At 48.8% G+C, this 138,372-nt stretch overlaps 8 protein-coding genes across 25 annotated transcripts; 6 read left to right on the top strand and 2 right to left on the bottom strand.

The window, feature by feature from the left end:
* Positions 1-4,482: 4,482 nt before the first annotated feature.
* On the top strand, positions 4,483-46,534 carry SLF2 (SMC5/6 complex localization factor 2). Of its 3 annotated transcripts, none has more exons than XM_022569034.2 (20): positions 4,483-4,793; positions 7,422-7,465; positions 7,970-8,691; positions 10,036-10,093; positions 14,295-15,283; positions 16,269-16,339; positions 19,256-19,378; positions 20,342-20,509; positions 21,633-21,735; positions 25,415-25,490; positions 26,292-26,433; positions 30,441-30,543; positions 31,459-31,635; positions 33,009-33,106; positions 33,850-33,937; positions 36,186-36,317; positions 36,732-36,809; positions 38,480-38,566; positions 40,721-40,789; positions 43,208-46,534. In XM_022569034.2, the coding sequence occupies exons 1-20, from the start codon at positions 4,654-4,656 to the stop codon at positions 43,241-43,243; spliced, it is 3,504 nt and encodes a 1,167-aa protein (XP_022424742.1). In that variant the 5' UTR covers positions 4,483-4,653; the 3' UTR covers positions 43,244-46,534. The 3 variants fall into 3 exon arrangements, with proteins under 3 accessions (XP_022424742.1, XP_022424743.1, XP_022424747.2); XM_022569035.3 differs by having other exon boundaries at positions 14,298-15,283; XM_022569039.3 differs by lacking the exons at positions 36,186-36,317; positions 36,732-36,809; positions 38,480-38,566; positions 40,721-40,789; positions 43,208-46,534 and having other exon boundaries at positions 33,009-33,116; positions 33,850-33,940.
* Positions 46,535-48,488: 1,954 nt separating this feature from the next.
* On the top strand, positions 48,489-68,223 carry SEMA4G (semaphorin 4G). 8 transcript variants are annotated; one of them, XM_089898059.1, is made up of 17 exons: positions 48,490-51,383; positions 54,379-54,857; positions 54,952-55,100; positions 55,367-55,429; positions 58,138-58,236; positions 58,358-58,451; positions 58,600-58,713; positions 58,903-59,072; positions 59,156-59,325; positions 59,591-59,735; positions 59,864-60,086; positions 60,493-60,608; positions 60,749-60,924; positions 61,109-61,170; positions 62,556-63,609; positions 63,735-64,066; positions 68,150-68,223. In XM_089898059.1, exons 2-15 carry the CDS (start codon positions 54,734-54,736, stop codon positions 63,380-63,382), a joined length of 2,532 nt encoding a protein of 843 aa, XP_089754185.1. In that variant the 5' UTR covers positions 48,490-51,383; positions 54,379-54,733; the 3' UTR covers positions 63,383-63,609; positions 63,735-64,066; positions 68,150-68,223. The 8 variants fall into 8 exon arrangements, with proteins under 8 accessions (XP_089754186.1, XP_089754185.1, XP_022424732.1 ...); XM_089898060.1 differs by lacking the exon at positions 68,150-68,223 and having other exon boundaries at positions 48,489-51,383; positions 58,171-58,236; positions 63,735-64,851; XM_022569024.3 differs by lacking the exon at positions 68,150-68,223 and having other exon boundaries at positions 63,735-64,851.
* On the bottom strand, positions 65,369-66,576 carry MRPL43 (mitochondrial ribosomal protein L43). Its single transcript, XM_022569033.3, has 3 exons — positions 66,398-66,576; positions 66,201-66,307; positions 65,369-66,087 (listed from the first exon to the last, which is right to left on the bottom strand). Exons 1-3 carry the CDS (start codon positions 66,526-66,528, stop codon positions 65,852-65,854), a joined length of 474 nt encoding a protein of 157 aa, XP_022424741.1. The 5' UTR covers positions 66,529-66,576; the 3' UTR covers positions 65,369-65,851.
* Positions 65,920-71,865, top strand: TWNK (twinkle mtDNA helicase). Of its 2 annotated transcripts, XM_022569031.3 has the most exons (5): positions 66,668-68,492; positions 68,685-68,925; positions 69,061-69,168; positions 69,477-69,618; positions 70,699-71,865. In XM_022569031.3, the coding sequence occupies exons 1-5, from the start codon at positions 67,250-67,252 to the stop codon at positions 71,017-71,019; spliced, it is 2,055 nt and encodes a 684-aa protein (XP_022424739.1). In that variant the 5' UTR covers positions 66,668-67,249; the 3' UTR covers positions 71,020-71,865. The 2 variants fall into 2 exon arrangements, with proteins under 2 accessions (XP_022424740.1, XP_022424739.1); XM_022569032.3 differs by lacking the exon at positions 69,061-69,168 and having other exon boundaries at positions 65,920-68,492.
* Positions 71,866-74,924: 3,059 nt separating this feature from the next.
* On the top strand, positions 74,925-85,044 carry LZTS2 (leucine zipper tumor suppressor 2). Of its 3 annotated transcripts, none has more exons than XM_022569021.3 (5): positions 74,925-75,050; positions 80,337-80,786; positions 81,420-82,067; positions 82,617-82,868; positions 83,691-85,044. In XM_022569021.3, exons 2-5 carry the CDS (start codon positions 80,379-80,381, stop codon positions 84,372-84,374), a joined length of 1,992 nt encoding a protein of 663 aa, XP_022424729.1. In that variant the 5' UTR covers positions 74,925-75,050; positions 80,337-80,378; the 3' UTR covers positions 84,375-85,044. The 3 variants fall into 3 exon arrangements, with proteins under 3 accessions (XP_022424729.1, XP_022424730.1, XP_022424727.1); XM_022569022.3 differs by having other exon boundaries at positions 74,952-75,054; XM_022569019.3 differs by lacking the exon at positions 74,925-75,050 and adding an exon at positions 77,382-77,838.
* Positions 84,233-103,969, bottom strand: PDZD7 (PDZ domain containing 7). Its single transcript, XM_089898070.1, is given in 19 exon segments — positions 84,233-85,410; positions 85,413-85,497; positions 85,499-85,594; positions 85,596-86,030; positions 86,452-86,552; positions 86,868-87,455; positions 88,286-88,357; positions 88,509-88,600; positions 88,726-88,817; positions 91,874-92,049; positions 92,642-92,692; positions 94,270-94,467; positions 94,919-95,326; positions 95,718-95,778; positions 96,988-97,135; positions 97,356-97,532; positions 98,051-98,225; positions 98,530-98,670; positions 102,779-103,969. Coding segments are annotated over 19 exon segments (3,516 nt in total). The 5' UTR covers positions 103,002-103,969; the 3' UTR covers positions 84,233-85,213.
* A 63-nt stretch (positions 103,970-104,032) lies between these two features.
* On the top strand, positions 104,033-112,902 carry SFXN3 (sideroflexin 3). 6 transcript variants are annotated; one of them, XM_089898065.1, is made up of 13 exons: positions 104,033-104,350; positions 104,428-104,540; positions 105,138-105,312; positions 106,467-106,630; positions 107,251-107,425; positions 107,770-107,864; positions 108,201-108,276; positions 108,662-108,747; positions 108,969-109,096; positions 109,276-109,325; positions 110,188-110,237; positions 110,728-110,775; positions 111,048-112,417. In XM_089898065.1, exons 4-13 carry the CDS (start codon positions 106,470-106,472, stop codon positions 111,142-111,144), a joined length of 966 nt encoding a protein of 321 aa, XP_089754191.1. In that variant the 5' UTR covers positions 104,033-104,350; positions 104,428-104,540; positions 105,138-105,312; positions 106,467-106,469; the 3' UTR covers positions 111,145-112,417. The 6 variants fall into 6 exon arrangements, with proteins under 6 accessions (XP_089754191.1, XP_089754192.1, XP_089754193.1 ...); XM_089898066.1 differs by having other exon boundaries at positions 104,451-104,540; XM_089898067.1 differs by lacking the exon at positions 104,428-104,540.
* A 9,739-nt stretch (positions 112,903-122,641) lies between these two features.
* Positions 122,642-135,954, top strand: KAZALD1 (Kazal type serine peptidase inhibitor domain 1). The gene is made up of 5 exons (XM_022568999.2): positions 122,642-131,469; positions 131,877-132,442; positions 133,585-133,745; positions 133,826-133,973; positions 134,158-135,954. Exons 2-5 carry the CDS (start codon positions 131,929-131,931, stop codon positions 134,250-134,252), a joined length of 918 nt encoding a protein of 305 aa, XP_022424707.1. The 5' UTR covers positions 122,642-131,469; positions 131,877-131,928; the 3' UTR covers positions 134,253-135,954.
* Positions 135,955-138,372: the final 2,418 nt, after the last annotated feature.

A 138,372-nucleotide genomic window follows, 5' to 3' on the forward strand; every position in this document is an offset into this window, starting at 1 on the left:
CCATCTTGAAGCTATTACAGCCCGGGAGGGGTAAAGGAAAGCTTCTTTGGAGAGACAGTCTGCCTCTCTCTACAATCCTCCCCCACTCCTGGAGGGTATGGCCTTAAAAGGGCATAAGGAGGGCTTCCCTGGTGGCACAGTGGTTGAGAGTCCGCCTGCCGATGCGGGGGACACGGGCCGGGAAGATCCCACATGCCATGGAGCGGCTGGGCCCGTGAGCCATGGCCGCTGAGCGTCCGGAGCCTGTGCTCCACAACAGGAGAGGCCACAACAGTGAGAGGCCCGCAAACCACAAAAAAAAAAAAAAAAAAAAAGGGCATAAGGAGAGCCGGAGTTATGTCTCCCCACCAGCAGGAGTGACCAAAGAAAGCCCATCTTTTGCCCCCCAAGCAGCTTCTGCTGTTCATTGCCACCAATACACAGAAGTGTGAAATATGAATACAGATTACAGCAACAACTTTCAAAAGTTTACGCCACCACCTACAGTAGGGCCACGGGAATACCTTTTACATCACTGCCATATAAAATATATATGTACAACTGAATAAGTAAAAGTCTTGCAAAACACATACTCATACACTGTATGCAGTGCATCAATACTCTCTATTCCATTCTCTCTCTTTCTTTTTTCTTTTAATGTGGTCTGTGACCCATTACACCAATTTCAAAACCTAATGAGTTGTTAACCCAGAGTGAAAAACACCTGATTCCAGGCTGGATTTCCCAAAACCAATATTTCCCAAAGAGTCTTTTATATTTCAGATGTATGGGTAATATCTGTACCTACCACCAATAGAAAACAAGATGTCTCTAGAAGAAACATGGAGACTTTTTTCTAGTTATTATTCAGTGATTTGTTAGTTTTCAGAGTTAGCTTCCATTTGAAAAGATATCCCTTTCCAAGTGATACTGATTTACCACTTGTGGAAATGATTTTAAGTTTTCTTCTAAAATAAATGTATTTAAGTTTAAAAAGTGACTTACAAAAAAATATTAATTAACTATTAATATATGAAACATTCAGGTATGTCAAAATTTACAAATATGTTACTCGTGTTCTAAAGTGTGGGAAACTCTATCTTGCACCATTCCATAATGAAATAACAAGAAACTTACTTTCCTTAACATTAGATCTGCTTCTGCACAGTTTTACTAATTACTCCCAGGAAGTTTAGGTTTCATGACATGACATTATGTTATATTACATTTGGCTTTTCCCCAGCAGCCCCTAAGACCCAAGCTAGTGCTTTTTCCAAGCACTTGTTAGGCAGTTTTGAGTTCAGCATCCATTCGCAAAGTGATTTTTGCAGATCTTGAGACGCTGGAGCTCGCCTTCCCTCCTTCAGATCATCACGTGGTCTTTCTCTGTCAGGCTTTCAAGTTAATTATTTCCTGTTTTTCTGAGTCTGTTCCTTATCCCCTTTCCCAGGTCACCCTCTACCCTCCCCTCCACACACACATTCTTGGCCACCATCAAGGCAGCTCTGCAGCAAACCCATCATTGTCTCTCGCCTGCCGTGGAGCACCCTCCAACAAGAGGCTTGGGGTTTATTCCAGAGTGCAGCAATCTCAGAGCAAAAGTATGTCATTACTGTTGAATCAAAAGGTAGAGTTCCCTGCTTATTAGTAACATTCTGCGCAATTTACTGACCTTTTGTTCTCTTAGCCCCTGCCTGCTAAGGTACAGCGTGAGCCAATCTCCCTAAATAGTTTTCTCTCTGTGACTGCTGGGATCTCTGGCATCAGCTATACTGTCACTCCTCTCAGGACTCCCACGTTGGGCTTGAGGCTCCCAGCAGATTTGATCTGTCGTGCAAGTAACATTGTTTCTGCGGCTGCCCCATCCCTTCCCATCAAGGCCAGAGTCTGTGCTCCTCCTATTGTCTTTAACAGCTCAGGGTGCTAAACTGAGCTGAGGGGTACCCCATAGAAGCCTCAGGCCTAGAAGCCACTCCATTCCTGTGATCTTTGCTTCCTCATCCCCATGCCCAGAAATCTTCTCCAACTAGCCTTTTATGGTCATCCGGGCTTCATTTCTCTAAATTACTTTTCCAATCCTGGCTGATGTTTTGTCTTAAGTCTCTAATTCAGTCTTGTCTACTTTATTGATCATTTTCTTCCCCCAGCCCCACCCCAGTTTTTCTCTCCCCTGGTCTCCTCACGTGCAAATACCTGGCTCTTTCACATCTTTCACCTAGTGTACAGCTTCCAGGCCATCTATTTCCAGCCCACTACAAAGTAATGTGTAAAAATCCCTTACATTAACCATGTGTGTGCACACAGTGTATGTATGTGTGTGTGTATACACATACACAAACACACACACACACAAATTCAAAGTGAGAGAAGGGATATAAACACATAATAGACTGACCAGCACTATTTGGGGGGGCGGGGCGGGAAGAGCCTTAGAGGCTCCCGGCAGTTCTGGTTGGTATGTTGAGTATATTTCACCCTGCAACCCAAATCTGTATCATTCTCAAACACAGTTTAAACAAAGAAGAGCCTTGATGCTTATTGAGGACTTGGATAACTACTTCACTGTTAAGAAGAGATTTTTTAAATTGTGTTTTCATTATGACTCCATCTCCATTTATTGATCTAGGGATTTCTTGCCTCACTTAACTCCATAATCTGTTGCTCAGATTAAGAAAATCCAAAAACTATTGTTTGGTATCATGAGTATAGACTTTAAAGCGACACCTTGGAAGCTGGATGATTCAAATACTATAATCCAAGAAAAGCAACTAATTGATTATGCAGAACGTGTTTTTATGAATTACTCTTTTTTATGATCCAAGCATGCAATGAAATGAATCAGATTAAATGTTTTGTAGATGTGCTGTTATAGAAACAGGAGCTTGCTAGTGTAGTAACATCCAACAGAACACAATAAGAGAAGATGGGAAATAATATGTGTGAAAAGCCCTTAATAAACAAACATATAAGGCACTATTCATTCAACACATTTTGAGCATTTATTATATTCTTTTTTTATCTAAGAGACAATGCTAGGTACAGTAACTTCTCAAGTATTAGGAGGAGAAAAATGCCTCTTATTTCAGTATTTCCTTTCTTGCATCCCTGCTACCTAGTATATACCTATGGATATATACTTTGGGGATGAATGAGAGACCTGTACATTCAGTTTACCTTCTATCCTCCACTTTGCCACCCTGTTAGCCACTTTGTTCCTCATTAATTCTTCCTCCTGAAGGCTAACGGGGAAGGGAAGGAGGTGAACTTGAGGCCAGTCAGGCATGCTTAGCTCACAAAGCAGTTAAATCTGAGTACAATAAACTTTAAAGGCCGTCTAAATCCTGTGTCACTTAAGATTTTGTTCCCTCCAACTGATTGAACAGGTCTGACAGTTAAGGCTTGAACAAACTTGAGATTGATATTTTGGTTAATAGTTATTATAATATCTGACCTGTCTCTGGAAGATTTTGTAGTAAGTTAAAGTGTTAAGAGTCTGTCTAAAGAACAAGGGAAGGGAACACTAATTTGCCCAGTACTTATTACATGAGAGACTCTGAGCTGTGCACTTTGCATTGCTTACCGTTTTTATGGTTAACAATTGCCCAGAAAAGTAGAATGCCCATTTTATAGATGCGGAAACAAGCTCAGAGATACTCTGACCAGGCTCTCTGTAGGGAAAACGCTAACAGCCTCCAAAGCACAAGCCCTTTGCAAAGGAGGATTGGAGGCTGCTGGCAGTTTTCACTAACCTATGCTCTCCACACTTAACATAGGTAATTGAAAGCTGAGCCTATGTTCCTTTCAGAAATCTCCCAGGAATCTGGCTGCAGAGGTTTTATGGATAACTCATTTCAGCAACTGAGAAACAAAATGCGTTTGTGGAATAAAAAGTCTTTATTTCAATGAGGTTTTTTTTCTTCTTTAAAAGAGAAAAAGAAGCCACCCCCAGCACTTAGCAAGAACCCTCACAGAATGAACAAGTCTTCAGATTGGGCTGTGCAGACTCCCGAGGAAATGGTGACAGCATCAGGGCACTTTGGCCTACGATGTTAAAGAGACGATGTAATGAACAGCTGGGGATTTCTGAGGCACAACTGTGTGACACTGGAAGCCCAACTGTTGGCCATCTTCATTGAGGTCAGCTACCAAGCTCGGGGTTTGACTCGCCCTTCGCCCTTCGCCCTCTTCAAGATGGGTGTCGCCAGCTGCCGCAGCTCGCTGTGCTGCCCGCGGCTGCCCGCCCGCCCGCCCGCCCCCACGCGCCCGCCGAAGCCGAAGCGACCCGGAGGCTGCGGCGCCCCCACCCCACCCCACCCCCCGCGCCCCTGTCCCTGTGCACGTGACGGGGGCCAGTTTTCCTTCTCTCCTCCCCCTCACCGAAACCCCGCCTTCTCCTGAGAGGCTGCGGCTTTCTATTGCGCTACAACAGGAATGACCGCCGTGCAAGCCAATCAGAACGCGACGCTTCAAGTAAGACCCGCCCCCCTGTTGGTCCTCAGGTTCCTTCCCGCTCACACCGGAGTCACTTCCGAAGAGAGAGAACCGCCATGAAGAGAGAAGGGGGTGCCGCCCACCTCTGCTCCGACAGCCTCCCCGAGTCCCAGCAGCAAGACGGCAACCACGCACCCAACTTCTCCAGCCACAGCACATGCCGCCGTCGCCAGCGGCGCCGACATGACAAGGCGCTGCATGCCCGCTAGGCCAGGTTTCCCCTCATCCCCAGCCCCGGGGTCGTCGCCCCCGCGCTGCCATCTGAGACCCGGTAGTACCGCCCCTGCTGCAGCGGGAAAGAGAACAGAGAGTCCCGGGGACAGGTACCGTGCAGAGGGCTTGAGAAGGGGCCGGGTCGCGGGGGCAAGGGTATATGAGGGAGGACTGCGGACGGCCGCTCTTCCAGTTCCCGCCATCCTCCGCGAGCTCAGGCCTCCGCGTCCGGGGCCTGGCAAACCACCGCCCCGCCTCCGCGCGGGGGCTGCTGGGAGCTGGAGTCTCCTTTTCTGTAGTTGGGATGCTGTTCTTGGTCTAGTGACCACAGCCTGGATGGCTACGGACCACCCGCCTTAGGTAGAACGTGGTTTTTGTCCTTTAGTTTAGCTGGACCCGGGGCCCTGACTGCTAAGTGCATATTTAAGTGGTTTTCTGTACGCTGTCAGTTTTACTGATCCTAGTGGTTGAATAGTATAAGCCTTTTCTGTATTGTGGGTGATATTATGTAAGATGTGATGAGGAAAATCCTTCCACGAATTGCTTTAAAGTCCACTACGCACGATAAGTCTTAATTTAAAAAACATGCAGATTTGGAATGTGATATGTTTTCTCCTTCAGTAACTTTACGCCTCTCCAAGAGGCCAGATTTTTTGTAAAGATTTTGTGGGAGCTATGTAATGAGATGGGGAGTTTAATCAAATGACATCCTCTGACAATAAAACATGTTTAAATTCTCTACGCACTTGGTACTGTCTTTTTTATTTTAAGTTTGAAAGCTTGTAACGTAAGTTTAACAGTAAATTTATCTTCAGTTATTGTTGTACAGGTCCACAACCCCTTATCTTAATTCAGAAAGCTATGAAAATCCAAAGTTTTCAATAAGTTTGGCACCACATCTAACTTGGCAGCCAAACCTGACCAGAACTAATGGAAGGCTATAGATGGTCTTTATCTCATTAGGTGTGAATGTTTGTAAGTTTTTTGTTTTTTTGTGTTTTTTTTTTTCGTAAGTTTTGCTGGAGAAATATTAATGTGTTTGCTTATAGGGTGCAGTCTCAGACCCCACTGGGGGCTTTACATAATGCATCCAAAAAAAAAAAATTTAGAATTCTAAAGCACATTTGGCCCCAAAAGTTTCAGATAAGGGTTTGTGTGCTGTTACAAATAATTTTTTAATTAGTTATAATTAGTTTAGTTATAAATAAGTAATGGACCTTTCTGTGCATATGAACTTAGGGGACTGTTCTTTCTTGAAAGTCACATTCCTGGTTATTTTACAGGTTTCTTGTATGTTTTACCCAAAGCCATTTTTCTCTCAGGTGTATTAACCAAAAAGATGTAATACTTTAGGGAAGAGATACAGTGTTACTTTTAGTAATTAACATAAAAACATTCAGTATTGTTTTGAGTTAATTAGCTGCTTTTTAGTCCTTTCTCATCTCTCTTTATTCAACCAGTAACTGAAGGCATCATCCTTCTCCCCTTTGCAGACCTCTAGTATTTCTTCTTTTACCCTCTGATATAATTTATTTTATGAAAAAAATGTGTAGATTCCCACTCATTCATTTCATAGCTGCTTAGCTTTTCTACCAGCATCTCAAACAGACATTGTGGACTCTCAGTAAACCATTAAGAATGGGCATTGCTAGTCTAATGTGGCAAGTAAAGAGTACAAGATGTAGAAGAAGAATAACCTTCAAAGGACTTGGATTGTTCAAGTTTCCTCTGAGCATTCCAAGCTCATAGTGGATAAATATTTCGGGAAATTCATCTACTGCTTATTTTCTTTCAGCTAAAATGAATACATTTTAGCAAAATTTGCCAGAAAGGTGATTTGTTGCTCAACATATAATAACATCCCTCTATACAGTTGACAACTCTAAACACATGAACAAATCAGAATACAAATTATTGTAATATGGTCCTACTTCACTTTGTGTTCATTGTAGGATGCAGAAATCCTTAAAAATTAAAAGTTTGGTTTTTGCTATTCTTGTTAACTTACTCCTTTTTCTCTGTTTTGTGTTTTTCCCAGGCAACGCATTATTTTCGTAAATATCTTAAGAATTCTTAGTAAAAAATTAAGATTTTGAAACACGATTCATTCCAGTTTTTGCTGTTACTTAGATTAACATTAACTGTAGTGTATAAAGAGTATAATATAAGGTTAGAACTTGATCCTTTCTTCCTTTTGCCCAGCACACTCTTCATCTGCCTCTCCAGACCAGCAAAATCACCCATATTTGCCATTCTACCATCTACTCTTGTTATGAGTCTGTTCAGGTTTTACTTAGTTTTTATAATCTCCATCATTCGTTCAGCAAACATCTATTGAGCATTCTTTTGTACCTGGCACTGGAGGTATCAAGGAATAGGATCAGATCCCCTCAAGTTCTTTTCTTCTCCCACATAGCAACAAGCTTTTCAGTCCTAGGAAATACTCTACCAATTCCTTAGATCCACACTCTAGTCTTATCATTTTAGTACTATAGAGTATATAAACCTCAATACTGCTTTTATAAATTTACTCCTACAGGAAGTGCTGAATTTAATTTTTAAAATTTTTTATAATCAGCTTAGCAAAGCATTATTGTCATTGTCAGAACTTGATTAAACCAGATAGTGAAATTCAGCCTATAGTCTATAAATCTACTGATATTCTCCACTTAATCTGAATTATTGAAGTTTTAATATTTGCTAATGTGATCCCATATTAGTTATGCTTTTATTTTCAGGAAGCAGTCAATTATAGATTTCTTCAAACCAGCTTCAAAACAAGGTATGTATACTGTTAATGCATTTTTTGTGGGATCTTTTGGGGAGGAAGATGGAGTCAATTTTTAAATCTACTCTAAACTCTTATTAATTTGATTAAACATGGTGTTCAAAATAGAAAATATAAAGAAGATGCAGTGTTGTTTACAAAGATAAACAAGTTCTAAACATCATGAAGAAACTTTTTGCTGTTACGCTTTCTTAATTGAAAATATTCCAGTTAATGTTCATAATGTATACTATTTCGATTCTGTATTAAAGTAACTTATTTCATAAGTGGAGCTATAGGGAGCTTACATGATGTAACAAAAGGGAGATTTGTGAAAGTAAGGCTATTAAATCATGTCTTAAATTCCCCCCCCATAATATGTGTATCATTTAATTATCAATTTGAAAACTTTTGTGATAGTTTAATATTTTAAGTATAATAATTTATAATATACAAATGTAATAGTTTGTGCTATTTTTAATAACATACAATGTGTATGTGTTTTAATTGGCTATTTAGATAGACATATGTTGGATTCTCCACAAAAATCGAACATCAAATATGGAGAAAGTGGATTGTCCATCAGTGGGACAGAGCAGTTTGAAAGGAAACTATCCTCACCAAAAAGATCTAAACCCAAAAGGGTGCCATCAGAAAAGAGTCCCGTCTTAGAGGCATTCATGAAAGGTGTTAAAGAGCACCATAGAGATGGTGTACATGAGTCACGTCAGCCTTGTGTGTCACTGGCCACCAAATGTCCAAAGGCAGTTACAAAATACGTTCCTCCTTCATATCTCTTGTCAAAAGAGACGAAGAAAAAACATCAGTCTCCAGAGGGAAGGAAGTCACATTTCATTCATGAAAATAGCAGGGAGAAGAATGATGGAGATCGAGGCAAAATCAGTGCAGATTCTAAAAAGCAGGCCGCGGTGACAGAAGCTGACATCTTCAAGAACAGCTCCAGAAGTCTTAGCAGCAGGAGCAGCCTGTCCAGGCACCACCCAGGAGAAAGCCCACTGGGAGCTAAGTTCCAGTTGTCTCTAGCTTCTTACTGCAGAGAAAGAGAACTAAAGAGGTTGAGAAGGGAGCAAATGGAGCAGAGAATCAACTCAGAAAATTCTTTCTCAGCAGCAAGTACTCTTTCCTTAAAATCCTCTAGTATAGGAAGAAGATGCAAACCAAGGCAGGAACAGAGTAAACAGAATGATGTCACAGCTGGAAATAGTAATCTTTCAAACCTGGTATGTGCAATAAATGCTGAATTAGCTTGGCTACTATTTTATCATATTTAGATACTAAATCTAAAGATGTTTGATAATTGTTAAGAAACAATTTGGTACCTTTTGTTAGGGAAATACTGATACACAGTTTGTATAGAAGCTAGTTTCATTAAATTCCCTCCAACTGTCCTTCAAACTTAGTAAAGCATTGTTTTTTGCCCATAATTTTTTTCAGACCAGGAACAAAGATCTTCCTTAATCAGGAAAGTAAGCATTTTTTTTTAGACAAGTGCAGTCATTTTTAAGTTAGGCTACACTGAAGGGAGATTCTTGAGGGAATGGAAAATCTAAAACAACAGGAAATGGTTTAGAACAGAGGTTCTCAGAATGTTCCTTGGACAGCAACATCAGCATCACCTAGGAACTTGTTAGAAATGTAGATTCTCAGGCCTCACTCCAAACCCAATGAACCAGAAACTGAAGTAGAGTCCAGCAATCTGCAATTAACAAGCTTTCCAGATTATTCTGCTGCACTTTAAAGTTTGAAAATCACTAGTTTAGGTTATATGTCTTAAGTAGTTGAGTATGGGTCTTAGAAAACTTAGAATATGATGAAAACTATCCAGATACATCTTAAGCTCATCAAACTTCTGTTCTGAGAATTAGCATAAAAGCTGTTCCTGTCCCCTGGAAAGTCAAGTTGTTAAGTACATCTGTTTCAGAAAGCTTCTCTACATACAGAGCAACTAAAGGAAGATGAGATATCAAGAAAGTGCTATGTTGATAAGATACTATGAGATTTTAAAATCAGATGGACCAAAAATAAACCAAACTATGACATTCTAAGAGTGAATGGAGTTGTATTTTATACTGCTGGAAAATTATATTTGTAAACTCATGGGTTTGTTTGCAAGGAATTTGGTGCCTTTACCAGTGAGATTTGCTAATGATCAATAGAAGTTAGTAACATTTGGTCCATTTTCATAGCATTTCAGTGTTTGGTGGTGTATCAGTACCTAAACAGAAGTGTTGAAGAGTTGTAGCCATTTGATAGGCAAATATTAGGCTATTTCTTTATTAAAATAATAGTACAGTACAGTGCTCTAATATTAATCTTGAGCTATTAATAAAAATTTCTAAATTTACATTATGAAAACTGACATTTTTACATATGATACAAATGTACTTAATTTTTATGAAAAGACTTAGGAATTTAAAATATTTTATTATAGAAGTTTGGGTTTACCTCCAAATTTGGTGCTTGCTTTATTCAGAGTAGAAATCTGTGTTTAAATATTATGAAGAAAAGTTCACATTCTTGACTGCTCCCAACTCCTAATTATTTTTTTCTCATTTTGCTAATAGGAAAATGGACCTCTCTCAAGAAAAAGATCCTCTTCTGATTCATGGGAACCTGCCTCAGGTAGAATCAAAATTAAATTTCAGAATTTTAAATAAATTTGCATCTTAATGGCACTGTTTTTTACTTAAATTTGTTTAAATATGCAGTTTCCTTCCTAGAGGTAAATTCGGTGTCTCAGATTAGTTAAAAGTTTGGTAATGTTATATTCAGAAGGAATAGTTCTTGAATTCAGTATGTGTAAACAGTGCTTTGTCTTGACTCTTCTCTGCCTTCTTCAAGAGTTCCTAACAATGTGCTTTTCATATTGGTACTCAGTGTTCTACTTCTGAATCCTTGGCTACATTAAGAAGCATAATCTTAAATTCTTGGAATTATGGACTGAGGTCTTGATATTATAGATGCTTTGTTTAAGTTTGAAACTGTTATCAAGGTCTAAAACTGTTTCTTAATTTTTCAAATACAAAGGTCCCTTTTTATCAAATTCAAGGACACCTACATGATATTAATTTGTACTTTCAGTAACTGTTGATTGAGAAAATACATAATAACAAACAGCTACTGTTAACTCAGTAATTCTTAAAATATTCTTTTTAACTAGAAGATAGAACAGTGTAAAATTCAAACACCGCAGAAATGTATAACATAGAAAATGAAAGGCCCCCCAGAAATGCCAACTGTTCAGAATAGTCTGGTGTATCAAATTTCTTTTTCTGCTATAACTGCAGACTTTGAAAAATGGGCTTTACAAATTTCCACAATCAGTAAGATACATTGGACATAATGATAATAGCCAACATTTATTGAGCACTTACTGTGCGCCATGCTTTTAATCATTTGATTCACATCCTTATAAGGTGGTTACTTTTAGAGATGAAAAAACAGGTACAGAGAGACAGTTCTGACTCATTCTTCTTCAGGTTTCATGTAAAACTCTGTTTTTTATACATTCTAGAGGTGTACTGCATTTTGACCAAGTGATCTTGAGTCTTAAAATCCATCTGCAGCCAAGGCTGAAATCATATTTTACTATTGTAGAAAGGCCTTCTAGGATAAAAGAATAAATTTGAGGTTTTATGTGTTGTTTTTTAATTTTTAAAAATTTTACAGTATTGTTGGTTTTAGTGATCAAATTTTAGTGGATTTTGACATTATAGTACAAGAACAATAATTTCTCAGCCATGAGCCATGAGATTGCTCCTGTACTGTGTTACATATTTGTAACACTAAATAAATGATCACTTTGCACTGAGGTGAATGGAAAACAAAATCTCTTTAGGCTAGCTCTGCTAGTATAAGGGACCACTGGTGGTGGTGTTGCCACCCAGCTGTTCAGCATTTTTTTCTCTGATAATGACTAAGATAAAAATTCTCTTCAGTTCATGGGTTTGCAGATTTCATCAGTGGTGACTAAAGTAGTTTCCCATATACTGTTTCCCGCATTCTCAAGCACTGCTTGAAAAGGATGCTTTCTACCTATTTTCAGAGGCAGGTTTAAGATAATTGCCTTCACTTGTATTTTTATTTCTAATATGTTTGCATGTTTTCATAATCCTCATTAATAATTATGGTGTTGTAATCTTAGTAAACATACATTTATACTTCAGTTGAATATCAACAGAATATAAAGGGCATAAGGGGATTTTTCACTCTAGATAACATGAAGAATGTTTATCTTTATCTGATAGATAAATAATGAATAGATATTAATAATCCAAATATTATGTTTTATTTATATTACTGCTAATTACACTTAACAGTTGTGGTGATATACATAATCACACATTCATTAATCACACACAAGTTCGGGGATTTCAAAAATGTTGGTAGTGTAGGCATTTAGCTCTTTGGTCTTCCAGAGCCCTGTCCTTCGGCTGAATTCTGAGGACCAACTTAATCCCTCCCTAGTTTATTCCATAATTTATTAATAACCAATCCCCTATTGAGCATGTGGAGTTTTCCTTTTTTTCTTTTTACAAATTCAGTGCCTATCTTATCTGAGTATTTTATATATTAATAGATATTTGAAGTGTTGTAAAACAAACATTAAGCCTACAAGTTGTACAAGAAGTATGAAAAGAATCATGAAACGTTTACAGTTACATTACTGCCCTAGAGAGCTTGCAAAAGGAGACCTGTAGTACCAGTTCACTCTCCTCTTAACACTAGATGTTAAAAGCTCTTAATAAGCTGATTTTTCGGGCTTCCGTGGTGGCGCAGTGGTTAAGAATCCACCTGCCAGTGCAGGGGACACGGGTTCGAGCCCTGATCTGGGAAGACCCCACATGCTGCAGAGCAACTAAGCCTGCGCACCACAACTACTGAGCCTGCGCTCTAGAGCCCGCGAGCCACAACTACTGAGCCCGCGCACCTAGAGGCTGTGCTCTGCAACAAGAGAAGCCTGTGCATGGCAGTGAAGACTAGCCCCTGCTCGCTGCAACTAGAGAAAAGCCCACATGCAGCAACAAAGGCCCAATGCAGCCTAAAATAATTTTTTAAAAAAACACCATCCACTTTAAAAAAATAATAATAAGCTGATTTTTCCTAAACTTTGCCCACAGTTTTTCTTTCCTCCTAGGTAAGTCTTTACTTCTTAAACAAAGCAGGAATTTCTCCTCATTACTAGCTGTGTATAAATTGACTTCTCTAAGGAAATGGAGCAAAACTCAAATTAGCAGCTCTGTAGCTTTTTTGTAACCCCCAAACTTAAGATAATCAGTGTAAGTCTTCTCTTTTTCTTAGTTATCTGATTTCTCATCCTGCCCTATAAGGGACCTCTGTCCTTTTTTATAAGACATTTAACCCCAGAAAACTTAGTGGGCATGGAATGATTTCTCAGGTAATAAAAATATCTGTAGAAGAATGTAGATAGGAGCATTTGTTTATTAATTGATTTTTCATTCTTATAAATTGAGTTTTCCAGAGTATGTATTGATCAGGTTATGCAAATAATTGCTTAACTCTTGAGGTTTTTTTGGTTTTTGTTTTTTAAATCAAGCTGTTAAGAATTTGGGGACACCTGTCCATGTGCAGAAAGAACTTGATTTAGGGAAATTTGATTTTGAGAATACTAGTTATATAAGTAGTGAATTTTTAATGAATAATAAATTTTAAGAGTGAATTAATGAAACATCACATTTTTAAACACAGAAATTTAAAAAAACTGGTTAACTCAAATATATGTGCTTCTGGATGGTATACGTGCTTCTGGATGGAGCTCCTAACACAGAGACAGGTTGTATTAGTTTCCTAGGGCTGCCATAACAAAGTACCTAAACCTGAGTGGCTTAAAACAACAGAAATTTATTGTCTCATGATTCTGGAAGCTAGAATTCCCAAACTAAGGTTATCAGCAGGACCATGCTCTCTCTTTAAAACTATAGGGGAGACTCCTTTTACTTGCCCTTCCAGCTTCCGGTGTTTGTCTACAATCCTTAGCATTCCTTGACTTGTAGGTGCATCACTCCAGTCACATGGCATCTTCTTCCTATGTGTCTTCATATTATCTTCCTCCTGCATGTCTTTCTCCATGTCCAAATTTCCTCTTTCTATAAGGACACCAGTTGTATTGGATTAGGACCCACCCTAATGACCTCATTTTAATTTGATTGCCCCTATAAAGACCCTATTTCTAATTCAGGTCACATTCTGAGGTTCTGGGAGTTAACACTTCAACATATCATTTTGGGAGCTACAGTTCAACCCATAACACAGCTAAAGACTAGAGGGATACATGGGAAAGAATAAAAAATTTAATAGTAGGGAAAAAGACATAGGGGAATTTTTTTAATTGAGAAATTAAAATTTTTCTGCCTTCAACTAGTTATTGTGTATGTGTTTTAAGGTACTATAAATTTAGATGTAAAAGTGTTACATTTCTAGAACCAGGTAGGCTTTAGTCTAAGAAAGAGTATATGCACTTTGAGGAAAAGTGCCTTTAGGATCCTTTCCTTGATACAGATATGCAGTTTTTTAGTGTTTTGGGTTGTAACACCTCTAATTCTATTTAGGTGGTAAACTTTTAATAGCTTTTGAATGAAAATGAGCATTTGTCATTAGCTTTGGACTAAATTTCATGGACACTAGTATTTATCAGTTAATAAATAAAATATTAACTCTTTCCTCATTCCATATGTGGTTAATAATCTCAGCCTAAACTTTTAGAATTTAAACATTTTGTCAGGGTATTCTAGACACTTACTGAATAAACTTAATAAGATAGGAAAGTATACTTTTCACTAATCTGGCAAAAATTAAATTTTAGCAGGCTCTAAGCAGAATAAATTCCCTGACAAAAGAAAAAGGAACTCTGTGGACTCAGATCTGAAAAGCACAAGAGAATCTATAATGCCAAAAGCAAAAGAGTCCTTCCTTGAGAAGCGTCCTGATGGACCACATCAGAGAGAAAAATTTATAAAACATATTGCACTGAAGACACCTGGTGGTGTATTGCGCTTGGAAGATATATCCAAGGAACCAAATGAAGAAGCTGATTGCTCCTCTGCAGGCTTGGCACCTTCAAATACTGGGCACCATTCTTCCAGGAATAGTGACCAAATTCGTGTGGCAAGTACCAAAGAGACTAAGATACAGAAACCCCACTTACCTTTACCTCAGGAAAAGTCTGCAGTTAAAAAAGCTAGCAACCTTCAGAAAAATAAAACTGCTAGCTCTGTGGCATCACAGGAGACAAAACTTCTACCTTTACTTTCCCATGTTCCAAGTGCTGGTTCCTCTCGGGTTCCATTAAATGCTAAAAATTGCACTCTTCCAGTTCCTAAAAAAGATAAAGAGCGTTCCTCATCTAAAGAATGTTCTGGGCATTCTACAGAGTCCTCCAAACACAAGGAACACAAAGCAAAGACTAATAAGGCTGATTCTAACGTATCTACAGGGAAAATTTGTGGGGGATCTTTGCGTTCAGAATATGGCACTCCTACAAAGTCTCCCCCGGCTGCTTTGGAAGTTGTGCCATGTATTCCGAGCCCAACAGCACCTTCAGATAAAGCCCCTTCAGATAAAGAGAGTTCAGGAAATTCCAATGCAGGTAGCAATGCACTGAAAAGAAAACTAAGGGGTGATTTTGATAGTGATGAAGAAAGTTTAGGTTATAACCTAGACAGTGATGAGGAAGAGGAAACATTAAAATCACTGGAAGAAATAATGGCTTTGAACTTCAATCAGACTCCTGCAACTACAGGAAAGCCTCCTGCTCTTTCTAAGGGGCTTAGATCTCAGTCATCAGACTATACAGTAAGTAGTTTTATGACATTTATCTTTACTTGAAGAGAGAAAGATGGATTGACTAGTGAACGAGGGATAGATTGTTAGAACTTACTTTAAAATTCACTGTTTGTTACAATTTATAATTAGACTGAAAGTGGTATAGTTCTTTTTTGGTTAATGGATTTCCCATATCTTCAGCTTTATAACTGTAAATCAGTGGTCTCCAAACTTTTTTTGATCACACACACTTTTATTAGTAAAAAAAATTTTGAGCATGTACCCCAATATATATGTATACCTATAGATTATATACCTGTACTACTATACTACTATGTACTTTCTGAAGCATATGAAGAAAACAGAATTTGAAAGGAAGAAGAAAAAAGTATTTTCCTATATAAGTTATATAGAAGTTACAATAGAGTAAGTTCTACTGGAGTTTATATAGAAGTTCCATATAAATAGAAGTTCTATTATTTTCTTCCTGCACCCCAATGGATCACCTTGCACACCCCCTGCTTTGGAGACCACTGCTGTAAATGAAGGTAGAGTGTAGAAATGTTGTTAATTGTGGTGTGCAATTTTATTTATAAAGTGCTTCATTCTATCTTGGGAATAAGCTGAATTAAATTCTCATGTGTGTAAAATTTGGTGGGGAAGGTGTTAATGTTTCATGGTAACACCTAAAAATTAGTAGTTTAATTCCACTAAAATAGAATTTAAAAATAAAGACAGGGTAGCTATGGAGCCCTTGGGTGTTAACAGTCAGTTCCTAAGGCTAACAGGGTTTTTATAAGTAGTGCCTTTCCTAATAGATGGTAAAATCAAATTGCCTGCAGTACAAAATTCTAGATTTAAAGCATGATGGTGAAAATTATCTTTTTAAGAAAGATATCCTTCTGGCCCAGGTTATTGAAATAGAAAATACTTTTTAGTCTTCTGAATAATTTAAAACATCCCAGTTCTTCTACTAAGATATGTTATAAAGTATTCCCAAATTTTCTTGTTTTAGGAACATGTTCATAGTGGAACTTATACAAATACTTTAGAGCGTCTAGTGAAGGAGATGGAAGACACACAAAGGTAGGTTGGCATCGTGACTGTCTTGCTAAATTTAACATACTGTTTGTTTGTATGGCTGGCTTTTAATTTACCTTAAAAAAGCATGAGAAATTAGCATGTATTTTGTGCTAGTGCTATTATAACAGTTTTGCTGTCAACTATGTTAGAAATAAGGTGTTCTTATTTACAGGCTGAATCAAAAGATCCTGGTTTTTATGGCATACTGCATTAATTAATAGTATGAATTCCTTTCTACTTATCACAGCTGGTATCTGGTAGCTGAAGTTCTTGATCAAAAGCATGGGTAGAATTTTTTTTTGTATTTTTTTTATTGTGACAAAAATATATAACATAAAATTTACCATTTCAATCATTTTTAAATGTATAGTTCACTGGCATTACCATACATTCGCATTGTTGTGCAACCATCATCACCATCCATCTCCAGAACTTTTATTTTCCATCTTCCCTAACTGAAATTTTATACCCGTTAAACAATAACTCCCTATTCTCCCCTTCCCTCTAGCCCCTGGCAACTACCACTCTTTCTGTTACTATGAAATTGACTATTCTAGGTACCTCATATAAATGGGATCATACAGTATTTGTCCTTTTATGACTGGCTTATTTCACTTAGCATAATGTCTTCAAGGTTCATCCATGTTGTAGCATGTGTCAGAATTTCCTCTTTGAATTTTTGAATTTATTTTTTTATACAACAGGTTCTTATGAGTTATCTATTTTATACATATTAGTGTATATATGTCAATCCCAATCTCCCAGTTCATCCCACCACCACCACTCCCCCCGTCATTTTCCCCCCTTGGTGTCCATATGTTTGTTCTCTACATCTGTGTCTCTATTTCTGCTCTGCAAATGGTTCATCTGTACCATTTTTCTAGGTTCCATGTATATGCGTTAATATACAATATTTGTTTTTCTCTTTCTGACTTCACTCTGTATGACAGTCTCTAGATCCATCCACATCTCTACAAATGACCCAATTTCGTTCCTTTTTAAGGCTGAATAATATTCCACTGTATGTATATACCTCATTTTATTTATCCATTTATCTATTGATGGACGCATTTGGGTTGCTTCTGTTTTTTGACTACTGTAAATTTTGCTGCTATGAACACGGGTGTACAAATTATCTCTTCAAGTACCCACTTTAAGTTCTTTTGGGTATATACCCAGAAGTGGAATTGCTGGATCATATGGTAATTCTATACATAATTTTTTGAGGAATTGCTATACTGTTTTCCATAGTGGCTGTACCATTTTATATTCCTACCAGTAGTGCACACGGGTCCAGTTTCTCTACCTCCTCACCAGCACTTGGTTTTTCTGGTTTTTTAATGATAGCCATCCTAACAGGTATGAAGTGGCATCTTCATACTTGTTAAACATTCGTATGCCGTCCTAGTCCAAGTTTTGAAATGAGTATAACCAGAAGTGGTATTTCTACATCAAATTACTCTTTTGAGGAAGAAGTTTAGAATTATTACTGATAACCCCACCCCCCCACACACATACAGAAATCAAAAAGTTTGGGCATTATAATAACACCAATGAAATTTATGTAACTAGTTGCAAACTGCTTTTGCTTATGAAAGGGGAAAAATAATATTCCTTATTAGTTCAAAGACTATCCTTGAAACTAATGCAGAGAAATTCACTGAAAACTCAGTTGGCTTGAAGTTGGTATATATGTGTCTTTAAGTAGCTAAGCATAGGAATTGCAGACAGTAAGTGAGGAGTATTCCCCTTTCTGAATTTAACTGGAGAAATTTGTCTCTACTATAAAATTCTTTTTTTTTTTTTTTTTTTTAGCCGCACTGTGCGGCATGTGGGATCTTAGTTCCCCAACCAGGGATGGAACCCGTGCCCCCTGCAAGGGAAGCATGGATTCCTAACCACTGGACTGCCAGGGAATTCCCGTCAACTGTAAAATTCTTTAAAAGTTTCATGAATTCATGTGATTTGTGATGTCAGATCTGAAGTTGCTTATTTAAAATTGAACATTGCACAGACCAAAGGCAGAGGTTCTAGTTTTTTGTTGTTGTTGTTCTTTTGCGGTACGCGGGCCTCTCACTGCTGTGGCCTCTCCCGTTGCGGAGCACAGGCTCCGGACGCGCAGGCTCAGCAGCCATGGCCCACGGGCCCAGCCGCTCCGCGGCATGTGGCATCCTCCCGGACCGGGGCACGAACCCGTGTCCCCTGCATCGGCAGGCGGACACCCAACCACTGCGCCACCAGGGAAGCCCAGAGGTTCTAGTTTGATCTGATGATTAACTCTTTCCTGTAGTGATAGAGCAGTGCCTTTACTGGTCATTTACTGTTGTATTATACTCATCTACTGTGGGGCTGGAGCTGGGAATAAGGACCTTGGTTAAAGTAACTTAATCTTGGCAAGCAATATAAGCAAGGACTCCAGAGCTAAACTCTCTGGCTTTGAATCCCAGCTCCTTACATTGTGAGCTTGAACAAGTTAGCTTTTCTAATGCCTGTTTCCTCGTGTATGAAATGGGTAATAATCTACCTCATGGAATTGTTGTGAGGGTTAAAAGAGTTAATACATGAAGTCCTTGGTACAGTGTCATAGTAACTGCTTAGTAAGTGTTGGGTGTTGTGATAATCAGTGACAATGGTGATGACTGCTGCTTCTAGAAAGCCTAGTTAACGTTATCAGGTTGTTGGTCTACTGGAAGTCCAATGAGCATTAAAGATTAGAGGGATAATCAAATCAGTGGTGTTTATTCTTTGTGATTTTTCCTCCCCCGATCTCTAAATGATTTGGACATCATTCTTGAAGTCCTAGCCATAAAGAAATATTCAGATCTTTTAATGAGAGTTTTCTTTGGTGCTGCTTTTAGACATACCCTAGAAATTAAAAAATCTTTAAGCCATTTATTATAACATTCTTTCGATTCTCAGGCTAGATGAACTGCAGAAGCAACTACAGGAAGACATAAGGCAGGGCCGAGGCATTAAATCTCCAATCAGAATTGGCGATCAAGACAGTACAGATGATGAAGATGGCCTCTTAGAAGAGCACAGGTATGTGGGGAATATAGTAAATAATTGTATAATATCTTGGTAAACGGTGGTGTATCATAACTAGACTTATCATGATGATCATTTTACAATGTATAGAAGTACAAAATCAATATGATGTTGTGTAATAGGAACTAACAGTGTTGTAGGTCAGTTATACTTCAAAAAACAAACTCAAAGAAAAAGATCAGATTTGTGGTTACCAGAGGCAGAAGGTTTGGGGCAGGGAGGGATTGAATGAAGGTGGTTAAAATGTACAAACTTCCAGTTATAAGATAAATAAGTACTAGGGATGTCATGTACAACATGAGAAATATAATTAACACTGCTTTATGTTGTGTATGAAAGTTGTTGAGAGAGTAAATCCTAAGAGTTCTCCCCACAAGAAAAAGATTTCCTATTTCTTTAATGTTGTATCAATATGAGATGGTGGATGTTCACTAAACTTGTGATAATCATTTCATGATGTATGTAAGTCAAATCCTTATGCTATATATTTTCAACTTCAACAGTTCTGTATGTCAGTTATACCTCAATAAAACTGGATAAGTAAAATAAAATCAGAGGAAAAAAGAGCACAGGAACAGCATTTTTCATGATGTATGCTGTATTAAAAATACATTTTAAAATTTTGTTTTCGTAAAATAAATGAGCCATTGACGGTTATTTACTCTGTGAATAATCTATGATGGGTTTTTAATCCATCTGGGGTGGATTTGAAAGGTAGATTTTAAGGCCAAGTTAGATTTTTTGTCTTTTCTCCTTTTCACACAGACACATTTAGTGGCTTTGGACTATAAATATTCAATACTAGCAAAAAGTGGGAGAGCAGAACATGTGTTCTCATGTTCATCTTCTAATGTGGGATTAATAGTGGTCCTAAGAAAAGGGTTTTTGCACCCAATCTTCAAATACAAAATTATATGCAGTATAACTGTTTAGTATTCAATAACTTCTTTTTTTCAGAGAATTTCTAAAGAAATTTTCAGTTACAATTGATGCTATTCCTGATCATCATCCAGGCGAAGAAATATTTAATTTCCTTAATTCTGGAAAAATTTTCAATCAGTATACCTTGGATTTAAGAGACTCTGGTTTTATCGGACAAAGTGCTGTCGAAAAGCTTATTCTTAAGTAAGTAGGAAAATAGACATTTAACTTTTTCTTGTATAAAAATTGAAAGGTTTCTGACTGATGTAATCTTCTGAAAGGTTAATTTCTATTCTGACCTATCCAGTTTCCTCATCCTCTTACTTATTACTGTTGCTCTTTGTGTTTTATTATTTAGCTATAGGAAGCCGTGTAAGATAGTCGCTTGGCATATTACATGCCTTTATTAGTTAGGGTTAAGATCAGTATCTAGTAACAGGGACTGTCAAAATAACAAGGCTTAGGGAGGCGCAAGAGGGAGGGAATATCAGGATATATGTATACATATAGCTGATTCACTTTGTTATACAGCAGAAACTAACACAACATTGTAAAGTAATTATACTCCAATAAAGATGTTAAAAATAAATAAAATAACAAGGCTTAAACAAGAAGTATATTTCTTTCTGATGTGGAAGAAGTTCAGAGGTAGGAAGTCCAGGGCTGGTGTTTCACCATATAATCTTTCTTCCCCACCATCCTTAGCACCTGGTTGCTTCAGGTGCTACTGGAGCTCCAGCCTTTAAATTCCCAGAAACCCCACACAACATTTCTACTTATGGTTAGTTGGGTAGATCTTAGTCAACATGGCCACACCTAGCCACAAGGAAGGCTGAGAAGTGATTTTCATTTCAGGCAGCCAGTGTGCCCAGCTAAAAACCCCGGGGTTCAGTTACCAAGAGGAAAGACAAGAATAGATGTTGGGATTAACAGTCTCTACCACAGTACCCAAACTGGTCTAATTTCTCTCAGTACATGATAGCTCACATCCAGACAGATCACATTAATTGTGGTGCTAAGTTTTATGGAAGTACAAACCCAGTCTGGCAAAAGCAGATGATGCTCTGAGACTTGATAGGCTCTTCGACACTGCCAGCTACTGTAGATTTGTCCACCAGATAAATCTGGAGCCAAGCCAACAGATTGGTTCAGCTTTGGGCCACTGATTGAATTTCTAATGAGTAACCCATCCACATTGGGGTAGAGTCCACCTCCACGGACTACGATGGTTTGCTTGCTCATTTCCCTGATTATGTCAGATGTGGTGGTGGTAGAAGTTTCTTGCCATGAAGATAACAGTCATATTGATTTCACTGTATTTTTTCAGATCAGGAAAAACAGATCAGATTTTTTTGACAACACAAGGCTTCCTTACCTCTGCTTATCACTATGTCCAGTGTCCTGTACCTGTGTTAAAGTGGCTGTTTCGGGTAAGAGAAATATTTGGGGGGTATAGTTGCCCCTTTCTATATTTCCCAGTCAAAAATAAACTTTTAAAATATAATCTTATTTGCACATTACTAGAGAAAAAATCTAGCATATCAAACCCATGATTTTAGTGGGCTAGAATGAAGCAAAAAGAGTCAGTATAAAGAGATTATAAAAGAAATGCGGGGCTTCCTTGGTGGCTCAGTGGTTGAGAGTCCGCCTGCCAATGCAGGGGACACGGGTTCGTGCCCCGGTCCGGGAAGATCCCACATGCCACGGAGCGGCTGGGCCCGTAAGCCATGGCCGCTGAGCCTGTGTGTCCGGAGCCTGCGCTTCGCAACAGGAGAGGCCACAACAGTGAGAGGCCCGCGTACCGCAAAAAAAAAAAAAAGAAATGCTGGGGGGCTTCCCTGGTGGCGCAGTGGTTGAGAGTCCGCCTGCCGATGCAGGGGACACGGGTTCGTGTCCCGTCCGGGAGGATCCCACATACTGCAGAGCGGTTTGGCCCATGAGCCATGGACACTGAGCCTGCGCGTCTGGAGCCTGTGCTCCGCAACGGGAGAGGCCACAACAGTGAGAGGCCCGCGTACCGTAAAAAAAAAAAAAGAAATGCTAATGCAGATAGTGTGCAGGATAGGCAATAATGCTAGTTGTGCCTAAGTCGTTTCATCACACTGGTAAATCACTGTTGTAGTTTGCTTTAGAAGAAGTCTTCTAATGCTTGTGTACCTGGAGGGATTTTTTTCTACCTTTTCCCCCCTATTTTTGTGGAGGTGCCTACATACATTTTTAGGATTTGACTTGTATACTGATATTTCCCCATTCATAACTGGGTGCGGGGAGTGCAAATCCAATTGAATATTTCTTTTCCGCATTTGTATTTAACTTTTAAATGCACTTAAATAATTTTGTATTATCTACATGGTAACTTTATAAATATCAGTGGTATCAGAGAACTGTAACTACTCTATATATGTGAAGTGAGAAGTGGGAAAAATATATGCAGTTTCTATTCTGGGCTTTAAGGTTACATTTCAGAGAATCTCATATTTGCAAGAGCTATATATTCCAATATAGTTTTTCATTCATTTTTCATATAGCTGCCATGTTTGAGTGCCAACTGTGCCAGGTGCTGGAGAGAACAGCAATTTAAAAAATCAGCGTTTCTGATTTCATGAAACCCACATTCTAGTATAGAGGAGATAGACAATAAACAGGTGTGTGTACGTTTATAGATATGTCAGATGGTAAATGGGAGAAGGGCATTCTAGGCAGAGAGAATAACAGGTGGGACAGACTGTGGGGCAGGAGCATTTGCTTCCAGTTGTTAGGAGCTCACTACTTGGATCCCAGTGATTTTTTTTTTAAACAGTCCTAATTAAATCAAAATTTGCCTCCAAATGGTTTTTTAAGTAGTGGTACTAATTATCTTTTCTATAGCTTCCCACAGTATGCCTCATCTGTCTAACAGTCCTTCAGTTAAACAACTATCATGACCCTCATTACTCCCCACACTAAACTTTCTCAAGTCATTAAATATCCAGTCCCTTTACTGATCACCTTTCTGAATGACCTTTAGCTTGTCAGTTTCCCTCCTAAAGTGTTCCTCCTTCCCCCCAGTAAATGAATATATGCTCCAGATAAGGTCTTTCCTACCAGCAGTTTCCAGCAAGGCTCTTACGCATCTACCCCCGCCCCCACATATTTATGTTTATTGTGATTCAAAACTTCATTTGTTGTCACACCAGGACTTCATTATTCTCTAATTATGTAATATATCTTTTCTTAAACTTACAAGTAGGACTTTGCATTTATCTGTTTTCATCTTGTTGGTGAGGGCCCATCATTATAGCCTTTAAAACCCTAATGATGACATACAAGCATATCTTCATGTAAGCAGCTTTTTATACTCTTTATATTCTTTGAAAAGCAAACTAATAATCATTTGTTAAGTGCTTTTTCTGTGTAAGACACTTTGTCTCGTTTCTCCTTTTCAATTCCAAGTCCATTTTTCATGATGGAGAGGCTTACCAACTTACAAGTTTTTTTTTTTTATAAAATATATTAGAATTCATTTTAATGCTATAGTCCTGATAATTTGAAATTTAATTGTAATGTAATTGAAATGTTTGCATCTTAATGATTTTATCATGTGTCTAAACGTAGTTGACCAGAAAGACAATGTGAACAGAATATGTGCTGTTTTATAACTTTTTTTTTTCAGGTAACAATAAATTAATTGAGTATTTTCATCTCAGTATAGACATGTTATCATTCTTTTTAATGGCTTTATATTGTATACTATATTGTAATAGTAATAGTATTCCTTTGTAGTGCTGTACCATGATTTATTTATTTAACCCAATCTCAATTGACAGACATTAGATTGTTTTATATGTATGTATGTATCTCTTTACATATTTATTTAGCTTCACGTACTGTAATGCCCACCTTAAAATTCATCACCCCCCACAAAAAGATTCTTATGCAGAATTTGTCCTGTGTCCAACATGGCTTTGAATGGTGCTGCCCCTAGTGGCAGAGTGTAATGACTCAAACATCATAGCAAAGACATTTTTTCACATAGGTTGACTTGGAAATGACTCAAGTTATATGCCTGATTGAAACCAGAGTTTGGGCTATTCACCCTTATATTTTAGATTTAAATTTATTATAATCATAATCCATGGTTTCACAACAAAAGAGAAATAGAAATACACCATGTTTTTCTCTATAAAACCACTTTAACTTTCAATATGTTATGATTTTTTAACGTCTTTTAAACTTGAGATTTTGTTCCCAAAAAGTTGTCTTGTAAAATTACATTCATTATATGCTTCTGTATATAAATTCCTGTACGTTAAAAAGGCTGAGTAGGGCTTCCCTGGTGGCACAGTGGTTGAGAGTCTGCCTGCCGATGCAGGGGACACGGGTTCGTGCCCCGGTCTGGGAAGATCCCACATGCCGCGGAGCGGCTGGGCCTGTGAGCCATGGCCACTGAGCCTGCGCGTCTGGAGCCTGTGCTCGGCAACGTGAGAGGCCACAACAGTGAGAGGCCCGCGTACCGCAAAAAAAAAAAAGGCTGAGTAGATCAAAGTATAAGGACAATGATTTTGCATAAATATTACCAAATGACTTTACAGTTTTTACCAAATTACACTCATACTGGACATACTCCCTCTTTCCTAGTACTCTTGTGAACACTGGGTATTATGAAAACTCTTAATCTTTACCAGTCTTGAAGTCAGCTGATGATATCATGTCATTTTTCTTTGCATTTCTTTGATTACTAGTGATACTGAATAGCTCTTAAAAATATACATTGGTCTATTAATTTGTATATTTGTATCTTTTCAAATATTTTTACTAGTTTGTGGTTTGATTTTTGCCTGTGATGTGATCAATGTAGTAGCCTTCTCCTTTATGGTCTTTGGGTTTCATGGCATAATATGAACTAGAAAGGTATTTTTGATAGTTTTTAAAGTTATATTTATCTAATTGTAGATGAAAGTTGTAAAAAAAAAAAATCAGCATGTTAGAATGGAAAGGGCTCTGACTTACAAATCAGACCTGGATTTAAATTCCAACTCATGTATTATGTTGGGTGGAGTATGTTTATCTCTCTGAGCCTCTTTGCTCTTTCTTCTCTCTTAATACTCTATCATTTATCTATTTCGGCAGATGATGTCAGTTCATACAGACTGTATTGTGTCTGTGCAGATTTTAAGTACATTAATGGAAATAACAATAAGAAATGGTGAGTAGATAAATTTATTGAGATTAACAGTGTGAATTATTGGTTGCTTTGTACATGAACTCTTTCGTATTACTAAACAATTAGGATATTTGGACATATAGAATAAAAAATTATTTTTGTAATATAAAGTCTTTAATAATGAAATGAAACTCCAATAAAAAATGAGTGCATTTTTCTAGTTGCATTGAGAAAAAGGGTATAAGATCTTGCAAGTGGCATCCCTTACCTAATTTTTACCAAGACATAGCTTACTGTGCTGGATAAGTGGAAATAGTTGCAAGTTTATTTAGCCAATTAACTTTGATGGCTTTTTGGTGAGCAACAGTATTGTACTGATTATGCACTGAGAAGATTGAAAGTATCCACTGCAAAACTATGACACTTGCATTCTTACCTTTGAGATCCTTTATAATGAAACAAGCATTGTGATTTACCTTTTTCACTTGTTTTAAGGCTTGGGACTATATAGGCACTGAACATGGTAAAATCTTTGTGTTAGCAGTAGTTGGTTTTTTACTGTTGTTATTTTCCAGTCTTCTGAAAATGTTCCTCCTGAGTTACACCCTTTTATCCATCACTTGCAGATATTTTGTTCATAAATGTCATTTCCTTCACATTTATTTGAAAATCTGTAATTCCTATATGATCATTCTAAATAACTATATGGTTAACGTATCATTACCAGCTGCCATTTCTATAAAATCATAGTAATAATCCATGTTTCATGTGCAGACTGTCATCTTGCAAGTATGGGTTTGTGAACCCAGGATTTGGGATAAAATATTTTCTTCTGTTAACTAGATACCTTCAGTGATTCACCAGTTTGGCCTTGGATCCCATCATTGTCTGATATAGCTGCTGTGTTTTTCAATATGGGAATTGATTTTAAATCTTTGTTTCCTCTGGAGAATCTTCAGCCAGACTTTAATGAAGATGATCTAGTGTAAGTGTTCTTTTCATAATTAACTCCAAAAATTGTCTTTTAAACAATTTATATATAAACAGTTAATATTCATTTGATAAATTCAGTATTCATGCTTGATTTTTTTTAAAACTTAAAGTTGAAACGGATCTTGAATTAGATATATTCTTAACATCTAACTTAATCTAAATGCCATCAGCATGTTTAACAGGGAAAAAATGGGGACATTTTTTAAATTAAAAAATAAATTTTTAAATAAGACTGCCTATTGTTATTAACCATTATTTTGGAGCTACTGGCCAAAACAATTAGACAAGAAAAAAAAAAGAGATATAAAGATAGGAAATGAGTTGGTGAAAGATTCATTATTTGCAGAAAAAGTGATTTAATGTATACATAGACGCCTAGGAATCAACTGAAAAGCTATGGCAAACCAGTAAGAGAATTTGGTATGGATGCCAGGGTACAATGTTAATAAAGAGAAGTTAGTAACCTTAAGGTATATGAACTGTAGCTAGTTAAAAGATACACTTCATTTGCAATAGTAAGAAAAATATATTAAATACCTTGGAATAAACTTAAATAGAAGTGTGTGTGTGTGTGTGTGTGTGTGTGTGTGTGTAAACATTACTAAGAGACAAAAAAGACCAGATAGGAAAATTCAGCATCATAAATACATTAGAGCTACCCCTGAGGTAAACTGTGAACTTGATGAGATCCTAATAAGAAATGAAACTAACACAGCATTGTAAATCAACTATACTCCAATAAAATTAAAATAAAATAAAGAAATGCCAGTCAGATTTTTGTGGGGACGAGGGGAGTTGGGACTCTACAAGTGATTCTAAAGCCATATAGAAAAAATACCCAGGAAAGTTTAGAGAAAGAAGAGTTATGAGGTGGGACTGACCTTAGCAGATAATAACATGGGACAAATGCAGGTATTCATAGCTCCATCAGTGGAACAAAATAAGTCCAGGGCCAACTATACTTTATATGAGGATTTTGACTTTGCAGCAAGTGGGTGCCCCGACCCCTGCATTGTTTAAGGGTCAAGTGTAGGGACTTCGCTTGTGGCACAGTGGTTGAGAATCGCCTGCCATTGCAGGGGACACGGGTTCGATCCCTGGTCTGGGCAGATCCCACATGCCACGGAGCAGCCAAGCCCGTGCACCACAACTACTGAGCCTGCACTCCTAGAGCCTGTGAGCCACAACTGCTGAGCCCGCATGTCAAAACTACTGAAGCCCACGCACCTAGAGCCCTTGCTCCGCAACAAAAAGAAGCCACCGCAGTGAGAAGCCCATGCACCGCAATGAGGACCCAACACAGCCAAAAATAAATAAATACATATATACATACATACTAAAAAAAGGGAAAAAAAGGGTCAACTATATAAGAATGGAACTCTGGTCACAGACAAAGGCTTAATTTCAAATTAATAAAAAGATCAATAACCTATTAGAAAAATGGACAAAGGAAATAGGCAGAAAAAGAAAAATTAAAACAGTTCTTAAACTTTATGAGAATATTCTCGTCTTCACTTTTTCAAAAAAAAAAAAAAAAAAAGCAAATTTTTGTTACTTGGTATATCCAGAACCAAACTCTTCATCTCTCTGTTTCTTTCCACCCCATACAGGATCCCTCCTTGTTGCTCAGATGTAACCTGTATCTGAAAATATGTTGGATAGCAAATTTTCACATAAAGACTGTATTCCATCATCCATCCTATTCCATTTAAATAGGAAAAATAATGCTTTCTCAGACCATTCAAAAACCCCAAACATGACCAAAATACTCAAATACCTATATTTAGAAAGTTAAAATACTATTTTATTATTTAACATTTAATGAACTGAATAGTGTGTGGTGAATTTTTATGTTGTATGGAACAGATTTGTTTTCCTTTCTTCACTGTAGTGAACAGGTACTGTAGTGGAAATAGTGAAATAAAGATATATAATTATTTCATTAAGACATAATAAATGCAAATAATATTTAGCAAAATTGTTTTTTTGATTGATTATTTACCAACTGAAGAGTTGCCTCAGTCAGGTTTGGGAGCTGGGATATGGTGGCTATAAGTCACCACCATTGCTGTGTAGTGGTAGGCAAAGATGAACACAGGTAAGCAAGAGTAAGCTGGTGAAGGAATCAGCGAAACATAATCAAATACCTGTTTAAACAACATGAGCACGAGAGTGAATTCTGTTGAGATATCACAACTGACTCTTCTCACTAGGACTCACATGCAGCTTATCCATTTTTGCTGGTATATATGTGCATATTCACAGTAGCAAGTTGCTATCCAAATGGGAGGTTTGGAGTGAAAAATGTTTAAAGGTTGTTAGAGTAAATATTCAGGTGGGGAGAGTAAGATGTTAAAGGATACTAGGACAGTTCTTTTCTTTACCATTATTCTGCAGGAAATACAGACCTAGTCCTAACCTCTTTCTAGTCTGTATTCCATCAATTGTCACATCCCTGTGTTCCTCTTCCTCTACCTATCTCACAACTATTCTTTCCTTTTCGTTCCCGGTGTCAGTCTAACTCAGATCCTCGTTTCATGCCTAGCCTGGCAAAAATCTCCTTTTCCGTGGGGGCTTTCCACCTCCAAGATATTTATTCCTTTCATTGTTAGAGGATTCCTTTTATGAAAGCTTTTTTCTCCACTATTAAACCTTTACACCTGTATTTGAGACTCTACAGTTGACTCTGACCTGTTTTCTGTTTTGTTCACCCTGTTGTTCTAACCAAATTGATTCTGTTGCTGTTCCTCCACATTAGCCATTGCTGCATGGGATCTTCCTCATGCTAGTCCCTCACCTCCATCCTCAGTGTCTGCTCACCAAAATTATCTGTCTCACTTGTTGAAGCACTGTTTATAAGAGTAGAATTACCAACATTACATATTGTTTACTATGTGCCAGACATGGTTCTGGGGGCTTAATATAGAGTACTTCATTTAATAGTCACTACAACTACTAGATAGTTTTTTCATTCCCATTTACAGGTGAGTGAGGCACAGAAAGATTAAGTAACTTGCCTGAGGTTGTATAGCTAGGAATGGACACAGGACTACTGAGCAGATATTTTAAAAAATAAAGTTCTTCCCATGTAATTATAGGAGTATCTCTAAGACATATTAAGTGAAGAAAGAGAGGTGCACAACAGAGTGTATAGTATGCTACCATTTGTATTAAAGCAGTGGGGAGTGTATTCATATTTATTTATATGTATATAAAATGCCTGTGGGAGGAAGGACTAAAACTAGTAGTGATTGTCTGTGAGGAGGGGAAATGAGTGGCTGAAGGCCTAGACTGGGAGGACAATTCTCTTCAGCACACTGTGCCTTAATTTCTTTTAACTTTTTTTTTTTAACCATATGAAAGGGTTATTTATTCAAAAAAAAATAAAACAAAATATTATCTATGTTTTGAAGGCCAAATTCATGTGTCTCCTCTTCCATGAACCTTCACTGATTCCTCAACCAAAATTGGGGTGCTTAGAATTGTTTATATTGCTGTGGAAGTTTTGTTGGGCCACTTATGAGGCCTTTAAATATTATGAGTTCTTTGTAGTCAGAGCCACCTTCTACATAGCTCTCTGACACCAAGAGCAACAGAGAGAACGCCTCATAAAAAGTAGCTGTTTGGCCTTTCTCACCTTCTGAGATGGCCCCCACTCTGTGGAGTGTGTTTCTCTCTAAATAAATCCACTTCTTACCTTAAAAAAAAAAAAAGTAGCTGCTCAAGGGAAAACTAATGCATAGAAATAGAAATCAAATTTACCTGGAGTGGAGATAGCCGATTGACTCGGATCTGACATGAAGGGACTTTTGAGGTATTATAGAAATGTTCTGTTTCTTGATTTGGATGGTGGTTACACTAGTATACATATCATCAAAATTTTAAATGTGTGTATTCCTTTTATTGTATGTAAATTATACCTCAGTAAAACTTTTGTTGTTCAGTGCTTCTCACAGTTTTGTGCATAATTTCACATTGTTTTTATTCACTCTTCCATAGTTCTGAAACACAGATGACACCGGGGGTGAAAGGAAGTGAAGATTCTTCTTGTAAGCCAATATTTTCATCTCTCCCTGAAACCAACATTTTAAATGTGGTCAAGGTAGGAGAAAACTCTTTTTTGTATGTCTTTAGCACAGAGCTGGAACCACTTAGTTTTTTGCTTAATGGTTTTAAAACAAAATCAGGGACTTTCTTGGTGGTCCAGTGGTTAAGACTCCACGCTCCCAATGCAGGGGGCCCAGGTTCGATCTTAGGGAACTGGATCCCCTCAGGACGCATTGAAGATCCCGCACGCAGCAACGAAGATCCCGTGTGCCACAACTAAGACCCAGCACAGCCAAATTAAAAAAAAAAAAAAAAATTCACTAGTGTTTTACCATGGGATTTCTAGTCTCTGAAATTGCTTAGCAATAATCTTCATATTAAAGGTTGTTTTTGCTGTTTTATTTATTTTTTTTTTGTTTTGTTTATTGGCTGCACTGTGCGGCATGTGGGATCTTAGTTCCCTGCGTGGAGCCTTAACCACTGGACCACTAACCCTAACACAAACCAGGGAAGTCCCTTATTTTTGTTTTAATATTAGGAACGAAAGGGAACTTTGAATCAGAGTTATGTGATTAAAATAGTTCTAGGAATACCTTTACCAAGAAGCTTTTTGCTAGTAGTAGTTTTGAAACCAGTAATTTTTTAGAATTAGAATGTATGAAGAAAAAAATTGTAACTTACAGTATAACTTAGTGACCAAGAATTAATAACAGTGTTAAAACATTTTTAGTGGCTGAATCAAATCAGTGATATTGAACTGTTAAGAAAATTTTGAAAATTAAAAATGGGGAAGAAGATACTTATCAAGTCAACTAGTAACATGAGTATTTCTTGCCTTTTTCCTAGACAACTGATGTTTCAATTTCTATATAGTTCTCTTTTGCATTTTTTGTTAAAAAGTTTTTATAATGTAAACTCTTCAAGCAAAATATATCTCCTTAAGTTGTTTTGTCTCTGATATGTATCAAAGTTTCTAGGCTTGTGTACATCTATACATCCGGAAGGTTACCAGGATTGTGAAATAATGTTACTGATTTTAATGCTGTTTAAAATGAGTCTGGAAAAACAACTGAAACAGATTCCTCTAGTAGACTTTCAAAGCCTCCTGATAAACCTGATGAAAAACATCAGAGATTGGAATACAAAGGTAACATTACTTAAAATTTTAATATTGTTTTTTGTATAGCATCACAATTTGACTTTCATAGTGCATGCAGAATTGAAAGTTTGTAACCTCAGTTAAGGTGCTCAGCAGATGAAAAATAAACTGAAGAAACGACTGTCTGTGCTGGCACTGTATTTAAATTCATGAAACTGAATCTTTTCTAAAACTGCAGTTAATTCATTCCACAAAAAATGTGTTATGTTTACTGGGGATTTACTGTGGGCCAAGCATTAATGCAGGTGCTAGAGATAAAGCTGTGAAGAAGATAAAGCCCTTGCTCTCCCAGCACTTCTATTCTAGTCAAAGGGTTAGGTTATAAACAATGTAAATGTAGATTATAATATCATGTTAAGTTGTAATAAGTGCTACAGATTACAATAAAGCAGGACAAGGCAGGGATGCTCTACTATTTCATATGAGGTAGTTAAGGAAGCCCTTTCTGAAGTGACCTTTGAACAGAGACCTAAATGAAATGATAGAGTGAATCATACATAACAGCAAGAAGTTGAGTTGAATTTCTGCAGCCATTGGTGGTAAACATGTATAGTTTTTGTTAGGTTTTTTTAAATTATATTTTTCAGCCTTTTTTGGTGGAAAATGTCAAACATGCAAAAGTAGAGAGAAGAGTTTAATGAACCCCTAAATACTTATCACCCAACTTCAACAAATATCAAGACATAATCAGTCTTATCTCATCTCTTACCCTCATCCCATACTTCCCTTCCCTACTCAGGGATTATTTTGAAGCAGTTCTGTTAGACTTTAAATACTGGAATAGTTGATTCCTAAAATTCAAGAAATCCCAAGTCAGGAACATGTATTATCTTGTGCAACTCTCATTATATACCTTTGGAAACTGGTATGTGTACTTAGATTTATTCTTCGAAGGACTGTTTAAATACAGATAGATATGATGTAGCACAAAACACAAAAGCCAAATGAAATTCTGGTAAATGTATCTATTCAGTCTATTCTAGAGTTTGAGATAAAACTGAATATGTGGGGGCTTCCCTGGTGGCGCAGTGGTTGGGAGTCCGCCTGCCAATGCAGGGGACACGGGTTTGTGCCCCGGTCCGGGAGGATCCCACATGCTGCGGAGCGGCTGGGCCCGTGAGCCATGGCCGCTGGGCCTGCGCGGCCAGAGTCTGTGCTCCGCAACGGGAGAGGCCACAACAGTGAGAGGCCCACGTACCGCAAAAAAAAAAAAAAAACACTGAATATGTGTACTCCATGCTGTTTCTAAAAATGAATGCTCTTTTTATAATAATGCTTCATTAAGAAGGGATGTGGATGATCTGTTAGATATTTGATTCCACTGACCTATTTGAAAAATCTTGCTCACTGTTTGTTTTCAGGTACCTGAACTCTGTCTGGCCATAAATGAACTCTCCAGTCATCCCCACAACCTTCTGTGGTTGGTACAGCTGGTCCCTAACTGGACATCACGTGGAAGGTATTGAAAAGTGAGAATTAAACACTAAGAAAAATGTATGTTTACATTAATGAAATGCTTTTAGGTCCTTTATTTCCTTTAATCATTCCTTGAATGTTAAATCAGAGTCTTTTATTTCATTTCATATTCAGTTGTGGGAAAAGGCATTGACAGCCTGATTCTGAGACTTAGATCAGTTTGTAATATTCTTGATCTTTAATTTTAGCTTATCTGATAACTTAATATAGATGGCATATACCATGAAAATGAATCAGTTTGCTTTTTTTTTTTTTTTGGCTTTAGTAAAAAGAAATCCCAGGGCTTCCCTGGTGGCATAGTGGTTGAGAGTCCGCCTGCTGATGCAGGGACGCAGGTTTGCGCCCCGGTCTGGGAAGATCTCACATGCCGCGGAGCGGCTGGGCCCGTGAGCCATGGCCGCTGAGCCTGCGCGTCGGGAGCCTTCTGTGCTCTGCAAAAAAAAAAAGAAATCCCAGCAGTGAAATAGATTTTCTAACAGTAAATCATCAGGGTCAAAGATAAAGGCTCTTAATGGTTTTCCTGAGCTTCAGGCAACTTTAACTTTGTGTACAAATATTTTACATGAAAATTTTACTGTTCTAGTATAGCTTTTATATTCTTGTATAGCCTTCTTTTGAAACATTAGCTATGTTTCGAATTAGAAGAACTTCTTTTTGCAAACTTCATTTGCTTCTTAAGCAGTATTCATTAAACACATTCTAAATACTTTAAAATTCTAATTCCAGGCAACTGAGACAGTGCCTCAGCCTAGTGATTATTTCAAAGCTTTTGGATGAGAAACATGAAGATATCCCTAATGCGAATAATCTGCAGGTATAAATAACATTTTTGTTTTCTTTTAATAAATGGGAGAGCTAGTGACGTGTAGAGAAAATTGATGGATCCTTCGTCAAAACTACTGAGGTTATGGGCTTCCCTCGTGGCGCAGTGGTTGAGAGTCCACCTGCCGATGCAGGGGATGTGGGTTAGTGCCCCGGTCCGGGTAGATCCCACATGCCGTGGAGCGGCTGGGCCCATGAGCCGTGGCCACTGAGCCTGCGCATCCGGAGCCTGTGCTCCGCAACGGGAGAGGCCACAACAGTGAGAGGCCTGCGTACCGCAAAAAAAAAAAAAAATAGATCCTAACACAGGCATAATACTATTCATGTAATCTTTAGCATGGTACTTAACTAATGAGACCCAGTTTCTTTATGTGTGAAATAGAGACAGTATCACATCCTCTACCACATAGGATGGTTGTGGACAATTAGATGAATTAATGTATAAAAAGTACTGGGAAAGGGCTTCCCTGGTGGCACAGTGGTTAAGAATCTGCCTGCCAATGCAAGGGACACAGGTTTGAGCCCTGGTCCAGGAAGATCCCACATGCCATGGAGCAACTAAGCCTGTGCGCCACGACTACTGAGTCGCAACTACTGAAGCCCACACACCTAGAGCCCATGCTTTGCAACAAGAGAAGCCACTGCAATGAGAAGCCCACGCACTACAACGAAGAGTAGCCCCCGCTTGCCATAATTAGAGAAAACCTACGCGCAGCAACGAAGACCCAATGCAGCCAAAAATAAATTAAAAAAAAAAAAAAGTACTGGGAAAATCGTAATGTGCTATATAAATATGACATTATTTAATTAGTTCACCTTGTCAATGTTAGTAATTTTATCACAAGATTAGAAATTGTAGAACTATTAAACATTAATTTCATCTTGTACCTATTTTAATATTAAAGTCTTTAAATTATAGAGCTTAAATGTGGTTGCCCAGTAGTGAATATATCATGTATGAGTGTGTATATGAGTGTGTATAAACATGTCCTATAGAAACCCCACTCTGAGAAGTCCTGAAGGCTTTTTACAAGCATAATAACACTAATGGGGTTATTCATAGTTGAATCTGAAAACTCAACACAGAACCTGATCTAGATGTGGTGGTCTTGTTTGAACTGCAGTTCAGTACAAGATAATCTGTTAGGTCCTACAGATTAAGAAAAAAAAAAATGAATAAGATAGAGACTCTGACCTTGAAAATATAATGTAGTGGTCGAAACAGAATTAAGCAACCATTGTGGTACAGTGTAGCAAGAACTGATGGAAGTATGCACAAGGTGCTGTGGGACAGAGAGATTGAAAGGACAGCTGGTTTCTACATTAGTAGAGTTGATGTAGATTTCATTCTAGATTTTTGGGGGGACCACACCTGAGCCACGAGGGTAATTAGCAAATAGCTCTCAGTCCTTTCAGTGATATTTACTACCATCAAGAGAGAATTCTTGGACTTCCCTGGTGGCATAGTGGTTAAGAATCCGCCTACCAGTGCAGGGGACACAGGTTCAGGCCCTGGTCCGGGAAGATCCCACATGCCGCGGAGCAGCTAAGCCCGTGCTTCACAACTATTGAAGCCCGCGTGCTTAGAGCCCGTGCTCCGCAACAAGAGAAGCCACCTCAATGAGAAGCCCCACGCACTGCAACGAAGAGTTGCCCCGACTCGCCGCAACTAGAGAAAAGCCCGTGTGCAGCGACAAAGACCCAACGCAGCCATAAATAAATAAATAAATAAATTTATTTTTAAAAAGAATTCTTTTCAGAATTCAATAATGCTACTCACAGGGAGGAGGATTCAACTCTGCTGCCTTTCAAATAATTTCTCAAAGAAAGTTCTCCCTTTGACCTCTATTGTAATGCCATTTGGTCTCCTCAAGTTTTCATCCTCAATTACAAGTACTAAATCTTTAATATCCCTTTTAGGGAATTCCCTGGTGGTCCAGTGGTTAGGACTTAGCACTTTCACTGCTGGGGCCTGGGTTCAATCCCTGAACGAAGAAATAAGATCCTGCAAGCTGCATGGCACAGCCATAAAAATAAAATAAGATCCCTTTAAAGCAATTGGAGACTTTTTTTACTCTCATTTTATTGCAGTGAAGTTTAATAGTACAGAAAAGTCACATGACCTTGGTGGGTCAATTGGGGACTTTTAAGTTAAGTGAATATCACTGGACTATAAGAAGCTAAAGGGGCAAAATTAGAGAAGGCAAAAATTATTCAGTGTCTCCTCTTTCTTTTGATAGATATCAGTCTTGCATCGCTATCTTGTGCAAATGAAGCCTTCAGATTTGTTGAAGAAAATGGTCTTGAAGAAAAGGGCTGAACAACCAAATGGCACTATTGATGATAGTCTTCATTTGGAACTTGAAAAGCAGGTATCCACAGCTAGATCATCTCAAAAGATGATCTTAACCATGGACGTTTCTGGGTTTAGAGACTAGATAACATTCTAGCAAACACAATTATATAGTGAATGATATTTTTGTTTATTGCTGTCATGAAATTCTTCAGTTGACTTGAAGATTGAGGTAAAAGGATGGTTGTTGGTAATTTAATACTGGGAGTATTTTTTGTAGCCCTTTACTAGGGCAGTCGTGAGGTGGTAAAAGGAATGCACTTGAGTTAGAAATCAGAAACCTGGGATAAATGCTTGGCTTTTCCTTACTAACCAGCTCAGTTAACTTGAGCAAATCCTTAATCCTTCCTAGGCAGCTTTCCTAATGTATAAACTGGGATGACATGTATTCTAGCTAATTCATGGGTGTTGATTTTATTCATTTCTCTACCAGGCATATTACCTGACCTACATTCTTCTTCATTTAGTCGGTGAAGTTAGTTGTTCTCACTCTTTTTCTTCTGGACAACGGGTAGGTATTTTTTAGTGTTTTTTGTTTTTAATAAGTGTCACTATTGATGGAATAAATGAACATTCTTTTTTTTTGAACATTCTTTATATAGGAGAAAACTTAATAAAATAACTTTTATCAAGTTACCGTTGGATTCACTATAGAAATCCGAGTGTACACTGGAAAGAGAGAAGTAATAGTAACCTTGCAGCCATGTCACTGACAAAAATTATTTGTCTACACATGTTAGTTCTGTTTACTGGAGTGGGACTTAACTGTGATAACTTGGCAGTAGTGTAATACATTAATAAGATATCAAGATCACCAAATACCAAATGGGCTAGCTCTTAGCTGGTTTCTTCCCATCTCTGCTCCCACTCCACTTCCTTTTTATTTAGAAATAATGTTTGCTTTCAAAATTAAACTGATGGTAAGTCAGGCTACTTCAGATATGCATTTCTAAATTATCTCACCATGTTAAGATTTTCATTTTGAATTATTTTATTCTTCCTATCCTATCATGTTGCATATTCCTGGGGAAAGTTCTTGTTTAATTCTTCATGTTTCACACCTTAGGTAATCCAACCCCTGTTTAAAACTTTGTATCTCCTTAGGCATGATCGGAAGGACACAAGACTGGTTCATGTCTTTTTATAAACACTGCTGTACATAGAACTATTGTTTGCTCTCCTGATTGGAACCTAACATAGTCATCTATCTGTTCTTATATATGGTCTTTACATTTTTAAATTATTTTTTTCTGATTAGAAAACAATCAATGATTATTGCTTTAAAATTCAGTTATTATAAAACCATATAAGGTAGAAAGTGAAAGACTTTATAATCCAGTGCCCTCCTATAAATTTCTCCATAATTTATGCATATACTAACATAATTATTTTTTAATGAGGTCATGTTATTCATATTATTTGCAACTTGTCTTTCTTTTTCCCCCACTGTAAATTACTGGCACGTCTATCTAATAACTGTAGTATTTCAAAACGTTTATTGATGAACATTCCTTTCTGTGTGATTACACACAGTGCTAACACGAACCTTTGGAAGCATTTCTGTAGGGTAAATTCCTAGAAGTAGAAATGCTAGATCAAAGGTTATAAATTTTTCAAATTTTAATTATTTAAAAATGGTTGTTATCACATTTCCCTCCCAAAAAATGTTCATTTACATTCTCACCTTAGTATATTCAACCTTAGTATATATATATGAGTGTGACTGTTTTGGACTATACACTTCTAAAACTTAAGGCACTTAATTTTTCAAGGAACTACCACTAAACCTCCTTTTGTTCATAGAGAAAAAAATAGGTTAGCTGTTACTTGAATATTTCATTAGAGAATGTGTTAATGGAAAGACTCTTAAATTTCTAGGCACTACTTCACAGTCTGAATTCTAGGGTTAATTTTCATTAATGTGCCTTAATACATAGCAAAACAACCTTTATTTTTGTGTATATTTTATGCATTAACTAGCAATAAACTATAACAGTCTTATTGTTGTGGCAGTTAGTACTTTTTACTGATATGACTGCTATTATGTTGGATAGTTAATATCAGAAATTGCTAAGGTAGATTTTTTAAAATGATTGTTAGCTGTCCTAGCTACATGATCTTTTCTTTGTTAATTTGTAATGCTTCAGAGTTGTTTTCATCCCTTGCATTTGTTTTACACAGAAACACTTTGTGCACCTCTGTGGGGCTTTAGAAAAGCATGTTAAGTGTGATATTAGGGAAGATGCAAGACTGTTTTATAGAACTAAGGTAAGCGTGTGTTTTTCTTATTGTTAGCTTTTTGTTTGTTTGTTTAACCTTGGTTTCGTTAATACTTGAGTAATACGTATAAGCCTCTCTTTAAGAAGGAACATATAAGATTAGAAATATGACTTTCTCCTTTAATAACAAATTAACTTCTACTAAGTACTTCTAGCTAGATTGAAAGTAAAGAGGGGGGGGATTCTCAAAGCGAATACTAAGACAAGCTGAATATATGAGTATGGAGTTAGGAAAGCAGCTTCGGTATTAATAAAACAATTTGACGATTTTTCCTGAAACATAACAGGATCTTCTGGAAACTTTTTCTTCTAAGGATTTTTTTTATTCTAAATCATCTTTTAGCTTTTGTAGTGTAGAGCCGATCCATTCTTGCCATTTGTGTTTGGATAGTCATTGAATGTGAGGTTTCAGCTTTGTAACTTTATATTTTACATTAATTAGCTGTAAAGGTTAGATATTTCAGCAATTCCCATTTAGATTTAGTATCTGTATTTATTTTAATAGATTTAAGTTAAATACAAAAATGAGCAACTAATGAAATTGTATCAGATTGCAGATTTTCAAATACATGTAGGGGATAGCTCTTTGCCTTAGAGTGGAAACTGTAGTTTCAGAAGCACATTCTTTTGAACATTAACTAGAGTTACTGGCCCATAGAACTTGGTGGTAGTGGCTACTGCTGACAGACATGCTAAGGAGGACCACCCAAGGTTTTTGTTTCTTAAAGCCAAGAGGCTGGGCATAGACTGGTGCCAGGGCTCCTCTTACTTAGAGCAGAGAATGACACAGAGGTCTGTGGCAGTTGCTTTCAGGGGATGGTCCTGCTGAAATAGATGAATTGCATGCCTCTCCACAAGCCTCTGGTAGAAAAAGGTGGCGCTTGTTTTAGAGAAACTGAATCTGCTGAACTCTAAATGGAGAAAAAAGCAGACCTTTTAATAACTTAAAGCAACTATAAAATTCCTGACCTGTTTAAAACACTTTGTTGGGACTTCCCAGGCAGTCTAGCGGTTAAGACTCTGTGCATCCACTGCGGAGGACGTGGGTGCGATCCCTGGTCAGGGAACTAAGATCCCACGTGCTGTGTGGCACGACCAAATAAATAAATTAATTTAATTAAATAAAACATTTTGTCAAGCAGTTATGTCCAGGAACTAACTGAGAATCTCTAATATGGTAGGAGTTTCACACAGAGACTTGCTAAACCTCCAAATACAGGAATAGATCAGGTATTTAAAGAGGATTCATAGGGGCTTCCCTGGTGGCACAGTCGTTGAGTCTGCCTGCCGATGCAGGGGACACGGGTCCGTGCCCCGGTCCGGGAAGATCCCACATGCCGCGGAGCGGCTAGGCCCGTGAGCCATGGCCACTGAGCCTGCACGTCCGGAGCCTGTGCTCTGCAACGAGAGAGGCCACAACAGTGAGAGGCCTGCGTACTGCTAAAAAAAAAAAAAAAAGAAGAGGATTCATAGTGTAGTCTACCTTTGAACAACACGGATTTGAGTACTGATTCTGTCCAAACCATTTCAGCTTCCTGCCCTTGGGTAAGTCATTTATCACTTTCTTTGTTTTTGAGGCAGAGAGCAGTATGATTTTCTGCTGTGCGGGGTCTTGGCACCACTAACCCCCGCGTTGTTCAAGAGTCCACTGTACTTTGCAAAAACCTAGAGAGGCTTAACATTGAATTTTGGATCTTGTAATAGTGTGAAAAGGAACAGATGACAACCCTTTTTTTGTGGCCTTGAGTCTTTCAAATAGAACTTGGAAGGCAGGGAACAGCCAAAGCTTTGGGTCCTGTAACAAAGGCCACTCTTCAGCTTCCCTTTGTGGGTGTTCAAAAGACAGCAAGTTGAAAATATAAGTGTCTTGAAGGCAGGGAGTATGTTTTTCTGGATGATCGTTAGTAACTAATGGGAAAATGGAGTCCTAAGCATTCAGTATTTTGGATATGGTGATGAAGGAAGGTCTTAGTAATCACTATGACTTGAAAGCCCCTCCAGAAGTTGAGGAGTTTATTCTCTCTTTCTTAACAGAAACCACATTGAGTTGTTGGGTGTGGGTCTGTCACAGCTATCAGGTCTTTTGTATCAAGCATTAAATTGTTTTGCTCTGATCCCTTTTCCCCTTCTTGATATTTTTAAGGTAAAAGACTTGGTTGCCAGGATACATGGAAAATGGCAGGAAATAATCCAGAACTGTCGACCTACTCAGGTGTCGTTTTATTAAACAGTTTCATTTATTCTCAGTAGTTTTGCTAAATGTTATTTCTTCATACTGTTCAAAAAAAAGTATGACAGAGCACTTGCTTCTAGGTATCCTAAAATGAACTGAAAACCCCAGTATAATATTTTATGTATGTTTTTAAATTTTTGTTTGCTCTTATATTCATTAATTTATTTCCAAAGGTGTTTGACCCCACTTTAAAATGTTACACTGCATCAAATGGAGGTTATTTCTCGTGGAGTATTTTTCTTAATATCTTTATTAAGATAAAATTCACATATCATTCATTTCATCCAAAGTGTACAGTATTTTTTAGTATATGCACAGAGTTGTGCAGTCATCACCACAATCTAACTTTAGAACATTTTTGTCACTCCAAAAAGAGATCACATACCTATTAGCAGTCACTTCTCATTCCCAACCACCTGCACTCCTGTCCCCACTCCATGCCCTAGACAACCACTAATCCACTTTCTGTCTGTATAGAGTTGCCTGTTTTTTATATTTCATACAAATGGAATCATATATGATGTAGTCTTTTATGACTGGCTTCTTTTATGTAACATAATGTTAATCCATATTGTAGCATGTTGTATGTCCTTTCTATTGCCAAATAATATTTCATTATGGATATACCACATTTTATATATCTACTTATTAAATGGACATCTGAGTTGTTTCCACTTCCTGGCTGTTATGAGTAATGCTTCCATGAACATTTGTGTATAGGTTTTGGTGTAAATGTATGATTTCAAATGAAAACATTTTGGGCATATACCTGGGAGTGGGATTGTTGGATCATATAAGTAATTCTGTGTTAAATGTTTTGAGGAACTGCCAGACTGTTTTCCAAAGTGGCTTCACTGTTTTACATTCCCACCAGAATGTGTGAGGTTTCTGATTTCTCCACATTCTTGCCAACACTTGTTATTATCTGTCTTTTTGATATAGTCATAGTAGGGGGTTGGACATGGAATGTCATTTTGATTTTAATTTGCATTTCCCTAATAACTAATGATGTTGAGCATCTTTTTATGTGTTTATTGGCCATTCATATAGCTTCTTTGAAGAAATGTCTGTGCAAATCCTTTGCCCATTTTTAAATTTTCTAATTGTAAGAATTTTCCATGTGTTCTAAATATAAGTCCCTCATTAGGTATATAATTTGCAAGTATTTTTCTCCCATCCTGTATGTTGTCTTTTATTGTTTTGATGATATTATTTGTAGAACAGAAGTTTTTCGTTATGATGAAGTTCGGTTTTATCTTTTTTTTTCTTTTGTCACTTAGGGTTTTGGTGTTATATCTAAGGAGACTTTCCTTAAGAGGAGCATTGTTTAAACACCTGATATTAAGTTTGCCATCCTGCTTATTTACAAACCAACTAATATGGGATTGTCGAAAATGCTTCTCAAATTTTATTTATTTATTTTTAATTTGGCCATGCCATGTGGCTTGTGAGATCTTAGTTCCCAGACCAGGGATTGAACCTGTGCCCTCAGCAGTGAAAGCACAGAGGCCTAACTGCTGGACTGCCAGGGAATTCCCTGCTTCTCAAATTTTAATGTACATAGGCTTCAATAAGGAACTTGTTGAAATACGGATTGTGATTTAATAGATCTGGAGTGTAGCCTGAGATATTCTGCATTCCTAACAGGTTCTCAGACTGATGCCAATGCTGCTGATCCAGGGACCATACTTTCATTAGATAGGGCCTAGAAGTTGCTTATATTTTATATAAAAGTAGCAGGAGCACTGAAGATTAGTTAAGAAAAGCAGTCTCACTGTGTTATGACACTTTGACTTTTTTGCTGTTGGTGTTCTTCATAAGATAGAGAAGTCTTTGAGAAATCTTAAGTTAACATTTTGTTGTTCTTGTTTTAGTTTTTAATCTCAGTAGACTTTTTTTTTAGGCCTGCCATTTTTGTTGATGTAACATTAAAACAGAAAAGAATTTAATACCAAAACTTTATATTAATCAGCTTAACAGGGACTTCCCTGGTGGTCCAGTGGTTAAGACTCCACACTCCCAATGCAGGGGCTCCGGGTCTGATCCCTGGTCAGGGAACTAGATCCCGCATGCCGCAACTGAGACCTGGCACTGCCAAATAAATAAATATTTTAAAAATCAGCTTAACTTTTTACTTAATCTTTTTAAATATGTCGCTCCACACGTGTGTGTTACTGAGGAAAACATCTTGTACTTATTTATACTTTTTTAAAATTTTTAGACTATAAAATGTGAAACTTGAATCTGATTACTGTAAATTTTCAGAGCAATTTATAATATCAAAACTTTATTACTTTCATTATCAAAGCGCATTGTCTGATGATTAATGGTTTTATAAGGATTAATTCATAATCTGATTTTCCTTTATTCTGTTTTTTTCCCCCTTCCCTTTTCTAGGGGCAGCTTCATGACTTCTGGGTACCAGATTCTTAACAGGAGTTGCAGCAGCAAAATTATGAACCAAGAGAAATTCAATAAAAGTCTTTCCTAAAGGAGTAGAAAGTACTACAGAACCCAGTGGAAGGCCAAGAAAATGTTCAGCAAATGTGCTACTTGAATATCTAGTATGAAGCTGGTAATGAAGAAATTGCCATTTCTGAAGCAGATACGAAATGCGATCCGCTTAAAAAGGCAATCAGCCTTTTAAAAGAGCAGAATCCCGTAACAAGAGGGGAGGGGTGGAAGCAGCTGATAGTTGCACGTCTAACCTTCCCCTGTTAACTCTTGTTAAATTGTAAGCCAGTTATCTTTTTTGTTTGTTTGTTTGGATTGTATTTGTGGCACTTGGATAATCACAGAAAGGATGGAAGAAAGGGTTTGGATGAATTTGAGGAGATGGACATGGAAACCAAGATCAAGTTCCAGTTTGGTTTAATTTTCCGTCTTGGTTATTTTACGACTCAAAGGGAACACTTAGAACTGAGTTTACTAATAGAAAGGATAAATCTCTTCTGTTACTCCTGTAAACCACTGGCGGGTTTTAATCCATGCATTTTTCTTGGCTATTCAAGATTATAAATCTGTTGGGTTTTTAAAATACATCGAAACAAACAGTTGAGAAACAGAAGTTTGGTATATTGTCAGATCCCCTTAAGGGGAAGAGTTTAAGCTATAAAATAGTGGCTCTGTTTTTATTCCAAAACATACATATGCAGTTTGTTTTGGATTTTCTTTAAGTGCATATATATATATATATATATATATATATATTATATATATATATATTTTTTTTTAATACTGGTTAAATTTTAGAATCTTGGCTAAATCTTAGAATTCTGGCCCTTTGTAGCCATATTACAGAAGTCTATATTGTAAAAGCTTAAAGATCTGGACAAGTTTCCAAAAACCTTACTTTCATGAGTATATAACCTTGGCAGAGACCTGAATGGCATTTATTCTTTAGTACACTACGCACGCGTGTGTATTTGTGTGCGCATGTGTGCTTGTATTTTAAATTTGTTGCACTTGAAAACCACAGCTGCTCTAAATTCTTAAACACTGGAAAGCCATCCTTTGGTTTAAATGGTGGAGGGTTAGTAGAAGTGCACATGCTGGTCTTAGCCTAAGGGCCTTTTGAAGCCTTTGGTAGTAATAGCCTCTTACTAGCTAACTGAAAAATTCTTTTGTTGACTGTCCCTTTTAGGAGGGTTTGTTTCTTGAAAGATAATGCCAGCTTTGTTTTCCTTTCTTTCAATATTGACTTGGATGACACTGCTCTCCTGAGCACTCTGCTTCCTCCAGTTGTGGGGGAAGGATGATGGAGGAGAAGGGAATTGGGCTTGACGTTTAAATGGGTTTGAGAGGGGAGAAAATAAATTTTGAAAACTAGCTTTCTACATCTAAATTGAGGCTTAGGAGTAAAAACCATTTTATCTTAAATTTATCATTTAAAATAGTATCAGTAACTTTTGAGCCCATGTCAAGCATTGAGCAGTTAGAGATTTTATAGGGAAGACTAAGTTAATCCAGTCCCCAAGAACCCAGGCTGAATGAGGCTTCAAGAGTCAGACCAACAAAAGTTTTATTCTGTGTTGAGTTTACTGGTAAGAATATTATTATCTTGATACTACCTCTCAAGGGTATTGTTAGAAAATGCCACTTATGGTTAATGAGATAGATACAAAGAGTTATATTGACAGAAGCTTGAAACTCTGGCATCTATCTGCCCAACAATGGGGGCTTTCACTCTCTGTAATTTAATACTTTGTAGATACATTATTTGTGTGTAATTTTATAAGTGTCCATATTTTTCTCATTTTGCATTGTGTAAAGTGTACAATATCTCAAAGTATAAAATACTGCTTATATTGCTTGTAATTACAGTGTGTAAATATTTTCTAATTGTGTACATTGACAGGGGGACAAGTGGGTTATTCAGGTTTTTTTTTTTGAGTGACCCTTTTGTATTGCAGTTTCAACAGATAACTGCCCATCAAATTTAAAACCACTTTGATACATTTTTATTTAGCAGTTCCAATAAGAAAAGTCTCTATTTTTAATTGTCTTTCTCCATTAGAGAAAAATACTTCACCTGTCCCTTTAAAATCAATGGCCAAACATCAGTTGGGACCCTTGTATTTATGACTTTGGTAGGTGTCTTTAGTCTCCAGGTCATATTCCAGCCAGTATTTGCATTGGGGTTCTCAAAAATTTTTGTGAGTCTATTTAGCACAATTAGCCCATGGTTTTTCTCCCAAATTAAGTATTATCCTTTTCCCTCTGAGTCCCCATGCTTTGTCTCCCTCCTGCTGCTGTTGCCCAGTGAATGGGATGGTAGTGGGGGAGAATTATGTTCATTGCACAGAGAATGTCAGGCCACTTTTTTTGACTTGGCAAACAAAGCTTGCACTAAGTGGTGGTGTGTTTGGCAATATTACTGTGCCAAAAATCACCTTGTCTAATTTTCTGGATACGTATGTCAAACTTATTACCCTTATTGCAAGCTGAAAAATAAGGTACTTGTGTTTATGCTTCTGTGTGTAACTGTTTGCCTTTTCTAAACTGCTTTTCTTGTTATCCTAAAATATAATTCTGTTGGGTATATCACGTTAAATGAAGAGGCTTTCCATGCACAAAATGCATCTATGTAGCAGTAAAGTAACAGCATTTGTACATTTTCTGTCTATCTCCTGAGGGCAGTGGTGCCTTTGTCACCTTTTAGAAGGCTGGCATTTTGTTTTTGTTTTGAAGTACAAGTAATAGCTTGCTTTGGACTTCACAAAAATCTCCCCAGATGTAAAAGAAAATGGTGTGTTGTCATCCAGGCTCAGTTGGGGCATTTGTATTTTTATTTCTGTCAAAACAAGTATAGTCGGTGGGGACTGGCCAGTAATAATGTGTGGAGTCTTTAAACCAAGAGTAGTTTTCAAATTTAAAAAAACAAAAATTTAAGAGGTGACCCATTAACAAGTGACTGAGTTGGAGAATTAGGGGAGGACTGTTCTGGTTTGTCTCTAAGGAGACAAGTTAGGGTACAGGTGGCTTGGGCATATAGAGCATGATCTGCAGTTATTTCTTATTCATTAACAGTGTTGGTGCACCTCCTTATCTGTGTGTTTGTTTTCCCTGGGCAATCCTATCAGCCAGTTAATCCACCAGCTTTTATGAAGTTTACAAGTAAATGCAGATTTTCTTTCCTCTTTTTTTTTTTAATTTTATACTATTTACATCTTGTTTTAAGTCCTATGAATGTATGTGTCTGTTATTAAAATGGCTTTTTCTTCATTTTGGACATGTGTTTAGTAATATTTGTTTGGGAGTGGGGATGGTTAAGTATCTGGAATGTCCTGATTCTTCCCCTGCCCCACCTAGGTTGTTTTTTTTGTTTGTTTTTGTGGGGTTTTTTTTTGCGGTACGCAGGCCTCTCACTGTTGTGGCCTCTCCCGTTGTGGAGCACAGGCTCCAGATGCGCAGGCTCAGTGGCCATGGCTCACGGGCCCAGCCGCTCCGCGGCATGTGGGGTCTTCCCGGACTGGGGCACAAACCCGTGTCCCCTGCATCGGCAGGCGGACTCTCAACCACTGCGCCACCACGGAAGCCCTAGTTTTTAAACTGATTTCTTCCTTTCTTCCTCTTGCATTGGATTCTCTAGTCAGATTTTTAGCTTGATGTTTCCTGTTTCTGGAATACATAAAGCCATAGTTGTACATAGTTCACTTTTATATAACCCAATTAATAATTTGCTGCATCCTTTGCAGTCAGGAATTTGGTAATCTCATTTTTAGATTACCTATTCACTATGTCCATTCAACAACTGTTAAGTACCTACTGCATGCTAAGCACTCTTTAGGATTTGGTGGTAAACAACACAAACAAACAGAGCTCTCATGAATCTTACTTTCTGAAATCCAGGTGAAAATATTTTCTGTTATTAGGCAAAGGGGACTGGAAAAGAATTCCCTTGGCCTGGCTCCCTTGTTGTAAAGCTCAGGGCAAAGAAAGGGGAAGCCATACAGTGCAGAGGCAGAGCTGCAACCTGCCAGGCAGATACAGCTCTGGATATGCCACCTGAGAGGAGACATAGGTTGAGACCTCCTCACAGGAGAAACTGTTCTTATGAGCTCAAAGAAGGGCTAGGCATGGTTGCCAGAGGCTTGAGTTCCAGAACCATGCCAGTATTTCTTTCTCCCTTCTGACAGGCTGGTTAGGAGGAGACCAACCCGCCTGTGAGCACTTTTCTCCAGACGTGGGATGGAGGGGTAGGGAGCAACAGCCTAGGCAAAGCAGAGAAATTGCCTTAAGTACTTACTGGGAGACAGGCAGTACAGCCTTTGCAAGTTAAGGGCCTTGACCTTGCCCTTAGTCCTGACCTCAGATCCCAGATTCACCATACCAGCCATGTGATCTTTGGCAAGTTACTTAGCTCCTCTGAGCCTTAGTTTCTTCATCTGTTAAAAGGAATAATAACAGTGTCTACCTCAGGATTAGTGAGGGCTAAATAAGCTAATTCATGAAAAGTGCTTAGCAAAGGCCTGGCATATAGCAAGAACTCAATAAATGATAGCTGTCATTATTTAGCTCTACTTTGAGGCTCTTCTCAGATGACAAAATTGATTTTGGCACTTTGGGGTTCACTGACATCTGAGCAAACCATATCTCTTAAAATTATAGTGTATGTGTGCTTATTCCTTCTGATACAGGGACCTCCAGAAGCTGCTCTGTCCAGCTCTGTCTCTGCTGGCAAAATTGTGATTTTTTTTTTTAATTAAACCCAGCATGCTAAAGCTGAGAAAGGGATGGTGGGTGGTGATTTTCCATCATTTGTGGACATGTCCTAACACTCCCTTTTCCTTGCTAACCATTCCCCAGGCTGGAGTCAAGAGAGGGCAAACCAGAAGGCCCAGCTTTGGGTCTGACTCCAAGACGACTGGCTGGGAGGAAAACTTAACAAGCAAAACAGGCTTCTGAGGCACAGTGGGACAGTGAGACTACAGCATTGTTGCACTGGTGACAGTGCCTACAGAAGAAGCACCTCAGCTGTATGTGTGGCCAAAATAAATATCACACCACCAAAAGGGAGAGTACTGGGCAGACCAGAGCTGGAGATGGCAAAGTAGGAACAGAAATGCTGCCACAGTGAACAGGAAGCAGGACAACTTGACTAGGCCAGAGTTCTCTTGCCTCAAGTTTCAGGATTTCATACCTACCCCCTTCACCTAGGATCTCTGCTACAGTGAGTAACTGCTCTGTGCAAAGCCTGGAGCCAAACGCTGGTGTGTAGGTGGCTGAGGACAACCAGCACTGCCCTCTGCCACTTTCTTACAGCGGAGTTGGGGAGAATAGCCTAGCAAAAATAAAACCCATGTTTGTGTTCTGTGTTTGTTTTGAAAACCAGAAGGTTTTCAAAATGGGCTCCTCTCATAGCCACCCTATGAAGCAGCCAGGGTAGTGACTTTAGGGGTAAGTAACAACCCACTCAGAGAACGACCTTCCTATGTCCCAGGACACAGATTCATGGCTAGGTTAGGATTAACTTCTTGGTTTGATTTTTAATCTCTTTCACTGTCACTATCCCCTCATTCATATTTTATCAGCTTGATTTGTAGAGAGGAGTATTGTCAATCGAAGGGGCTTCCTATAGAAAGTTCCATTAATTGCTGTTACATCTGATCATTTCATTAAGTTCAGAGATTGAAGTGGGAGGACAGCAGAGAAAATGGATTTGGTCTGAATCTATATTATCAGAGATAGTGAAGTAACTGCCCAACTACAGCAAGTGCCATGCTGGAACTCAGTATTGTGATTTGTGCATTCTGTACATTTGAAAATGTGTGAGGTTCTGAATCGGCCATCAGAGCACCTTAGAGGAGGAAAGCCTTGCCTCGTAGAGTGTACACAAGTGGGATGACCACCAGGTCACTTTGGCCTTCTTGCCACCTCCTGAGGTATCTGAGGTTGGCACTGAGTTCTGTGAGAACATGAGGAGCTGTGTCCCTTAGCCCACTGGGCCCCTGCAGTTTAATTTCTCTCCTGTCTGGTACCATGGGGCTAGCAGTCTTCCTGCCTTCCCTCTACTGTCCCCCAACCCACTTGCCCACAAGGACTGCAGATTTATTTTTCATAGCCATGTCTCTCCTGGTCTTCCCAGCTTGGACTTCCTTACTCAATCTGTCAGCTCTTTTTGAGGATTTTTTTCTGTAGTCTTTTCTGCACTACTTGCTGACTTTTCCCTTCTGTTTCTTACTAGGAACCTTCTCATCTCATCAAATCAAACTCACTTTCCTCTTTCATGCCCCTTCCCTTCTGCCTACTCCCCCAACACTCATCTGTGCACAAACTTGCACACTTCTGCCTTTGCTTTGACAATTCCCCTTCAGGTTTACCCTGCTTCCCTCTTCTCAGGCTTTTCCAGTCCTGATTTCAAGGCAAGTTGCTTAACCCCTTAGAGCCTGTTTTCCAATCTATAAAATAGGGCTATTAATCCCTCAGGGTGGAATGAGGCTACAATGAAAGAAAGAAGTTGGACATTGTTTGTAAAAGTTTGTGTACATTTTATTTATTTATTTTGGAATCTTAGTTCCCCAACCAGGGATGAAACCTATGCCCCCTGCAGTGGAAGTGCAGAGTCCTAACCACTGGACTGCCAGGGAATTCTCTGTGTATACTTTAATATAAACATCTCTCCCCAGCTATCTCCCCTTCCACATATACACACATCCTATTTACAGAGTGCTGGGGTGGTGAAAGTGTGACGTGGGCTCTGCTGTCTAGCGGTCTGCAGTCACACACAACCGCACAAACTACGAGACTGTATATGATGAAGTGCCAAACTGAGCTTTGGGGAATTCTGAGAAGAGGGATGACATGTCTTTCCCAGGGTCCCTTCAGTTAAATAATGGCAGCTACTTTAATCCTGTTCACTCTCTCTCAGGCCAGTGCTCATCTGCCTATTCCCCCACCCCCTGCTCCTCCAGAGCTCAGATTCTTAGGCACATGTGATACTCAGTTACCTATGACCCTGTGGCCCTCATCATTTTGGTCTTATTCTTGGGCCCGTATCAGTACTGTCACGGATGAGAGAGGGAGGATCAGGCCAGATCATGGCTAGAGCTCAGGTTTGATTCAAACCCTAGAGGGGGTTTTAATAGGTGGTGGGAAGGAAGCATGGCCTGAGTTGAGGGGAAATTGCAAGGCCAGATGGCATGGGAGGACTTCCCTAGCTGAGTTTAAGGGAGTTGGGGAATTGATTCTGAGGAGGCTTCCTAGGTTGTTGCTGGGTATGATGATTAAGCCTAGGCAGAGCAGGATATTTGCCTAGGAGGAGCTCACTGTAAGATCTGGAGTAAGAATGATATTCAAGATGAGCTGGAAGGGAAGGCAGGTGTCTGAATGACCCAGTCCCCGAGGAGGTGAACCCCAGTTACATCTAAGATTTGGTTGAGTGGACGGGTGCAAATGGTTGTGGCTTACTTAATCAGAAAAACAGCATTTTCTGTGTGCACTTCTGGTCAAGCTGTTACTTCATCCCTCCAAGCCTGACCCCCTTCACCTCCTCAGACCTCGGCTGGAGACCCTTGAGCTAGGAATCAAGACACTGTTCTGTGGTGAGAGCTGCCCCAACTCTTGGTCTCCACCTACTCTGGCCCTCTGCCCTAGGCAGAGAGCAGAAGGAGGTGGCAGGAGCACAAGAAGTGAGCAGGTTAGAGGACTGGCCAGAGGGCCTTCGGAGAGTTAAGCCCCGAGAAGAGACGTGTGCACATCCCCAGGAGCAGTCAAGTCCAAGGGGTTCTAGGGCTGAGGGGTGGGAAGGTAGGATCAGCCCTTCGAGGGCGCACGGGGTGGTGAAGCCACTACCAGGGGGCGTTACCGGGGCCGCGGCCCTAGGGGGCGGGGCACGCCAGACACCCGAGGGCTGTTTGTGAGCCCTGACCTATAGTGTAGGGTGGGGAGCGCCCTTCCCCGCAATTCACCCTGTTGGCCCCGCCTCCCAGGCTCCCGCCCCACCCCCCCGGCTCCGCCTCCACCCCGCCCCTCCTCCGGCCGCGGCCCCTTCCTCCAGCCGCTGGTGCTGTGGTGCTGTGGGGCCACGGAGCCGCGCACCGCTGTCTCTATGGCCGGGGATCTGAGCGCAAAGGTGAGAGAGGCGTGGAGTGCGGGCGGCGGCGGTGCCCGGACCGGGGGGGGGGGGGGGGGGGCGGGGGCCAGGCCTTCCCACGTCTATTAAACCCGCCAAGCTAGGCCAGGCCTTCCTCACCGCCAAGTCCCCTGGTCCCGAGTAAAGGCTCTAGAGGGGCGCGGGCCAGGCCTCGGGCCGCGCTGGGAGCAGACCCGCCACCGCAGAGTCGGGAACTGGCGTGGGGCGGGGGCCCGCGTGGCGAACAGTGTTCCCTGGGATCTGGGTCACGTCTCCCAGCATCTGGCTGCATCGAAGGAGAGCTTGTCCTCGAGCTGCAGCAGTAGAGACTGAGGTTAGACCTGAGGAGAGGAGAGAACCGCGGACTGTCCGGGATGGAGGAGGGAGGGGGTAGCGGGGGAGGGGCTCTCAGGCCTGGAGGGACCGCCATCCTACTGGGCAGAGGGAGATACCACCTACACTAGGCAGGTGGACATCTGGGATGAAGGTCGAGAGCCTGCCCATCCTACGCTGATCCTGTTTGCAGGGTGGCTCCCCTCCTCAGTTCCCTCCGCCCTAAGATCTAATAGAGGGAAGGTGGTCAGAGTTCAGGGGGCTGGCCTTGGGAGAGGAACCCAAGCTGTGGAATCGGGGGTGGAGTGTGGGATGTGGACTGGAGACCTTGAAGCCTCGTTGCCACTGGGGGAGGGGGTTGGCAGCTCCGCCCCCCCCCTTTAGCCCCATCCTCCCTCCCAACAAGTTAAATGGGGGCTGAGAGCTCCTGCCCAACTCCCATATCTAGAACTGCAGTATACATGGGAGTAGAGGAGGACTAAGTTACACATTCCATTGCATCTTTACTTTGCTAAAACTAGGGGCCTCCTCCTGCCTGGGTTAGGTAGCCCCTCCCTCCCTTACAGAGCAGCCTTGACCCATGCACCCATCCTATTTAAGCATGTGAGGTCAGAAACTTCCCCCATCACTACACACACACACAGACTCACAAACACATACTTGGATTCTGGCCTTAGAATTGGGACTTTCGGGAAAGGAGGCAGGGTTCTGCTCTGCATCTCAACCCCAGTGGACACTGGCAGCCTCCAAGCCTGCAGTGAAAACTGGACCGCTGTATGTACATATGCTTGTCTCTGCGTAGATGTAACTGTGTTTGAGGACTGTGTGCGTACGCATGTAGTTGATCCTTTTGCAAACATGACGGTGCCTGACCCACTATATCTATGGGTTTGTGTGCATGTCCCTACATGTACATGTGTATGTGCAGGACCCTCCTGTGAATAGGTGTACAATCCTTCATAGGGACATGTGTGGGTTTATAACCCTCCTTGTTAACCCCATAGGCTGGGTGACTTGCTGAACAAATGGGCATGTAAATACAACTTTACATGTAAGTATGTATAAACATGTGGCAGGCCCTTTAGATGAACATATGTGTGCACACACCTCCCTGTGAATGTGTGTGTGCATGACTCTCCTGCAAGTACACGTGCTCACAGCCCTCTGATGAATATGTATGTATGTGTGTACCTATGTGCACGCACATCACCCTCCTCTGGACATATGTGACTCGTTTAAACCTGTGTAAGTGTGCCATGCACCACACTCTGAGTGTGGTGCCATGCACCTCCTCTGACCTGGGGTGTGTTCCTCTTGCCCAATTCTAGAGGCTGATCCCTCCTAGCCATAGGGCTCCCCCACACCCCCGCTTCTGCACTAAGCAGACAGGAGGCCCAAAGGTAAACAGGTGTGCCTCCACAGTGAGAGGTGGGGCATGCGCTGTTTGCCTGGGGCCTCTTGCTGCCCCAGCCCCCACACCAGGGGCCCATGCCCTTTCTGTGAGCCCGGAACTCTCTTCAGTCTACTCATACTCCATTCTCCCCTCTCTGGGCTCTGCCCACCACAGTGGTGACCTTTACCTCTTGAAAAAACCCTCCAAGTTCCTGTTCTCCCTCTGGCCAGTTCCCAGTCCCTCCTCTCTCTTCGAGGCCACATAGTTAATATTTGACCTGGAAGGAAAGGAAGAGGCCAGTTGCCCCCCTGGCCTTGTCTGATGAGATTGGGTGGGTCAGGTTTTTCTCCACACCTAGCCCAGCCAAGCCTCAGGAACTTCAGAGATCAGGCCTATTACAGGGATCACATCAGACCTGCCACCTATCCCAACCCCACCCCCAGCTGGTTGGCGTGAGGGTGGGTCCTGGTGTGGGAATAGTCTCCAAGATGTGCCAGGAGAGGTGGCCGAGAGCTCAGGGATCCTATCGTTCACCTTTTACATGTTGCTTATGTCTCAATTAAGTGACCTTGCACACTAGAGACTCCTGTACAGGTATTACAACTGTACAGTGGCGGGGGGTGGAGAGCAGAGGGAGGCAGATACACCCCGAGGTGCCTGTGAGTGCCTGTTTGCAGGTAGGGGCACGTGTGGATGCTTAGCCAGAGGATATAGTACAGACTCGCATGGGCAGGGCAGAGATGTGCACCCCCTTGTAGAGGAATGCCGAGGAGGAGAAGTATCTAATTAAAGACAAATTCCAAAGGGAGCTTTCAGGCCAGGGAAAAGAAAAAACAAAGGGAAAACAGGACAAAATAAACAAAGGCCCATTAAGCATCTCTGCCCAGGCCTTCCTGCATAAGGCACCCCCGCAGGCGCCAGGGGCAGCTGCTGCCTGAGTTGGGTCTCCCTGTTGGGAAAAGGCACTCTCCCTAGGAACCCGAGCTCCACCAAGATGGAGGCCTAGCCAAGCTTCTGACTCGGTCAGAGGAGGGCTATTACCTTGGGTTTGGGTTGAAGGGAGTCTAGGGTCTTGAAAGTGGACAAGTTCCACCAACTTCCTGCATCAGAACACCGAGGGGGACAGAATGGCTGAATCCATCCTCTTGTGGGAGTTTCGTAGATGCTGGACCTCCTCCCTTTGGTACCACCTGAAGTCTGAGGGTAATGCTATCTACTTTCCATCCACACACAGATGAAAGGGCTTTTTTTCCTGTTTTTTTTCTTCAGAAAACAGACCTCAGAGAACCAGGACTAGCCCTGCTGTTGGGGCAGGGTGACCCCATCAGTGACCTACAACCCCTCTGTGACCCCACAACTCCCTCTCACCATGGCATTTGTATTTGATGCCGGCAGGCAGCATGTAATCCATTTCTCCTCTTGACCTCTTACCTGGGATTCCATGGCCACCCAACCCTGTGATTCCATGTCTCCCCAGTTCCAGGACCCCCCCTGGCCCCATGACTCCTGACCTTCTAAGTCACCTCCCTGGACCTTAACCCCTGTGACTCTTCTTCCCATCATCCCCTTAACTCTGGCCCTGGCTCCCCTTGGGGGTCTTGTTGGTCTGGGCCTCCCCAGGAAGATGTGGGGGAGGCTCTGGCCCCTCCTCCTGAGCTTCCTCACAGCAACTGCAGTCCCTGGACCTTCGCTGCGGAGACCATCCAGAGAACTAGATGCCACCCCGCGGATGACCATCCCCTACGAAGGTTAGACATCCCCAACCTCGAAAGGCAGCAGGAGCCAGGGCTGGGCGTGGGGAGGCAGCCCCAGAGCTGGGCTTACAGCTTCCCCTCTCCCCAGAGCTCTCCGGGACCCAGCACTTCAAGGGCCGAGCCCAGAACTACTCAACGCTGCTGCTGGAGGAGGCCTCAGCAAGGCTGCTGGTGGGGGCCCGAGGCGCCCTGTTCTCTCTCAATGCCCACAACATAGGAGACGGGACTCACAAAGAGGTCAGCCCCTGGAATTTGGACCACCAGAGGGTCTCCAGCTTCATCCAGCTCCTTGGGACCTCAACTTCCTGGAAACCCTGTCAGCCTTCCATAGCCTCCTGGTCAGACAGCACTGCCCTTCCTGGCCCAGGTCTCCCTTACCTCCAATACTCTTCCTGAAACTTACCCCCACCCTGGGGTCCTATCACCTTGTCCCACAGGTAGTGGGGAAAGGCAAAGGCATTGGGTTCAATGCATCAGCGAATTCCCTTTACTGCCCCCTCCAGATTCACTGGGAGGCCTCCCCAGAGATGCAAAGCAAATGTCATCAAAAAGGGAAAAACAACCAGGTATGTGGTTCGCCCTCTCCCCAGCTCCTTTCCTCTTTCTTTTCAGTGGGGGATGTCGGGGTTGGTGGGGACACAGATGGAGAGGTACGGATCAGCCAGTCCATTGCAGCAACCACAATAAGCACTGTAGGTGCCACTGGAGTGGCAGGCCCTGGGAGCAGTATTTTTAATCCAAACATCTGGTGACCTACTAGCTTGGTCTGAGACAGCATCTTAACCTCCTCTGGGCTCCCCAATAATAATCATGATAACAATAAGTAATCTCTAGTAAGTGCTGACTTAGCTATTATCTCATTTAATTCTAAAATAACCCTATGAAATAGTATTATCCTCCATTTTACAGATGAGAAAAATGAGGCTTTGGTCAAGGAATAGCTCAAGTACCCAGTTTTCCGTGGAAGGTGTATTAGTGAAGTGTCAGCCCTTTCTGGCTAAAGAACAGGGTGTCTGCAGGCGTCCTGTGTCTGGCTATGAAACAGATCCATCTGGAGAGCTTTTTACACAGTGGGGTTTTTTGTTTTGTTTTGTTTGATTTTTTTTTTTTGGTTTTTTTTCTTGGCCATGACCAGGGATCAAACCCACGCCCTCTGTAGTAGAAGCACAGAGTCTTAACCACTGGACCACCAGGGAGATCCCTGGAGAGCTTTTTAAAAATACACATTCCCAAGGCCCACTGGCCTGGGGATTCTGATTCAGTGGGTCTGTGGTGGTGCTGAGGCAGCTGCATTTAAAGAGGCGTCTCCAGGAGATTCCATCAAAGGCTGCTTCTTAGTATAACATGGGTAGAAAATGGGGCTGGTGAGGCAGACGGAGCCCAGTTTATGGAGGGCTGTAAACACCCAGCTCGGGGTTTGGATTTTGTTCTAGGACAATGGGCACCCTCACCACTTGACACTTTAGAGAGTCTCAGACTTTAATGTGCAGTGAGTCACCTGGGTGTATTATAACTGCAGATGCTAACACAGTAGGTCTGGGGAAGGGCCTGAGATTCTGCAGTTCTAACAAGCTCCCAGATGAAGCTGACACTGCTGGTCCCGAACCACACTTTGCCTTTAGAACATTTCCCAAAGCATGTTCTGAGGAGCATTAATTTTCAAAAGAGATGTTTAATAGTTAGATGAGTTTGGGAAATGCTGTGTGCCCAATCCCACAATGCACAGCAATACCCTTAAGGCTTTGAGGAGTCCTCAGTAAAGGTAGGTTTTACCTGTGGTTTCCTACTTATTTGACCACAGAATTCCCCCTCCCAGCTCCATTTTTTTAATGTAAACATCTTGGGGAAACACTATTATAAGAATATTTATTTGGTCCCAGGCACTAGATGGCTTAAAATAGAGTGAGTCTGGAGGCACGAAAGGCAGTGAGGAGGTTGGGGGCATCATATGGGTCAGAGGAGGGAGGCCTGAGCAGGCTTGTGGAGAGGAGGGATGGATGCCAAAGTACTGCACCTGGTGAGGGAGTGGGATGAGACAAAGAGGGCTGCATGGACTCAAACCCTGGGTAATAGGCAGGAGGAGAAATCATTAACAAGGCAAAGAAGTCAAGAGGGTGGCAGCTTAGGGCATTTGATGGGCAGAGGAGGCCAGTGTAGCTGCTGTAGGGTGAATTAGGCCACAGGAAGGGGTAGGGCCCTATCATGTAGGGCCGGGAGCATATGGGACCCTATGTTCAGGACTCTGGTGAGTCACTGAAGGGTTTTTAAATACAGCAGTGACATGATCTGGTTTACATTTTTTAAATATGCCTTGGAAAGTGGGTTGCAAGACGGTGCTGACTGGTAGAATCTCTCTGGAAGGAAAATCCAGACAATGGTAACAGCAGTCTCCTTTGAAGGCAACAAGGATAAAAAGGAGACTGTTTACAACATGCCCCTTTCTACCTTTTGAATTTTACACTGTGTGCATGTATTCCTCATTCACTGAATAAATAAATGGTTTCTGTAAAGCGTGGCAGAGTTGGGAGAGCTGCCAGGTGGTCGCATAGCTGCCCAGGGAAGAGGTGATGGTGGTAATTTGGACTAGGGTGGTGGTAGTGGAGGGGGAGTAGACCAAGTCATGAAACATGTAGGACAAAGACTTAATCACAGAGAGAGACTGAGTGTGAGGGTGAGGGAATGGGAAGCAGCAAAGATGACGCCTGGTTTCTGGACTGAGTGATGGGATGGACTGATGAAGTGGGAAAGACTGGATGAACAGTTTTAAGAGGGAGGATGCAGGTGAGGGAGGGGAGGGGATGAGCTTGGTTTCTGACAGCATGAGTGTGATGTGTCTGTGGGATTATCAGGTGGAGCAATGGCTAGAACCTGGGGGTAGATTTGGTAGTGCCACCCCGAAGCAGGTGTGGGAGCTCCATGACTGGGGGACAGTGCTGAGGAGATGTAAGAGAGAAGCATCTTAGGGTGGTGAGAGCCCTTGGAGCCCCCGAACTGGGGGGTGCAGGGGACTACAGAAGATGCAGGAGAAGCCAGCCAAGTGTGTCAGGCAATCTAAGAGATAGCCAAGGGAAAAGGGGTCATGCCCCTGGGAGACCAAAGGACAGTGAGTTCCAGGGAATAGTCTGTGTTCTGGGCAGTGAGAAAGCCCACCAGGCTCTTGGAAAGAACTATTTGTCCTGTGGGTGGGGGCAAGAGCCAGACCACAAAGCTGGCCTAATGGAAGCAGTCTCTAAGGAGGCCCAGGGCTCACAGCCCTCCCCCACCTATCCCACAGACTGAGTGCTTCAACCACGTGCGTTTCCTGCAGCGCCTCAATGCCACTCACCTCTACGCGTGCGGGACTCACGCCTTCCAGCCTCTCTGTGCAGCCATTGTGAGTATGCCTGTCCCTGCCCTGATTGCTGGTCCCTGACCCTGGACTGGTCTGATCTTCGGCAACAACCCTGGCCTATCCTCAGGATCAATGACCTCTGGCCCTTCCTTCATTCCCCCAGGATGCTGAGGCCTTCACCTTGCCAACCAGCTTTGAGGAGGGGAAGGAGAAGTGTCCTTATGACCCAGCCCGTGGCTTCACAGGCCTCATCATTGGTAAGCATGCCCTCCTCCCCACATCGGCCCCTCATCCACAAGCATGCTGTTTGCGGACACGGATCTCATTGCTAGGACTTGCCACCCATGTGTTATGTGTCTTGTTTTGTGTGACATGTCTCTCATGGCTGGCATGTCCCTGCCTCAGATGGAGGCCTCTACACAGCTACTCGGTATGAATTCAGGAGCATCCCTGACATCCGCCGGAGCCGCCACCCGCACTCCCTGAGGACTGAGGAGGCACCAATGCACTGGCTCAATGGTTAGGAGGACGAGGCACAGGATGACGGGGGGCAGGGGACTATTTCTTCATCTTTACTCCCTTGGGCAGTTGACCATCCCATCCCCATATCCCCAGGTGATCGTGTCTATTCCTGTGTGTTGTTGAGTGAGGGCGGTTGGGGGAGATCCCAGCCTAACTCAGAAGCCACCTGAACTGCCTGACCCACAGATGCTGAGTTTGTGTTCTCTGTCCTGGTGCGGGAGAGCAAGGCCAGTGCAGCGGGTGACGACGACAAGGTTTACTACTTCTTCACGGAGCGTGCTGCTGAGGAGGGCTCTGGAAGCTTTGCTCAGAGCCGCAGCAGCCACCGTGTGGCCCGTGTGGCCCGTGTGTGCAAGGTGAGGAGGACTGAGGGAAGGGCCAGGGTGTAGAGGCTGAACCTCTGATCCTGGCCCCTGACCCCATGCCCCTACCTCCCCAGGGAGACCTGGGAGGGAAGAAGATCCTGCAGAAGAAGTGGACCTCCTTCTTAAAGGCGCGTCTCATCTGCCACATTCCACAGTATGAGACACTACGTGGTGTCTGCAGTCTGGAAGCTGACACCTCAGCCCGCACGCACTTCTATGCGGCCTTCACGCTGACCACACAGTGGTCAGTGCAGGGACAGTGGGGAGGCAAGGAACGGGGACAGCATAGGGGCTGGAGCAGAGGTCAGTGAAGATGAGATAGGATCCACTGTGGGGAGGCTGGCTGCAGACAGAGAACTTCAGGCATGTCCAGTGGCCTGCTCACCCTCAGGAGAGGCCCTGTGGGCCTGGAGCAGGGATTGGTCAGGGTAACAGTGGGCTCCAGGCCACGCAAGTGGGCAGGCTCCATTCAGTGTGACTCAGCCCTCTCCCCTATGTCCCGTCTCTAGGAAGACCCTGGAGGCCTCAGCCATCTGCCGCTACGACCTGGCCGAGGTGCAGGCTGTCTTCGCAGGCCCCTACATGGAATACCAGGATGGTGTCCGACGCTGGGTCCGCTACGAGGGAGGGGTGCCGGAGCCCCGGCCTGGCTCGGTGAGTGCCCAGGCCTGGGGTCAGTGCTGAGCAGACGGGACCCCTGAAAGGGGCAGGAGGTCTAGCCTTGTGGGGAGGACGGGCAGGTGGCAGAGTCCTGAGGTTCACCACCCCGTCCCCCACCACAGTGCATTACAGATTCATTGCGCAGCCGAGGCTACAACTCATCCCAGGACTTGCCATCTCTGGTCCTGGACTTTGTGAAGTTACACCCACTGATGGCTCGGCCCGTGGTACCCACACGCGGACGGCCCCTGCTGCTCAAGCGCAGTGTGCGCTACACACACCTCACGGGGACACCTGTCACCACGCCAGCTGGACCCACCTATGACTTGCTCTTTCTGGGCACAGGTGCTTCTGACCCCTGGCCTGAGCCCTTTGGTGACTGCTGGCCTGAGTCCTTGATCCCTGTTGACCTCTAGCCCCCTGGATGACCCCTGATCACAAAACCCTGATGACCATTGATGTTGATTCTTCAATAAACACTCACTACCGGTCCCCAATGACCACTAGCTCTTGGTGATTGCTGACTCCTGTCACCAACCACAGTGACATTTGACCCTAGTCACTAATGCTTCTAAATCCAATACTTCTTGTCATGACTAGCTTGGAGTTCCCAATGTCCAGAGGGCCCACTGCTACTGGCCGAATCCTTGTCCCTGACCTCATGACTCCAAGCTGCTCCCATTAGGCTATTGCAGGGGGCTGAGAGTAGATTCCACTGTTGGAGTCTGACCTTCTGCCATTCCCATACCAGCTGATGGCTGGATCCACAAGGCAGTGGTCCTGGGCTCTGGGATGCACATTATTGAAGAGACACAGGTGTTCAAGGAACCCCAGTCTGTGGAGAACCTGGTCATCTCTCCGACACAGGTAGCCCCTGACTCATGACCTCAATATTCTGGCCTTGCCAGAATAAGTGGAGGGAGTGGGGAGGCTGGGCGGTGGCTGTGTGTGTGTGTCTGTAAGTGGGAGTGGGGTGTTGCCAACCAGCTGTCCTCTCTGGCTCCTAGCATAGCCTGTACGTGGGGGCCCCTAGTGGAGTCATCCAGCTATCACTGTCCAGCTGCTCCCGCTACCGCTCCTGCTACGACTGCATCCTGGCCCGGGACCCCTACTGTGGCTGGGACCCCGGCACCCATACCTGTGTGGTGACCACAACCGGAGCCAACAGGTCCCAGGGTAGCAGGTGGGAGGCCATAGGGGTGTGTGAGGGTCCCCTTTGCCCAGGGGATCGGGCCTGAGGGGTGGAGGAGGGCCTGCCAGCTGCAGGGAGTAGGGGCCAGTTGTTGGTAACAGCTTTACTGACCCTTCCACTGGGGAAACTGAAGCCCAGTTCTCCTTGTTCATAAATCCCAATCTTCTATCTCCAGGACAGCACTGATACAAGACATAGAGAGAGGAAACCGAGGCTGTGAGGGCAACAGGGACACAGGTAAGTGACGTCACGGATGTGTGTGCATCTGGCTGCATAGCCTGTCCTCTTTACCATTTGATGCCACTTGTATGTGCATGTATGATTCTGAATGGCTGTGTCTGTGCTTTCAGCGAGAATGACCTAGCACAGAGTAAGTACTCGACAAATATTTGTTGCAAAAAAAAATTGTAAATAAGGAAACAGGTTCAAGATGTGAAGTTTTTTGTCACTTCTGGAGCTTACAGCCAAGTATATGCACAGGCAATCAAATGATCACACAACCAATTAATTACAATTATTTTCTTTGGTTTTTGTTACAAAAGGAATAATAACAACTATGACAAGGGCTTGCCCCAAGGAAGATCAGATGACCGAGCTGATAACTGAAGCAAGAGCAATAATCATAATAATAATCATAGATAATATGTACTGAGTACTTACCATGCGCCAAGCACTGATCAAACACTTACATGAACAATTTCATTTATTCTCAGAGCATTCCTATGAGAAAGGTGCCATTATTATCATCTCCGTGAGGGGCAATCTCTCTGGGGCACAGAGAGAATAAGTAAACTACCCAAAGTTAAATCAGCTATTAAGCAGTAGGGTCTGAATTTGAACCTGACCCTAAGCAGGCTGCCTGGAGTTTGTGCTTTTGATCACTGTTATGCTCTCTCCCCCAAGTTAACTGGGCAAATAGAGGGCATGGGGAGGGGATGACACCCAAGTAGAGGGAAGAGCAGGCAGAGCAAGCTTGGAGTTTGAACAACAAGAGAAGAGGCTGGGGAAATGGGCAGGACTGTGTGGAGGCAGGGGAGTGGCATGATCAGCATAGTGTTTTTAAAAGGTCACCCCACTGCTGCATGCGGAATGGATTAGATGGGGGCCAGCAGTTGGGGAAGGAGAGACGTGAACAGGTCTAAGATAGATTCTGGAAGCAGAATCTTAGTGAGGGTTAGTTAGAAAGATGAGGGGGAGAGAGAGCCAAGGGAAACTCAGGTTTCTGGGAAATGGCTGGTAGCACCATACATGGTGATGACAATTCAAGAAAAATACCTGGTGTAGGCTGGGAGGGAGATTTTGGCCTTAGTTCCTGTGACATGTCCAAGAGATGCCCAGCATGTGGAAGATATTCAAATCTGATGCTCAGAAGAAGAGAACTCTTTGTTGGAGGTAGAGATGAGGAATCATTGGCAGATGTCAGGAATTGAAACCACTGAGAAGGGCCAACGTGAACCTTATGTGGGAGCATGAGCACAGAGAGCTTAGTCAGTTGTCACCGTAATTCCAGATTCTGTGCTTGGTGCTGGGGACCTAACAGTGGACCACCTGGCTTGCCATCTCCAATGCCTTCCCAGGACAGGCAGGCAATGACCACTTCTCCTGTCCCTCGCTCCCTCCAGGGCCACCACCACCACTGAAGACCCGTTCTGTGCTCCGGGGTGATGATGTCCTACTGCCCTGTGACCAGCCATCCAACCTGGCCCGGGCCTTGTGGATGCTCAATGGGAGCATGGGCCTGAGTGATGGGCAGGATGGCTACCGCGTGGGTGTGGATGGGCTGCTGGTAACAGACACACAGCCTGAACACAGTGGCAACTACGGCTGCTATGCTGAAGAGAATGGCCTCCGCACCCTGCTGGCCTCCTACAGCCTCACAGTGCGGCCAGCCACTCCTGCCCCTGCTCCACAGGCCCCTGCAATGCCTGGGGCACAACTGGCGCCTGATATGCGGCTACTCTATGTGTTAGCCATTGCTACACTTGGTGGCCTCTGCCTTATCCTGGCTTCCTCCCTCTTCTACGTGGCCTGTCTTCGGAGAGGTGGACGAGGACACCGACAGAAATACTCACTGGGTCGGGCCAGCCGGGCAGGGGGCTCTGCTGTGCAGCTGCAGACAGTCTCAGGCCAGTGTTCCGGAGAGGAAGATGGTGATGATGGGGAGGGGGCTGGGGGCCTGGAGGGTGGCTGCCTCCAGATCATCCCCGGGGAGGGGGCCCCAGCCCCGCCACCCCCGCCACCCCCACCCCCACCGGCTGAGCTGACCAACGGGCTGGTGGCACTGCCCAGCCGGCTGCGCAGGATGAATGGCAATAGCTACGTGCTCCTGAGGCAGAGCAACAATGGAGTGCCGGCAGGGCCCTGCTCCTTCACAGAGGAGCTCAGCCGCATCCTGGAGAAGAGGAAGCACACACAGCTTGTGGAGCACCTGGATGAGAGCTCTGTCTGAGCCCAGCCTCCCAGGACAAATGCTCTTCCAAACCACCTGTCTGCCCCAGGCTGGGCCGCTGCCTCCCCAGCACAGACACCTTACCTTCATCCCTACAACTCCAGGCCCTTCTCCCAACTTTTTGATGTCCCTGTAGGGCTGGCCAGAGTCAGGCCCAGCCAAAGCCCCCTTCTCAGTCTCCATGGACCCATCTGTGAGCAGCCCAGGCCAACCGGTGCTCCTCAGAGGTAGGTGCTCCCTCAGGCTCTGCAGACCCAGAGCCAGCTCCTGTTCCCTTTTAACCTAAGCACTTGGGAGGAGAGGATGCCATCCTCCTGCCCCATTCATCTGCTCAAAACCTTCTTTCTCCCAGGCAGGGCTCTGCAGGTCCAGATGGCCTCAATGTCACCACCCTCTGCATGGCCCTATGTGCTGGATGGTCCTGAAAACAGACAAGACCTCTGCCAGCCACCAGAACCACCTGAGCCCTGTGTACATTCACGTGTGCACATGGAAGAATGTCTATCAGCTGGGCTGCAGGGCCCCCACGCCCACCTCCTGGTGCATTCTTGTTTCAACCCTTCTTCTGGACTTTGGGTACCCTCCCAATTTGCCACATCCCATCCTACCTAGTCCTCTCCTGTAGTCCCAGCCCCGTGTGATGACCTCTTTGGCAAGAGCTTGGGAACAGGCCAGCCTGGGGAGGTAAGACTACTGCATCATTCACTCTTCTTCCTTAATGTGCAGCCCTTGTAAGTCAGCCTCCTTACCCCCTTAGTCACTCTCAAGAGTGACAGAGACAGTTCCAGGCATGGTCTTCCTCATGAACATGTGCTTACATTTCCACTCACATGCACCTTCTGAGCCTCCCCTTGCTGCGCTGGACCTGTGTCTGTTGGGTTTGATCCATGAACATTTCAGAGGGAGAGCTCTCTCCCATTTAGCTGTCCTCACAGACACTTCCTTAGGATGGGTGACCAACACTGCACTCAATGAGCCAGCCTCCCTTTTGTGGACCAAACATTTGCTACCCCTAGACCAGAGCAGGGGGAGAAGAGATCTGATGTCTCACCTGGCACATGAAGCCCGTTCTTGGAACTATGCAAAGGATAAGAGGCTGGGAGTTTGGATGCTTGGCTCCCACCCCTGTCCTACCTCACCGGGGCACTTTCAGGGTCCAGGGGCCTCTGAAGTCTCCAGGCCCATATGGGACAATCAAAACCTGACTGAGCTCCCCCATTCCCCTTGGGTGAGGGTGACTGTTATTTTTGTAGCTGAGAACGTGGAGTCCCACGGGATTTTTACTGCCCTTCACCCGGCCTCTCCCCCCTCTACCCCACAATGAATGTATTTATTGTAAACCGGCTACCATTCTTTAGGAATGCCCCCGCTCACGACCCAGGGAGGCGGGAGAGGCATGTGACAGGGTGGGGAGGCTGGGCTCAGTTCCTCCCCCCACTGCTGGTTAATAAATACCCTCCTTCCCCACAGCTATGAGTGGTCTGCTTGGTCTAGACTGGTCTTCTCCTGATCACCAGGGGACAGGCTTCTGAGCCTATGGTAAAGGTGCTGCAGGGTTGGCTTTGCTTCCCATAAAACCACTTGCAGAGGAAATTGGGCTCCTCAGCTTCCATCCTGACTGTCCTGGGCAGGTACAGTCCTTTTTTAAAGGCTCTCACTATTTATTGATCATGGTGATAAGGGGATGACAAACAAAATTACGACAGTTCAAGAATTCATACAACAGTTTCTAGGTTTTTACCTCCTGGCTCTTTTTCTCACCATCTGCCCCCATCCCTCACCTCATTTTTAGCTAAGCCTAGAAGATGCTGCCTATTTATCAGCTGGCCTGAGAATCACTCTCTCCAAGGGTCAAGCCTAGATTAATCACGTGGCCTTTGATACTACACCATCCTGAAGAGTTATTATTCATTTTGCTTCTGGTTTTAAGATAAAAAATGGCATTATAGTTTAAATATGTGCATATTTTGAAGTAGACTTCAAGTGTGACCTTGACAAGTTTATTAACTTCAGTTTTCTAATCTGCACACAAACATTCACAGATATAAAGAACCTAGCCCAATGCCATGCTCACAGCAGGGTATAAGGTACTAGCTCTCTCTTGGTCAATGGCTGCAAAAACAGGACATAAGGGATTCTTCAGAAGCCAGCCTTAAATCCTCTCACTGTGATTTGAGATCTGGATTTAAGAAATGAAGATCCAGTCAAATCTGAAGACTCTCGGGTTTCAGAGATGTCAGCTGGATCAGAATTAGGAGACTCACAGTCTCTGCCCTTCACAGGGTACATCAAAAAGAAACAGGCAGCTCTTCTTTATCACAAGCAAAAGCTTTGGCATCAGCTTCCCCTTTGGTGGGCTCCATCTGTCTCCCGTGAACCAAACCAGAAGGAAGAACCACCTCTACTGGGGCTCTACTGGGGTGAGTCCAAACCCTGGGGATGGAGTAGGTGGAGCAACTCTTCATTGTGTTAGCCGCTAGGCTGGGGCAGGATCCTGGACCTCTCTCGAGGGCGCAGCCCGCCCAGCGTTGTCGGTTTGTTGGTGAAGGGATGCCACTGGCCCTGGATGCTAGGGCTGTCCGTGTGGAAGGGCTTGCGGATGCGGATCACGTCCAAGCCCGACTGGTCCGCCAGCTTCTGCACCAGCGTGGCGATCTCCTCGACCGACTTGCAGTGGATGCTCTCCTCGCGCACAGACCCGTTAACTGGCCGAACGGAGGTGGGGATAAGAGGAAGCGGGTCAAGGGTCACACGAGCGGCAGGCAAGCGGGCCGAGCCCCACGACGCCTCCCTCCAGCCCTCGTCCGACCCCACTTACGGTATTCGGCCACTACTCTGGGCATGCAGCACGGCCGCGGGTTCACGTATATTACGACCCCGGGGTTCCTGCGGGCGAAGTCGGTCACCTCTCGTTCCACGAACTCCCTGAGGGACCGGAGAAGGGTGAGCAAAGTGACTCCTAACCCGGGGCAACCTCGGCATGGAGTCGCACCTCCGCGCCCTTCCCCGGCTCACCTGGCGCCGCGAGACGAGGGCGCGTCACGGCTGAGGCTAAAACTGAGACGCTGCAGCTGCTGCACGTAGCGACCCAGCCCGTTGTGCAGGACACTGGTCAGGAAGCGGCTCGCGCTCCCGCGCGCCGTCATGGCCGCAGCTCCGAAGCCGTCGAGCCCGGCCTCTCAGTGTGGGGGCGGGACTAACCCGAGGCTTCCGCTTCCTGGAACACTGGCGCCGCGGCAGTTTTGTTTCCGAGGTCGTGGCTCGTGGCGCGAGTGACCCATGTTGCAGGCGATAGGGGCAAGAGGAGAGTGGTGACTCGGGGCCGGGGTCCGGAGCGGCGGAGCTCCTAGCAGTGGAGCCGAGAAAGCCACGCGGCGGAGGCGCGGCGGGCGTCCCTCTGAGCGCGGAGCTCGGCGGGAGCGAAGGAGTGGCGCTTAGGTTGCCTGGTGTCCCCTTGAGGGAAGGAGCGGCGGAGCGGTCCTCTAGCAGGGGGCTCAGAGGAGAGGGACTACGGAAGGGACGCAGACGGCCGCAGAGATGAGGACGACGAGGAGGGGCAGTGGAGGGGCGGTAGTGGCGAGGAGATGATCGAGAAAAACCGCATCGGCGAGGGGCGGCGCGGAGGGGAGGCGGCGGGGGGAGCAGCTGTGGAGGACTTCAGAGGTAGGGAACCGGCCAAAGGGACACGGACGTGAAAGGGCCGTGTCCTCTGGCATAGATGTGAAGTGGCAATGTAGAGGGGCTGAAGAGGATTCAGAGGGAGAAGAGAGCTGCGTGCAGGATCCCTAGGGTCTGACCTAGTAGTGAAGGCACCCGAACCGGGCACCTAAGGCATTTCAAGCAGTGACTTCCCCCGTTTGACTAGGAATGTGGGTCCTCCTCCGAAGTGGGTACCCCCTCCGTATCCTGTTGTCACTGCGTGGGCCGTGGATGGGGTGGAGGGGCCTGCCACGAAGCTTGGCCGTGGGCCCTCCTCGCAGACGGTACAGGAAGGAGGCTCTCGCCGCCTTGGAGGTACCAGTGTTGCCTGTAACTGCAACTGAAATCCGGCAATATTTGCGGGCCCATGGGATCCCCTTCCAGGATGGGCACAGCTGCGTGCGGGCACCTAGTCCCTTTGTGGGTGCCTCGAAGCTCAAGGACGAGACTGGTGCTGCCACTTCCTTCAGCCTGTTCATTGACAAGACCACAGGCCGCTTTCTCTGCATGACCAGCCTAGCTGAGGGGAGCTGGGAAGACTTCCAGGCCAGCGTGGAGGGGCGAGGGGATGGGGCCAGAGAAGGGGTCCTGCTTAGTGAGGCCCCAGAAGCCGAGGACAGTGAGGAGGTCCAGAGGATCTGGGACCGAGCCGTACCTCTCTGGGAGCTGCCTGAACCAGAAGAGGCCCAGCTGGCTCGCGTGATGTTTGGCCTCACCAAAGTGACAGATGACACACTCAAGCGTTTCAGTGTGCGCTACCTGCGGCCTGCTCACAGCCTTGTCTTTCCTTGGTTCTCCCCTGGAGGTTTGGGATTACGAGGCCTGAAGCTACTAGGGGCCGAAGGCCAGGGTGACAGAGTGCACTATATGGAGACCACCATCCCCCAGCCTGGTGCCTTCCGCAACCTGTTTGGGTTACCCCTGATCAGTCGTCGAGATGTTGAGGTGGTGCTGACGAGTCGTGAGCTGGACAGCCTAGCCTTGAGCCAGTCCACAGGGCTGCCCACCCTTGCCCTACCCCGAGGAACAGCCTGCTTACCCCCTGTCTTGCTTCCTTACCTCGAACAGTTCCGACGCATTGTGCTCTGGCTGGGGGATGACCTTCGGTCCTGGGAAGCTGCCAAGTTGTTCGCCCGAAAACTGAACCCCAAACGATGCTCCTTGGTGCGGCCTGGGGACCAGCAGCCCTCTCCCCTGGAGGCTCTGAACCAAGGCTTAAATCTTTCTCGTATTCTGCGTACTGCCCTGCCTGCCTGGCACAAGTCTATCGTGTCTTTCCGGCAGCTTCGGGAGGAGGTGCTAGGAGAACTGTCAAATGTGGAGCAGGCAGCTGGCGTTCGCTGGAGCCGCTTCCCTGACCTCAATCGTCTCTTGAAGGGACATCGGAAGGGCGAGCTGACAGTCTTCACAGGTGACCCTTTGGGAAATCACTGCTTGGGCGGGTTTGGGGGCAGAGGGTCAGATGACTGAAGCATGTGGGTTTGGGCTACAGTAAATGTTGAAGAGGCGCCTTCCCCTCCCAACTTTGAAGCTCCTTGCGTGTCTTGGTTTCAACGGTAGGGCTTTACTCCTCACCCGGGTCTGTGTTCAACCCCCCATGCAGGGCCGACAGGCAGTGGAAAGACGACATTCATCAGTGAATATGCCCTGGACTTGTGTACCCAGGGAGTGAACACGCTATGGGGTAGCTTTGAGATCAGCAACGTGAGACTAGCCCGGGTCATGCTGACACAGTTCGCTGTGGGGCGACTGGAAGAGCAACTGGACAAATATGACGAGTGGGCCGACCGCTTTGAAGACCTGCCCCTCTATTTCATGACTTTTCATGGGCAACAGAGCATCAGGTGAGATTCCTAGGTGTGGAGCTTTCAAAGAATAGGAGGGTGGGAGAACAGACTCCCAACAGAGTTTTCTGGCTGCCATGGTCTGGAGATTACTTGTAACTGACTCTTGAATTCATTGTCTCTGCCTCTTCCCAGGACTGTAATAGACACAATGCAACATGCAGTCTACGTGTATGACATTTGTCATGTGGTTATCGACAATCTGCAATTCATGATGGGTCATGAGCAGCTGTCCACAGACAGGTGACATCCTTCTCTTGTCTAGCTGTAACCCAGTTAGACACACATCTTCTCAGGGAGCTGGCCTCTGGGCAGACACACTGTACTCTTGTTTTCTGACATATGTGCAGGAACATACCATCCCATATGTATTTCTGTCTTTGTAGAGGTGTGGGGTGTGGTAGTGGGAAGTATGGACAGGGACTTAAGTGTGAGTCCTTAGGTAGAGGGAAGTAGAGTGAGGTTGTGGTGGTTTGTGGGGAGATGTTAACGAATCAGGAGTATGTGTTTGTTCTTGTCCTTCTGTGTCTGGTAACCTCTTTGTTGGGTAGGATTGCAGCTCAAGACTATATCATCGGGGCTTTTCGGAAGTTTGCCACAGACAGTAGCTGCCATGTGACACTGGTCATTCACCCCCGGAAGGAAGATGATGATAAAGAACTACAGACAGCATCCATTTTTGGCTCAGCCAAAGTAAGTGGGCTTTAGAGGAGCTCAAGCTATGGAAAGTAGAGGGGGCAGGTGTGACCAGGGACAGCCCTCATTCGGCCTTAAATCATCTTGACTGTCCATCTGGAACAGGCAGGAGGCAGCTTGCCTCTGGGGCCATGACATGAGGAACACATGTGCTAGAATACAAAGGCTGATAATGGTTGGTCCTTTGCCCTGCTTGCCTTCCGGGAACTCACATATTCTATGGGGAAAAGAGGGAGACAGTGAGGGACTTCCCTGGCGGTCCGGTGGTTAAGACTCCGTGCTTCCAATGCAGGGGGCACGGGTTCGATCCCTGGTTGGGGAACTTAGATCCGATACGCCACGTGGCGCATCCAAAAAAAAACAGGGAAAAAAGGAGCCAGTGATTACAACTCAGTATGATAAGCGCTATGATAGGCAGCACAGGTGTTGGGAGAAAAGAGAAAAGGCATCTGAGTCAGCCTGGGGGGAGACTTCCTAGAAGATGTGTCAACAGAGGTTGGGTTGGGTTTTGTCCAACAATAGGTGTTAAATAAGCAAATAAGTGCGAGGGCCTTCTGGGCAGCGGGACCAGCCAGATCCTGGAGCTTCCAGTGGTACACTGAGTGCCTATTACACGCCAAGCCTGGGCTGGGCACGGGGAATACAGGGCAAGGAACACAAACTATGTGCCACAATGGAACAGACATGGAACTGGGGGAGAGAATAACACAGAAATGGAAAGATGGTAGTGCCTTTTTTATTTACAGGGATCAAGAATGGTCTCTCTGATAAAGTGTAACATTTAGACCAGGACCTAAATGATAAGCAACTCGGGTTGAGTGAGCTGTGGAGCCAGAAATGTTAGCAGCAGAGGGAACAGCATGTACACAATCTGGGACAGCAACAGGGTTGTCAGGGAACTAAAAGGCTCAAGTGGCCCCAGCATTCTGGTCAGTAGTTCAAAGAGCTTTGGTGATGGGGGAAGTACTTTTCCCTTCCCCCATTCTTGCTATTCCTCCCTGCACCCTCAGCCTTCCTTTGTGCTTCTCTCATACGTCTTCTCACTGCTCCTTCCTCCTTTTGCCCCTTATCCCCCAGGCAAGCCAGGAAGCAGACAATGTTCTGATCCTGCAGGACAGGAGGCTGGTAACTGGGCCAGGGAAACGGTATCTACAGGTGTCCAAGAACCGCTTTGATGGAGACGTAGGTGTCTTCCCACTTGAATTCAACAAGAGCTCTCTCACCTTCTCCATACCACCAAAGAGCAAGGCCCGGCTCAAGAAGATCAAGGATGACAATGGGCTAGTGGCCAAAAAGCCCTCTTCTGGCAAAAAGGGGGCTGTGCCCCAGATCTCTGAGACTCACTCTGACCAGGCCCCCAACCCCAACAAGCCAGACCTCTCCAAGCCTTCAAGGTGAAGGCATTGCAGAGCTGGACGCTGAAATGAGCCTGCCAGGACAGGCTGGGGTAGAGACTCTTTCTTAGTCCTCTGCTAGGGCTGCCCCTGTCCTGTAGTTGTGACCTATGGGCCCTTCTCAATCTGAGGGGCCTAGCCTAGGGCAGGGTTTCATTGCAAGAGAATTCAATTTAGCAAATATTTGAGAACCTGCTGTGTGCCAGGTTTTGTTCTGCATCCTGCGAATATAGCACTGACAAGACAGATGAGGTCCCTGCTTCCACAGAACCTGTAATGTGGTAGAAGAGACAAGATAAGCAATGAACAAATACATACAAAACATAGTTTTAGATAGTGAAAAATGCTCTAGAGGAAAAAATACAGTAATGTGATAATGCTTACAGGCTAGTTTAGATTAAGATCTGAAAAGGTGTCTCTGAGCAGAGGACATTTGAGCTGGGGCCTCTGAAGAACTAGGATTGAGCCATGTGAACATCTGGAGAAAGGAGTCCAGGCAGAGGGAAAAGTAAATACAGAGGCCCTGAGGTGGGAATGAGCAAGTTGAGGTAAAAGCAGTGGGGAACCTGGAAAGGGGATAGGGGACTTCTTGCCAAAACTCCAGCCCAGGCTTTCAGAGCCAAGGGGCAACATGGTGGATACCAATCTCCTCTGCTCCCCACTCTGGAGCCTGCCCTGAGGTAGTGCTTACTACCATTGGATCTAGGTGCTCAGCCCTTATAATACCAGGGACAGCCACAAAGGTGGAAGCCTGGAAGAGAGCCCTGGAAGGGAGCTGTTAGCCCAGGGTGCCTGCCACCTAGACACTCATTCCATGGTATGCTGCCTTGGACTGCTGGAGTGGCTGCAATCATGATGTTGTAGAGCCTTTTCCAGTTTTACTGAAAAAAGTTTCCATTGCCTTTGTTTCTGTGCTTTTTCTTATTTGACCACTGGGTGTCACCCCAGTCTTTAACTGGATTTTCCTCTCACTTTGAATTGGGAGCAGATAGGTCCCCTCCCCCACCTTGTCTGAGCTGCGCACTCCCAAGAAAGCAGGGGTATTAAAGGGTCTTCATGCATGCACACCCTTACATCTCTTTGTGGCCTAGGGAAGACAGGATGGTGCTTCTTTATCTGTCTTCCCTGAGGATCTCCATGTGATCCCTGGCAGAGGTGTGGATCACTGGGCCCTATGCCTAAGGCTTTGCCTGACCAGCTGTACCTCTGTGACATGAGCCACTCACTGACCTCTCTTCGTGGACCCAAGCTCAGCATATTCTTATCTGGCCACCCGCCCCTCCCACCCCGTACATTTCCCTCTTGTACCCTCTCAGCTTTTCTCTTATGTTAGTGTGTGTCAGAACTGGGGCTCTTGTTTAAAAATGCAGAACCTATTTTTTTAACATCTTTATTGGAGTATAATTGCTTTACAATGGTGTGTTAGTTTCTGCTGTATGACAGAGTGAATCAGCTATATGTATACATATATCCCCATATCTCCTCCTTCTTGCATTTCCCTCCCACCCTCCCTATCGCACCCCTCTACGTGGTCACAAAGCACCGAGCTGATCTCCCTGTGCTATGCGACTGCTTCCCACTAGCTAGCTATTTTACATTTGGTAGTGTATATGTGTCCATGCCACTCTCACTTTGTCCCAGCTTCCCCTTCCCCTTCCCTGTGTCCTCAGGTCCATTCTCTACATCTGCGTCTTTATTCCTGTCCTGCCTCTAGGTTCTTCAGAACCTTTTTTTTTTTTTTTTTTAGATTCCATATATATGTGTTAGCATACGGTATTTGTTTTTCTCTTTCTGACTTACTTCACTCTGTATGACAGTCTGTAGGTCCATCCACCTCACCACAAATAACTCAATTTCTTTTTATGGCTGAAGGACTCCTCATTTTTAAGAAACCCTGCCGGAGATTGTAAGATAACTTACCCAGAGACCTGTCAGAAATATTGCTAAGGGACTTACCTGGTGGTCCAGTGGCTAAGGCTTGGTGCTTCCAATGCAGGGGGCCCGGGTTCAATCCCTGGTGAGGGAACTAGATCCCACATGCCGCAATTAAAAAATAAAGATCCCACCTGCTGCAACTAAGACCCCATGCAGCCAAATATATAAATATTTTAAAAAAGAAAGAAATCTGCTAATGAAAAAAAATTTTTTAAAGAAATATTGCTAAATGGTGACACTTTCCCATCTCACTTCCTCTGATATCCTAAAGTCTGTTTCCCTTTAGATTTGCCTGCAAGCGTGATGAGAATGCAAGATGTTCTAAGGGGGCTGGGGAGAAGCCTTTTGTAAAGGGTGGTGGGGTCAGTGGGGTTCCTGCTTCCTGAAAGCAGGGCTGCTTTATCAAGTTTTCCCTGTCAACCTAAGAGGGGGCTCTGGAACCCTGTGGAATGGTCTGGGGTCTCTCTGGTCTGTGGTGTGTGAGAACTGTGGCTACAATTGTCTCCTGAAACACCCTGGAGCAAAGCTGTTCTCTGGGGGGGAGGGAGGGGGGACCTCTTCCAGGGCCTCCCTTCTTGGGGGTCTCTCCCAGACTGGCTGGAGCCAGGCCTCCTAATCCTGCAGTAATCATTCCCAGCCGCTGGCTGGTCTAGGCCTCATCCAGGGTCTATAACGTTGAACATCAGCCATGCCTTCCAGATGCACACCACCGGCTCAGTCCTACCTATAAGGATGTGGGTTCCATATTCTGGTCTCCCTAGGATGCCTGGTGTGTTCTCAGGAAATCCTTTAGGGATTTCCATTAGGGGACTTTTGTGAGGTCTCTGTGTGAATTGGAGTTAGAGGGATAGATACACACTTGCCTGTCTTGCCCCACCCTCCTAGCAGATACCCCCCACACTGCACAAACCAGAATGGGGGAGAGGGGAAGCTAATGCTCCCCCAGCCCCACCCCCTATACAAACACATTCCATTCCACACCTGCCTTAAACTCCTCACATCAAAATTAGCCCAAAGTGTGTTCAGGAGTCCCTGGAGCCTAGAAAGCAGTAGTTAATCCCTGGGTCCTGTGTAAGATCCCTGAGAGTCACTGTCCCTGTACGTAGCCAGAGTGTATTGAGGCAAATTGCCTGTGCCCAGCTGGACATTAAGAATCTTCCTGAGAGCTGAGGAAGAGCCTGGCCCAGCAGAGTCCAGCTGGATTTGCAGCCTTGTCCTCGATTCATTGTCACACTTGCCTGTGAGGGGCAGCCTTGGTCCTCCATCCCTTTACTGGGAATGGGTTTGAGAAGGGACTAAACTCACAGGACTCCTGCTGCCCAAGTACTCAGGCTGCAAATATGGCCCAGATACCTGTAGACATCAGGCTGCCTGAGTGCCATGGAGGGTGGGAGCCCTTTGTGCCTCCCTGCAATACAGGTCAACTTCCTGTTTGTGCCTGTGGGTGGAACTTTATGAGCCTGAGAGAAACCTGGCCATACTCCGTAGGGGCCAGAACTGGCAAGCCTGCTCACCTGGGCAGACACCTACTCCAGGGGAGGGGGAGACGCTGGTTCTGCTCGGGCAGCCCCAGCCCAAAGGTGTGTGTGAGGAAGGGCGGGGTCTGTTTTGGTGAAACCCGAGCCTTCTTTGTCTGATTCCCAGGGGTTTCCCCTGTGTCTGGGGGGTGGGCTGAGAGTGGACCAGGGTGGGCTCCCTACAAAGCAGAGGAGGGTGGCAGTAAAGCCCTATAGCCAACTTGGTTAGCGCAGCCAGGTAGCTTAGCTTGGCTGTCGCGCCACTGGCCCCTTCGTAAGTCAAAAGCCAAATCCAGTAAGCTGTGAAGTCAGAGGCCAGAGGAGCAGTCTCGGGCCACCGTCGAGCCACAGCTGGGCTGGGTACTGGGTCGGCTGTTGAGGGGGTGCTGCGCAAACCACTCCCCTGCCGGGGTCGGGGGCGCGGCCTCAGCCGCCCCGCCCCGCTCCACCGAGCCCGGCCGGGCGGGCGCTGGGAGTCCGCAACCGGGAGCAGGCTTGGGAGCCGGCGGGTCCGCGGCAAGGAGGTACCGGCTCTGGAGCAGAAGCCGGGCGGAAGCTGGAACGGCGGTGCAGGTGGCGCTGCGTGAGTGAGTGGTGGGGCCGCGGAGGTGCAGGAACTCTCGCCTGCCGCACACCCCCGCCCCGGAGCGAACTTTCCCGATATGGGGAAGCTGGGGATTGGGGTTGAGGAGGGGGGTCCCCGGTCCGGGGGCCGCAGGCCAGGAGTCTGAACAGGGAACCTACACGGAAACTCACACTGACGGGCCCACACACGCGCGCACACAAACACACACGCGTACTGGAGACACACGAACACACGTGCATTCCGGGGCGGACGCGCCCAGTGAGTTAACGCTAGTAGTCCGTGGAGCAGCGCCACTGGCCCGCGAGGACCCCCCAGCGGGCAGGGCGCGCTGCTGTCGCGTACTTGATGGGGGTCGGAGGAAAGAGCCGCCCAGTGACCGCGGATGGGGGCGGGCCGGGTGGGACACCTCCGGAGGCTCCTGCTTCCCTGCCGCCCGCAGGTGAAGACTAAGACGTAAACAGGCGCTGAGCACGTGATCGCTTCGCCCACCAGCGGGCTGTCCTCCCCCCACCCCAGCCTCGGGGCGGGAACCTCCCTCCGCGGTACTCAGCAAGTTTGCCAGGTATCTTGCCGGGCTGTATTTCATTCTCCTCCTGGAGGTGATCAGCCCCCCCCCGCCCAGGAATGGGAACACAACGCCCCCTGGAGTTGGGGTAGCGCAGGAGGACCAGAGACTGTTGCGCTGGGGTGGGGTTACCTGGGTTCCTCGTCCTCCTTCTCCGGAACATGGTGCCCCCATCCCTGAAAGTATCCCTGAAGGGGGTGCTATTCTGGATGGCAGTGTACAGCAGCCCCCGCCCGGACCTCCAGCCCAGGGAGCAGCTGCGGGAGCGCCTGTGGGTCCCCTTCCTACTACCACTCTTCCTTGCAGAACTGGGAGCTCCTACCCCCAAAGTAGAAGCAAAAGACCCACTCATGCAAGAGTGGGAGTCCCCCTTCCCCAGAGGTTGCATGAGCGTACACATCACTTCAATACCAGAGTGGGCCTATCTCCCTCTGGTAGAAGGGAGGACGGCCCCCCTCCCCCCAGGGAATGAGGTAGTGGGCAGCGGCCCTCGGCTTCCCTCCCTGCCCCACCCCCCACCTCTACACACTCGCTGAGCCCAGCTGCTGCCTGAGCTTCTGGGCAGGCTGCCAGAAAGGGGAGGAGGCTCCTGGTGTCCCAGGAGGCTGGGATCAGGGTAAGGCCAGCAGAGGGGGTCTCCACGGGGGACGGGGGGCTCAGTCTGTTCTTGTAAGGCTGAGGGTCTAGGGTGAGCCTGAGGGTGGCTGGGCTATGTTTCCCTTTACAGGGAAAAAGAAAGAAAAACAACCCTTTCCATAGAGCTAAAAATAGAGCTGAGAGCCGGCCAGGGCTGTGGCCTGGAAGGGGGGGAATGCTCCTTCCTGGGGCGGAGGAGCTCCGGCGGGCCTTGGCCCGGGGGGGCGGGGTTAGGGGGCAGGAGGCTGTCCTTGCCCAGGGGTGCGGGCATCAGCTGACCTGACTAGGTCACAGAGACCCCTACGGGCAAGTCTATGTGTTAAAATGTTTGTGAAATACAACGTGTATGTGTAAGAAGTTGTCTTTGTGACTGTGAATAAGACTGTCAGTGTGAAACATACTTAGGAGACGAAAGCTTGTGCACAACTAGGCGTGTGACACCGAGTGTTTGTGCACAACTAGGCGTGTGACACCGAGTGTATCTCTGTTGAGTTGGCCTGAAGATTATGGAAAGAAGGGACATGGAACCTTGTGATGGACGAGACAGACTGTGTGATTGTGGCTGTGTGAGACTGAATGTGGGAAAGATCGTGTGGGTGTTAAGACAGTGTTGTTTGCCAGAGGGTGAGAATATCCCTGACCCTGAGAAGACAGTGGAATGTTGTCGGCTGTGAGGCTCGTGTAGGCTTGGCCTGTAAGTTTGGACCAGCTCACACCAGTGACTTTTGGGGGCTCAGGGGCTGCCTCTCGAGCAATGACTTCTCTCTTAGCAAATGACTCGGAGGGAAGGTTGGGGAGCACAGAGCCGCGCTCGGGGGAGGCCTGGGCTCTAGTGGGAGAGGGCACAGTGCTGGGGAGTCGGGTAGGGACCCCCCCAAGGTTGGGGGTGACTGGGCTGTTCTCCGAATAGGCCGCTAGGTGGCGCCGCCTCCGCAAATCCAAGCGTGCCTCTTCCAACCCGCTGCGGGTGGGGCAAGCACCCACCAAACCTCGGCCCCCGACTTGTGCTGGGGCGCAGGGCCCAGAGTGGGGGGCAGCTGACCCTCGGCCTCCCTCTCTGGACTCCGAAGCCGGAGAGTGTGTCGGGGGTGGGGGGGGCGGGGTTGGCATCGACCTGAGGAGCGGAGGGGGAAGGGCGGCCGCCGCGGCGCCTGGCCCTTTGTGCTCGAACAATGATCAGCAGCCACTGGCCCCGGGGCTCGGGTAGGGGTACAGGGTGACCCGCTGCCGCCTAGTCCTGAGCCGACCGAGCCTCCAGACACACAGCCGCGGCGCCTCGGAGGGAGGGAACCTGAGTCCCGCTGCGTAGCCCCTGCGTGCGTGCGCCTCGCCGGACACGCGTGACACGGGGTGCCTACGCTTATCCGCGCCCCGGGGGCGGGGTCGCCCCTCGGACCCTCCCCCGCGCTGCACCGCCCACTTGGGCCGGGCGGGGCCTGGGCCGGGCCGGGCCGGGGGCTCCCCGGAGGCGGGGCCGGGCCGGACCGGGCCGCTCCGAGTAGCGGCGCGCGGGCTGGAGCCGGTCGGCGCGCCTGTGGAGCGCTGGGGACGGCCCGGGGCTGAGCATGGAGCAGCGCGGTGGAGGTGAGGGGGGGCCGGGGCTGGGAGGCGACCTGGGGGTGACCCCAACTTATGCACGGCCGAGGTCCCGTGGGGAGGCGGCATTCTACAGCTGCCCCCACTTTATGGAAGCGGCGGGGGTCGGAGGGGGGGGATGGATTCCGGAGGGTGGATTGGGGGCTCCCGGCTTCCGGTCTCGGAATGGCAACTCGTGATCCCAGACTTGATCCCGCTGGATGGTCCTTGGAGTTTGGTGAGGGGGAGACTTTCCCGAACTCTTCTGCCCCCAAAACAGGTCTGTGGGAGCTCGGACCTCGGCCAGACCTCCCTCGGACCCCGGCTGGACCCAGCCCTCAGTAGTCCCCACTTGGCGGGGGGAGTGTGTGCTGTGCCGGAGCGGTTTCTCAAGGATGTTGGGGAGAGCTAGGGGTTCCCTTCCTACAGCCACAAACGCACTTCTCAAAATGGAGCCTCCACTTGCCCCTCCTTCTCTCTCGGGCTTCAAGAGCAGGAGCCGGGCTGGCTGGGCCTGGCTCTCCAGACGCCTGGCGCTGGCTCCCTGGGTGTCTGGCTCTCAGGGCCCAGCTCAGTGTCTCTTCTGGGTTTAGGGGCTCCTGGCTCCGTGGTGCGCAGGGACCCCGGCTCACTGGGTCTGCCTGACCCTGGGGCCTCTCTCAGTCTTTGTCTCTTGTCTTCTGGGTCCCTGTCTGAATCTCTCTGTCTCCTCCCCTCCGTTTCCACTTTCTCTGTGCTCACAGAAGTGGGGAAATGGAGACAGAGATGCCAGCCCCCATGGCCCCCTAAGAAGCCCCTTCCCCACTGTTTCCTCCAGGCCCTGAAGTGGTCTGGGAGAGGGCAGAGGAGGGGGTGTTCCATTGGCTTTGCTGAGGGCTGGCGCTTGTGGGGTGGACTCAGCCCCTGCCCCTGCTCCGTGGACACCAGTCACCCCGACCCCCAGCTCCCAGCTCCTCCTTCCTCAGTCTGGACACCTCCCTGGTTCTCCAGATCTTCTGACTTGAGCGGGGAGGGGGGGTGGGGGCGGACTTAACGGAACACACGCAAGAATGAAGGAGAGCAGATCAAGCAAAGACTCAACGTGTCTCTCCTCTCCCCACAATCCAGTGAGTGACGAAAACCAGGCTCCCACTCACCCAGTTGGCCCTGCGTGCCACCCAGGCTCTCACCCTCTCTCTCACATGCTCCCATGCACACACGGTGCTCTATACACACTTGTGCACCCTCATTTCCTACTCACACACTTGTGTAAGATACATAAACTCATGTATATATGAATGGACATCTAACCAAACATATTCTCTCACATAGTCCCAGTCATACACCATAAATTCACTTATGTATGCATTTGTAACTTTCACATACTTTCTGAGACACCCTATTTACACACTTTTGTAAGATATGCACATATGAGTTCACATACATATGCATGTATATCTGAATGTACTAAATGCATCTATCCAAACATATATACTCACACATTCATTCATGATATTTTCAAACACAGTGCTCAGATTCATGCTCTTGTACACACAGTTTCACACACACAAGTAAGATGCATACACTCCTACTCCTACGCAATTCTCTGTCCACTTCTTGGCTCCCGTTCTGCATGATGACTTCAGCAGATGCCTGAGTCCTGGTCTTCAGCCTCAGGACTGGGGAGGGAGTTCCGGGTGGAGACTTGCTGTCCCCTTCCAGGAAGGAGCAGGGCCTGGGGAGGTGGAGCCCTCTTCCCTGGGTTCCAGGGAAATGAGATCTTGGAGCAGCTGCCAGAGGTGATGGTAGAGCTTCTATCCTCATCCCCTTGGGGTTACTCTGGGGAATGTCCAAAGCTAGAAGGTTTCATAGGGGTTGGCAGTGGGTCTGTGTAGGCTTCTCTAGGCCTGACTGATTGGGTGTGGTGAGGCTAGTTGTCATGGAAACAGGCATGAGCCTGCATCCACCTCTTGGAGGCAGGAGACCCCAGAGGGTACCTGTGGGCTCCCTAAGAGCTCTGAGTTCTTGTTTGACCAGCTCCACCCTTGCCGCCTGTCTGTCTGGGAGAAACTGAGGCCCAGCTGGGGGAGGCTGGGCACTGCCTGGCCTTAGCTCTTTGTTTCCTAATTACCATCTGAGTTGCTGACTGCACCCCTGAGGTTGCCCAGACTGCCTCTAATGAGGCCACCTGTCCCAGGGGACCAAGGACTGGTGCTGGGAGCTGGTAGAGAGGGCTCCCTCCCTAACTTGAGTCCTGGCCTCTGTGGGGCCCCATTCCGTCATCATCCCTGCTTGGTAGATTCAGTCCTCAGCCATGTTTAGACCAGAATTGGGCAGTGGCCTGGGGCCCAGGGATAATTGAGGTTCTTGCCAAGACTCGGAGGGGGTGCCTTGCGGGGAGGGTATCATTGTTTGTTACTGATGTCAGGGGGCTGTTTGACCTGGGACAAAGGACCAGGAGGAACTCGAGACCTTATATAGGGAGGGAGCTCAAGATGGAGAGACTGACACCACTGCCCTGCTCACAGGTTTCCCTGGAGGCCCTTGGCCAGGCCTGAGCCTCTGCTGCCATGGCCATTGTGCAGACGCTGCCAGTGCCACTGGAGCCCGCTCCTGAGGCCGCCACTGCCCCACAAGCTCCAGCCATGGGCAGCGTGAGCAGCCTCATCTCAGGCCGGCCCTGCCCTGGGGGGCCGGCTCCTCCCCGCCATCACGGCCCCCCTGGGCCCACCTTCTTCCGCCAGCAGGATGGGCTGCTGCAGGGTGGCTATGAGGCACAGGAGCCGCTGTGCCCAGCTGTGCCCCCCAGGAAGGCTGTCCCTGGCACCAACTTTACCTACGTCAATGAAGACTTCCGGACAGAGTCACCCCCCAGCCCAAGCAGTGACATCGAAGATGCCCGAGAGCAGCGGGCACGCAATGCCCATCTCCGCGGTCCCCCACCAAAGCTCATCCCTGTCTCCGGAAAGCTGGAGAAGGTGAGGACCAGCCCTTTCTTTGGGGCCTGGGTGGAATCAGGGGTCCCCTGGAGAAGCCAAAATTAGGAGACCTATTTAGAGGGAGGAGTGTGGGCTCCAGATTCACCAGACCTGGATTCTCATACCACCTCTGGCTCATTCTGGTTGTATGACCTCAGAGAAGTCATTTAACCTTTCTGAGTCTCAGTTCCTATATCTGTAAAATGGAGGTAATAGGTCAACTCTTACAGGATTGTTGGGAGAACTACATCTGATAATGTGTGTAAAGTGTTTAGCCTAGTGCCTGGCACGTAATATGTACTCGACAAGTGTTAGCTGCTTAGAAATACTGTTTTATACTTAAAACAATGTGTTTGAATTTGAGCAAGGCCCGTAACTCTGCTGAGCCTCCATTTCCTCATCTGTGGATGAGATAGTGATAATATTTTGCTTGTATGGCTGTTGTAATGATCTGAGAGGAACGTTTTAAATTGCTTGACATAAAGCTGACACTCAGGAGGCCCTCAGCCAGTGGTAGCAATTGTTATTAGTATATGGGGATTGGGGACCCCGGATGGGAGGGCAGGGAGTATGATAAGGGCTTTGAAAGATTGGGCGGCCTCATCCCCATTGTCAAGTGGCACCTCATTTCAGAACATGGAGAAAATTGTGATCCGCCCAACAGCCTTCAAGCCAGTGCTGCCCAAACCTCGAGGGGCACCATCCCTACCTAGCTTCCTGGGTCCTCGGGCTGCCGGACTGTCAGGAAGCCAAGGCAGCCTAACGCAGCTGTTTGGGGGCCCTGCCTCCTCCTCCTCCTCCTCCTCCTCCTCGGCTGCCGACAAACCCCTGACACTGAGTGGCTGGGCCAGCAGCTGTCCATCGGGAACTCTATCCGACTCCGGCCGAAACTCATTGTCCAGCTTGCCCACTTACAGCACCGGGGGTGCAGAGCCAGCCACCAGCTCCCCAGGCGGGCACCTGCCTTCCCACGGCCCTGGGCGGGGGGCACTGCCTGGGCCAGCCCGAGGGGCGCCCACTGGGCCCTCCCACTCAGACAGCGGCCGATCTTCCTCCAGCAAGAGCACAGGCTCCCTGGGGGGCCGCATGGCCGGGGGGCTCTTGGGCAGCGGCCCCCGGGCCTCCCCTGACAGCAGCTCTTGTGGGGAACGCTCCCCGCCACCGCCTCCACCCCCTCCACCCCCTTCGGACGAGGCCCTGCTGCATTGTGTCCTGGAAGGAAAGCTCCGAGACCGGGAGGCAGAGCTGCAGCAGCTGCAGGACAGTCTGGACGAGAGCGAGGTGACCATGTGCCGGGTGTGGTCAGTGGCAGTGACGGGGGTGGCATGGCAGGACATCCACAGGTGCTGGGAATACAAGAAGCATTTCTGTCTGTGCTGAGGGGTAGGTGTTGGGCCATTGCACTGTGACCCCATCCCCACCCCAGCTGTCTGGCTTACACTGTAGAGTGGTTGACACAGCACCACCCTTTACTGTCCTTCAGACTTGAGCAAGTTACTTAGTTGTACTGAGCCTCAGTTTCCTCATCTATAAATGGGGATGTTCCTGGCCTCAGGGTTATCGTGAAGATTAAGTAGGGTGAAGGGTGTAAAGTGCTTAGACTAATGCCTGGCACCTGGGAAGCGCTTGCTGTTATTATTGTTGTTGTGTCGCTTTTCATAAGAGTAGCTGCTACTGTTGGTATTGTAATTATTGTAATTATTGAATGGAATCTACCTTCCCTGAGCCCAGGACGGGAGCCAGGGCAGTCGGTGATTGGGGAGCTGGGGGTGGCCAGGGCTTGAGGTTTGGGGGAGCCACCAGGACCCAGGCCTACCCTCTCGCCCATAGGTGTACGAGGAACGGCAGCGGCACTGGCAGCGCGAGGCCCTGCGAGAGGACGGCGCGGCCCAGGCGCAGCGGGCGCAGCGGGCCCAACAGCTACTGCAGCTTCAAGTGTTCCAGCTGCAGCAGGAGAAGCGGCAGCTGCAGGATGACTTTGCACAGCTGCTGCAGGAACGTGAGCAGCTGGAGCGGCGCTGCGCCACCTTCGAGCGGGAGCAGCGGGAGCTCGGGCCACGGCTGGAGGAGACCAAGTGGGAGGTGGGCCAGACCAGGATGGGCAGGGAGCAGGGCCTTTGGCAGGGGGGTGGGGGTGGGGGTGGGGAAGGGGTAAGCCTTGAAAGGAGGGGCCCAGCCACACCCCCTCACCTGCCACCCCCAGAGGGCCTCCCCTTCCTCACCTTTGTGAGATGAGGCTCCCCCTTTGACCTCCCTTTCTGGGTGCGGGTCTTCTTGGGCCTCCACATTTGGTCTCCTCATTGGTCTGGTCTAAGTGCGCACGTAGCCAGTAACGTTCCTATCCACTGCCTTCCCGCCATGATGAGAATGAGAATGTAGTGCTTGCTGCTCAACAGGCAGTATTGTAAGCATGTAGTGTGGAGTGTATCCTCTAATCCTCGTAGCCACCCTGTGAAGTGGGTGCTGTTAACATGCTCATTTTATAGGTGAGGAAAGTGAGACCCAGAAAGGCTAGAGCCAGAGATCACACCTAGTCAGTGGCTGAGCTGAGATCTGAGCCCAGGCAGTCTGGCTCCAGTGTCTCTGCTTTTCACCAGGATACTGTAGTGCCTCTCAACTGGAAATGTGGGCACTGTCCTCAGTTGCTTCCACTCCTACCAAACCCGCCACCACCCAGTCCCCAGGGCGCTACTGCTTTGTGATGGTTTAAGGACCCCAGCTTTGAAAGCAAAACATCTGGGTCTGTATTCCACCGTAGCCAATTAATAGCTGTCTCATTATCCCCATCAGTAAAATGGGTATCATGATCAAACCACCTCTCCCCAAATGCCCAGCATGATGTCAGGGCCTGACACCCTGGGAGAACACGTCTCACCATCCTTTCTGACTATCTCCCACCCCCAGGTGTGCCAGAAGTCAGGCGAGATCTCCCTCCTGAAGCAGCAACTGAAGGAATCTCAGGCAGAGCTGGTGCAGAAGGGCAGTGAGCTGGTGGCCTTGCGAGTGGCGCTGCGGGAGGCCCGGGCGGCACTGCGGGTCAGTGAGGGCCGGGCGCGGGGCCTCCAGGAGGCGGCCCGAACACGGGAGCTGGAGCTGGAGGCCTGTTCCCAGGAGCTGCAGCGGCACCGCCAGGAGGCTGAGCGGCTGCGGGAGAAAGCTGGGCAGTTGGACACCGAGGCGGCCGGCCCCCGGGAACCCCCTGGGCCTCCTGCCACTGCTGACCCATTTCTCCTGGCGGAGAGTGATGAGGCCAAGGCACAGCGGGCAGCAGCCGGCGTTGGGGGCAGCCTGCGGGCCCAGGTGGAGCGGCTCCGGGCGGAGCTACAGCGGGAGCGGCGGCGAGGCGAGGAGCAGCGGGACAGCTTCGAGGAGGAGCGGCTGGCCTGGCAGGCGGAGAAGGAGCAGGTGATCCGCTACCAGAAGCAGCTGCAGCACAACTACATCCAGATGTACCGACGCAACCGGCAGCTGGAGCAGGAGCTGCAGCAGCTCAGCCTGGAGCTGGAGGCCCGGGAACTCGCGGACCTGGGCCTGGCGGAGCCAGCTCCCTGCATCTGCCTGGAGGAGATCACTGCCACCGAAATCTAGGGCCTTGGCATCCAGCTCTGCGGGGAGGTCTACTGAATGCAGATGGTAGCCTCAGATCCACTGAGGGCCCCGAAGTCGGAGGGCCCCAGGGCCACTTGTCCCCTGTGATCCAGGCCTCTGGGCCTCTGTCAAGGACTCAGGGCTGCCCTGTGATTTGGATGAGCAAGATCAGACTCCTTGAAGGTCCCTGTGTTCACTGTCACCCCGAGGCTCCTACTCACTGAGCCTATTTCACTCACCAACTACTGCCATTGCCACTCTGCCAACCCCGTTCACCCCCAGCATTCCAGCCCACCCAGCCAGGGGGCTGGGAAGAGGAAGGGGCTCCCTCATCTCCACATTCTCCCCATCACACAGCCAGAGCGAGCCAAACAGCGCCAGCTGCTCCAGATGTGCCTGCCCCCACCCTGCCCGTGTTGGGGGACAGGGCTGGGAGCGGGGTCTGATCCCCAGGTTCCAGCTCTGCAGCCTCTCTCCTGGGGTAAGGGGGCTATAGTCAGACCAAAGGAAGAACTCAGAAATGTCTTGTTTATTTGTATTTGTGACCAAGTGGCCCCTCCCCAACACCCAGGTTTATGGCCTTGTTTTCACTTGTATATTTTTCACATTGTAAATTTCTTGTACAAACCCAAAGAAAAAAATTAAAAAAATTTTTTTTGTTTTTAGAAAATGATGAGTGTGCTGGATAAAGACTACGGGAACTTGTTTGACCCCCACGCCCTCTTTATTTGCTGGCTATTCCCCTAACCCCTCATGGTGATGGGGGAGGGACAAATCCAGCAGAAAATCTGAGTTCCTAGTGGACCACAACATGAAATGGGCTCTTGGGGTTTGAGAAACTAGAAAAGACTCCCATCCTGTCCCTTGCACAGCACTGCTTGGGGCTGGGGGCTAGATACAGTGACCCCCTTGAGGGCCCTATCTGAGAGTGCCTGTCCCTCACTGGGGGAATCACCAAGCCTAAGCCCCAGACCTTGGGTTTCCCAACCCCCTTCCTGTCTTGGGGGGTTGGGGATAGTGAGCTGGTGACAGAGCTGCCCAGTAGCACCTTGTCCTTGACACCAAGTTTATCTGGAATGGGCAGAGCCTTAGTGACAACTGGAGAGGGAGAATGGGGGGGGAGAGGATCTGAGCCACCAGTGTGGAGCTTTGGGAGTAGGCAAGGCAAGCAGGAGTGGCAGGTTCTTGAGGCTTGAAGAGGTTAGTAGGTGAGGTCCAGGGGATGGCAGGAGGATTCTCTGGGGTTAGTGGGAAGAGTTACGGGGTAGCCGGGGAGAGTCTGGGATTAGTATCAGGAGGCTGGAAGACTGGAGAGGGCACTGGGCTGGGGGTCAGCTGGAGAAGCCTGGCATCAGCGGGAGGGGTCGGGGTATGGGTGGGAAGGGCGTTAATGGGAGGTTCTGGGAGCCAGTGGGAGGTAGCCAGAGTACCATCAAGGGGTCAGCGGGCAGGGGAATGGTCACCAGGAAGCTGCTGTTCAGTGAGGGCTGATGAGTCAGAGGATAAGGGCAGTGGGTCGGGCCTGGGGATCCTGACCACAAGCTCCATGGGCTCCCGAGCCTTGTTTCGATAAGCCCGGCGGATGGTGTCTACTGCCCGCTGGTGGGTCACCTGCTCCAGGCTCTCTCCATCCACGGCCACAAGCTCAAAGCCAGCCTGGGATGGGGGTGGGAGAATCACAGACCTCCCTCCTCAGGTCAACCCCACACCACCACCCAACCTCTCACCTCCACCAGCTAGGACACTCCTCCCCATCTGGGCTCTGGGCGGAGGCGATGGACAATGGGACTTTTGTGTCCAGAGCCGGTTGGGGGCAGGGTGGGGTGCAGACAATTGCCTTTTGTCCCTTGGGGCTAGCGGTGTAACAGGATGGGCCACCCTCAGGCGCAGGCTGGCATGAGGGGACAGATTTTTCCCTAGGTCTGCGCATCCTTCAGGCCTAACCCCGCTGCTCCCAAGCCTCCTCCCATGACCTGGTCTGAACATGTCTGGCTGGAAGATGAGCATGTACCAGCCCCGCCCCCTGCCAGAATTCAGCTCTGGGCCTAGGGAGTGGGCCTGGGTGCCCTTCACCCACCTGAAGGGCCCCGCTGAGGAAGGCGGCGCCGCCAGGGAAGATCTTTTCTATCTTCACCATGGGCTGCACCTTGGACTCGATGCCCCCAGAAATGCTGATGCCTAGTGAGAGGGAGAAACACTGGGTCACCGTGCAGCCACACCCCTAAAGCCTAGAGCTCCCAGGAGAACCCAGGACCCATCCCTAAATAGAGAGCCCCCAACTTCTCCCAAACCCCCGGATTCTATTACTACTCAATCCTCAACTCACTCTAGACCCCAAACCTCCCAAATATGGACCCTCCCAACTATATCCTAATACCCCGATTCTTTCCCTAGTCCCAGGTCCCCTAGTTATACCCCAAAACCAAGCCCACCAACCTCACCCACACCCAAGAGCCCCCGCCCCCCAGCAGGTGCAGTCCCGCCTGGACTCACCCAAGGACTGCTTCATCTTGGATAGTGTGACGGTCCTCAGCTCCCCACTGGGGACCTTCGTGGCTGCCTCCTCGGCTGTCCCACCAGTTCCGTTCTCAGAGGGCCCTTGACTGCCCCCTGCCTTGGCCACCTGCCCTTCCGTAGGTCGTGGCAGAGGAGGCCTGGCCTTCCGAGGCTTGTGGTAGCGCCCGCTGGCTGTGCTGGGAGTGGGGATAGGTGCCGGGGATGGGGAACGCCTGCGTCCGGGGGACTTGCCTCTGCCCCGGCTGCGGCTGCGGCTCTGGCTTGGGCCCTGGCTCCGGCTCTGCCGAGGGCCCTCTAGGGTCAAGGGTTCTGTCAGCAGCCAGTTAGGCCTCGGGGGCCGGGGAGCCACGGGGGGTGGCTGGGGAGGGGGTGTGCAGGCGCTTCTGCGTGAGATGAAGGCATCTACTGGCACATCCTGGAGAGGGGGGATCCCTTTACGAGGGTGGCGGGAGGCAGAGGCACCCAGGGAGACCTGGAGGCCCCCCAGACGCTCCCTCAGCTCCCCATCATCTTCCTCCTCTGAGAAGCCGTTCACAGGAAGTAGGTAGAAGCCTCCACGACTGTCTGGGGAAGAGGGCCAAGGTCAGGCCGCCTTCTCAACAGCCCAGACCACCTTACCAGACTCCAGTCCTTGCCTTTGTTGGTGTAGGGAGACCCAGGCCTGGGTTTGCTCAGGCCCTGTGGCAGCGTGCCCGGGTTCTATTGCAGTAGTATTTTAAAACTTTCTATTGTCATAGTTACAGTTTTATTTAAGTAACTATGACAATAGCAAGTAAAAATATGACTCCCACACCAAGCTGGTAATTTCTCAGAGGTTATTGCAGAGAATGAGATGATTTAAAAAGTGAGTGGATTTAAAACCCAATTATTAAGGGGCTTCCCTGGTGGCGCAGTGGTTAAGAATCCGCCTGCCAATGCAGGTGACATAGGTTCGAGCCCTGGTCCGGGAAGATCCCACATGCCTTAGAGCAACTAAGCCCGTGAGCCACAACTACTGAGCCCGCGAGCCACCAACTACTGAAGCCCACGCTCCTAGAGCCCGTGCTCCATAACAAGAGAAGCCACAACGATGAGAAGCTCGCGCACCACAGTGAAGAGCAGCCCCCGCTCGCTGCAACCAAAGAAAGCCGGCGTGCAGGGACGAAGAACCAATACAGCCAAAAATAAAATTAATTAATTAAAAAAAATTTTTTTAATTATTAAGTAAATAATAGTACAGATGGTGAGTGGACATGATGAAAATGGTTCTGGCAGACGAGGGATTTCCTTCAGGGAAACACACATACCTCTGAAGCCGCAACAGCCCACATGGGGACAAGGATGGAAGGTTCACTCTCCCTCCCCCAGCCCCCCTAGGGTGTGCCCCCTCCCCGGGCTCTGGGACTCTGACTGACCAGGCACAGGAGTGATGAGGTGACGCTTGGGCGGTGTGTCCTGCCGGGCTGGTCGCAAGGCAGGAGGCCAAACTGGTTGGAGAGGAGAGCAGGTCAGGAACCAGGCTCCCTGATGGGCCCAGCTGAAAGGGCCCAGGCAATCTCTGCCCCTCTCCACTGGGAGGCCACGCCCCCAGCCCCACCTGTGGCTCGGGAGCCACAGTCCTGCCCCCTGGCTGCTGACCTGCCTGGCTCTTGAGGGCCTCAAAAGCCTCCAGCTCCACAGGCATCACCATGCTGTCGAAGCGACCCAGGTCTGTGGGGGCCACCACACCCCTGGGGGAGGGCAAGAGACAAGGGGTGGTCAGGGCTCAGTTCTGGAGGTGCCCGGAGGGACTTCAGCCCTGGAGAGGTTAGGGGAGGTATCGGGGATCCCCTTCCTGCCCCCAAGCCCTCACCACCTGATGTCCCTCAGCAGCAGCAGCTTCGCAGGCCTGTCCAGAATGGCCAGCAGGGGCCTCACCAGGTCCTCCACGCCGCCCTCATGCACGTACTGCAGAGAGAGGCACCACAGGTCAGATAGCAGCCGGGACTTCCAGAGCCCGGCGAGGGGGCATGCCTGGGCATGGAGGGACCCCACGTTTTGGAAAGGTTCTCCCCACCCCCGGGCTGTCTTATCTTGGTGACTGGGTGGAAGCCTGCAATAATAATGACAGAGCTGTAACAGCAATAACAATAACAGCTTTGAATCTTTTTCTAGGCCTCGTACACATGGTCCCTCATTTAGCAACCACTCTGAGAGAGACATCAATTATTCCCGTTTCACAGATGAGGGAACTGAGGCTCAGAGAGAAGGACTTTGCCCCAGGCCACACAGATGAGGAAGTGTGAAGAGGGACTGGAACCTGAGAGCTCTGGCTCCGGCCTGCTGTGGTACCGGAAAAGGATATGCAGGGCGTGGACTCTCCTCCCCACCCCACCTCCCGGGCTGAAGGAAGGAATTTGAGCCAAAGTCTAGGCTGTGCGCCTGGCTGTCCCAGCTTGTGTCTGCACAGACCTACAAATTAGGCTTTGTTCAAGGCTGGAATGGGGACTCTGGGGAAGGGGTGGCCCTACAGAAAGCCTCTCCAGTCAGTACCCAGGGTGGTGGAGGCCTTTCTGCCTGGCACTGCCCAGATGCCACCAGCCACACCCCACCGACGCAGACAAACTGGCAAACTGTATACTGGGAGCCACCCGACTTGGACAGCACACTGCCCCCTAGTGCCATGAGGGACACACATACTGGTTCCGGGACACACACAGAGCAACCCGGGCGTGCACAGACACAGGGAAACAGCACACCCTGGTGGCCAGAGTGAGACATTCATAAATATCTGGAAATTCAACTGTGTGTGTGGACCTAAACCACACACAAAATTACAGGGACCCACACTTACAAATATGGACAATACACCCCCTTTTGTCTGGAGAGAGATACACGTAATTGCACAGAACCAGTCACATATGTGCACACACTTCAAGTCCACAAGCCTGTGTTCAGCTTCCACTAAGTGCCAGGTCCTGTACTGGGCAGTGGGGACACAACGACAGAGAGCCACATGCTCCAGTAAACTACAGACCACTGGCGACGGGGCAGAGGGAGTCTCAGAGGAGGGTGGGAAGATCAAAGGAGGCTGCATGGAGGAGATGGCCTTTCACTGACTCTTAAGGATAAATGCAGGGAAACAGCATGATAGCTGGCAGGAAAGGATAGTGTGGAATAATGGGTAGATAGAGGTTGAACTGGAACATGGGGTACATGGAGGGCCTCCATATAGGCTGCACAGTTTGTGACTACAGTGTGAGTAGTGCCCCTGGAGTTGTGCAATTCGTAGGCTGTATAAACCAGTGTTATATGTTATACCGAGGGAAGAGGATGTGATGTGGTGACCATGGGAAAGCAGAGGTTAGTGAATTGGGGAATCAAATCAGGGAGGGCCTTGAATGTGAGGATAAGGAACTTGTACTCTATTCTGCCAAAGATATGAGGCTGCAAGGGGGCTTGGGGAGTGTAAAGTGATCAGAGAGGTGGTTTATAATACCTGGTCTGGCGGCTGTGGGGAGATGGCTCAGAGGGGGAGAGAGAAGGGAGGCTTGGGGTTCGGGAACCACACATCCAAGTCACTAGCGGAGCTTTACTAATCATTCCAGCCAGGACTCCACCCCGAGGGTCTGATCTCTTGGTGTGGGTGGGGCTTGGGTCAGGTTGGGTGGTAGGCGTTGCTCCCTAGGTGCTCTGGGGCACAGAGAGAGGCCCTCCTGGCCTGGGCAGGGTGGGAGGAGCAGAGGGGTGGAGGAACAGGAGCCTACCAAAGAAACTGACGCAGAGCGCCACCTAGTGGCCAGGGCCTAGAGTTGCAGGCTCACAAGGGCTTGGTACGCACAGCCCTACTTGGCGCTCAGAGCTGAGCGTGACACTCAACTGAATTTAGCCCAGAGGCCTTTAGCTGCCCCCCCAGATGCACCCCCATATGTAGCTCTACTGTAAACCAAGCATTGGCAAAAGGATGCATGAATTAGTGTGCCTCAGTCTCCAGGTGACATACACACAGATACAACCGTACAGTTAAGTCAACACAAACTCAGGTACCCCAGAGATTAACAAAGGCACATGTCACACAGACGTAACACAGCCCCACCGTGACCAAGGTGAGGGAGTTGGGGGAACCACAAACAATTTCCTGAAACTCCTCAGCTTGCCCTGGTATACAGGATCATGCGTACACTGATGCAGATCGAGCACAAGGAACCCATCACAGGAAACCTGCAGGTTCTTGAGACAGAGGGATAGGAGGGGGCCTTCCAATCCTCCTGGAGGGCGTGGCCTGTGCCTCCTGCAGCCTCCCCAACACGCAGGCTACAAAGACTCCCTCAGATCTACCCTCTACCCCACCGTGGGGCCCTCTGCTTCTGTCTGAAGTTGAACGAAACAGAGCAACAGTGCAGGTGTTGGGGGAGGCTTGGGGTATGTTGGGAGGACAAAAGATTACTGACTTGGGTGACAGGGGAGGGTGCTTGGCATGAGGCCAGACCTGTTGGCTGACCCAGGAGTGGAAGGAGGCATGAGGGGTGGGGAAGCCTGGGTTTAGAAGAGAACAGAGAACAGAGCAGGTGACTGCAGGGACCCAAGTCCCGAACTCATCACCTGTCTGGTCTGGCTCCTTCTCCCCTCAGCTTAAATATCACCTCCTCAGGGAGGCCCTCCCAGACCACACCATCTAGTTTGTGCCTCTTAGGTTATTTTCTCATGTTCTTTTTCTTCACAGTACTTCACATGATTTGTCAGTATGGGTGCTTAGGTTTTAGTTACTGTCTATCTTCCCTTCCTGGCTGTGAGCTCAGCGTGTGTGTGTGTGTGTGTGTGTGTGTGTGTGTGTGTGTGTGTCTGTGGGTCCATGTGTCTGTGTGTCTGTGTGCACTCACGAGTTACAGGGGTAACTTCTGCTTTTACTTACCACTGGCCTCACAGTGTCAAGCCCAGATACTGGTCAATAGATAGTGGCCTGAATGAAGGGTTAGGAGACTGAGTGACCATGTACTAGGGCTGGGGACGGGCTGGAGGCTCACCCGGGAACAGTGGCGGGTGACAGCAAGCACCTCGTCGTCAGTCAGCAGCCTCCGGGCCAGGTCCTGAATCAGGGGCCTTCGGCTCTCCCAGGCCTGCACCCTCTCATCCACGTTGGGCAGCTGGCTGGAGGGGCTCCTGGACCTGGCAGAGAGCAGAGTCCGGCCCCTCTCCCGGTCTGCAGGGCAGGAGCAAAAGGGTATGATGAAGGAGCCAGGAGCCATCCATAAGAGGAGGCAGGGGGGCTCCCCTCAGTGGGGTCAGACCCCAGAACAGACTGGCTAAGGGGCCCATGTACCCCCGACGGAATCCCAGTCTAGCCCAGATGCTCCCCACCATGGTCTCCCATACAATCTGCTCATCATTGGAGCTCCAATCCAGGCCCTTCAGCCCCAAACACAGACCCCTATCCCAGGCTGTTCCTTAGTGGAGTCCTAGCCCAGTGCCCCCTGAGCCCCCTGAACGTCCCTACTGGAGTTCTAGCAAGGTTACCTCCCTCATCTCTCCAAAAAATCTGTCTTTGGGGAGACCCAACTCAAGCTCCCATTCCTCAAAAATGCACCCCAATATCTGTCTGCAACCCTATCTTTCTTAGAAAGTATAGTCCAATTCTTTTAACTGCCCCCCAATGTGTACCTTCCTATCTGTCTGATCCCCCATGCTTGACCCCAGCTGAGTTTAGCCCAAAGCCCCTAAGCTACTACCCCCAGTATGCACCCCATCTGCAGCTCTACTGTAAACCAGGCTCGGTAGAGGGATGCATGCATTACCACGTCTCAGCCTCCAGGTGACAAACTTCGGCACGGATCCCGCTCCCCCTGCTATGAAGAAGAAAGAGGCTCAGTTGCAGCCCTGGTCCCCAATCTGAAAATGGGGTTTGGGGGCTCAGGACTGGCTGGATCACTGGCTGGAATGGAGCGTTCAAGGCTGGAAGGTGGTAGGACCGGGAAGCAAGAGGCCAGGCTATTGAGGAGGGTCTTGAAGGCCATGTTCAGGCCAGGGATTCATTCACAGGCAATGGGGAGTCAGTGAAGGCTTTGGATCAAGAGAGGGTCCAGTCTGCACCCTGCTCATGGAGGTTCATTTGGAAGCAAATGAATGGAGGGAAGAACCCCAAGGGCAAATCACCTACCTTCAAGGGACAGAGAGAAAAAGAGGAGCCTTTGAAGGAGAGGAGTGGCCAGAGAAGTAGGAGGAGAACCAGGAGAGAGCAGGGCCCTGGGGGCTTTGGAAAAAGAGATGGCTTTAGGGAGGGGGCTGGCCTGCCCTGATTTGAAGGGGTTGTCTCTCCCATGAGACTGTCACCTTGAGACCCCAGGGAGGGGCAAGGCCCAGCCCCTCATCCCCTGGTTGTTTTTGACTTCCCAACATCCACTCTCCCTTCTGGAAACAGCACCCTGATTTTACTTGGGGACCACCCCACCCCCACCCCATTCTCAGTCCCTGTACTCCAGGGTGGACACATGACCCAGGCTGGCCAACGAAAGCACCTCTCTCTCTCCCAGATGACAAGTGATGTGTTGGGCACGTGATCCCAGCTGGGGCAATGAGAGCCTTAAGCTGGAACTATTTAAGGAGAAGCTCTTTCCCCTGGGTTGCTAAGCGACAGTGGCCTTCTTACCTCCAAGTGGCAAAGCCAGCAAGATAATGAAGCCAACCCAGGGGAAAGAGGAACCAGAAGATGAAGGGGGCAGATGTCTGGGAAGATTGTTTAAACGTTTAGACCCAGCTTACACCAGTAGCTGAGCCAAGAAGCGCTTTTTAAAGCTAGCTTGAGTTGAGTTTCTGTTACAGGCAACCCCTATAGTCTCAACTCATCCATTTTTGGTCCAGTCTCTGAATCTCACCAGAGAGATGAGACACCCTCTGTAAGTGTCCTTAGGAAGCCCCTGACATGAGTGAAGCCTGTCTAGGCCTTCCTGCCTGGCCCTTGATCTACAAATGGCCTTGCTCAAGATGGTTCTAGAAGTGGGTAAAGCCTGTGGAGCTCTGGCCAGGGGAGGTGAAGCCAAATGCTCTAGGAAAGGAGTGCCCTGCCTCCCCTCAATGCCAAGAGCACGGGGATCTGACCCAAGGCTTTCTCGTCTATGCTGTGACTCTCATCAGTTTTCCCTTCTGTAAAATGGGAAGATAAGGCAGTATAACAAGGACCACTATATTTTCTGAGCACCTTCTGTGTGTCAGACCATGTGCTAAGTGATTAACATACACTAATTCACTTATTCCTCATTATTCCCAAAGAAATAAGTATTATTACTCTCATTTTACTCATGACGCTCGCAAGGTGAAGTGGTGGCTCACAGCTAGGACGAAGCAGTGTGGGATTTAAGCTCAGACCTGCTGGAGGCCGGAGTGGACTTTTCCTCTGTCCTGCTTGGCTGACCTGCCCAGTACTTACCTTTCTCCAGGTCCGGGTGGGGGCGGGACTTGGCTGTGCTCCCACTGTCCAGCGTCCAGACCTCTCTGCGCCCGTCCCCTGCCAGCCGCCCCTGCCGCCCTCCCTTGAAGAAGAGGTTCATCAGGGTCTTGGAGCGCTGCAGGGCCCCCTTCTCCCCAGGGGACCCCGACTTCTCCTTCCTCCGCTGTTTCTTCTCCTCTGCAGACACGAGGGAGCACCCGGGGGGCTGGAGGGGTGGGCAGAAGGGAAGGACGAGGGGCAGGGGTGTGGGGAGGGGCAGAGAAAAGGGAGAGTAGGGGGCAGACGGGATCTGCAGCCATGTGGGGAGGTGGGGATGAGCACGGGGCTGGGGTTCCTCTTTCAGCTTTCTACCCCTCCCCCACCCACAGCTACAGCTATGTGAGGAGTGTGTGCGTGTGTCTGTCTGTAGGCAGGGCTGGGAACTCCAGGATGGAGGGGCTGGGTTAGGGCTGGTTTGGGGCCCAGGACTAGTTTGAAATGGAGCCCAGAGCAGGGTCTGAGTGTATTCTGCAGCTGGCGCTGGGGCAGAGCCTGGCGCAAAGGGAGCTTTGGGGCCCAGGGCAGGGTGCGGGACAGGTTTTGGAGCAGGGGCTTTGGAGAGAGCAGCAGCCACCCATCCCCCACATACCCCACAAGGTCAGGTGGCTCTGGGAGCGGGTGATGGGGGGCCGGGGTTGGCTGAGGGCCAGGAGCAGAGCAGTTTTGGGGGACTCAGAGAGCGCAGAGTCAAGGCGGGGGGAAGGCGGGGGGCCGTCGGAGCGGATGGCCGTGTCCCTGAGGATGACTGTGGGCCGCACACTACACCAGGTCTCCACGTGGCCCCCCGCGTCTGGCTCCGTCTGCATGGCCGTGTCTGCCCGCCCCCGGCCTGGGCCCCAGCTGCCCGGCTCCTCAGGCCCCAGGCAGACATCCATGTGGTCCGAGGGCAGGGAGCTCCAGCCATCGGCCGAGCTGTAGGGGGCACTGGAGGCGAACGAGGAGGCGCTGGAGCTGCTCTCCGAGGCGGGGGACAGCTGCTGCAGCACCCCGTTGCTCACTGCGGGCAGTGGGAAGGGCAGGGGCGTCTCAGTGATCCGGCCAGGTGGCTTTGGGGCCCAGCTGGGGCTGCAGGCCACCCGTGGGCTTGGCGGCAGCAAGGTTTTAAGCATGGGGTCTAGGGAACCAGCTGCTCAGCCATCCTGCCACTGACTGGTTGAGAGATCTTAAGCAAGTCACTTCTTCTTCAACCACCCCCTGCAACTCCAGACCCCAGGAGAGCCTGTAAAGGAACCGCAGCTTCTCGGAGGAGAGCCCATAAATGGCTCTGGGCGTGTGAAAGTCCTCAGGAGTTCTTGGTGCCCCTGCCCACTTATTCTTCAGAAATTTCAGCCCCAATTTAGGGCCTCAGCCCCTTTCATCAAGCCTCCCTTGGAGGCTTAGCTACTTACATCGATCCAGCCAACAGTATTCAGAAACCATCTCCTTGTAGGCAGGATACCGGCCAGTCTCCTGGGGAGGGCATGGTGGGCACAGGAGGGCACAGGGGAGTGGGTGAGGAGGGAGGGTAAGAATGGAGGAGCGATGGGACAGGAGTCAACTTTTCAACCTGATTACTCTCCTCCGAGCTCATCATGTTCTAGCCACACCAGCCACTTTGTTTCTGAACGTGCCAAGTTCCTCTATACTTTAGGGCCTCTGCACTTGCTGTCCCTTCTGCCTGGATTCTCTTCCTTTAGCTCGTCTTATGGCCAGCTCTTCAGGTGTCACCTCCTCAGAGCTGAAAGGTCCTGACCCCCCTGGCTAAAAGAGCCTTCCCAAATTACCCCGTCCCACCTCTCCGTTAATTTCCCTACAGCAGCTGTCACAGTCCGCATGCACCTAGTTTGTCTGTTTCCCTCCAGTAGCAGAGACCTGGTCTATCTTGTTCACTGCTGTGACCCAGTACCTGGCATAGTGGCTGCTGTGTAGTAGGTACTCAAAAATATTGAATGAATGAATGGGGGCAGAGTGGGAGAGAGGAGGGGTGTTTGGGATAATCTGAGAGGAAGGAAAGGGAGAAACGGGATGTGGGAGAGGTGGGAAATAGAGGCGGTGGTGGGGGGATGGCAGGGGAGGCACTGAATGGTGAGAGGGAAGAAGTCTCACAAGGGAGACGACGGGGGCAGGGGCCAGGGTTGGGCGCTAGGGGAGAGTGAGACATCACCTCTTCCAGGAGCCAGGGTGAGAAGGACTTGATCCTTAGGCAAGTGTGAGACCCACATGAATAATGAATCCAGGCATATCCCCTGAAACACAATCTCTGGCTCCAGCCCAGACCTCCCTGCCCTGTGCCCTGAGGATGCCCACTACCCAGGTCCTGCCCAAAGCCACAGCTACCACCCCCCTTTCTTGGCAGGACTCCTTTCTGGGTGGAGGCCCCTAGACCTCCACCACTCATAAAAAGGGACACTGGCCTACGCATCTGGTGGGGAGCTGGACAGAAACCAGGCCCTCCTATTGATCAACTGAGTAATTGACTGTGATTCCTGAGTTATGTCACCTCTCTGAGCCTCAGTTTCTTCTTCTGTGAAATAGGTATGGGGACAATGACTGCCCTACCTCTCACGAGGCTGTGGAAAGTCATAAGTTGCACAGCGATGGGCAACATTAAGTGCTAGAGTGGTCTGGGAAGTCCTTCCTATAGTCTGGCCTCTCCCTGTCTCCCACAGTCCTGCCCACCTTGATGGTCAACATGATGTGTGTTTGGCCCTTCAGCACCTCCACGGCTTGGCTGTGGCTGATGTCGTCGAACCTGACACCATTGGCCGCCAGGACCTGGTCCCCCACCTTGATGCCGTTCTCCTCGGCCAGTCCACCATGGTCCACTCTGGGGTCAGAAAGGAGGCATTCTGATAGGCGACCTGGCTGCTCTCCCTCACCCTATTCCAGACTCTTGCATACAGGGATACACCAGTCAAACCCCTTGACCCTCCTCCTGGTGACCCCCGACCCCCTCTCCAGATCCCATCCCTGACCTAGGTCATTGGCCAGGACTCACTTGCTGACCCATCCCCAGGTTCCAGCCCAACCCCTGCCCCAGCCCTCACTTGGACACATAGATGCCCAGGCCAAACTCCTTGCCCCCGCGGATGTTGAAGCCCAGGCAGAAGTCGTCAGAGGTTGTGTAGAGATGGACGATGCGCCGTGCGCCGTCCTCTGAGCCACTGTCAGAGGGCGTTGAGCTGCACTTTTCCACCACCAGCCGCCGATTGACCACATCCACCCTGGACAACAGCACGGGGCCCTCAGCCTGGGCCCTCAGCCACCACCGGCCACCCCCTCACCTCCCAGCAGCCAAGACAATTGCATAGGAAAGGCAGGGCTGCCTCTGGGGGACTCCCAGACCTGAGATCTTCACTGGGACATAGATTTCATCAAGCCAGGGAAACCATGCAAATCTCTCTTTATTGAGCAGCTCTAACTGCCAGGCCCCATTTCAAATCCTCCCTGGGCCCCGAGGGAGAGGCCCTGTACTGGCCCCTGGCTCACAGCCGCAGCGTGGAGGGGCAGGGCCACCGGGGTCTGAGACAGCAGAGTGTTGAGAGGAGGGCTTGGGGAGAGAAATGGCCTTTTCTCATTTCAAGGTCGGGCTGTCGGATCCCTGTGTTTCCAGTGCCAGGGAATGGGAAGAACAGAAGCCATACTAGCCAGGCCCCCAGCTGAGCCCTGTGCCATTGGCCTCTCCCTCCACGGCTTTGGGTGGTGGTGCTGGGGTGGGTGGGGTGGGACCAGGCCTGCTCACCACGTGGTCTTCTCCTTGGAGAACTTGATGCCTGGTACGCGGCCCATGCGCCTCACCATCATGTGCAGGCGGCTGCTGCCCGTCAGCACCTTCACAGCACTGCCCATCGTGGTGCTCTCCAGGCTCAGCCCATTCACCTCGGTGATCTTATCACCCACGCACAGACCAGCCCGCTCTGCACCAGGGGAGGCATGGCTGGCATGGGCCACTTGGGAGAAGTCCCCCAGGTTGAGGCTGAGCCTCTCCCATCAGACTAGGCTCCCTGGGGTAAAACCTCTTTGATGAGATTGGGATCCCCAGGTAGGGTCTGTGTATCTGCCATCAGACAGGGACCTACCTGTTCATTAGCCCCTTCCATCTCCCCATTGGATCAGGCCCTCCAAAGCTGAGGGCCCTCTCCTCTTATTCTTGACAACAGCATCTCCGCACCCCACCAAGGTGGGGGTCACGTCCGAAGCCAGGACCTGGGCCCCACTCACCTGCACTGCTCCCCTTCTCCACTTTGCTGACGAAGATGCCCAGGCCGTGCTCAGAGCCGCCCCGCACACTGAACCCCAGCCTCCCAGCTGGACTCTTCTCCACTCGAACTGCATGGATGATGTCACTTTCATCGCTGTTGGCTGTTGGCGTAGGGACACAGGCATGACTCCCCTGCCCATTCTGGGCAGAGAGGGACCCTGGCCTCCCCAGCTTGGGGCCTGCGAAAGCTGGGTTGCTGTGCACCGGCACCCAGGGCCCTAAATGAGGGGGTAGGTAGCTAATTTCTGAGTCCTCTCTGGGTGATTTTGAGACCATGGGCCAGGGAGGGTGTGGGAGCAGGCAGGACAGGACTCTATGCTAGAAGACACGGTCCTCCTTTCCTCATAATGCAGGGTGTGTGTGTGTGTGTGTGTGTGTGTGTGTGTGTGTGTGTGTGTGTGTGTATCTAATCCTTACTAAGCTACCCATGACCACAGGCCTGGGATAGGCCAAATTCTGAAAAATCCTGCCACTCTGAGAGTCCGATGGATGGGAAAGATGTTCAAGATTCCATTCTACGAGGCACAGTTGAGGGAGTCTGGGCTCTCCAGCTTGCAGTAGAGATGAGTATGGTAAGTCTATATTCAAATAGTTGAAGAGCTCTTCTATAAAAGGCATTAGATGTTTTTGTCTGTGTAATCCATAAGGTAGAACCAAGCCCACGCAGTGGAGTTATATGGAGGAAGATTTAATCAGGGAAAACTTTCTAAAACCTTCAGTTGGCAGGCAATGGAATGAATTTTCCAAGGAAAGGTAGTGAGTTTCCCATCACTGGAGGCATACAAGCTGATACCTAGTAAGTCCCTGTCTGGGATGTTGTGGAAGGATCCCTGAGGCCCCTTGTATCTCATAGACTCTGTGATCCTGGAGGTGAGGGCTCTAGGAGCTAGCTGACTACATGAGGAAAGAAACTCAAACCACCATGCCTCAGTATGTGCCCAGAGCACAGAAGTGGTCCTCTCCATCAGTGATGGGGAAAGTCAGAGGAGGGGGTCCTTAGGGACTGGAGCTGTCAGGGAAGGTTTCTTGGAGGATGGGATTTGGATGGGTGGAGGGGAAGGGAAAGGCACTGATGAGGGGATGGAGTGAGCAAAGGCTCAGAGGTGGCCTTTGGTTAGAGAAAAGGGGTAAGTTGGGTCCCAGTTGGGAAGGTCAGAGTTCTTCTTGGGGAAGGCTTACTCAGAGGTGTTTGAGAGGAGAAATATCACACACATACTTCTATTCGACCTAAGAGAAATCAGGTTACAGTACATGAGCAGGGAAGCTCAGGAAGTAATCCCCAAGGGCAGCCTATAGGTGGGGACAGTGCAGGACAGAGGTGTGGGAGATGCTGGGGCTTCCTAGCTGATTCTATCTGCACAGGTCCCAGGACTTTCTCAGCCCAGAGAAGGAGGCTTTTGCTCTCCCGCCCTCCAACCCTCTTTCTCCTCAGTCTCTCCTCGGGGGCCTCCCTAGGGCCCTGGGCCAGGGGGATGTCAAATCTGGGGTTTTGAGCCTAGGAGCTTGGGGCCTCTGAGGAGGGAAGATCCTCTACCTCTACTGCCCTAGCCTGGGGCCACCAGGCATCCCTCCAGGCACTCAGCAGCCCCTCACTATCTCCTCCCCTCCTGCCTCCTTTAGTCCATTCTCTCTACACAGTGGCCAGAGTCAACTTTCATACTAGATCATGCCTTTCCCCTGATTAAAAACCTCAGTGCCTACCCCTGCTTCTAGAAGGAGCTACACATTCCTTCCATGCCCAATAACGCCCTCCCTGGGCTTTCCTCTGCCCACCTCTCTACACTCGCCTCTGGCCACCCTCCCCAGCCTCATGACCTTTGGCCACAGTGACTGCCTTCCTGTTCCTCTCACCGGCCAGTCCTTTCAGTGTTCCCTCTGCCTGCGATGCCCTTGCCCAGACCTTCATAAAGCCACCTCCTATTTGCACTTCCTCCTGGCTCAAACACCACTTTCTCAGAGAAGCCTTCCTGGACAACCCTACCTAAGAAAGTCCCTTCCCCCTCCTCCCAGGTAGTCTCTGTTCGAATGGTTCTCAAAGCGAGCTCTCCAGACCAGCAGCATAGCAGCACCTGGAAAGTTATTAAAAATGTGAACTTGGGGGTTTTACCACAGACCCACTGAATCAGATTCTCTGGGTGTAGGGCCCAGTAACCTATCTAACAAGGCCCCCAGGCAATTCGGATGTATTCTAAAGTTTGAGAAACACTGCTCTATCATATCATCCAAATTAGTACCTTCAAGATTCTTACCATCCTTTCTCATCATTTGCTTATTTGTATATTATTTATCCTTGCTCTCTTTTCACTGGACTGTAAGCTCAGTCATGATAGGGACTTAGTAATTCTTTCCACCAATGTATCCCCAGTTTTGTGCACTGTGCTTGATATTTGCTAAGTCTTCTTTTAATCAGTGAAATAATAAGTGGAATAATGAATAAATGAATGAATTAGGAGAGTGAGGAGAAAGGGCTGGTTGGGATTAAAGATAATACCATTTCTCTGGAACCCACTGAGTTTGAGGAGTTGGTGGGAACTCCTGGGTGATATGGGTGGTAGTGTTCCCCTTCCCACTGTGTCTCCCTTATCAGTTAACTTTAGGCCTCTGGAAAGTTCTAAATATTGATAATAACGTGGGGGAGGGGCTCCAGGCTGTGGTGAGTTGGGAGATGTTTGTGCTCAGGCAGAGGGGATGATTCTGAGCTCACAGGCTCCCAACCCAGACAAGCCAGCTGGCTGGAGCAATGCCCCAGTCCTTCCATTGCTAGGGGATGCAGCTCTCCTGGCTGCACTAGGGCACTGGGGTGAGGCAGAGGGAGAGAGCCCTCATGGAACTTCTGGAAGAGGGACAGTGTGCATAGGCCTCGCATCACAGTTGGGCATGGAGTATGTGGGCATGTGAGGGGGAGGTATAACGTAGTTCTTCCAATACGATGGGACTTGCAAGGGCCGTGCTACAGTACCTCCTCTCTCCCCCTCTGTGTTTCCTAGCTTATCTGGCGACTTCTGCTCCATGTCCAGAATGACATGCTGCCCTGCTGCTCACCTGAAGTTGAGGCCGGGCTTGGTGGACGATGGGGGTGAGCGTGATGGGCCACTGGTGCAGGAAAGCCTGCTCCCTGAGCAACATGCTCCTCCCCTGCCCTGGTGCCCTGGGTAGGGGACAGAGGGACCCAGCTGAGTCAGCGGGAAGGAGCAGGCTGAAAAGTCCAGTCTGGGATCCAGCCAGGGGAGCCCTGCTGGCTGAGAGAGAAGAGCGGAGCTGGAGATACTTATCTGGTCCCACCCAGGGAAAGCCCAGGCCCAGGGGGCCCCACTCCCCTGCTGGTATTCAAGGTCCTGCCTTGGTCACCGGCTCTTTGTCGCCTCACATCTGTCACTGCAGCCAGGCCGTCTCCTAAGTGCCCACCCATCATACTCCATGCTTTCCGTTTCAACCTTGTCTGTGATATCTCCACCCCACCACCAGCTGCTGTCATTGCTCTGTCTCTAAGCCCTGCTACACTGGAAATTTCTGGAAGGTGAAGATTAAGCCTTATTTCTCTGTAGGTTCCCACAGGACCTAACAAGAGCTGGTATACAATAGGTGTGCAATGAAACGTTAAGCAACTACATAAGATTAGGTGTCCCCCTCCCTCAGGGCCCAGACCTGGGGCTCCCTCCCTATCCTCAACCCTCTTCTCCCCACTCTTTGCAACATCTTCCACTTTACCTCTGTCTCCGTCCTCTGCACCTGAAGCCTTTAATTCTGTCTGTCCAGCTGTACATTGACTCCTCACAGCCCAGCACAGAGCTGGGCTCACAATGAACTGGTTGATGAAGAATGTCCCTCTCCATCCTGCCCACCCCCCAAAGTCATACATGAATGGGTCTGGAGAAAGGAAGAGTCCATAGGAGTGAGGGGCCAATTTAATACTCTGCCTTGCTTCCTTGGGGGCTGGCATACCACACCCCCCTTCTCTACCTTCATGCCAGACCTCCCACCTCTGACCTCTCCACAATCCTGGAACACTAAAGGATCGGCTTAAAGGTGAGAAAAGGGTAGATGAGGAAGAGTCTATGGGTTACCAGAGGCTCTCTCTCCCTGCATCCCTATGATTCCCACTTCTTGAGTTCCCCCACCCACACTGGCCCTGCCCTCTCCTACCTAGTGCCTGCTCTCCCCTCTCCCCCACCCGCGGTTCCCGGCCTGGTGGCTGGGCCCTGCTCCCACCTTCGATGGGGGAGTTGATGAGGATGACACGGCCCATGGGCGATGAGGCTCGGATTCCGCGGAGGGGCCCATTCAGCAGCCGCCGTTGCTTTCTCAGCAGGTATCGGGTTGCAGAGCCTGACTCGCTGCCCAGGTGGCCTCGGGAGGAGAGGGAGCTCACAGAGCCAGAACTTAGGTCTCTGAGGCCCACTGGGTCGAAGCCCACTGGGAAGCCATGCGCCATGGTGGCTAGACGGGGGTGGTGCCCTACAGGTCCAGAGGGAACCTGCTAGCCCTTGAGAGGAGGGCCCCACGTGCCCCAGGCTCCATGAGCCTTCTGTGCTGACTGGGATCTCAGGGACCTGGAGTCCCTGATCTCTGCTGCCTCTCAGGAGTGTGTGCTCCAGGCCTGCACAGGGAGAGCAGAGATTGGGGAAGCGGTGTGAATGCTGCCTCCGCTGCCCCCCAGAACTTCCACCCCACCCCCTGCTTGGAGCATCCTGCCTCCCATGCCTTAGGCCTCTCACCTCTCCCACTCCCTGGCCAGAGAACTGCCCAGTTCAGCCACCATTGTGGACTTCTGGAGCCATTTATACAACAAGGTGGGTGAGAACCTCTCTTTCACCCCTAGTTCCTGCTCTCAGCTGAGTCATCTACTCCGGTAGGTCCCCAGTCCTCAGTAGAGGTTGAGAGAGTGGAGATGGGATTATTGCTGGCCCTAGGACTGCAAGCAGTGTGAGAGAAATTTGGGCCAGTACAGTTCGCTGAACCACCCCTCCTGTGTATGTGGGTAGGGGGCCAGCCCCAGGGACTTGCGCCTCGAGGGGCTTCAGAACCTGGGACAGCTGCAGCCAAGGGCCCCAGAGATTCCCCAGGCCCCAGGCTGCGGTCCCCTCTGTCCCCCCTTCCCTCCCGTCCAAAGAGGGGCGTGAACCTCTCCCAGCCTTGGGGGAAGGACCTGCTGGCGAGAGCCCCCCAACATCCCGCGCAAAACCTGGGCCAAATCCCTCAGAGCAGCTCCTGGACCCAGAACGCAGCACCCTACCCCCGGCTCGGTCCTCCCGGCCCCCCTCACCTGCTCGCGCGTGCTGCAGCCGCCAGCCTCGCCCGCCCGCGGGCGCGGGCGACAGCAGCAGCAGCAGCAGCAGGATCCCCGCCCAAGCCTCGCCGAGGCTGAAGGAATAGGGCCGCCCAGCGCAGCCCCGGGCTCCCATTGGCTGGGAGGGCCGCCAATCACTCCCTCCAGCCACCTCCTTTGGGTGCCCCGGTCGGCCGTTTGTAATCTGGGCTGGGGCCTCTGGGTTCTACTCGCTCCAGTTCGAGTTCTGGTGCCCCACCCCGCACCGCGAACTTAGGCCTTTGGTCTCAGCTCGCCCGGCTCCCGCTACCGGTTCAGCGCAGGGGAGCCCAGAACCACGTCTTCTCCAGGCCAAACCAGCTACCAGGGCTCATGGAATTGCCACCCCTCCGCGGTCACCCTTGAGGCCTCAGCGAGGGAATGCCACCTGGGCAGAGCGGGGCGTGAGCCTGCGGTGGGCAGGAGCGCGGGCTGGCACCTGGGTGTGCAGCACGCATGCTCTGTATGGTGACTGGGTGAGTTGGGAGTGTGTGTGTGTGTGTGTGTGTGTGTGTGTTTGAGCGCTGCCTTCATATGCATCCTCCTATGTCAGAAAGTGTCTCTCTGGCCACCCAGTTCTGGAAAGGACGCAAGGCAGGGAAGCTGGTTCCAGGACACTAGAAGGAGGAAGACTCTTTCTGATCCACTTTCTTGATGCAGACAGAGGTACCTTGAGCTTTCTGCCCCTTCACATCCGGGGCAGGGACTGCGGCCAGGGTCTGTGATACAGGGGTAGGGATTGGGGCATAAGGAAACTGGGGACCCAGTGGAGCTAGAGGTTATAGAGGGGAGTATAGAGGGGACTAGGGAGGAGGAAAGGGCTGAGGACACCGAAGAGGCACAGGCACGAGCAGAACCGGACTGTGAAGGGGTGAGAATGCCAAGGTGCTGCGAGAGGACCTTGAGGGAACCGGGGTAGGAGACCAGGGGTCCAAGTAGGCAGAGGCCACTGCCAAGGCAGCCATTAAGTAAACAAGCCGGGCGGTAACCCGAGTCTCTCTGGGCGTACCGTCAGAGGATGCCCCTCCACGCCGCCCGCCTTCGCCCCGGGCACCTAGACCCCCGGTTGCAGAGGCCGGGTGCCTCCCGAGGCCAGCCAGGGGACTGCAAGCAAATGGGGCAGCTCCTCCCCTCCTCTCTCGGGTTGGGGACGTGGCCAGAACTGATCCCTGAGGTCGGATTGGCTCTGGGAGACAGCGTAGGGCCGGGTCTCAGTGGCCCGGGCTGGGGGCGTCGCCCTTAAATGACACCCATCGCCCCCAGGCTCTGCCAATCCCTGGCCTCGCCGGGCGGATGCGCCAAGGGAGTCCCCGCCCCTCAGGCTGGCGAGCGTCACGCGTGACGTTACCCGTGATGGGTGTGAGGTCGGGGGCGACGCGCGGAGAGGAAGGCGGGACTGAGAGCTGCAGAGGACGGGAGCCCAGGAGCCTAGGAAATCGTGAGTGCTCATTGTGCCGGGCGGGGTTCTGGGGTCAGGGGACAGGGGCTTGAGGGCTGGGAGTCAGAGAGGAAAGTTGCCTCCGTCCTGTGAGATTCAGCATCTTCGGCTCTAAGGCACGAGGGGAGGTGGGTTGGGGAGGGAATGTCGGGGTGAGACTCTGTATGGTCACACATTCAAGTGTCTGCAACTGATGGATATGAGCTGTGTGTTTGTAAGTAACGGTCTTTGTATGCAGGGCGTGTCCACCCTGTTTGCAGGTCTGTGTAGGGTGTGTATGCTGGTGTCTTTGTGTGTGGGTATGTGAATGTGAGTGTGTGAGAGGGGAGGGTGTGTCTGCCTGTGAGGGAGGAAGTGTGGTTGGAGAGAATTAGTCATTCTGTAGGATATTGCCCAACATGGCCAGATGAATGCTTCAGGCTTTCTTCTCTGTGCTGAGTGGAGGGTTCACTCACTGTATCCTGCTCCTTTAGAGGTAGGTAGCTCAGGGAGAGGTAGATGTGTGTTCCTGCCAGCCCTGCCCAGCTAGGGAACAAGGAGAGCCTTGGGCCATTCAGTGTGGGCTGAGGAAGATGGGTCTGGAGAGGGGACTGTGCATGCCCACGAGCACACCTGGCTGGCTGGCATCAGAGTCCCCTGTTTGAGATCTGGAATAGGTAAGCCCTGGAGTTGCCAATGAACCCTTGCTGTCCTCCAGTCAGGGCCTGGGGAGTGAGATGGCTTACGCCATCTTCCCAAACAGCCTTGGGGGTTTGTATGTAGGTCTCAAGGCAACTGGGGCCTAAAGCTGACATGAACGTGGATGTGTAATGCATATAATCTGCATTTCTGTGCATACAGAGCACAAGAGTAGCTGCATGGGATTAGTTGCTGCTCATGCGTCAACCTCACACATGTAAATCCTCACTCATGAAAATCTGTACCAGGCCAGAGTGCAAGGACATCTGTTTTCCTGGCCATGTTCTCTAGTGGCCCAGGGGGGCTGGAACATTGCCTAGAAAACAGCTCCTCCCCACATCCTTGCTTACCTATCTAGAGTCATCTTGAGCTCTAGAAGGATTGGCAGGGACCAGGGAAGCACCACCAAAATCTCCCCCATGTGGACCCCTTGGACCCCTCCTTGGAGTCCTCTGACTTTGGTCCCTGCCCTGCAGAAAATGGGTGAGTTGCCCTTAGATATCAATATCCAGGAACCTCGCTGGGACCAGAGCACTTTCCTGGGCAGAGCCCGGCACTTCTTCACTGTGACTGACCCCCGAAATCTGCTGTTGTCCGGGACACAGCTAGAAGCTTCCCGGAACATCGTACAGAACTACAGGTGACCCCCGACCCCATTTAACCCAGGGGCTCATTCCCTGCTCTTAATACAGTACCTTTTGCACCTGTCTCCCCTAACTTGAGCGTGACCCTGTTCCAATCCTCCACCCCCTCACTCCCTTGCCCTCTCGGTTGGAATCACAGACAACTAGGGCACAGAACTTTAACTTAAAGGATTTCAGGGTGTTTGGGTTGAGGAGGTGGTGTCGATATTTGTGGGTAGGGGGCTGCTCTGTGTTTCACAAACCCTGTACAAGGACCTGTACAGCTGAGTCCCAAGGAAGTAGGAGGGCAGCCTCCTTGTCTCCAGGAGGAAAAACTCATGCAACACCCCAGCCATTTTTGACTCATTGGAAACCACCATTACCCAGCATTGGCCTAGCATTTGGGCAGAAACAGAAGGGCACCCCTCTTTGTGTGGCTAGAAGGGAAGTAGAAATAGGAGCCCTCCTTCTGGCAAGACATGATTCTTCCCCAGAGACAAGTAGTTCCTTTGTTTTGAGATTGGGAGCCAAAGTGCCTGGTCCTCTGCCCAGACTTCCCCTGAGCTGGGTGGGCAGGGCTTGGGAGGGCAGATCTACCCCTTAGAATTGCCTGTCTCCTCCTTGCCAACCTCTGCAGGGCTGGCGTTGTGACGCCAGGGCTCACCGAGGACCAGCTCTGGAGGGCCAAGTATGTGTACGACTCTGCCTTCCATCCGGACACAGGGGAGAAGGTGGTCCTGATTGGCCGCATGTCAGCCCAGGTGCCCATGAACATGACCATCACGGGCTGCATGCTCACCTTCTACAGGCAGGTCCTATTCTGTGTGTCTCCTCCCTGGGTGCTCTGTTCAAGGTACAGTGTAACTTGATGACTAGGCACTTCCTCTCTGGGCCCGTTTGGGCAGAAAATAGTAGGTAGGTGGGAGCTTGCGTTAGAATCCCTTCCATTCCTCAGAACTCAGCCCCCGGGGTCCTCCCACCCCAGAGACAATGGGTGTGTTTGTGTAAGGAGGGTCATGCAGGGGTCACCAGAGCATGTTCTAGGGGCATCAACAGGGGCCCTCCTGAGGGTTTGGGGTTAACCTTTGGGGTTTTATTATCAGTGTCCAAGGATGTGGGACACTGTGGAAGTAAGTGTCTTTGTTCCCTCAGGAAGACCCCAACCGTGGTGTTCTGGCAGTGGGGGAATCAGTCCTTCAATGCCATCGTTAACTACTCCAACCGCAGCGGCGACGCTCCCATCACTGGGGGGTGAGAGCTTGTTCCCACGGACTCTTCTCCCGGCCCTCCATTGCTCTCTCCTGTTCCCCTGGGCCTATGCAGCCAGTGGCTCAGCGGCCTCCTCTCAGCCTGCCCCCCACTCACTTTCCTGGCCTGACTGAGGGCCTGAGGTCTTCTTGTGTATGCTTTGGGGGACCCAGTCCTCTTCAAGGGTAGGGATTGGGGCTTCCAGACAAGTCTGCACTGGAGCAGGGGAGACGTTTGTCTGCACTGAGGCCACCCTCCCATGCCTCCCGTCCCTGAAGCAAAGAGCCACAGGCTGGACTGTTTACCTCCCACCTTGTGTCCTGGCTCTTCCGTCCACAGGCAGCTGGGAACGGCTTACGTGAGTGCTACTACCGGGGCTGTGGCCACGGCCCTGGGACTCAAATCCCTCACTAAGGTAAATCCCCCCCATTCCACTGCCCCCCCCCAGTTCACGCTTTATCTGCCTCCTTTTTCCCTACCACTCCTCCACCCCAATCTACAGGCTCCCCATATCTCTCCTCAGAGTTCCTTACCACCCCGTGGCCCTTAGGGTCACTAAATCAGCGGTCCCCAGCCTTTTTGGCACCAGGGACTGGTTTCATGGGAGACAGTTTTTCCACGGACGGGGGTGGGGAGATGGGTCAGGCGGTAATGCGAGCGATGGGGAGCGGCAGATGAAGCCTCGCTCACTTGCCCGCCTGCCACTCACCTTCTGCTGTGCGGCCCAGTTCCTAACAGGTACCGGTCTGCGGCCCTGGGGTTGGGGACCCCTGCACTAAATGACATCTTTCCTCCCCCAGCATTTGCCCCCGCTGGTTGGCAGACTCGTGCCCTTTGCAGCGGTGGCAGCTGCCAACTGCATCAACATCCCCGTGATGAGGCAGAGGTGAGTGGCCCCAGCTTCTGGCGTGTGCACGCCCAGGGCGCATGTAGGCACACCAGCCAGCCACACGAGCTGCTGGGCCTAGTCTCAGTCTGGTGCTGGGATCCTGGGGTGGGAGAACCAGCCTTTGAATCTAGGCTGTCTGAGGGGACTAGCTGCCCATGAGAGCATGGCAGGTCAGATTTGGGGCCTGTGATCTGACCCCCACCCCCTTCCCTTCTCAGAGAGCTGCAGGTGGGCATCCCAGTGACCGATGAACAGGGTCAGAGACTTGGCCACTCGGTGGCCGCAGCCAAGCAAGGAATCTTCCAGGTGGTGACATCAAGAATCTGCATGGCGATTCCTGCCATGGGTGAGGCAGGAGTGGCTCGGTGGGGCATGGGCGGCTCTAAAAGAAGGAGGTGCCATTATTCGGGGGGTTTGAGGACTCTGGGGGGAGTGGGAGGAGCTGCAAAGGGGGATCGCCCCTTCCTTAGGGTCCTGACTTTCACTCTACTAACTCCCTCCCTCCTTGCCCTGCTCTCCCCTCAGCCATTCCCCCCGTGATCATGGACACCCTGGAGAAGAAAAACTTCCTAAAGGTACGTCACTCTCACCTCTCCCGTCCTAGAAATAGTGGTGACTGGGGGCAGAATTGACCGGTCCCCAACTTCCTCTCCAACCTGACTTGAGTCTAAGACTTGCTACCTGTTTGCCCCACCCCTGTGCTACCCCTTCCACCTTCATTAATTCATTCAGCAAGAATAAATTGAGCTGGAATGAAGGAACACTGAGGGTGCAGGAGGAGAAGGGAAGGGAAGGAAAGAAAGGGTTTCTGGCCTGAAGGAAGCTGGTGTCACTCCAGAGACCTCTGACACACATAGGGATGGACTGTCACAGCCACGCTTGATATCGTGCTCGTGCTGTCAGCTACAAAAAACATTGAGACACACACACAGGCTCACCTGCACGCGAACAGGACGGAGAAGCAAGGCACAGGGATACAAGCTCTGGCTCATTTGTTGAATCATTTATTGGCAAATATTTATTGAGTGCCAACCATGTACATGGAGCAACAGATTGGTGGCCTCTAAGGCTGGAGCAAATCAAGAAGGGTGTGCAGAGCAGGAGATGTGTTTGGAAAGGGACAGATTCACGCAGTGGGATGGGAGGGAGGGAGTGGAGGGTTAGAGGAGGCTTCCTGAAGAAAGCAGCTCCTGAAAGAAGTGTGGGAAGCGATTCAGAGAGGTGAAGATGGGTGGTGGGACGCTAGGGATGGTGTCAGCAAATGGGCCTGGCTGGAGTGGAGGGTGGTGAGTCCCTGTTATGGGACTGGGGGAAAGAAAAGGGCCACATATCAGAGGCTCAAAGGCAGCGCTGATGGGATAGAGCCGCGGTGGGTGAATGTGTAGGGGTGAGGGGAGCCAGGGGACACACACCATTACATTCTCTCTCTCCCCACAGCGCCGCCCCTGGCTGGGGGCACCCCTGCAGGTGGGACTGGTGGGCTTCTGGTAAGTGTGTGGGGAGTTAGCTAGAATGTGTGGGAGTATCCTTTCTGTGGTGGATGTGGGGGGGTCTTATTGCTTTTAAGATAAGATAATTAAGATAATTTAATACATTAAGTACATCATTCATTCATACATTCAGCTGGTAGGGGTCTTGGACACCTGTAGGGCATACTGTGTGTGTTAGGAGTGATCTCTGTTCTTGAAGGTCAAGAATCTAGTCGAAGGGGTTCTACATCCACCACGGAAACCATGGAAATATACCTTTTGGTACCAGCCCAGAGTTTCATGCACATTTAATTCCTGATTCTGTCACTGGCTGTGGCGCTCTGGGTCACTGCTTTGGAGGCTCTTTCTTCAGCCTGAACCTAATGTCATTGTTGGCTTTCATCAGTCTCCACCCCTAGGGGCTGTCTCCAGAGATGGGGTGGGGTGCCGGGAGGGAACACTCTTAGATCAGAGCTTCACAAACCTTTCCAACACTCTTCTCCCTCAGCCTGGTATTTGCCACCCCCCTGTGCTGTGCCCTGTTCCCCCAGAGAAGGTAAGTGTTGCCCCCAGGCTTGGCTGGGGGCTTCAGACAGGTCTCCACATCTCTGGGAGCAGCTGATTTAGGTTCCTTCAGTGTGTTCCAGGAGGAGGCCTGGCAGGCATTCAGCTTATTCTGGGGGTGGGGGAATGACAATGATCTGGGCCTCTGGCAGTCGAAGGAGAAGATTCAGCAACCTGGGAGGAAGAGGGGTGGTGATCGGGGGCACCCAGCTGAGGGGGGTGGGCTCAGGGGACATTCAGCCTGCCTGTGCTGTTCTGTTGCAGCTCCATACACGTGAGCAGGCTGGAGCCGGAGCTGAGAGCTCAGATCCATGAGCAAAACCCCAGTATCGAAGCGGTTTACTACAACAAGGGGCTTTGAGGGGGCGTCAGCCCCTGGCCTCCTCTCTCACATCCTTGGGCTGCTGCCACTTTTCCATCTGCCTGGTACTGGGCGGGGGCCTGGTGTGGGAGCAGCTCTTGAGACCAGCAATCTGTTAGGCTGGGAGAGGTGCCCCCGTAGCCTTTTCTCTCCTCTGATTTCAAAGAGCAGGGTCACATGATCCCTTCTGCGCTAGTGTGTCTACATATGTACATATGTGATACGTGTGTGTACAGGTTGTCCTGGGATGTCCTCATGTCTGGCTTCCCTTCTTGGCCTCCTGTCACCTGCCAGCCGGCCAGGCTACAGGACTTTCTCGCCTAAACAGTTCCACCAGCCAAGTCATTCCTCATGGAACCTTGCCCCTTCTGGACACAGGAGGAGACCCAGGATCTCAGGACAGAGACTGAGGTACACTAGCAGGCTAAACTGGGCTGAATTCTTCAGATTTCTGCTTCCTGGCTTCCGAAGCTGACTCAGGAACTGGGCTGGCAGAGGACGACATGGCAGGATAAGGGAGGCAGGGGGCTTACCGCATTCCCCACATCCTGGAATGGGTCATTTCCTCTCCTCTTCTCTGCTAGAACAAAGGAGTGTCAGTGTCCTGTACTGCTCTTGTCATCTCCCCATCTCCCCCACACTGTAGCACGGGCATCTTTAGGCACAATCCTAGGAGTTCTTGGGCCGCAGGACATTATAACCTTAAGTCTAAAGTTACAATCCCAACCCCCTCCCCTAACCAAAAAGCCACGAAGGCAGAGCAAGCATTCCTGTTTAAGAGCCCCCACTGCACCCTCTTACGGAGGGACACAGCGTAGGAACGGTGCTTAAACTCCACAGGTGTCTGAGTGGCTGTAACTAGGACACCTCAAGGGCAACTAGGCCCTGAGCGTATGATCTCAAGACAGGGGATTTTGTGTTCCACTGATCTTGCTGGACGTTCAGCAGGATCCTGATCTTAGTTCCTTCTCTTGAGGCTTTTTGGCCCTGCTCCCCCACACCCCCACCTCCAAGAGGAGGAAGGGCCCGGTAGTCAATGGCTGGTCCAAAGGGGAGGTGGACTTGGGGATGGAATATGTGCTGGTGAATTCACGGAGTGCAGAGCTGGACCATGACTCCAACTCCTGTGACCTCTGGCTGAAGTGGGGTGAAGGCCCCAGTGCGATCCTCTAAGAGCACTTTCTTGCTCCCCCAAACAACCACCACCAGTAATGAAAGCTGTGGTGCCACTGTTACTCAATAAACCGAAAACCTGTCTACTTCTTGATCGTCATTCAATTCTATGTCCTGAGTGTCCAGGAAGAGCTTGCAGCCTGCGGCCTTCCATTCTCTCCCTACAAAGTTCAGTTCTTAGTCTCTTCCCTCCCCTTCTGTAGGGAGCCTCAGCCCCCAGCAGAGGGAGCTCTGAGATTAGAAAAATCAGTCCTCCATCAGCACCCTGAGTACTAAAGTAGGAGGGATGTGGGTAGATGCCTCCACCTTCTATTCCCTCAGCAGATGGAGTGCTGGCTTCATTTCCTTCTTTTCTGGCCGGGGGCGGGGGCGGGGGATGCGGGTTTGCTGATCACACACCTACAAACCAACTCAGGCTCTGGGCTTCTTGGTTCCCTTCAGGCATTTGGCATGGGGTGGTGGCCTCTGGGAGAGGAAGGCTAGAGGGCTAAGGACTGCCTGGCTCCATCAGAGAAGTTGTTAGGGCGCCAGCACACCTCTACACCCCTACACACGCTCGTTGATGCAACACTGGAACAAGCCTGGTCGGGACCATTTGCTAGTTAACACCCCTTCCCCCCACCCCAGGGCCCTCTACTCCCTCCCTGCTTATGACCCCCGCCTTTTTTTTTTCCAGGAAAAATAAGGCCCAAAGTCTTGTTCACGCCTATGTAAAACTGGTGAGAGCTACTATTAAACAGTGTATAGTTGTCTTTTTTTTTTTTTTTGGCCCTGCGGATTGCGGGATCTTAGTTCCCTGACCAGGGATTGAACCCACGCCCTCTGCCCTCAGCAGTGAAAGTGCAGAGTCTTAACCACTGGACCACCGGGGAATTCCCCCAATAGTTGCCTCTCTTACCCCAAGTCTCGGCTTAGGAAGATTCAAAAGAATAAACGTGAATGAATCTATAACAAAATCCATTCCCTATTCCCTGCAGGAAATACCCCTCATCTCCCTTTTTTTCAGCCTAAAGCTCTCACACTAGGTGGTCAGGAGAAATCTTTAGAGCTGAATGGTCCCACAACAGCCTCAAGTGACCTGTTACCCTGGCCTGCGCTCACTCGATCCTCTTAGGAAGTAGGAGCTTACTTGATGGGCAGTGGGGGTGACACCAGCTACTGCTCATTGAGTCCTTCCCTGTTGTGCCAGGCAGGCTTACTGAAGCCAAGTGCTTTAAGTTCATTGTCTCCTTCGATCTCCACAACCACCCCTGTGAGGCCGGACATGTTATGTCCATTCATAGCAAAGACACAGGCTTATTAAAGACATTAAGGAAGTTACCCTTGAAAAGAGGCCTTGCACTTTTACTGGAAAATCTAGGTAAAAGAAATCCACTTGGGGAGTGAGGTGCTGGAATCTCTGTAAAACAAAATCATTAAGAACATTTAATAACAATTATCTGTGCTCTGCAGATAATACTAAACCATGTCAGAGAGAAGGCTGGCCAGGGCACCAGTGGGCCAGTTAGAAGGAAGGCTTTCCTGCCATCTTTCATTCCTAGTTCCATACCAGCTTCTCAAAGAAAAAATGGTTGGTTTAAGCTAACTTCACAGGTTCTCTAGGGGCAAATCCTAGCCAGGCATGTTTTCCAGACTGCCTCCACATGCTTGGAATTCTCCTCGGAAGTCAGCATTTGGGTAGAGATAGCACTTTTCTCACAGTTAAATAATCGGCCCCATTCTTGGGCCTCCTCTCTTCCTCCCAGTGCTCAGACTCCAGGAACCCTCTCTGGGAACCTGCGTCTGCATCCTTGGCCTTCCTCCCCAGCCTTCTTCCTCTCTCCTGGCCTACGTTCTAAGGGAAAAAATGGCTTGGACCTGGAGGCCTGGCTTACCCTGGCCATAGGGAGGGGACCAGGTGGCCATATCCTGCTCTTTTCCTTGGTCACTGGGGCTAATGGCCGGCATCTTAAGGACAGGTGGTTTGGGCCAGCTTTAGCTCGGGCCCTGTGGACTCATGCCAGTCAGACCACCCTAGTTCCGCCCTGGCTGGTGTCCAAAGAGCCAAAACCAAGTCCCATTTCCTCCCCGTCAAGCTTGTCAGTCTCAAGCCAGCCCCGCCCCTGGGCCTGTTAGTCATAGGTGAGCCACGCCCCTTGTGGGGGACATAGCCAGTCAGAAGCAGAGTCCCGCCCCTGCTCGGCTCCTGTCAGTCAAAATTCGGCTGGCTCCGCCTCCTTCCCGTTTCCCGGGCAGTGACTTCAGCGCCGCAGGCCGGGGATACGATTCACCTCGCCTACCTGATCCTGGAACCTACGTCAAAGATCCGCTTCCTTGATGACCTCGGTTCTGAACCGTTAAATCCGCCAAATCCCCTCCCTACTTTCCAGTTTCGAAATCCAAGAGCATCCCAGGGCCCGCCCTTTGACTTCCCGCCTAGAAATCCGCGAGGTTATTGAGGAATCACGCGAGGCCCCTCCTGGGTCCCAAGCCCCGATTTTTTCCGGTGGCCTGCGAGGCTGTTGGTCCTGCCTCTTGCACCTGACGTGGTCTCTCCGTCTCTCCACCCTTGTATCCCACAGTTCACTGAACTCTGCTAAGTGTGGCTCTGCGCCTGGCGCTGAGTAGAAATGGGCTGTTGGGTGAAGAGGGACTTCCCATCTGCAGGGACGCAGCCCCGTGCAGGGCAGGCATTAAGGCACCTCTCTCGGTACCCTCTTCCTCAGTCTCCCCGCACGTTGCAGTGATCTCAGGTCCTAATGCCGGGCAACCTTTTGCTAGGAATTGTGGAGGAACCTCGAACCAGCTGGATCAGTGTCCAAAAGACAGCTTCTGGGGCTGCTCCCTTCTCTCTTCTTTTATACACATCTTTTTCCTGACTGGCAGTCCCAGCCCAGCAACAGCAGCCTCAGCTTCAGGCCACAGCCTCCTCCAGCTTCCTCCTTCCAGTCTTCTCAGACCAGCGACATTTGGCAACTGAATAACGACCAGGAGAATGGGGGAGGAACTCGGAATAGTTTAGGCTACTTACACAACTCTGTCCTCCTCCCATCCCCATACCTCCAGTAGGAAAATAACCCTGTGCCTGTAACAAGCAATACACAGCTCCTTCAGGGTAAAGTGTTTGCTTATGCAACAAGAGTTTGCTATTTTAACCTATAAATCAACCACCCATGCTATTTTCTGACTGAAGACCTCCCCTCCCCTATCACCAGCAAATCCTCAATTGACAACTTTTATTTCCCAGAAGGGGCACCACTGGTTTGGGTTATAATTGAAGTTATTTGTAGAAAGCAACAGAGAATGATTGTGGCTAGCTTCGGTAAATGGAAGGATGTATTGGAAGGATTCTGCCGTAGCTCTCAGAATCAGACATGGAGCTAACCAACCAGGCCTTGGAAAGGGCAAGAAGCTGGGCAGTTCTGGAGGCCTCAGCAATGGGAGTATATGGACACTGCCATGAAGGTAACAGCTTCAGCCAGCTTCAGTCTCTCCATTCAAGTTTGAAAAATCGGTACAGTTTAGATCAGTTGTCTACCTCTAGGAGGTGGCCAGAGGTCAGGGTCAAGTTGCAAGGACACTACACATCATTACTTCAGGTCCACCTCTGTGGTTGGGGCTGTTCTCAAAGAAGGGCAGTTGTGAGCTGGGACGTAAGTTTTATTTTGTTTTTTATAATTACTGCTCTTCATTTATTTATTTATTAACATCCTTATTGGAGTATAATTGCTTTACAATGGTGTGTTAGTTTCTGCTGTATAACAAAGTGAATCAGCTATATGTATACATGTATCCCCATATCCCCTCCCTCTTGTGTCTCCCTCCCTCCCACCCTCCCTATCCCATCCCTCTAGGTGGTCACAAAGCACCGAGCTGATCTCCCTGTGCTATGCGGCTGCTTCCCACTAGCTATCGGTTTTACATTTGGTAGTGTGTATATGTCCATGCCACTCTCTCACTTTGGCTGGGACTTAACTTGATTGGTATTTGCTACAACATGTATTCCTATTGATCCTATACAAATGATTTTCTCCAGCTTAAATGAAAAACCTGAGGGCAGGCAGCATTTTATTGTGATATTCACTTTTTTAAAAAAATTATTTATTTATTTTTGGCTGCGTTGGGTCCTTGTTGCTGTGCGCGGGCTTTCTCTAGTTGCCGCGAGCGGGGGCCACTCTTCGTTGCGGTGCACGGGCTCTAGGCACGTGGGCTTCACCAGTTGTGGCACACAGGATCAGCAGCTGTGGCCCGCAGGCTCAGCAGTTGTGGCGCACGGGCTCAACTGCTCCGTGGCATGTGGGATCTTCCCGGACCAGGGCTCGAACCCATGTCCCCCGCACTGGCAGGCGGACTCCCAACCACTGCGCCACCAGGGAAGCCCGATATTCACTTTTTATTGTGATGAAAAATTCATAACATAAAAACCGTCTTAACCATGTTTAAGTTCAGTAGTGTTAAGTATATTCACATTGTTGTGGAGCTGATCTTCATAACTTTTTCATTTTGCATGTCTGAAACTCTCTAACCATTAAGCAACTATTCATATCTTCACTTTTATATGCCCACAGCACCTATAATAGTGCCCAAACCACAGTAGGTACACAATACATGTTTCCTGAATAAATGAATGTGGAATCCAGAAGTGCCCTAAACCCCACTCATATGTTGGTCCTAGGTTACTAACCACTAACCGAGTGGTTCTCAATCTGTTTTACTCCTCAACAAACCTAAAAGATATGACATATTCACAACAGAAACAATGGCTCACAGCTTCAGTGATTTTCAGCCTCGAGGATGGGGAGCATGTCCTCCCAAGGAGGCATGTCAGAATCTTGGGGGTAATGTGGCTTGAAAAGTCCCCTAGGCAAAATGAAGCTTGTCCCTAGAGATGTCCCTACATATGACAGCCAGCAAGAGAAGGAGCTCAGCCCTCCCTCTTCTGTGTCTCCCTAGGAGTCCTAAATGCAGGGAGGTGAGGGAGAAAGTATCTAACATGTAATCAGAGCCACTGTCTCCAAATGTGCTATCTGCTTCCTTGCACATGCCAATGCCTTTTCCTTTTGGCAGTTCCCGGGGGTGCTGACCTGCCCTCCATCTCTGCCACTTCTTGGGGAGGGCACCGAGCAGCCATCATTTAAGGCATGCTGGAAAGGAGACACCTTCACCTCATTCTTGTCCAGTTCCTATAGAGTAGTCCCACGCAGAGTTGCTGGTCTCTGGTGATATAGTTTCATTGTCATGACCTCCTTTCCAGGGCACCAAGGTACAGTGGGGTGGAAGGTGGTGCTGGGTAACAGTGATGTAAGACTAACACCTCAACCCCCAGGCTGTCAGACTCCCCTCCTTAGATCTGACCTCTGAGTTGTGGATAAGATTCAAGTTCTTTTCCTGTGGCCAAATCAGATGACCTCTGTTCAGCCGTCCCAACCTTTCCAAGACCACTAAGGAGGCTTGTTGCTTAAAGAAAACAGGTAGATTCCCTAAGTCTGTTTCCAAACTGTATACTGAGGCACCCCAGGGTGCCACAATGAACTCATAGGACTGCCAGACATTTAAAGTTTTTGAGGGAAATCCAGCAATACTCGACATTTGCTAGACACTGCACAAACTACTAGCTTGAGGTAGTTCACAGTTTCAAAACTAGTTTGTGCTACATCACTTTCAATGATGTCTTTGCAAAACTGGGTTTTTGATGGTTGCTGTGACAAACAGCAAGAATTACACAGAAGTCAGTGTGGAACAGGAACTGGTGGCAGTATCCAAGCTGATTCCAAGTTTTGAGAAGTTATGCAGAGCCCAACAGACACACATTCCATTCATTAGTAATCGAACTTAAGAATAATGTAAAAAATATTCTTTTTTTCTTCCAATTTATGTGTGTTCGTTTTTCAAATGGCTACGAAGGAGTTAGGATGTAAATATTTATTAAAGTACCTAAGTACTTTTTTTTTTTTTTTTGGCCGTGTTGGGTCTTCTTTGCTGCGCGCGGGCTTTCTGTAGTTGCGGCGAGTGGGGGCTGCTCTTTGTTGTGGTGTGAGGGCTTCTCATTGCCGTGGCTTCCCTTGCTGCGGAGCACGGGCTCTAGGCGCACGGGCTTCAGTAGTTGTGGCACGCAGGCTCAGTAGTTGTGGCTCACAGGCTCTAGAGCACAGGCTCAGGAGTTGTGGCACACGGGTTTAGTTGCTCCGGCATGTGGGATCTTCCCGGACCAGGGCCCGAACCCATGTCCCCTGCATTGGCAGGCAGATTCTCAACCACTGAGCCACCAGGGAAGCCCTAGACCTAAGTATTTAAAGGGAATTGTTAAGATATTTCTTTTGGCCTAGGGTACTGTGAAAAAATCACTGAAAAACTAAGGGCTCCATGAATGTAGAAAATTTGGGAACCCCTGCCCTAAATGAATGAAGGAATGAGGGAATATCATTGGGTTGCATTTGGGTCTCAGACCTGGCCCCTCTGTAAGCTCAGCAAGTACTGTGCCTCTGTAGGAAACTTTCTCTTATTAAATTCTTAATAATTGCTTCTGGGGAGTCCTAATCTTGTTTCAGTGATACAGGTGTTCACAATGTGATCAGAGGGTGGTAGAGCGTCCCTAGGGACTGGGGATGGTGGTGGTAACTTGGAAGTCAGAGCCGCGTTGACCTGGTCAGCTCAGAAGATCAGAAGCAAAGGAGAGAATAGAGGCTGAGGACAGTGGGGCGCCGCCTTGACGGCTCTGCTCTGCACCTTCAGCTGGGTTGCACCAGGTAGCCCAGCCTCCTTGGTAAAATCTCCAGAGACCTGCCCCACACCACGCCCCCTGGAGGCCACACTGGGTCTGCTGGACAAATAGACGTGCTATCTCTCGGCCCCCGGAAATCTGGGGCCTTTGATCCGCCCCCATCCCCGGGGAGGGAGGGGGTGGGTGCCGCTGGGCCCCCATGCAGGTCTATGCTTCTCTCTACTTCCCCGCCCGCATCCTCAGGTGACTGGTGGGCGCCTTCCCGGCGCGAAGACTGCAGAACCGGCGGGTCCCTAGCGCCCCGGCTCATATATTAAAGATGCGGAGGCGCCGGGACTGCGGTGCCACAAACATGAAGACAAATTTTTAATCCCGAGCAAAAAGATGCCGGGAGATGGTGGGCACGGGAGAAAAATGAATTAGGTTTTTATTATGTGTTTTATTATGCTGTAATTGAACAGGATTAGGTGAGAATACAATATATTTCTGATGCGGCTGGAGCGGGGAGCGGGCGGGAAAGAGGCTGACAGCGAGCGAGAGACGGCGAATCCCGCAGAGAAGCCGGGGCTCCACGGCGCGGCGGGCCCCAGGGGAGGACTGAGGAGCGGCTGCGTGGGCGATCCCCTCCCAACCCTGCTTCCCCGGGCAGTTTGGACCTGGATGGGGGTGGGGGTGAGGAGGGCTGCCTTGGGAGGATTGGGTTAGCGGCAGGTCCCGCTAGCATATGCTGGAGGAGGGGACGCGCTTGAGAGTTGGAGGACTGGGAGCTCACAGACCCGCCCCAGAAGGGAAGGTGAGTCACAGAGGGGGAAAGGGGCGCAAATATGAAAAGACGAGGCCCTCTGGAGCCATGGGGTCATGGATGCCCGCGAATTCACACTTGCTCCTAACATCTACCCCCTGCACACGTCGGGCACAGGCCTCGTGGGTCAGCAAACATCGGAGCGCCCACTTTGTGCCCGGTCCTTGCTTACGGCAGGGAGACTCGGGCTTTCAGACCCTCCACCTCCCCGTGTATCCCACCCAACTCCTGACACCTCTGAAAAGATCCCTAACTACGCAGGTCTAACCCAGCCCCTTCCCCCCAGCCCTGCGCCCCCAGGAGGCCTCTTCAGATAAAGGGCGCCCAGGTGAGCCCCGGAGCTGGGATTTCGGACGGGAATGGGCGACCCGTCCTCTCACCCCCGGAACCGCCTCCCTCCCCAAGCTCCCTCTCGGTCCGCCGCAGCCCCGGCAGCTTCATTAAGGGCCGCCGCCGGCTCCGCGTCTCACCTGCTGCAGCAACCCCTTGCGCTCCGCCAGGGACCCGCTCCTGGCGGTGATGAAGAGGCCCATTAGCCGCTTCTACCTTTAGGGCGGACTGGGCCGCTCTCCCCACCTCCCAATTAGGACATTAGAAACCGTCAACCAAGATTAATAGTTGCCCAGCTCCGGGGCAGGGAGATGAGCCCAGATACGGCTGCAGCGCCGCTCGCTCCGCGCCGGGCCAACCTTGCGCGGGCCGGGCGCACCACTCGCCGCCGCCATCCCTCTTGCCACCTCCTTTTCCGCCCCCAGGCGTCCCTGAGGCTATCGGATGAGTCCCACAGTGGTGTCGGGAGTGTCAGAGACCGGAATTCTAGGCCCTGCTCTGTCTCCGACCTGGGCTTGTTCTGAGGCTAGGCGAGTAGGGGAGGCAGGTGCACCCTCTTCAGGGGTCTCCCCCACCTCCCCCAGGGTTTGATTGAAGGATTTCTGACCTTAAATGATGGACTGACCTTCGCTTTCTCGGAGAGGCTTCCTTGACCCCCTCTCCCCCAAGTCAATTCCTTTTCTTATTCTTGCTCATTTCCCCGTGTCATATTTTTCAGTATATGTACCATATGTGTGCTTTCACCTTTATCTGTGTGATTGTATTATTGTCTGTCTCCCCCACTGGACTGGGGGCTCCAGGGGGAAGGGACCATCGCTTTGCTCACCATGGGCTCTGGAGCACCTTCAGTAATTGTGTGTTGAATGGATGAGTGGGCAACAGGCTTGTTCCCTGTGTTTTTTGATTGAAATATCTGTTTCCTGTGTAAACTCCCCCACCACCTTCTTAAGCACCCTCACAGCACCTGCACTCTTTCTTCTAATTCGTATTATAATTGTAACTTATTTCTGTAATTATCAGTTTGATGTTTTCTCTCCCTTGAGGTCATAGCTCCCGGAGGGCAGGCAGGAGCTGGGCACACAGCTGCCTGCCAGCTGGGAGCTCAGCACTTAGTCAGTCAGATTATGGTGCCTGAGGACTCAAGAGCTTTACAGCTCTTCCAACTCCATTCTTTTGAGGATTCCGTGGCCTAGAGTGGCAAAGTGACTTGCCTGAGGTCACACAACCAACTAGAAACAGAGCCAGGATGAAAACAACTCTTCTCTCCAACACACTGTGATTTTTCTCCAAAGGTCACATCATCTGGGATCCTGAGGAAGCCCCTTCTGAATTCTGAGGTTTCTAAGCATTGAGGAATCTGTGGCGTGGTCCCAGGTGTCTCTTCCTTGGCGATGGTGGTCACCCAGAACTAAGCCTTTCCCCCTCCCTCCAGGGGTTTGGGCGCCACATGCACCCTATGCTCTGTGTCAACAGGGGCAAATTCTTTCCATTAAGTCTCGACTCTAGTTTCTCTTCCTTGGATGTAAAACTAGGGGATTCTCATCTCTCCAGGCCTGGAGAGTTGTGAACTGTCTCTGATCTTCCTCTCCCATCCCCACACCTACTCCTCACCCCTCAGCTCCAGGGGGGAAATGACTTGGGAGCAGAAAATGAAGGCAACTACAGAGGAAGTACTAAGACGAGAGAGTGGGGGCCTGAGTTCTTCCTCCACCTTGTCACACCCCTCGTGTCACCTCTCTAGAACCCACATACGCTAGGGGGGAAGGGCGGGACTGGGTTTGGGGATGGAGACCAGATCGATACTTCACTAGGTTTTGAAGACCGCAGGCTTTCACCTTGCAGATAATGGGGTGAGCGGCGGTAAACTCTCACCGACAGAAAGGGCTCCCCCGGCCTTAATGAGATAATCAATACTTGTTCTCGGCTTAATTTCCATCTAATTGCTCTTTAACGACGCCGGATAATGGGACGCCTCCAGTGAGGAGAGAGCTGGCTGGGAATCCGACCCGCCTCGGACTCCCGCCCCTCCTCCCGCAGGCGAGGTGCCCTCGCGCAGGTGGTATGGGGGCGCACCCCGCTCCCCCGGCGGGGCTGGAGCTCCCTCCGCCGGCCACCTAGCCCGGCGCTGCCATCTGCCTGCGGCGTTCTCGGCCCTCGCAGAGGGCGCTCGGGGTCAGGGCTCCGGGCCACCCATCTGACTGGGCCGCGGAACCGCTCGGTGCCCTCGGCTCCGGACGGCGCCTCATCCTCCCTGCTACCCGCCGGGCCAGGCACGTTGCGGCCCAGCCCCCAGGCCGAGCTGAGGCGCCTCTGGACGCGACCTTTCCTCCTTTCCCTTCCTACCTCCACGCATTGCACTTGGCCGTGGTCCGGAGGCCTTGGGTAAATTGCTGTGTGTCTGCATCTAAGGAGGGCTCCGATGCTATTTTTCCCTGTGAGGTAGCTGGCTGCCTCCTGCAGAGGAGGCTCGCTGGTCACCACAGACCGACCACTCAAGCAAGGAGGGGAGAGGGACAAGAATGAGGAAGGCTGGGGCGGGACCCCTAGGCCCTATGGCTCAGGGGCTCACGCTTCCCTCCAGCTCAGAGAGCCACCACATTTCCAGTCACCATCCCCTCCACCCTAGCCTCCTATAGCCAGGAAGATTCCTGCCAACTCTAGCAGTTCAGGTATCAGCTGTAACACCTGTCGCCTCCCACCCGCCTGTCTCAGCACCAGGAGGCGCTGGAGGTTCTCCCCAAGGCCTCTAACGGGGGACTGACCTGCCTCCCCACTGCCACCTCCCCAGAAGCCCCAGCTCGTCTCTGTTGTCTTCTCTTGATGCCAGCCCTGAAGCACTTTGGCCTCAGGTGACCAGATGCTGTGACCAACGAGGTTCCCCACCACCTCCCCACCTCCTGATCTGCCGTCTGGGCGCACACTCACCTGTATTTCTACAACTTGGCTCCTGAATATAGGGTGTTTAAATTATAAAACACCAGCTGCAGTTCTGGCTCCAGCTGCACTGGAGTTAGGCTGACAAAGATACAGCGATATCGTCAGGATAACGAACATGATGGTTAGAATCGGGCCTTGGATGTTGGCAGCCCCAGGTTCAAGTCTTGGCTCTGTTGTTTACTGGTCAGTGTGACAGTGGGCAAATTTACCTACAGGTACAAACCTCAGTTTTCTCATTTAAAAATTAAGGTTAATAATAATACCTTTGTAAGTTTGAAATAAGCTGATGTATGTAAATTGCTTGCCACAGTGCCTGGCACACTGGAACCATTTGATAAGGGGTAGCTATTGTTTTTGTATGTTAGAGCTGAAGTAACCATCTAGTTCAAGGATCATAAACTCAAAGGCCACATGGGCCAGCAAGAATCTTTCTTATGAATTTATTTATTTATTTATTTTTGGCTGCGTTGGGTCTTTGTTGCTGCGCGCTGTGCGCAGGCTTTCTCTAGTTGCGGTGAGCTGGGCTACTCTTTGTTGCAGTGCGTGGGCTTCTCATTGGGTGGCTTCTCTTGTTGTGGAGCACGGGCTCTAGGTGTGCAGGCCTCAATAGTTGTGGCAGGTGGGCTCAGTAGTTGTGGCTTGTGGGCTTTAGAGCACAGGCTCAGTAGTTGTGGATCACAGGCTTTGTTGCTCTGTGGCATGTGGGACCTTCCCGGACCAGGGCTCAAACCCATGTCCCCTGCATTGGCAGGCAGATTCTTAACCACTGTGCCACCAGGGAAGCCCGGGCAGCAGGATTCTTATGTGAGGGAAGTAAGCCTGGTTGGGACTGTGGAGAGCTGGAGAGGGCCAGCCTTGCCTGAAACAGCAGCCAATGCTCATCTTCAATGGTTGCAGGGTGGACTAGATTCCCTGGGTTTTTTTGTTTCCCCAAAAATCTGGCAGCACTAGGAGCTTAGATATTAGCTCCAACTTTTCTCACTTCCTTATCTCAGCACTAGAAGCAGCTGGCCTTAGGCCTCTCTGAACATCCTGGCCTAATGACTCCGGCCCCTAAATTCTGGATTTTTATATAAAATTTCTCATTATTTAAATATTGGCAATTAAGAAAAAAGAACCCACTGTGCCAAATACAACATGTTTGAAGGCTGAATTCATCTTCGTTTCTCAGAACAAACTGAGGTTCAGATGGGTCAGAGCTGCTGGCAAAGCTGACTGGAAGCCTGGATTCTATGTCAAAATAAAAACTTCTCGGAGGCCCTTCCTAGACTGTGGGGCATTTTAAGCTGCCTCCCACTGCAGCTACCGCCTGCTTTGCAGACAGCACCCAGCAGCTGGGCCAGTGTTAGCACTTGACAGTTCCCAACGCACAAGACTGATATACGGCAGCCTTCGCTCTTGTGATAAATCCAAATTCTTTAAAAATGTTGTAAGGCTTCCCTGGTGGCGCAGTGGTTGAGAATCTGCCTGTCAATGCAGGGGACACAGGTTCGAGCCCTGGTCTGGGAAGATCCCACGTGCCGCGGAGCAACTAGGCCCGTGCGCCACAACTACTGAGCCTGTGAGTCTGGAGCTTGTGCTCCGCAGCAAGAGAGGCCGCGACAGTGAGAGGCCCGCGCACCACGTTGAAGAGTGGCCCCCGCTCGCCGCAACTAGAGAAAAGCCCACGCACAGAAACAAAGATTCAACACAGACAAAAATAAATAAATAAATAAATAAATAAAACAATGTTGTAGAGGGCAGTGTGACAGCAGGTCAAGTCCCAGGACCCCAAAGATTTCAGTCCCTTAACTTAAAGCGCCATATTTCTACACAATTTTTGAGCTCAACTTCTGTGTGATTCTACTCAACAAATTTCCCACTGGGGTGTCCCCCAGTCGGGGGACAGAACCAGCAGGAGGCTTGCCAGGCAGAGTTCACCTGATCGTCATCTTTTGGTACCTCTCTCCCGGTATCTTACTCCTGGGGAAAATGGTGGAAAATACACGAAGGAATTGGGGATTTGTGAGGCTGTGCATATTGACATGTAAGGTTTATGGACTTTTTTTTTTTTCTAAGGTTTATGGACTCAATAACATGCTCAAAGGTTTATGCTGAGCCTCATGTTTCTTCTTTCAAGCCCATGTTCTTTCTAACACGTTTGTTCTGATAGTACCGAATTGCCCATACTGAACAGAGATGGCAGTTGTTCTCTGCTCAGCATTATACTTACCATATTCTGATGCTCTCCTGGAGTCCAGGATCCTATGTGTGATTTGGTTGCCTAAACACCAAGTAGTTCCTGGCTTGCTGTTAAGTTCTCTCTATTTTCCGTCAGCCCTTGGGAAAGCATCCCACCATTTTTTCCTTGGAATTCTAGCATGCATTTCCCAACTTCTTCCTTGGCTTCAAGGAAACAGCCAGCTCAGGAGAGTCTTGGATATTAACCTATTGCCCAACTCCCCACAGAAGCCAACGCTAAACTGTGTTATGTCTTAAGAGCAAAGGTTGAAAGTGGAATGTAAGCAAGGATACTGTCACTAACAAATGTAGTTTGGGGTCCAAGAACTTTTCCTCGTCCATATGGTCTTGATGGGGCTCTCAGACAGATGGCCTCCTCCCTCTACAGAGGTTATCTTAATTTTGATTCCCCAGAAAGCAGAACCTAAGACAGGGATTGTTTGGGAGGTTATCCCAGAAAACACAGTGAAGGAGAGGGGAAGTGACAGAAGGGAGGAAAAGTAAATAAAAGGTGCATCAGTAGGGGGAGCCCTTCTGCAAGCCTGAAGAGAATACAGCACAGAATTATTCCACTGAAAGGAAAGGAAGCAGGGGTATTTATCCTCCAACTCCTGGGCCTCGCTGGCTATGGCTTGCTCCTGAATTAACTCTGTGGCATTTTTAGACTGCCCTGCTAGCTGAGCTCACTCTAGGGGCCAGAGGACTCCCTCAGGTAGAGAGACCCATGAGATTGTACAGGAACTGTCTGCAGGTAACCTTTGCGGGACGGGGCATCGACTACACCTGCTGCAGGGGAGACGAGCTCCAGGCTGGTCAGGCCTCAACCACGTGATTAATTCCTGTTGAGCACATCACCCCAGCAGAGTCAATAACATATTTCCCTGCAATTTGATGTACTGATGCTTTTTCTGGGAGCCATAAGTATAACGTAGGCTGGAGCTGCTTATGGCCTTCTTCCTTGGCTGCTTAGAAGAAAACATCAGGAGATTCATCAGTTTGGATATATTGGTGTGACTTTCAGGATAAAGGTCTGTGCCAGAGATAGAAGTTTGGTAATCATCTGGACATTATATAAAATAATGGTGGAAGGAATGAGGAGTCACTGTAGAGGTGTCAGCAGGAAGGTATCTCACTGGCCTCACACAAAATTGTCAAGTAAAAAGTCAGGTGGGACTGAAGAGCCTTCTGCTTTGGAGAACACCACTTGTCATCACCAAATCTTCCCTTCCAAGTGTGCCATAACGACAAGTAGACTTCAACCGGTGAACCTGGGACTCTCCCCATGCCCACAGCTGCCCCAACAGGTAGATGTAGAGTGAAAAGTGTGAGAGTATTAGCTATCCTGACAACTAGCCTCCCTTCCCTTCAGTGACTCTGGGTAATAATTGAAAAGGCAACTTATATATTAAATGACATTTTATCTAGTATTGCAGATTCTACTGGCTTTTCCCTTGGCATGAGCTTTAGCTTCTCATACGCCAGAAGACTCATTAACTCACCTCATGGTTACATAAACCTATGTATGTGATAAATTTTCAATTATAAACACACACACACACACACACACACACACACAAATACATGTAAAAACAGGTGAAATCTGAATTAATGCCCATAGTTTAATTAATAGTATTGTAGCAATGCCAATGTCCTGCTTCTGATAATTATACTATGGTTAAATAAAATGTTATCATTGGGTCAGGGTGAGTGAAGGGTACATGGGAACCTTCTGTGCTATTTTTGTAATTTCTATACAAGTCTAAAAATTATTTCAAAATAAAGCTTTTTGAAAATCCAGGGGAGGAAATCCTTGTGGGATGGGTCATGTTAGAATCTTAGGCTCTAAAATATTTATTTAATGGCTAAAACTAAAAAGACTGACAATACCAAGTGTTGGCAAGGATATGGCATAATGGGGGAAAAATTTGGAAAAATGGTTTGGTAGTAACTACTGTTGAATGCATGCATATCATGAGAAGCAGCAATTCCATTCCTAGGTGTATCCTAACTTATATAAAAGTCAAAATCAGGTAAAATGAAAATATAGAGCTTAGAAGTGGTTATCCAGGGGGAAAAGGAGGGATTAATCATGATGGGGGCTTCTGGGGGTGTTAACAATGTTGTATTTCTTGACCTGGATGATGATCACACGAATGTTTATTTTGTAATAATTAATCAAACTCTATATCTACTTTGTGCACTTTTCTGCTTGTCTGTTATATTTCAAAATTTTAAAAAAAAGGTTAAAAACAAAGAGAACAGAAATATAGACAGAGTCAATGATTTTACATCACTTCTAAGTTTATCAATACAAAATGTGGCCACATTGTTAGGTCAGATGGAGCTATGATTTCCATCTCAAAGGTGGATGGGGGACTTCCCTGGTGGCGCAGTGGTTAAGAATCTGCCTGCCAATGCAGGGGACCCAGGTTCGAGCCCTGGTCTGGGAAGATCCCACATGCCACAGAGCAACTAAGCCTGTGCACCACAACTACTGAGCCTGTGCTCTACAGTCCACAAGCCACAGCTAGCAAAGCCCATGTGCCTAGAGCCTGTGCTCCGCAACAAGAGAAGCCACCACAGTCAGAAGCCTGTGCACAGCAATGAAGAGCAGCCCCCGCTCACCGCAACTAGAGAAAGCCCGCATGCAGCAACGAAGAAGACCTGACGCAGCCATAAATTAATTAATTAATTAATTAAAAAAAAAAAAGATGGTTGGGAAACTGGGAGCCTGGGGGAAGTCGAGTTGCCTCCTGTGACATAAGAAAAGTAAGCTGAAGAAAATTTTCACCTGATTTCTTTCTGCATGTCACAAAGCTCATTCAACTTGCCTTAATGTTTTGGTATTCCAGAGAGCTAGTCTGCTGGGTGTTCCAGCTTTCATTTGGTAATGCTTTTTGTTGCTGAATTATAATGCTTATCTTCCCACCTGGTTAGCCCAACGTTCTACATTTATCTCAACATCCTAATTTACCTATAAAAGTAGCCTCTACTTTTTTATTATGAAAAATAATTTTACAAAATAAAGGATTGTGAGCATTATACTCAACCATTTGCCTTGTTCCACTCTCTTAGGGTGTTTGTTGATGATATATATAATATTTACACAGCTGTAATCAGTATTCATATACTTCTCCTCTTCACTTAACTCTATTTTCCAACATGTATTTTTCATTTTGACCGAGTTCACCAATTTGTCGTAGTAGGTAGCAACAAGGTATTCCGTCTTAATTATTTATGTTGAGACTTTTTTGACTTAACTGATTCTAATGTTCACTGGAAGCACAATTTCTCTGTATCCATTTCTAACGGGTCAATCTGGACCATCTATTTCACTTCTGCTTTTTCCAAAGTTGCAACCCTATAATTTTCACTAGTTGTGTCAAAATAGGGTTCAAGAAGTGACAGGTTAGAATGTGTGGGTCCTCCCAAGTAATTTCTTACCAAACTGATCCTTTATGCTGTGTTTCATCTTATGTTGTTCATTTGTCTAGGACCCATTTCATTCTGTCATTATATTTAACAATTATCTCATGGGTCAGTGGCTGAAAGAAAGTAAATGTATGATAACCGTGAACTCCAGGCTATGGCTCACAGTGGAAAGCAAACTATATTCTATACCCCATTCCTTCTTCAGTACAAGAATCTATAGGAAACAGTAAGGAGAGGAAAGAGGCAGGATTATCTGTTCTTCAACAAATTTTAACTTCACCCTCCTCACCTGAATCTAGTCTCCCTCATGCCGATGCAAAGGATGCTGCCACCTGGCTTCTTTCCTTGCAGTAGCCACATCATCTGAATTAAGAGAAGCCTTTTCCTGTGGCCCAACAATTTTGCATGATCCGGTCAAACTGAGTCAACAGTTTCAAAGTGTAAGTATGCAAATTTATTAAATTTATTTATTTATTTACTATTTACAATGCGAATAGATGTTACTGAATGTGTTTTGGAGCCTTAGTGGATAAAGTGTCAGATGATGGGGATCTGGGAAAGTATCTAAACTTTCAAATTGTGTCTTATGCAAAAAATTCCCTTCTAAACGTATTTTTACAATATGTTGAGTTTTCCTGAAACAAATCTTTACTTAATAAAAGAAGATGTCCTGTAGAGTCAACAACTTTGGTGCCTACTGTATGCATGGTCCTGTTCTCGTCACCAACCGCAAGACCACCAGAGGGCGCTCGTTCACTGTCTATCCAGCCTTCGTCAGCGACTCCGAAAATCCACGTTAAACTTGACTTTTACACTCAGGAAAAGTATTTCACATTTAATCCACAAATATTTACCGACAATTTATTGGGCTGCCAGGAGAGGGGCTAGGTTCACAAGATACAGTGGTGAGTTAGTCACAATTCCTAATACCAGACGTAAAGAGCACAGCAGAGACTGAAAGTAAACAACCGGCTACAACAAGGTGGGTAAGTGAAGAGTTTCTAGATCTGTGGAGTTTGTTATTTAAATATTGGCTCCTGGTTTTAGAAGCCGGTAACAATTCATTAAGCGATCCCGGAATGCTTCCGCTCTGTAACCCGGACATCGATCTCAGCCCTCATGGTACTTTGTAAACCAGAGCCAGAGACCTGTCCTTGGGTGGCTCCATTAGTCAGCTCCGCAATTTCAAGTCCCCCATCCCCCTTTTTTTTCAGGGCTTCCCGCAGTTCTCTTACAGTTCACTTCTGCCCCAAGTCGACACTCTCAGTTGCCCCCCAGGGCCAAGGACAAGGAATTACCCACAACCATCAGCCTTACCGGGCTCCACCCATTCTCTTTACGGTTTAAAACCCGCGGGCTTTTCCTGTTCTGAATTCCTAGACTTCCTTCCTGTTTTGATTCTCGCGACAGTTACGAGACATCGCGTGAAGTTTGCTTCCCTTCACTCTTCTGCGTTTTAGAGACTAGGGTGACTGTGTATCTGGCTACGGCCACCTCAGTAGAGCGCTTCGAGGGAACCCCTAAATGAAGGGGCTTGGCTGCGTTCAGGTCAGGAGAGAGAGTCTCTGACCGCTTCCGAGAGCGCGACTCCCCAGCACCCAGTGCGCATGCGGAGCCAGTCCTCCTGGGCGGTCCAGAGGCCGAGGCCCAGCCGCTAGCTTCGCGGTTGATGGAAAGGCCGGTGTCCACCCCGGGCCAGGTCCTTCCGGAGGGAGCCTGACTGAATAACGTCCCCTCCCTGGCTGCAAAGCTCAGTCTCCGCCCCCTACAAACTGGACTGCAGCGCGGTTTCTGTAAGCCGCTGGGGGCAGGCCGGGGCGGGGCCTGGCAGACCCCTGGTACGGAGGTCGGGCCTCCAGGAATGTTCTTCTCCCCGCCCGCAGCCCGAAGTGCCACGGTGGCGCCGGTGGCGGCCGCGAGACCGAATGCCTCTGGCCCTGCCGGCCTAGCAACCATAACCTGTAATTCTGACCCTGAGCGCTGCCCACTGGGGAGGCGCCCCGCCCACCTCTCCCAGCGGCCGCCGGTCGGCTGGGACCTCTATAATCACCCGGCTCCTCCTCGGGTTGGAGCACCTGCCGGATTTGGGGAGGGAGGAGGAGGCCAGATGTGAGGAGGCAGAAGTAAACGCCGAGTCTCTGGTCCGCAACTTGGTGGGGAAGTGGGGTGGACAAGCCTGCAATCGCCCCTGGGCTGCGGGGAGACGACGTTGGTTGGCTTTGCCCTGCAGGAGCGCCCGACTTGGCGCAAGAATTCCTACCTCCTTGTCATTTTTGCAGCTGCTCTAGCGGATTGGACTGTAAATTCAGATGGGACAGGGCCTAGCCTTTCAACCAACTCTAACTTCCCAGCTACCCCCCACCCTCCCATCCCCTACTCCGAACCCGCACTCCACCCCATCTCTAGTCCTTCCCCAGCTTGGGTGTCCGGTTACTGCTGTTCTGTTCTTACTGTGAGTTTGGACCAGGCTAGGGGGAAGTGGCCCAGGAGGGTCCCGTACGGCTGCATAAAATTGGCAGCTTCAGAACTAGGGGAGGGGGTGGGGTATGCAACGTCGAGGGGCGGGGAGAGGGGGCGGAGGAGCTGCTCTCTGAGTGCAAGTCCGTGGACCCTGTCAGAGATTCTCAAGTCGGAGCAGAGGTGGCTGGCGGGCCCACCCGATTCCTTTCCGCTGCCTGCTTTTTCGGACAGGAGTCACGGCTGCTCTGAGGGGCATAGTCCCGGACACCAGGTGAGCGCTCTGGGCCCCAGGGCATCACCCCACCCCCACCCTAACACACACAACCTCCCCCGCTCCACCCCCTTTCCACCCTTATTAACAACTCCTTCCTCCTGGGACCAGCCATTCCCACCCACCTCTAGGGCAGGAAGCTTCGAAGTTGGATGGTTTGTGGTGGTGGTGGTAGTAGTGGTGGTGCGCGTGTGTGCTTGAGCTTTATCGCTCCCTCCTCTCACCTCTCCCCAACCCCCCAAAACAGCCCAATCAATTACCACCCAGCGTAACTGGATGACCCCTCCTATGACCCTTCGACACTTGACTCCAGGGTAGCAGGGGAGGGGGCAGTGCTAGGGTCCAAGTTGGTACGAGTAACAAGGAGGTTGCTTCTGACCTTCTGACCTGGTTTCCATCCCCGGCAGGGTGCCACGCACGCGCTGAAGCCCCTAGTGCTCTCGAGGCTTCCAGCTAATCATGCCCCAGCCGCCCGCAGCTGCCTTGCCGCTTCCCGTGCTGCTGCTGCTGCTGCTACTCCTGGTGGTGCGGACGCCGTCCCCGGCTGGCGCGCGGCCATCCCTAGGCCCCGATTACCTGCGGCGCGGCTGGCTGCGGCTGCTGGCGGAGGGCGAGGGCTGCGCTCCCTGCCGGCCAGAAGAGTGCGCCTCGCCGCGGGGCTGCCTGGCCGGCCGGGTGCGCGACGCGTGCGGCTGCTGCTGGGAATGCGCCAATCTCGAGGGCCAGCTCTGCGACCTGGACCCCAGTGCCCACTTCTACGGGCGTTGCGGCGAGCAGCTTGAGTGCCAGTTGGACGCTGGTGGCGACCTGAGCCGCGGAGAGGTGCCCGAGCCGCTGTGTGCCTGCCGCTCGCAGCGCCCTCTCTGCGGTTCCGACGGCCGCACCTACGCTCAGATCTGCCGCCTGCAGGAGGCGGCCCGCGCTCGGCCCGACGCCAACCTCACCGTGGCGCACCCCGGGCCCTGCGAATCGGGTACGCACGGCCCACGACCCCGACCCCCGCCACTTGGGTTTCCTCAAGGCGTTGCTCCCCGGTCCCCGACGGCATTGGTCTCTGGCCAGCGGAGCGAAAAAGTTGACGCCAGGGAGGCCTCGAGTCCATTATAAGAGTTTGCTCTCGGGGCCGGTCTGCAGAAGCCACCGCCTGAAGGTGCGGGTCCGGAGCTTTGTCAATAAGCAGCGTGCGCTGGGGCGCGTGAAAGCTCCAGACCTGGCTGGCAGAGACCAACCCTCTGAGAGAGCAGGCACATAGCCAACGCTTGGCCTCAAAATTGAGAGAGTGAAAAGAGACTCTCAGACTTTGCCCAGACCACTAGAATTCAGGCAGGGAAACTTGGGTTCCTGTGAGATGCAATCCGGTTTCTTTTGGGCGGCTCCGTAGAGCCAGTGCTTAGTTAACCCAGTCTCCGGGCCTCTGCCCGCGTTCCCCTTTCCTCTGCGTTTAGGGCTTAGTGGAGCAGGGGGACTCTTCTAGCTCCTCCTCCCCCATCCCAGCGGGCTGAGGGCTATTCAAGCCTCAAGTTTTCTTTGGCAGCTCTAGTAACCTTCACTTCCTGAGCCCCTTTAAGGGGTCTGGCTTGGCTGGGGCTGCTGGGAAAGTAAACGCTCTGCTGGAGGGTCCCCCCACGACCCCAGGCTTTCTGCCTGCTGCCCAGATTGATTTCAGTGTCCTTGCCTTTGCCACGTGGACTGCCCCGCCACCAGGGTGGGGTGGGGGAAGGGCTGATCTTCGGGCCTTTGGCAGCAGGACCTGGTTAGAGAACGGGGAGGGTGTGGGGGAGGGAGGTGTTGCTTACAAGTCCAGCAGGGTAGGGGCCTAGAGGGTGGAATGAGGACAGGGGAGCAATCAGGGACAGAGTGTGGTTGCCAAGCTGAGGTGTGGGTCTCTGTGCTTGTTTGCGCATTTTGTCTGCCTGTGCATTTCCATCGCTGTGTTCCCACCCTTGTGTGTACCTGCAGCTACATTTGTGTATGTGTCATGTCATGTTTATGGATGTGTATTTACTTCAGCATATATGTATTCCCTCACAAACACATTCAAAATGGTTTGTATATGGGGTCCTTGCTGGGCTGGATGTGCCATCCTGTTCTTAGGCCTCCTATCTCCACCCCCAGAGCCCCAGATTGTGTCGCATCCATATGACATTTGGAACGTGACGGGGCAGGATGTGATCTTTGGCTGTGAAGTGTTTGCCTACCCCATGGCTTCCATCGAGTGGAGAAAGGACGGCTTGGACATTCAACTGCCAGGGGATGACCCCCACATCTCTGTGCAGGTAGGGACAGGGAGCAGAGGCCTCCCCGGGGCAGCCCACGGTCCCTCTAGAACGATGCTGCTGACTCCTCCTGGCTCCAGTTTAGGGGTGGACCCCAGAGGTTTGAGGTGACGGGCTGGCTGCAGATCCAGGCTGTGCGTCCTAGCGATGAGGGCATCTACCGCTGCCTGGCCCGCAATGCCCTCGGCCAGGTTGAGGCCCCAGCTAGCCTGACAGTGCTCACACTGGGTAAGGGAGAGCCCTGAGCTCTGGGGGCTGGGGGAAGGTGGTGGATTCATGCCTTTGAATGTGTGTCCATGTGTGTATATGCATGTGGGTACACACACAAGCATGGCTTTCTCACAGACTGGGATACATGGGCACTGACAGCCCTCTTTCCTGTTCTCCCTCCTTTGTCCCCATGTGCTTGCAGACCAGCTGAACTCCACAGGCATCCCCCAGCTGTCATTCCTGCGCCTGTTTCCTGAGAAGGAGGCTGAGAGCGAAGAGGCCGAGGATTACTACTAGGTCCAGAGCCGTGGCCCGTGGGGGTGGGTGAGTGGGGATAGTTTTCAACCCTGCTCTTGAAAAGATCTAGAAAGGGGGAGCAGGGCCCCTTCACAGATTGCTTTAATGCCCTTAGTAGGGGAGATGTGATGGTGGTGGGAGAGACAAAAGTTGGAGGGTAAGGAGAGAGGCAGCGACTAGGGGAGGTGGGATGCAGAGGGGCCCATGCAGGAGGTGCTCTGGCCAGGACGGTCTCCTGTGTGGACCAACCAGGCATTAGGCAATAGCTGCCTGCTGGTCTCTAGGCTGAGTGAGGGGTGGGGGGGGGTAGGGGTGGGGAGGAGTGGAGGTGACACAAAGGGGTGCAGATAACAGGATCCTTTACTTCTTTCCAGCAGCCCTCCCTCCAGCTCTGCTCAGCCAGTCTTCTGACTGCCCTTCTGCACAGCTCCTGCTGTTATTTTCCTAGTCCCCAGTCTTTGCCTAACCTCAGTCTTCCCTTTCTTGAAACTCACCTTCTAGAAAATTTCCCTCTAAGTCCCAATTGCACATACTAACTGCAATCCTCTTTGCTGTTTGCCATCTGCTGTCCAGGAAGGCACGATGGAGCGTGGTTTAGCTCAGTGCAGTAAGATGGGCATTTGGGCATGTCTGATTTTCCTGTCATTCTGGGAACTCCATGAGGGCAGTACCATATATTATACCACTTTGTACTGGACGATGCCTAGCACAAGACTAGGCACAGTAGGCACGCAATAAAGATTTATGAACAAACTGAGACAGATGGTTCATGCAGATTTGCACACAGAGACCGCATTTCTCTGGGAGGCCTCCCAGGGTAGTAGGACTCTGGCTTCCAGAAGCTGTAGGTCCTGCTCTTTAAGCACATGCCTGCCAGATGTAGAGGAAGCTTGAGCTGGGGCCTCCCCCCACCCCCACCCCCGCCCCAGGCAGGAAGTTTGGAGCCATCTGGTTGGGAGGGAGGGTATCCCCCCAGTCTGCACTCCATTGGGGCTGGTCTAGAGATAGATTGCCTGCCTCTCTGTCCCCTCCCCAGGCAGAATGGGAAACCAGATCTATGTGGGTAGGACCCAGTATGAAAGCATAAACTGGATGGAGGAGGGGAGAAGTTTGGTCACATGTATGGGCCACACCCTGGGATTTCCCTACGAAGCCGCCCATTTCCCAGCCGAACCCAGACAAAATCATGGTAAGCTTGTTTTCTCGTCTGCCCCAACTGTGACTTGTCTTCTCTGGCTGGAGGTGCCTCACAGAGCCGTACTCTTTTGCTCCCGAAATCTCTCTCCACACTCCCCTTACCTCGCCCAGGGACACTGGTGAGGCGTACTGTTTATTGACTGACTAAAGGAGAAAATGAAAGCTTAAGTTGGCGAGGCCAAGACCCCCGTGTGTGGGTGTCGAAGGCCTCCTACGCGCCTGGGTTCCACCCGAAGCCTGGCGCCACACAACGGGAGAGGTCGCAGTTGACTCGGTGTCTGAGCTTGTCCTCTGGGGCCCAATACAGGGAGCCCGGCCTCTTGGGAGGGGCGTGGCCCGGACCCCAACCCAAGGGCTTGGCTGCCCCTCCCGCAGAACCTCAGGACTCGTCCAGAGGCTAAGCCAGAGGACAGCTCTTGTTGCTGAGTCCTGGCTGGAGTCCGGCGTTTCCAGGAGCAGCACTCAACAGCTCGAGCGGGTTGGATACTTGGGGCGAATTCTAAGTTGACCGCGAAAGTAGGGATAGGGATGGAGGGGTGGGGGCAGGAGGGTCAGGCCGTTCAGCGTCCGGCCCAGAAGGAGGTCTGCTCCGCGCTGAAAGAGGGGACTGGGGTCTGGGTCCCCCAGCAGCCAGGGAATCCGCCACTGACTTGTTCTTCGCCGGCGACTCCCGGCCAGCTGGGCTCGAAGGCGCCCCCTGGTGGGCCCATCGATCCTACCGCGCCCACTTGCAGAGCAGAGGCTCCGCACGATCCTAGAGGGTCACACGCATCCCCCAGAACCCGTACTCCTCCATCACTTTTGCAGATATTACGGGATGTTCAGGTGCAGCCTCCTTATAGCCTCAGTTTCCCCCTCCGCGGTGCTACAGGTTCAGGCCCCACAGCCTTGAATAGGAGGAACCCCTGCTGCGCATACCCCCCCCCACCTGCTCCAGCGGACCGGCTTTAATAACGTAGCTGGAAAGTGACACGCGATTTATTATTAAAGAATTGCTGGGACGGGAAAGGTTTAATAAACGCGCTGCAATGCCGAGGATTATTCTCCGCAAATAAATGAGAACGCGGGCGGCGTTTTAATAAATAATTTCCCGCCGCTCCCGGGGAGGAGAGGGGAGGTGGAGGGGGAAGCCGAGCTGCTGCCAGAACTCCCGACTTCGCCTCCCCACGGGTTTCCAAGCCTTCCTCGCGTTTTTCGTCCTAGGTTGCTCACACCCGACGTATGAGGTTCCAAGGGAGCTGACTCGCAGTGCTCTAGGTCTGGAGGCAGGAGAGGCTCTGCCCCATCCTACTTCCCCCATCTCTGGGATTTTAAGTAGTTTGCCTAAGATGAGCAAATGCGCTTCCTTCCAGCTCTGAACCAGAGGCCTGAAGTCAAGACTGGACCGGGGCAGGAAGGGTTAAACCGGGACCAGCCGCTCCCAGGCTGAGGGTACTAAGTCCCAGAGCCTAGCCACTCTCCTCCCAGCTTTTGGCTGACCCGGCTGGGCGTCCCAGGCAGGATGTGGGGAGTAAGCCGCCAAAGGGGGCTGTGTGTACCGGTGTGTAGGTGCTACAAGTGTCCAAATGTCCCCGACTCACTCCTTGGGCCATTTTGGGGAATAGGGCCACTGAAGCCGGTTGCTTGTTAGTTCGAAGGCTTCAAGGAAGGGTCCTTGAGCCGCGCTGGTCTGAGTCGAGGGAGTCCAGGTGAAGTCCAACCGCTAGCTCTTTGGTGAACGGGGTGTGTGTATGTGTGTGTGAATCTGAGGGCTGAGCAGAACTGGAGCCCCAAAGGGGAGTCCACTTCACCAACAGAAGCCTGGAGGCCCAAGAGGATGAATCTGATTTCAGAGAGGGCAGAGATTGCAGGCTTTGGGCACCAAGGACAAGCGCATCAGTCTTGTAGGTAGGGGACAGGGCAGTGCCTGGGGTACGCCGGCTCTGCAAGCTTTGGGCCTAGGCGGAGAGAGACATGTCTGGCGACACCTCTGGCAACACTTAGAACAGGAAGTGGTGAAAGAGTGCCATCTGGTGGTTATTTCTGGTTATAGCAGCCAAACCTGGGCCTAGGGTCTTGAGACAGTTAAATTGACTGGAAAAATTTGAGTAAAAAGGTGCTTGAGGGCTTCCCTGGTGGCGCAGTGGTTGAGAGTCCGCCTGCCGATGCCGGGGACACGGGTTCGTGCCCCGGTCCGGGAAGATCCCACATGCCGCAGAGCGGCTAGGCCCGTGAGCCATGGCCACAGAGCCTGCGCGTCCCGAGCCTGTGCTCGGTAGAGGCCCCAGCAGTGAGAGGCCCGCGTACCCCCCAAAAAAAAAAAAAAAAAGGTGCTTGATTTGTATTCATATACGTATGTGAAGGTGCACATGTATATGTAGTATATATGTGATATCTATAATATGTTCATACTATTTATGTGTGTATATGTGTCTACATGCACTGTGTACATGTATGTATATATATGTATGTACATCACAATGTTATGTATGTAGATTATCTAAATGCAGATATATGTATGTAGATAACCATGTAGGTGCATATATGTATGTGTGTACATAAGCACTGTATATATGGATGTGTTGTTATATGTGTATATAGCTGTATGTATACATTTATTTGCAAGTACATGTTCTATTATTTGCCTTTCTTTCAACAAATATATATATATATTTTTATGCGGTACGCGGGCCTCTTACTGTTGTAGCCTCTCCTGTTGCGGAGCACAGGCTCCGGACGCGCAGGCTCAGCGGCCATGCCTCACGGGCCCAGCCGCTCCGCGACATGTGGCATCCTCCCGGACCGGGCACAAACCCGTGTCCCCTGCATCGGCAGGCGGACTCTCAACCACTGCACCACCAGGGAAGCCCTCTTTTTTTTTTTCTTTTAATTTATTTTATTTATGTTATTTTTGGCTGCGTTGGGTCTTCGTTGCTGCACGCAG

The sequence above is a fragment of the Delphinapterus leucas genome, chromosome 16, assembly GCF_059928025.1.
Source record: "Delphinapterus leucas isolate spDelLeu-1000000601 "Yukka" chromosome 16, BTC_Dleu_Yukka2, whole genome shotgun sequence".
In the NCBI taxonomy this organism is placed as follows: domain Eukaryota; kingdom Metazoa; phylum Chordata; class Mammalia; order Artiodactyla; family Monodontidae; genus Delphinapterus; species Delphinapterus leucas.

Bases quoted from the DNA above. Each gene is read 5' to 3' on its own strand.
- SLF2 (XM_022569034.2), top strand. From the start codon at position 4,654: ATGACAAGGCGCTGCATGCCCGCTAGGCCAGGTTTCCCCTCATCCCCA. The intron at 7,466-7,969 runs GTATGTATACTG...TTGGCTATTTAG, and splicing joins CAAACCAGCTTCAAAACAAG to ATAGACATATGTTGGATTCT. The intron at 40,790-43,207 runs GTGTCGTTTTAT...TCCCTTTTCTAG, and splicing joins AGAACTGTCGACCTACTCAG to GGGCAGCTTCATGACTTCTG.
- SEMA4G (XM_089898059.1), top strand. From the start codon at position 54,734: ATGTGGGGGAGGCTCTGGCCCCTCCTCCTGAGCTTCCTCACAGCAACT. The intron at 58,237-58,357 runs GTGAGTATGCCT...TCATTCCCCCAG, and splicing joins AGCCTCTCTGTGCAGCCATT to GATGCTGAGGCCTTCACCTT. The intron at 60,925-61,108 runs GTGGGAGGCCAT...TTCTATCTCCAG, and splicing joins AACAGGTCCCAGGGTAGCAG to GACAGCACTGATACAAGACA.
- MRPL43 (XM_022569033.3), bottom strand. From the start codon at position 66,528: ATGACGGCGCGCGGGAGCGCGAGCCGCTTCCTGACCAGTGTCCTGCAC. The intron at 66,308-66,397 runs GTGAGCCGGGGA...CCGGTCCCTCAG, and splicing joins CCCTCGTCTCGCGGCGCCAG to GGAGTTCGTGGAACGAGAGG. The intron at 66,088-66,200 runs GTAAGTGGGGTC...CCGTTCGGCCAG, and splicing joins CAGAGTAGTGGCCGAATACC to TTAACGGGTCTGTGCGCGAG.
- TWNK (XM_022569031.3), top strand. From the start codon at position 67,250: ATGTGGGTCCTCCTCCGAAGTGGGTACCCCCTCCGTATCCTGTTGTCA. The intron at 68,926-69,060 runs GTGAGATTCCTA...GCCTCTTCCCAG, and splicing joins CATGGGCAACAGAGCATCAG to GACTGTAATAGACACAATGC. The intron at 69,169-69,476 runs GTGACATCCTTC...TTTGTTGGGTAG, and splicing joins GAGCAGCTGTCCACAGACAG to GATTGCAGCTCAAGACTATA.
- LZTS2 (XM_022569021.3), top strand. From the start codon at position 80,379: ATGGCCATTGTGCAGACGCTGCCAGTGCCACTGGAGCCCGCTCCTGAG. The intron at 80,787-81,419 runs GTGAGGACCAGC...ACCTCATTTCAG, and splicing joins TCTCCGGAAAGCTGGAGAAG to AACATGGAGAAAATTGTGAT. The intron at 82,869-83,690 runs GTGGGCCAGACC...TCCCACCCCCAG, and splicing joins TGGAGGAGACCAAGTGGGAG to GTGTGCCAGAAGTCAGGCGA.
- SFXN3 (XM_089898069.1), top strand. From the start codon at position 106,410: ATGTGGACCCCTTGGACCCCTCCTTGGAGTCCTCTGACTTTGGTCCCT. The intron at 107,375-107,682 runs GTGCCCATGAAC...GGCCCTCCTGAG, and splicing joins TTGGCCGCATGTCAGCCCAG to GGTTTGGGGTTAACCTTTGG. The intron at 108,277-108,661 runs GTAAATCCCCCC...TTCCTCCCCCAG, and splicing joins GACTCAAATCCCTCACTAAG to CATTTGCCCCCGCTGGTTGG.
- KAZALD1 (XM_022568999.2), top strand. From the start codon at position 131,929: ATGCCCCAGCCGCCCGCAGCTGCCTTGCCGCTTCCCGTGCTGCTGCTG. The intron at 132,443-133,584 runs GTACGCACGGCC...CTCCACCCCCAG, and splicing joins CCCCGGGCCCTGCGAATCGG to AGCCCCAGATTGTGTCGCAT. The intron at 133,746-133,825 runs GTAGGGACAGGG...TCCTGGCTCCAG, and splicing joins ACCCCCACATCTCTGTGCAG to TTTAGGGGTGGACCCCAGAG.